The 143,867-nt window shown below is 46.9% G+C and overlaps 5 protein-coding genes and 1 pseudogene across 20 annotated transcripts in view; 5 read left to right on the top strand and 1 right to left on the bottom strand.

Moving 5' to 3' along the window:
* LOC135913616 (beta-alanine transporter-like) overlaps positions 1–7,480 on the top strand; it is a 27,827-nt gene extending 20,347 nt beyond the window's left edge. For all 3 annotated transcript variants that reach the window (XM_065446152.2, XM_065446154.2, XM_065446153.2), the window contains 3 exons: positions 2,472–2,683; positions 6,157–6,338; positions 6,442–7,480. In XM_065446152.2, the coding sequence (XP_065302224.2) occupies positions 2,472–2,683; positions 6,157–6,338; positions 6,442–6,702 (655 nt within the window). In that variant the 3' untranslated portion in view covers positions 6,703–7,480. The remainder of the gene's footprint in view (positions 1–2,471; positions 2,684–6,156; positions 6,339–6,441) is intronic.
* A 15,051-nt stretch (positions 7,481–22,531) lies between these two features.
* LOC135913617 (disintegrin and metalloproteinase domain-containing protein 10-like) lies at positions 22,532–76,088 on the top strand. Of its 4 annotated transcripts, none has more exons than XM_070537823.1 (11): positions 22,532–22,761; positions 49,050–49,191; positions 50,874–50,992; positions 53,071–53,363; positions 54,940–55,104; positions 57,649–57,822; positions 58,195–58,387; positions 61,424–61,596; positions 72,025–72,205; positions 73,065–73,221; positions 75,916–76,088. In XM_070537823.1, the coding sequence occupies exons 3-11, from the start codon at positions 50,929–50,931 to the stop codon at positions 76,064–76,066; spliced, it is 1,551 nt and encodes a 516-aa protein (XP_070393924.1). In that variant the 5' UTR covers positions 22,532–22,761; positions 49,050–49,191; positions 50,874–50,928; the 3' UTR covers positions 76,067–76,088. The 4 variants fall into 4 exon arrangements, with proteins under 4 accessions (XP_070393924.1, XP_065302227.2, XP_070393923.1 ...); XM_065446155.2 differs by lacking the exon at positions 22,532–22,761 and adding an exon at positions 48,464–48,594 and having other exon boundaries at positions 75,916–76,087; XM_070537822.1 differs by lacking the exons at positions 22,532–22,761; positions 72,025–72,205 and adding an exon at positions 48,464–48,594 and having other exon boundaries at positions 75,916–76,081.
* LOC135913629 (U2 spliceosomal RNA) lies at positions 69,444–69,593 on the top strand (annotated as a pseudogene).
* Positions 76,089–78,853: 2,765 nt separating the features above from the next.
* LOC139059733 (disintegrin and metalloproteinase domain-containing protein 10-like) lies at positions 78,854–90,508 on the top strand. Its single transcript, XM_070538180.1, has 4 exons — positions 78,854–79,133; positions 86,423–86,625; positions 89,136–89,294; positions 90,288–90,508. The coding sequence occupies exons 1-4, from the start codon at positions 79,106–79,108 to the stop codon at positions 90,300–90,302; spliced, it is 405 nt and encodes a 134-aa protein (XP_070394281.1). The 5' UTR covers positions 78,854–79,105; the 3' UTR covers positions 90,303–90,508.
* A 3,308-nt stretch (positions 90,509–93,816) lies between these two features.
* Positions 93,817–106,837, bottom strand: LOC135913618 (uncharacterized). 7 transcript variants are annotated; one of them, XM_070537815.1, is made up of 10 exons: positions 106,594–106,837; positions 106,012–106,163; positions 105,109–105,255; positions 104,180–104,325; positions 102,871–103,048; positions 101,851–101,951; positions 99,939–100,045; positions 98,559–98,659; positions 97,475–97,563; positions 93,817–94,091 (listed from the first exon to the last, which is right to left on the bottom strand). In XM_070537815.1, exons 1-10 carry the CDS (start codon positions 106,827–106,829, stop codon positions 93,921–93,923), a joined length of 1,428 nt encoding a protein of 475 aa, XP_070393916.1. In that variant the 5' UTR covers positions 106,830–106,837; the 3' UTR covers positions 93,817–93,920. The 7 variants fall into 7 exon arrangements, with proteins under 7 accessions (XP_070393916.1, XP_070393918.1, XP_070393917.1 ...); XM_070537817.1 differs by having other exon boundaries at positions 97,475–97,543; XM_070537816.1 differs by having other exon boundaries at positions 106,012–106,160.
* Positions 106,838–111,695: 4,858 nt separating this feature from the next.
* The window catches only part of bru3 (bruno 3), a 1,518,741-nt gene continuing 1,486,569 nt past the window's right edge, over positions 111,696–143,867 (top strand). For 2 of the 5 annotated variants that reach the window (XM_070537810.1, XM_070537812.1), the window contains exons 1-3: positions 111,696–111,760; positions 112,598–113,567; positions 114,826–116,295. In XM_070537810.1, the coding sequence (XP_070393911.1) occupies positions 112,604–113,567; positions 114,826–116,295 (2,434 nt within the window). In that variant the 5' untranslated portion in view covers positions 111,696–111,760; positions 112,598–112,603. Of the gene's footprint in view, positions 111,761–112,597; positions 113,568–114,825; positions 116,296–118,774; positions 119,058–121,015; positions 121,272–142,773; positions 142,991–143,867 lie in introns of those variants that run through there. The other 3 variants (XM_070537809.1, XM_070537808.1, XM_070537811.1) reach the window with 3 other exon arrangements.

Genomic DNA, 143,867 nt, shown 5'->3' with positions numbered 1-143,867 from the left:
ATATGTCTCTTATCGAGCCACCTTACTGGGCAAGAAGCGGACCGACGGACAGACAAACAATCTTGGGAGGTGTCGGCAAACAAATGTTTGCGTTAGTATCTCGACGTGGCTGCACAGTAATACGCTAGCAAATTGTCTCATTTTAGGCTGCTTTAGAAGAGGGAGCCCCTAACGATTAGCACCTCGCCACAGCGCATGCGCCGAACCTAAACGGTATTTCTGCGTCTGTGGTTTCGCATGCCCGTAACGCTAAGTTTCGAAAATAGCGTGGGTACCGAAACTCCCCAAACTTGCTTTTTGTCGTCTCAACGTCGCCGCGAACATCTCAAAAACACTTCAACGCCTTCTCATTGAAAATAATAAACTCTCTGGTATACTTTTCATTCTATCGAATATTACGAATGACATTATTCCATGTTTTTTTCTCTGGCATTATGTTTTCGTTTTCATTCGGCGTGCAGGGAGGGCGCTGCAATCACGTGACGCTAACGCAAGCCAGTAACCCTGTTCTGGCTGTAACCCTGTAACGCAAGCCAGTAACCCTGTTCCCGGCGGGGCAGACCGAGAAGACAAAGCGGTCGCTTGTTGAAGCGTACCCTGAGCTCTTAGTCCTTTATTCTAAACTTCTCTATTTCTATGCGCCGTTGTATTGCTTTTTGCGGATGGCAATTTTCACCGGGTTATCACTGTTATCAACAACTGGCTCGGCGCAAAACGGACCTACAGTATCCGTCGAACGCTATCCGTCGCCGATTCTACAGGAAAGGAAGCGTGTATGGTCAGACAGTCTGCGCTCAGCAGTGGTTACGTACATCGTCAAGTATGCACGGTTGCCAGCAATACTTTGTAATGCATGGCGAGGCAAGTGAAAAAGCAGATACACTTGAACCGTAAGGCTAGATACGACGACCGCAGCCACCGCCGTTGCTGTGATTTCACTGTTGCCCGTCTATCTGGGAGAAAGTTCGCTCAATAGTTAGACTCTTAGCTCGCGCTTTTTATAATATTGCTCGTCTTTCACCATCGCTTCTGTGTGATGATATGTAACTATAAATGTATTCTGTTTACATATTTGGAAATAGCCCTTTGTTTGTGTCACGCGTCATGCGTCCTTTCATGCCTCGTGCCTTGGCATTACCATTACTAATAACTTGTCTCGGAGCGCACATGTTACTAATCCATCTCGTCTTCTAATAAATCGCTCAGTTTTTTTAAATGAAACCTAAAGCAAGCCCCCAAGCACAAGTGATATTGCTAGCCTATCAAGCCATAATCAGACCTAAACTCGAATACACATTCACCGTATGGAGCCCTCACCAAGTATATCTAACCCGCGTGCTTGAATCAGTGCAAAACCGTGCGATAAAGTTCATGCATTCAATTTAATCGTATGATGTCAACATGTTGTCATTGAATAAAGAATCGGATTTGGTTACCCTTGCGAATTGTCTTCGTATCTCAACTCTCTCCCTGTTTGATATGTTTTATCATACTTCACTTAATCAACGACCGTACATTATTCCCACTTCCCCACATATCACAACGCACTCGGCACATGTGTCAAGTTGGCCGCCTTGACGCTCAGACTACCGCTTTTTCAGGCTCATTATTTTTTCGCGCGCTAACAGACTGAAACAACCTGCCCCGCCAAATTGCCGCCATTACTTGTACACTTATATTCTTGCAAAAGATAACAAACAATGTTTCAGAATAACAAAAAAAAGTACGGGATATGCTTTCACATTCATTTTTTATGTACTTGATAGAATTATGTTCCCATTTCATTCACGTATGTCGCCTTTAAAACTTCACTTGTGCTCTGTGATCCTTAACTAACGTGTAATGAATACATGCACACCCACCTCTTATGTATGCCCCTATGAGGTATAAAAGGCAATAAAATGAGATGAAACGCCTCAAGGAGAGAATAAAGATACAAACGAATTTCACACGAAAAAATGATGCATAAATGTTGAAACAGTGTATGAGTGCATGCGAGTAGTTAAGAGGGCGATGGGAAGAAAATGATTCGGAATAGCTACTAAAATAGTTTTAAATACTTGAAAGTTTAGCATTAGAGCAACCTCTTCATTGCTTTGATAGATTAAGCAGCGTGTGAATGCTACTTTTTATTTTTCCTAAGAATGGGCGTCCGTTTACCTCCCTGAGAAACATGACTGGCTTCGCCCAAATTGCATCCAGCCGACTGTGCAGCGACTAGACATCTACAACAAATTCTTAAAGGAAACTAAGCATTACACGAGTAGGCTACGCGACATCTATTTTCTCATTAGCTCTGATCTATATGTCAAGACCAATCGTTGTTTGAAAACTAATTATATGTTCTTTTTTATTTCGTCATGGTACCTCTGAAGATGGTCCTTAAGCGATGGTTCACTGAAGCTTTCTGTTAGCGGATGAGTCATGGCGCGAGCGTTATTCGCAGCGTCACATCGCGTGCCGGGACGCAGGTTGATGTCGTGTCTGACGTACTCGGCCGGCCAGCTGTACGCTGCCACGGCAACCGACGACCCATTCGTGATGACGTCGACGACCAACGCCATGGACATATTGGCCACGGTGCTGGCTCTTCCACTAGCCGACAGGTGGGGTCGCCGACCGAGCATGGTGTGCGCGTACGGCCTGGCTGCTCTCTGCTATTTGGGCGTGGCAGGCTTCTATGGTGAGCTGGGCAAGACCCTTGTTGCTACTGGCGGCTGCTGCCTGGGCTTCCGCGAAATGAGGAAACAATGCTGTGCCGCTTACGCTTGGGCGTCGCATTCACCAATGCATATACGTGTTTGAGTGGAATGGCTGATGGCGCAGAGTGCAATGCCTGCGGTGTCGAGGAGACTATAGAACATCTACTGTGCTGCTGCCCATGTTTTGAAAGCGAAAGACACGACCTCTGCACAGCTCTAAATCAGTTAGATAAAAAACCGTTCACCCTCAACAAGATCTTGGGACCATGGCCTCGCATATTGCAGCTACAAAAGGCCACAAAAGCGCTGCTGCGACATTTGAAAGCTATCAGATTGTCACCGTCTGTGATTGAAAAAAATACTAAATATGTTACAAACGAGATGGTATGTCACATTTTTCAGCAACCTTTATCATCAGGAGTGGTGCCGGATGACTGGAAAGTGGGTAAGGTTATCCCAGTCCCAAAGAAAGGCCCTTCATCATCATGTAGTAGCTACCGCCCAATTTCTCTAACTAGCGTTTGTTCTAAATTAATGGAGCATGTGCTTTATTCCCACATTGCTACATTCCTAACGTCTGTCAGTTTCTTCCACCCTAACCAGTATGGCTTCCGTAAAGGTTTATCTTGTGATAGCCAATTAGCACTCTTTATAAATGACATAAGCTCTAATCTTGATCAAAATATCCCAGTTGATGCCCTCTTTTTAGATTTCGAAAAGGCCTTTGAGAAAGTTCCGCATCAACGACTTCTCCTAAAACTTTCTCGCTTGCACCTTAATCCCCTTGTTTTGAACTGGATCCGAAATTTCTTAACTAACAGACAACAGTTTGTGTATGCTAACAACCACTCCTCCTCTAAGAGCCCTGTTCTCTCCGGTGTACCCCAAGGCACAGTTCTGGGGCCCCTCCTATTCCTTATATATATTAGTGATTTACCGGCTAATCTTTCATCTGACATTCGCCTTTTTGCTGACGATTGTGTCATTTATCGCCCAATCCTAGCTGATACCGACAACCACGTATTGCAAGATGATCTAGACAAAGTTACCTTTTGGTGCAGCATGTGGCTAATGTCACTGAACACTACAAAGACTTTACTACTACCTTTTCATCGACGGAAGCTTCACCATACTCCTAACTACGTTCTTTGCAAATAAACTTTCTTGGTCCTCTCATATTACGAACATCACCAACGAAGCCAATCGCACACTTGGTTACTTCCGCCGCAACTTGCGCTTCGTACCACCATCCTTAAAGATACTAACTTATCTAACTTTTGTCAGACCTAAGCTAGAATACGCACGCCCTGTTTGGAACCCACACCAAACCACCCTTTCTAACACTCTAGAAGCAGTTCAGAATCGTGCAGCTCGCTATATTTATTCTGATTATTCTTACCACACTAGTGTCTCTCAGCTAAAATTAAAAGCAGGAATTTCCAATCTAGATATACGGCGTCATGTTTGCAGACTGTGTCTTTATCACAAATTTTATCATTCTGCTCCTAGTGCTTCAGCCATCATTCCAGCACACCGTCAGTCTTGCCAATTATGTCATGAAAAATCTGTGTATCCTCCGCCTGCCCCGACCACTGCGCACCTACATTCTTTCTTTGTGAAGACTGCCCGGGACTGGAATGACCTTCCCGCCGACGCCGTGCACCACTCCAATCCACATCATTTCAAGGCTGCCATTGAGTCCATATTGCACTGAAGTGGTCACCCATCCCTCATGTAATACCCCACATTGGGGCCTTTGAGGTAATAATAAATAAATAAATAAATAAATAAATAAATAAATAAATAAATAAATAAATAAATAAATAAATAAATAAATAAATAAATAAATAATAGGCCCATTAGCTTACTTCTAGTATTATATAAAATATTCACCAAGATAATTTCTAATAGAATAAGGGCAACACTGAAATTCAGTCAACTAAGAGAACAGACCGGCTTCAGGCAGGAATACTCTACAAGGAATCACATCTATGTCGTCAATCAGGTAATCGGGAAATCCGCAGAGTACAATTAGCCTCTCTATATAGCTTTCATAGATTACGAAAAGGCATTTGATTCAGTAGATATATCCCACGGGTCATTGAGACATTACGTAATGAAGGAGTACAGGAGGCTTGCGTAAATATCTTGGAAAATATACACACAGATTCCACAGCTACCTTAATTCTCCACAAGAAAAATAGAAAGGTACCTATAAAGAAAGAGGTTAGACAAGGAGACACAATCTCTCCTATGTTATTCACTGCATGCTTGGAAGGAGTATTCAAGCCATTAAATTGGGAAGGCTTAGGAGTAAGGGTCAACGGCGAATATCTCAGCTACCTTCGGTTTGCAGATGACATTGTCCTGTTCAGCAACGCCGAGGACGAATTACAAGAAATTATTGAGGACCTTAACAGAGAGAATGTAAGAGTGGGTTTGAATATTAATGTTTAGAAAACAAAGATAATGATCAATAGTCTGGCAAGGGAACAAGAGTTCAGGATCGTCAGTCAGCCTCTAAAGTCTGCGAATGAGTACGTTTACCTAGGTAAATTATTCGCAGGGAACACTGATCATGAGAAGGAATTTTACGGAAGAATAAAAATGGGTTTGAGCGCATATGGCAGACAAAGTCAGATCCCGAGTAGAAGCGTACTGTTATCATTGAAGAGAAAGGTGTACAATGAGTACATTCCACCGGTGCTAACATATGGGGCAGAAACTTGGTGTCTGACAAAGAAGCTCGGGAACAAGATAAGGTCCGCGCAAAGAGCGACAGAACGAGCAATGTTAGGCGTAACGTTAATAGACAGGAAGATAGCGGTGTCATCTGAGAGCAAACTGGGATAGCCGACATTCTAATTGACATGAAGATGAAAAAATGGAGCTGGGCAGGTCATGTAATGCGTCGGTTGTGTAACCGGTGAACCATTAGGGTTGCAGAATGGGTGCCAAGAGAAGAGAAGTGCAGTCGAGGATGGCAGAAGGCTATGTGGGGCGATGAAATTAAGAAATTCGCAGGCGCTAGTTAGAATTGGTCGGCGCAGGACAGGGTTAATTGGAGATTGTGGGAGAGGACTTCGTCCTGCAGTGGAGCAAAAATGGGCTGCTGCTGCTGATGATGATGATGACGACGATGATGGCAGTTGATTTTAGAAATTTCGCAATTTCGTCATCCCATTTAACTTTGTGCCGTCCTCGCCGGCGCTTCCCGTCCGTTGGCGCATTTTCTGTAACTCTAATGGACCACCGGTTAACTACCGCACGCCGGGTATATCGCACCTTATGGCTGTCGCGGACTACTGAGCGCGCGCAGCCGCTTTTTATGCTGTGCCTTGTTGTCTGTCGGCCTCAATCGGATATTCATTTGTCAACAAAACATTGTTGTCTTTTGGTTTTAGCAATACTAGCTCTTGAAGTCAAAGGCTACACAGCCAACCTTGTATTTCAGGGAAATCAGCTGCAATATTCGCCATCATGATGGTGGGCCGATTCGCTCTCACCACAGCCTACAACGTGGGCTACCTTTTCGCTGCTGAGATATACCCGACTGAGATACGGTCGCAAGCGCTATCAATAAGACAAGCCTTCGGCTCACTTGGAAAGTTCCTCAGCGCTCAAGTCGTACAGCTGGTGAGCTTGTCTATCTCTGTAGCGTTTGATTTCTTTTAGAATGTCGTGAACCGAGTACACGAGCCGTATCTCGTTCATTTTTCTCGCTTACTTCTCTGTGTAGGCGTTCTACGGCCGCTTCCTGCCTCTATTTGTACTGGGCGGGCTGTCTTGTGCGTCGGCGCTCATAACGCTGCCTCTCCCGGAGACCAACAACCAGCGGCTGCCGGAAACACTGCAAGAGGGCGAGGCGATGCGCGAGCTGCCCAAGCCCTGGTTCCCGTGCCTGGCCGAGAAGAAGCGCGAGCGAAGCGGCACGGCCACTCGAGGGCGCAGCATGTCCACCATGTCGGCTGCTACTATCGACAGTGTCAGTCCGCACTAGAAGGGCGCGGCTGCTTACGAGATCACTTATGCTGTTGAAAGAAAAAAATTACTGTCATGGCAAGGGTTGACGCAGGAAGGGAAGTAATGACGCGGCTAGCAGTCGGCCAAAATGGCGGAGAACTAAGCGGCAACAATGCCGTTGGGTCCAGGAATAGCGTGGCTACTGCTGCCAAGAGCATGTAGCTCGATGAGCCGCTGTTAACACCAGAATAAAGTAATGCTTTAGAAACCCGCATTAGCGATAGTTCAACGTCGTGTAAACTTACAATGAATGACATGTGTCGCCAAACCACGTCTGACAAACCTAAACGCTGGTTTTTGAATGAGGTAATCTGTTTTTCTGTTTTACACTGTTAATGCGCTGAATGTACTCATGCTATCTTGGTGTGCTGACCCAGGCCCGAGTGCCCGCACCTCTGAGTTCATCTCGCAGTCTAAGACAGTGTATTTTATACATGTAATCACTGTTGACTGCGCCTAATGTGTCGTGGATTTAGGTCACTGTGAATTCGGATGGTTGTCACATGTATGAACTTGCAGTGACAAATTTTGAAAAGCATAAAACAGCAGAACCCAAACAATACACGTGAAATATACCACATATCTTACTGTATTTTATTTTTTTTACTCTGTTGGCGTCGCAGATATTATATACGGCTATAGAGTTACTTTAATTTCTTTTTTTCGTGTAAAGGGGATGCAAGGTGTACGTTTGGACCACACTCTGGTGGATGAAGTGCTGCTTGCCGCGAATATATTTAGGATAATTATTTGGACGAGATCGTATAAGCTCTTGGCGTGAATGCTGCGCAAAGCACCGCTAGTGCGAGAAAAGGTGGTTAGCGGTTTCCGCTAACCACTTCGCGCACTTCACTGTCTCGTGCTGCAATCACATCCCGAGTATAAGGTACACTGGCTGACACTCGAATGCTACCAAGAATTCCTAAAAGGTAAACGCAAAATTCTCCGCTGTTCTGTGAGCCCCCTGTGTCCGAATTGAAAAAAAAAAAACGTTTTCATTCCTAAAAATGGTCTTGTTATTCATGCAGAAATGGGGCAAACGGAAAACACAAGCCCACAGAAAAACAGGGACAGAGTAGCGCTAACAGCTGAGGGTTTTATTGCACGTCGTTTATTGCACGGACAGGCCGCCATTGGAATATGAACCTGGCAACGTCAAACGCTAGAACGTTATCTAGTGAGGCGAGTCTAGCAGTTCTATTAGAGGAATTAGAAGACAGTAAATGGGATATAATAAGGCTCAGTGAAGTTAGGAGGCCAAAAGAAGCATATACAGTGCTAAAAAGCGGGCACGACCTGTGCTACCGGGGCTTAGCGGAGAGAAGAGAACGTCGGATTCCTGATTAATAAGAATATAGCTGGTAACATACAGGAATTCTATAGCAATAACGAGAGGGTGGCAGGTCTTGTTGTGAAACTTAATAAGAGGTACAAAATGAAGATTGTACAGGTCTACGCCCCTACATCCAGTCATGATGACCAGGAAGTCGAAAGCTTCTATGAAGACGTGGAATCGGCAATGGGTAGAGTGAAAACTAAATACACTATACTAATGGGCGACTTTAATGCCAAGGTAGGCAAGAAGCAGGCTGGAGGCAAGGCAGTGGGGGAATATGGCATAGGCACTAGGAACACCAGGGGGAGTTATTAGTAGAGTTTGCGGAAAAGAATAATATGAGGATAATGAATACCTTCTTCCGCAAGCGGGATAGCCGAAAGTGGACGTGGAGGAGCCCAAACGGCAAGACTAGAAATGAAGTAGACTTCATACTCTGCGCTAACCCAGGCATCATACAAGATGTGGACGTGTTCGGCAAGGTGCGCTGCAGTGACCACAGGATGGTAAGAACTCGAATTAGCCTAGACCTGAGAAGGGAACGGAAGAAACTGGTACATAAGAAGAAGATCAATGGGTTAGCGGTAAGAGGGAAAATAGAGGAATTCCAGATCAAGCTACACAACAAGTATTCGGCTTTAACTCAGGAAGAGGACCTTAGTGTAGAAGCAATGAACGACAATCTTGCGGGCATCATTAAGGAGTGTGCAATGGAAGTCGGTGGTAACTTCGTTAGGCAGGATACCAGTAAACTATCGCAGGAGACGAAAGATCTGATCAAGAAACGCCAATGTATGAAAGCCTCTAACCCTACAGCTAGAATAGAACTGGCAGAACTTTCAAAGTTAATCAACAAGCGTAAGACAGCTGACATAAGGAAGTTTAATATTGATAGAATTGAACATGCTCTCAGCAACGGAGGAAGCCTAAAAACAGTGAAGAAGAAACTAGGAATTGGCAAGAATCAGATGTATGCGTTAAGAGACAAAGCCGGCAATATGATCAGTAATATGGATGAGATAGTTCAAGTGGCTGAGGAGTTCTATACAGATTTATACAGTACCAGTGGCACCCACGACGATAATGCAAGAGAAAATAGTCTAGAGGAATTCGAAATCCCACAGGTAACGCCGGAAGAAGTAAAGAAAGCCTTCGAAGCTATGCAAAGGGAGAAGGCAGCTGGGGAGGATAAGGTAACAGCAGATTTGTTGAAGGATGGTGGGCAGATTGTTCTAGAGAAACTGGCCACCCTATATACGCTATGCCTCATGATCTCGAGCGTACCGGAATCTTGGAAGAACGGTAACATAATCCTAATACATAAGAAAAAGAACGCCAAAGACTTCAAAAATTATAGTCCGATCAGCTTACTGTCCGTTGCCTACAAAGTATTTACTAAGGTAATCACAAATAGAATCAGGGACACCTTAGACTTCTGTCAACCAAAGGACCAGCAGGATTCCGTAAAGGTTGCTCAACAATAGACCATATTCACAATATCAATCAGGTGATAGTGAAATGTGTGGGATATGACCAACCCTTATATATAGCTTTCACTGATTACGAGAAAGCGTTTGATTCACTCAAGACCTCAGCAGTCACGGAGGCATTACGGAATCAGGGTGTAGACGAGTCGTATGTAAGAATACTGAAAGATATCTATAGCGGCTCCACAGCCACCGTACCCCTCCATAAAGAAAGCAACAAAATCCCAATAAGGAAAGGCGTCAGGCAGGGAGATACGATATCTCCAATGCTATTCACAGAGTGTTTACGGGAGGTATTCAGAGACCTGGATTGGGAAGAATTGGGGATAAGAGTTAATGAAGAATACCTTAGTAACTTGATATTCGCTGATGATATTGCCTTGTTTAGTAACTCAGGCGACCAATTGCAAGGCATGCTCACTGACCTGGAGAGGCAAAGCAGAAGGGTGGGTCTAAAAATTAATCTGCAGAAAACTAAACTAATGTTTAACAGTCTCGGATGAGAACAGCAGTTTACGATAGGTGGCGAGGCAATGGAAGTGGTAAGGGAATACATCTACTTAGGGCAGGTAGTGACCGCGTATCCCGATCATGAGACTGAAATAATCAGAAGAATAAGAATGGTCTGGGGTGCCTTTGGCTGGCATTCTCAGATCGCGAACAGGAGGTTGCTATTAATCCTCAAGAGAAAGGTGTATAGCAGCTGTGTCTTACCAGTACTCGTCTACGGGGCACAAACCTGGAGGCTTACGAAAAGGGTTCTACTTAAATTGAGGACGACGCAACGAGCTATGGAATGAAGAATGATGGGCGTAATGTTGAGGGGGATAAGAAAAGATCAGATTGGTTGAGGGAACAAATGCGAGGTAATGAAATCTTAGTTGAAATCAAGAAAAAGAAATTGGCATGGACATGGCATGTAAGGAGGAGGAAAGATAACCGATGGTCATTAAGGGCTACGGATTGGATTACAAGAGAAGGGAAGCGTAGCAGGGGCGGCAGGAGGTTAGGTGGATGGATGAGAATCAGAAGTTTACAGGGACGACACGGCCACAATTAGTACATGACCGGGGTGGTTGCAGAAGTATGGGAGAGGCCTTTGCCCTGGAGTTTAACCAGGCTGATGATGATGATGAATTATACCACTAGTCATGTTTGATTGTGCGCAGCGCGTAGAATCGTGCGCTGCGCGAGCGTCACAACAGCACGCGCGCGACGCCGTCAGCGGAATTGCGTAGCACTGGAAAAAAAAAAATAGCGGGGAGAAAAAAAATGAAGGCGGGGCCTGTGACGTGTGCGTCACGCGATCTCGAGGGCTGGTATGGGAGAACGCATGGAAGGAATTTCGCTTGCGAAGGCTAGACGGGGCGAGTAGAGAGAGCGTTCTGCTTGGCAGTGGAGCCCGCCTGTTAACATCATGGGTTCGTGGCACTGAAATATTTCTATCTAGGCTATTAATGAGCCGATTTGAAAAATTTTTGCGGCAGGACGCTCCCCAGAGGACACGTAAGAACTTCCAGCGTATAACCGACCTTAATCCACGGAGAAGACGAAGTGCCTTTCAGGCAGAACGCCGAGTCTTCCAGTTCTACTCATTTTTGTGAATTTCTTATGCTCTGCCTTGAACTGCTGTTTCCTCCTTAACTGCTATGGAGATGGCGTCTCATGCGCGTCCGCCGGGCTTGGCAGTGCCTGCGGCGGTTGCCTCCAGGAAGCGCAACGGCACCGAGAGCGACACTGACAGCGACGACACGATGCAGTGCTATGTCAGCAGTGAAGATTCTTGTGACGACACCTTCGAGCTGGTGCGGAGTTGTAAAGCAAAGCGAAGATTTCTCAGCGCCTCCTCGAATTCGAGTGAGTCCACCGTGAAATCTTCGCGCAATACCGAGGAGCTCGCCATCCTGTTCGCGCCAGTTCTCGCTACTGACAACCTGAGACGCCTCAACAGGCATGCCGTGTCTTTCCCTCTAGAGGCACTGGTACCGAATGAAATCAAAGACATCAGAGTGAACACCCGTAAGAATGTCCTAGCGATTGACGTAGAACACGCGGCTGCGTTGGATTCCTTGCGCGAAGTCACGGAACTTGACGGGATGAAAGTCCGCCCTCATATTCCGCTGGGCAAACAAGTGAGTACTGGCGTAATTTACGATGTTGACGAGACCATTGTCGGCTCCGACCTGTCGGTCTTAATCAAGCCGGCTACAGAAAACAACATCATCACAAGCGCGTTTCGTCTCGGCACGTCACGGTGTCGTAACATCATATTTAAGGGCGAATCCCTCCCATCGCATGTAAAAGTGGGCCGCTTTCGACACGCAGTTCGCCCGTTCATACCTAAACTACTACAGTGCTGGAAGTGCATGACGCTTGGCCATGTGAGTAGTGTATGCAATAACACTACCATCTGTTCTCGCTGCACTGGGCCCCACACCACTAACACGTGCGAGGCCAACGTGCTGAAGTGTACAAAGTGTAGCGGCCCTCACGATGCATCCTCGAAGGAAGGCCCTTTGATTCGAAAGGAAATGGCAATATTGAAAAAAATGGTTAGAGACCACTCGTCTCACCGGGAAGCAGCAGCATCTATTAAGCGACGACGATCACGTCGCCGACGTCGATCAAGAACCTCTGCAGAACGTCAGCCACGTACATTACCACCCGCTCTTCCGGCCAGGCCAAACGCAGTCAGCTCAAAGGGCAGAGGTGCATTAAACAGCACGGCTGCTGACGCTTGGCCTGCACTCCCGCGGCTACATGCCCCTACTGAGCGAAATCGCAGTTCTACAGCAAGGGATGCCTGGTCTGTTCCTGATAAATTGTCGGACCAGGATCAACAAGTTGTTATCATGATCTGCTCTCTGATGTGTGCTATTCGTGTTCTTTTGGGCAAGTTACAGACACCAACAGCTCGAAGTACGTTGCAAGTGCTGGATGCCATCAATCCGGTTCTTGCGAGCCTTCAGAAGTCCAGTGCTTGAGAGCTTCTACAGCAGAACCATGGCTCATCGACAACAACAGCGATCGTTTCGGGTAATGTCAGAAGTGCCTCCATATTCCAATGGAATGCGAGAGGCCTGAGGTAACGTATTTCGGAGTTACGACAGTTCGTGTTTGACCACTTTCCTATACTAGTGATCTGTGAACTGAACTTATCAGCCTCCATAAGACTATCAGGATATGAACGTTTTGTTTCAACCACGTGTGTTCGTAGTAGTAAGGTTCTGGTGTATATTCGCAAAGACATTACGTGTTTTTCCCAACCCGTAGCGCCACACTACGGTAACCAATACGTCTGTGTAACTGTGAAAAAGAAGAGGCTGTCTTTTACTGTTATTGGCGTCTAGCTATCCCCAACAAGTCAGTTTGATAGCAAAAGACTAGAAGATATTATGGCTGCTACTCCCGGTCCTTGGATAATAACAGGGGACTTCAACGCTCACCACCATATAAGGGGGAGCTCCAGGATAAATTCGAGGGGCAGGTCACTAATATCCTTTGCATCAGGCCACAACCTGTGTCTTCTAAATGACGGAAGCCCGACATTTCTGCGAGGAACAACGTACAGCAGCTGCCTTGACTTGACTTTGGTTTCACGTTGCCTGACTTCGAGCGTGCAGTGGTTTACTGATATTGAAAACCATGGAAGTGATCACATTCCGACCTATATGAGAATCGATGGACTAGACGCCGCATTGCCAGTTGTATCTCGCCAAATCGACTGGTCAGTCTCTCAAGCTCGTGTAGAAGGCGCATGCAAGAAACATATGGAACGCAAATTAGAAGACATAATTGTTTTTTTACGCGAAAAACGATGTCTGGTTATCCAGTATGCATCAATTGCCAGCCTATCTGTTACAAGAGAAATAATCGGTTTTTGGGTGCCATTGTTGACTGGGACCTCTCTGGGAGCCCTCAGGTTGCCCACTTGAAGAAGAGGCTCACATCTATTGTTCACGTCCTCAAGTTCATCGCCGGCAAAACATGGGGACCGTCAGTGGGCTCCATGCTACACTTATATCGAGCACTTTTTATCGGATTCCTACGCTATAGCTCTCCCATGCTTGCTAAAACATGCAAGTCAAATATTCGAGGACTTCAAAGCGTGCAAGCACAGGCACTACGTGTTTGCCTAGGCCTTCCGCGGAGCGCCTCAACAGCAGGAACCATTATAATGGCTCAAGACCATCCGATCACCACTTGCATCAGCACCGACACGCTTAGAGCCCATGTTCGTCATGTTTCACGGATGCAATCAAGCTCTCTTGCCTGCCTGCCAGAACGACGACCACAAGCGTCCTTCTCCAACGAGGTCAGCAAGCATCGTGCCTCCCTACCATCGGGCTTCAGACCCTTGTTATATTCAGTTTCGTTATTCATTTCAGTGCTTTATTGCCCAGGGGGCGCTTTAGTTCTTCATTATATATATTGGTTGTATATGTTAAATAAAGGGCTTTTTACTTCGGGACGGCTGGAGTCCGGCTTCCACCTTCGGTCAATACGACATTGGCGACGAGGGTGTCGTGAACGTACCCCCAGCCCCACTGCGCCGTCCGTATCCACCCACCATGAGCTTCACCGGGCTTGCTCCGCCACCGTTTTTCCTTCCGACGCCCGGCCATCCGTCATTGCCATGGGAGCAGTGGGAGCAGATGTTCATCGGGTGCATGCTGGCATACGGAGCCGCCGCATTCAAGCCGGAGCAACGCAACGCTATTCTTTTGCATTGTTTGGGGGCGGAGGGCCAGCGTATTTATCAGACGCTACACGCAGGGACCAGAGCCGCAGCACCGGCAGCACCAAGTGCAGCAGCACTCGCCGATGACAAGTCTGTCGTGGCCCCCCCCTGACGAATACGACTCGGCACTCGCCGCATTACGGCACCAGTTTTCGACGTCGCGCAACGTTATCATCGAGCGTCATCGCTTTAACCGCCTCAGCCACCACACAGGCGAGTCTGTTCATGACTTTGTTGCCGCTCTACGGGAGCTAGCGTCACATTGTTCGTTTGCCTCGCAAAACGATGCTCTGCGGGATCAACTCGTTGCCGGCGTAGCTTCCACTCGCATACGTGAGCGGTTACTGCTCGAGGGTTCCACACTTTCATTCGAGAATTCTGTTCGAATTGCACTTCAGTTTGAGCAGGCGGCTGAAGAGCTAAAGGAGCTTTCTGCTTCGGTCGAAGCAATTTTATTGCGGCAGCGTCGAAAACCATTGTCGCATTCTTCGAAAAAAAAGGAATTCACAACCGGCAGCCACCTTTGAGCAGAATTTAACGAAGAGCGCGGGCGGCTCACGTGCGCCGCAGCGGAACCGCGCCCCTCAGCGGAACCGAGAACAGAGTAGCCGCTCCGGTTCGCCACATTGTTTCCGGTGCGGCTTGCGGGACCACATCGCGTCAGCACCGCAGTGCCCAGCGCATGGCAAGACTTGTTCGTTTTGTGGTCGCAAGGGCCACTTTCAAAGGGTATGCAACCGCAAGCTAACCCAAATACAAGGCCGAGTCCGTGAAGTTGAATTTCATGAAGATGTTTCGTCATCCAGCAGTGCTGAGGAAGTTTTGACTGTGCAACGTTCCACGCGTAGCAGAATTCATATTCAAGTGCAAGTCGCGAATGTCACTTTGATATTCCTGGTTGATTCAGGGTCGTCTGTTTCAGTCCTGTCGACTGCGCCTTTTCTTCACCAACTGAGGTGATCAAAAGGAGGGGACCAGCCTCTTTCCGACTTGGAGACGGCCGTACGTGGAATGCCTCCAAGTTTTCCAGGGTTCCGGAGAGGGGCACCTGGGAACCAGGCCCACCTGCCACGCCACAGTCTCCTGATGCGCTGCAACCTGCCACGCCGCAGCCGCGGTCTCCTGAGGCGCTACAGGCTCTTTCTCCCCGGACGCAGGCAGTGTCTCCTGGCATACCGCAGCAGCAGTCAACGAGCCCATCGCCTGTGCGTCGTCCAACGCGGCCGACCCGAGAGCGCTGGCCACCGACCTGACTCCAAGACTATCAGACCAATTAGTTGGCGGTCTGAAATTGTGTACATAGGTTGTGAATATGTGTAAATAAGTACAGTGTGCATGCTTTGGGGTTTTCCTTACTAATACTTGCTAACTAACCACAAAAAATAAGGGCGGGTGTATGTTATATTCAGCTTCGTTATTCATTTCAGTTCTTTATTTCGCAGAAGGCACTTCTGTTCTTCATTATATATATTGGTTATATATATTGGTTATATATATGTTAAATAAAGTGCTTTTTACTTCGGGACGGCTGGAGTCTGGCTTCCACCTTCTGTCAATACCACAACCCTCAGCATGTTCAACCTCAGCTTTCTGGTGTTAAAAACAACCTCAAGTGCGTATTACGGTTCCAGGGATAAGAAAGAAGACCGACCTGCCTACCTTGGCTTTGAAGCAAGCAGCTCTGGATTGTTTTCGCACTTTCTACGTTGACCGAGTCCACATATATACGGATGGCTCTTCCACCCAGACCAGCTCCATCGGCGCAGTGGTTATAACATCACGATCACTAAGCATCCGATACAAGATTTTTCACTTGACAACATCGACCGGTTCGGTGCTTGTTGCCCACCGAGGTGCCGTTGATTATATTACCAACCAACCGGCTAATCGGTGGGCAATATTCTGCGACTCGAAGGCGGCCTTACAATGTCTTCTGTCATCTCTTCGCGGCGGGTCCTGTGAACAACTCGTGTCGGAGATACGAGAAATGCACCATCACACGATCGCGAAAGGGCACGACGTCGCGTTTCAGTGGCTGCCTGGGCATTGCGGTATCTCCGGCAACAACCTCGCTGACGAAGCTGCTAGGAAGGCACCCGAAGGAGCAACCCTTGTTTCTATACCTTTATCGCGCACTGATGCAGCCCAACACTTAGGCAAGCTAGCGCACCGTATGACATTGAAGAAGTGGCACACACCTGAATTATTCACTCAACATCGATTGCATTCCCTCGATCCATGTATGCAACTGCGGCTGTTACCAGGGCTTCCGCTTATGTGGAAACAATGCTGTGCCGCTTACGCTTGGGCGTCGCATTCACCAATGCATATACGTTTTTGATTGGAATGGCTGAGAGCGCCCAGTGCAATGCCTGCAGTGTCGAGGAAACTATAGAACATCTACTGTGCTACTGCCAATTTTTTTACATTGAAAGACAAGATCTCTGCACAGCTCTCAACCAGTTAGATAGAAAACCGTTCACCTTTAACAAGATCTTGGGACCATGGCCATGCATATCGCAGCTACAAAAGGCCACAAAAGCGCTGCTGCGATATTCGAAATCTACAGGATTGAGTCAGCGTCTGTGATCCGGACTGAGTGACTGAACGATATCCCCAGTGGACTTTCTCTTTTTCGTTTAATCTTTCCGTCCCCTTTTCCCTTTCACCAGTGTAGGGTAGCCAACCGGGCCCAGTCCTGGTTAACCTCCCTACATTTCATTTATCATTTTCTCTCTCTCTCTCAAGTGTATAACCAAAATTTGCTATGGGGCCTGGTGAGGGGCGCTTTACGGCCTCGTTTCCTTTTTGAAGATCGTAAGTGGTAAGACACTGAAAGTATAAGGATAATTCGGTAGCATTTTCTTCTTACTTTTGTCGGTAAGCGCTGCACACTGAGTGCAATGCCAGCGAGAGCGTTGTCTTGGTGCTCCAGAGAACTCGCCTGAGCTCAACAGAACAAGATGTCTCGTTCAAGCTGCATCACAAAACTGCACGAGCAGTTCAACATAAAAATGTAATTTGACTTTCTAATCTTGCAATGTAAATTCAAACTGTTACCTTTATGCGCGCGCGTTATTTATGTCGCCCATCGAAAAATCAACGCAGATGGCAATGACGACCAAAAACAATAACGAAAGAAGGCAATGCAGGAAGCAGACGAAACTTCACACAAGGATGCTGTTATGCCTCAGCAATACATGTGTATATATATATATATATATATATATATATATATATATATATATGCATATGCGTACATCTGGACCGAGGTGGGTGCGTGTGAAAAGAGTGTCATCGAAGTGCAAGAGCTCGTTACATGCAGACGAAAAGAAAAAAAAAAGATCCGCGATAAGCCCATTGCTGCGCCAAGAGTGGCGCTGACGAGCACACGCCATTGTGTGTATTTACGCGATCGCCTTTACGTGGCTGTTGCGATTGTTGTACGATCTATGTACTGCTCAATAAAGCTTGAACTGGCAGGACGATAGTTGGATTACCTTATCAGGTGGGTGGACGCTTTTGTCGTTCAATCTTATTCCCTGGCAGATGGATAGCGGGTGAGCACAGTGGAGCGTGACGTAAGCAGTTTTAAAAGAAAAAGACTCAAGCAGAAATGAGAGTCGGTAACTTTCAAAAATGCTGCTCATTTCATTTTTCTGCTGTAGTCACAAGGTTTTCGAGAATGAATGCACATTCGCGGCCGTAAAAATATTTAGCCACAGATGGAACACTACGAAGAAAGCAATGGCGGATCTTTCGCCACAACTGTCGCTGATGACACCGCTGCCTTGCGTGTCCAGTTGGGCCAACTCGCGCTACCGGTACGCGAGGGACGTAGCAGCGTCAGGGTGGCGGCGTGGTGCGGCTCCAGGAAGGTGCGGCGGTGGTTCAGGCCGCGCCGAGGACGGCTTTAGGTGCCGCCCTCTTGGTCCGTAGCTGGTACGCGGCCAACGCGAGCAGCACGAGCATGCAGGTAACGCCCACCAGCACCCAGATCAGTTGGCGCCTCCACCAGGCTGTTGGCCGACACTGACGCGATGACTACTCGCGCACACTTACTATCCCGTTGTCTTCACGACGATTATTTTGGGCGTCCAATTGCCGCTGGAAGACCTATGTACGCCGCGACACGCACGTCTGCCAGCGTTTGAGCTAGTGCGTTCCTGTTCAGAATAGTGTTGGCTTGAGCTCGTTGGTTGCATATAGCACAACTGGCTTCTAGCAGAACGTTCTGACATGGACCCGAAGAGACGATGACACACGCTGTACTAGCAAATGAATGGTTACTATTGATTTCCTACACTTCTTATAGCACAAGATAGTCGATGCCTCTTTATTGAGTCATGCCGATTCTCCGACTCCTTAGGTTGAAATATCGTGTTTGCGCAAGTAGCCCTTTTTTTTTTCTGTTAGTACTATTGATGGTGTACTGATCCAAGATTTCCCGCTTCTGACAATTGCCATGGCCTCTAAAATTTCGCGCCTCAGCTTGTTTTAACGTTTTATTAAAACTTTGATGTCGTGAAATTGAATGGTGCAATGGTGCTGGTGATAATGAAAAATGAGATGCCCAGTGGAGATTCCTTCCAAAGAGACTGCATGCTCTCTTGTCCTGTCACTGATACACTTGCCTGTTTGTCCTATACATCGTCGGCCACGTGATCGCGGTACATTATATATAACTTAAAGATTTTCTGCGCGTGAGATGCCCCAATGCTAGTGTGTTCCTTCAAGAAACGAGATTCACTACTTACGCGACGGAACTACTATGATTACCACATTCCTTCCTGCCCTGAAACTGCCCCTTTCCAGCCGTGAAAAGACCTGGTCGATAAGGACGCGCTTCAAACGCTCGGAAACGTCAACGTGTGGTCTCGTACGACGTAGATATTGGAACTTGGTCCCATGTATGGAAGCCAGCCAAGATTGAGCAGCGCCGGCAGAGTAGCACGTGTTCGAAGAATCGCGAGCAATGGCAGTGAAGAGCAAGCTGCAAGGATTGTTGTGAAACGAATTGAATGTCTTGAAAAGTTAAGGAACCCAGCACGACAGCGAATCAGCTTCACATCTACCGTGTGCGAACTTAAAGACAAAGGCCTAAAACTGTGTCTCGCTGCTAAAGAGGGAGGCTTCGTCGTAGTTGAAGGGGACATCTGTAGTAGAAAAGCCAGCGAGGCCTTGAAGAAAAACTTCGTCCCTGTGAAAATTCGGCGGCTAACTGAAGCAAGAAAGAATGTAATGCATGTTCTAAGCCATGCGAACCCGGGCCACCTATGCGCACAAGTTCAGAACTCCAAAGGTAATACTCGTTCTGCATTTTATACCGTAAAGACCCACGAAGAAAACATTCCCTTCAGTGCCATCGTGTAGGAAAGGAACACGTGGCAGGTACAAGTCTCAACGTATCTGGCAGCGCAGTTGTCGCGTCTCGACGTCCATGACCCATACAGGATCGAAAACTCGGAAGCTGTAATACGCTACCATCATTCTCAAAAATTGGGAATATCGGCAGCTTTTTCTGTCGACATTCAAGTCATGTATTACTCCGTCCCGCATTCAGGTATGCTGGCGGTGCTACGAGCAGCAATAAGGCGAAAGGCATTGTACCATTCCAGAATAATGCTGATGTTTCCGTGGACACCTTCCTCGAACTCCAGTTCTCCTATCTCAATGCAACTGTCATTTGTGTTGGAGAGCAGCACTATATATATACGTTCAGAGAAACGGAGTGAGCATCAACTCACGAGTCGCACCGTACTTGCGTGACTTTTTCCTCGCAGCAGCGGCAGAAGAATTGAGGAGACCTTAAAAGACAACTACGTTCTAGCAATTTTTCGCAACGTGGATGATTTTCTTGTGTTTTGCAATACAGCGTACGAGCTAGAGCTGAAGAAATGTAGGGAAGGTGTCCTGAGCACTTTCCAGGAAGCATGTCCGGATTTAAACTTCACCTTTGAAACGCCAGAAAGAAAAAGAATTATGTTTCTCGATTTTGTCATCGCCTTCGAAAAGCGGCACACATGCGGAAAGTACGAAAGACACTCTTGCAACTGGTTCCTGCCATCCGTTTCCGACCATTCCAAGAAAGTAAAACGAGCCATCGTGACCACAGTGCTACAGGCTGTCTTAAAGAAGTCGTGTGATAACGTAATGGAAGAAAGCTTTATGCACCAGATAACCAGGCGCATCAACGCTGGCTATCCCAAAGGCCTGCTTACAGCAGTCGCCGAAGGGTTTCTAAAGAGTACAAGACTCTTGAACAGCAAGGTTACACAAGAAGCAAACATGCTACAAAAAAAAAGGAAGAAGGCCGCTGTTGTGCCTTATGTACACGGCGTAACCCACAATCTAAAGAAGTAGCCGGAAAGGAAGGCATCGCCGTTGTATGCTCAGCGCCAAACAGGGCGTAATAAATGTGCGCACGAGTCAATAATGGCCAGCAAAATAAGCAATGCACAATAAACCAGAAGAAGAAGCACACTACCTGCAAAACAGGGGTGACATGATATACCTTTATCATGTGACCGACGATATATAGGACAAACAGGCAGGTGTATCAATGACAGGACAAGAGAGCATGCAGCATCTTTGAAAGGAGTCTCCGCTGGGCATCGCACTTTTCATAATCGCCAGCACCACTGCACCGCTCAATTTTGACATCGAAGTTTTAGGAAAAGGTAAAGACAAGCTGACGCGCAAAATCTTAGAGGCCGTGACAATTGACAGAAGCGGGTGACTTTGCATCAGTACACCATCAATACTACTAACAGAAAAAGAAAAGGGCTGCTTGCGCCAAGACGATATTTCAACCTAAGGAGTCGGATAATCGGCCTTACACAAAAAAGAGGTATTGGCTATCTCGTGCTATAAGAAGTGCAGGAAATCAATAGTAACTATTCAGTTGCTAGTCCAGTTTGTGTCGTCGTCTCTTCCTGTCCGTGTAAGAACATCCTGCTGGAAAACAATTGCGCGTTTCTGTTGCGTGTTTCTTTCGTGCTGTTTTCTATTAGTGCAAGAACGCACACCGCATACTGTTGAATCGTCAAAGATTATCCATGTCTTGACAGCACACACCCGAAAATAACATTGAGCGATGATTAAGATATTGCTTCTAACTTATAGCTTGTACTGACGGCGCTTAGAACCGTGTAAAACTCATTTCTGCTTTGTTGCACAGTAGCAGGCGCAAAACAAATCAACTTTCGGGATATCCAGCTGCAAAAGTTTTGCCGAGATATGGTTCACTGGCATGGTCGCAACCAGTGGCGCAGGAGTGGGAGCTAACCAAGCTGTAGGTCGCCGCATCAAGTCCGCTTGTTGACATATTGCTCACTACGTGCAAGCAATATGTCATGCTTGCACGCAATGAATATGTTCAGGTATTAACGTAATTCCTGTACAGAATCGTTTCTTTTACCCCTGGTGCAGCCACCAAAATATCTGGCTAAGCAAGACAAATATCACCGCTTATCTTCAGCAACCATGTCGTCGCGCCAACCATCCCAGCAGCTGCTGACTCTCGCGAAAAACCGCCACCGTTCGTTTCTTGTCAGCTGAGCTTCGTTGCGTACTAAAGAGCGTCTGAAACTAAGGCGTACTGTGATGTCGCATTCATTCTTGTGCCGTCTTTCGCCGGACATACCGTTTCCATTCCTCTGTACTATTGCCTCTCGACCCTTATTATTTTAGGTCGCACATCGTAAAGCCGAATGCCTTAGCGCGACTTCCCAAGCTAATTCCATGCTTCTCGGGCTTTATCCCAGTGCAGACAGGGCCGTCATCAGTCACTGCACGTGTTTCTCCTCAACTTCTTTGTTGCTTAATTCGTCATAAATCGTCACAAATCCAATCAGCGAGTAAAGCGCGTCAGCTTAATACACGACTCATCGAAGGTTCCTGAGTAATCGCTGGTGCCCACGTGTCTTGCAGAAAGTACTGCACAATCAGCGTCGCGCATGCGTACATGCAGTCAGATTTCTTAAGTTTCAGTGACAACAGATAGCAGATAGAACCATCGATAGCATTTGAGAAAGCTCGGATACATGCAGGCGGGTCCTGCGCTGAGCGAAAACATTTGTTAGACCGTGAAATGCGTTCACCAGATAAAAACAAGTACACGTGTCAGCAATATATCAAGTGGCGCTCTTGAATTGTCGCAGCTCAGAACGCCAGTCTTATTTTTTCTGTATTTGCCACTTTATCTGTGATGCTCCGCCTTATAAGCTGCCATTAAACAGACTGCCATTAAAGGCCATCGTTTTATTGCGAAAAAGCAGTTCTCTGGGCCAGAAGGCGTGCGTTTTAACAGCTCGCGTTTCTTCGTGCTCGTTCCATGCGCTCTAATTTTTGTGCCCACGTGTCGGTAATTTGGGTGTCCTGAAAGACATAGGAATGCTGGAAAAACTCGAGATCAAGAATGCGCTGCTCCGGGAGGCACTTGCTGAATTTGCGGGAACGTTGGTTCTGGTGGTGAGTGTATCTCCTCTTCGCATGCTTGTAGGTGCACTAGCACTTTTCGTGTTTCCTTTCTTCTGTTCGGTCACTTTTGCAGTTTCATCTGTTGTGGTCAAGTGGGAATGTGTCATGTAAACTAATATAATATTTGGGGTTTTACGTGCCAAAACCACTTTCTGATTATGAGGCACGCCGTAGTGGAGGACTCCGGAAATTTCGACCACCTGGGGTTCTTTAACGTGCACCTAAATCTAAGCACACGGGTGTTTTTCGCAGTTCGCCCCCATCGAAATGCGGCCGCCGCGGCCGGGATTCGATCCCGCGACCTCGTGCTCAGCAGCCTAACACCATAGCCACTGAGCAACCACGGCGGGTGTCATGTAAACTAACCTCTTGTATTTAGGGTGGGATCAGTTTAGCCGTAGATAATACAATAAAGTCGCACATTTGCGCAACTGCGAGGCTTTTTTTTTTACTTGATAATCAGATGCATAAGACGGAGATGCCTGCTGGTAAGATATAGATACTCAGATAACTCCAGAGCTATGCCATACCACACATTCAGTGTTGGAGCACTGTTTAGTTTGTCACGCACTTATATAATATGCCTGACGCGCCATTAAAATAGATATAAACTGAGACAAACGTGTTTATACCTTGTACAATGTTCTGCATGATTCTGTTCTAGATGTTTGCCCTCTTTGCGTTTGTTGTACCACTGCTGCACCAGGAAGAATGGCATGGCTTCGCGATCTGTTCGTTCCGCTATATGTCAATGGATGTATTGTTATGACTGACAATGGGCTGACTGCCGCGGGCAGAAATTCTCTAGTTCGCTATTAGCAACAAATATATATTCTATATTATATATGTATATGTAATACATGAATATATATATATATATATATATATATATATATAGGAATGCATAATGTTCCCACTCCTGCTATAGCCCTATAGTGGGCTGCAGTATATATATATCAATAAATAAATAAATACTAATATTAAGGCGAAAGCCTTAAGTGGCTCATTGAAATGGCTCATACCAAAAAAACGCGGCGTCTGTAGTCGAGCGGTGCAGAAAATATCATCGTCAGCAATGACTCCTACCCCCTTAAGGCGCTACAAGCGCTCAAGCGCGTTCTGTTCGGTTGCTGCAACGTCACAAAGTGGCAGTATGCAAAATTTGTGAGAACGGAGTGGAGAGAGCAGCCAATGGGCAAGCAGTGAACTCCCTGGAAGTTTACTTTCCTCGTTTGTCGTCTGCTTGCAGACAGTATACTACAAAACGAAATGTTTCTCGTGTTCCAATGAATGAAATCTTTATAGAAAAAAGTATTTTCTTTCTTCACAAGCTTAAACACGTTTTCAAATAGTAATGCGTGTGACTACTACAATTCATAACTAATAATTTCACCACATAATCAGAGCGATTACACTGATTGGACGCAGGGACCACATTATCGATCCCTCTTGGACCTCATTAGATCTGCAGATGTTTTTTATTCATTTAATCATATTTATTCATGCACATCCCATACCCCTGTATGCCCTGCGGCATTTACCTTAGCATTAAAAAAACCTATTTATTGCTCAGCGTCGTCTCTACGTGGTGCCGCGCACAGCGAGGAACAGAAAAAAAAAAGAAAAAAGAAACGATGGGAACAGTGGCGCACATTTCGAGAGGCAACAACAACATTCTAGTGGCTCTCTGGCCCCCGATGATGGGGTAGAGTTCGCCGCACAACCAGCGCACTATTTGTTTAGAGAAACGCAAGTGACGCCGAAATTCGCCTTCTGCCATTTCTTCAAACGCGTTTCACACCTCCACTGCTCTTGTTCCTCCTCAAGCAACACAAATGCAACAACTGAAATTTCCATCGCAAGCGCCATTTTCTCGAATTAAACTATACATTGGATCCGAACGTGCCATTCCGCGATCGAAGCCGCCGTTTGGATCCAATCCAACCCACCAGACGGGCCATGCAAAGCGGCGGGCCCTGTACGAGCGTATGATCGCTCCAAACTTCCCAACTCCCGTCGCGTTCGGCGCCTAACAGACGACGTGCTCGGTTGCAAGATGATTGATAGGAGCGTGTCGTAATTTTTCACGTCACCAAAAACGTGGCCGCGCCTCACGGCTGGCGACGTCGGCGCGGAGTAGGCCAATCGCGCGCACCGGTAGCCGAACGAACACGCCTAAAAACGATCTCCATCGCGTCCCTGTGGAACACACACAACAGCACACGTTTCAATAAAGAACAAGCTCAAAACAAGCTCAAAACAAGCATATGAGCCATTGCTAAATCATTGAAGACCTCCCTCGAGAGTACGCTGCGGCCGAGGATGTTCGCGAAGCGAGAAGAGGTGGGCGACGTGCGAAGCTGAGGTACAAAGGCGTTCCTCCGCGAGTGATGCTTTGCCCTGCTGAGAGGATGCAACGTAAGGTCGAAGAGAAACGTCGTTGGCGCCAGCCTGACCCCGCTATGCGAGCGCGCGAAGCCGCAGCTAAGCGTCGAAAACGAGCCCAAGAATGCGAACTGCGAAAGCAGCAACGCGACGAAGCGAGACGGCAGCGTAGAGAGGAGGCCGAAACTCCCAGACAGCGGCTTGCCACACGATTACTTCGCACTGCGGCTCGTTATGTCTTGCAAGAAGTCCGACCCTTCCGATTGCATAACGTAATGCATTACCAAGTGTGCAGCAGGCTTTCGCCATCACGTGTTACAGGAGTCTAACTTGCTGGCGAACTTAACAGTACCCACAAGGTTTATTCTGTTGTGATTTTCCTCCTTGACATTTTGCTTCATTTTCTTTGCTTTAGAAAATGCAAACACTACTAATACAGCCACACAGAACGAAATACAGAAATAATTAAAGGCCGGCTGGAACTTGCAACCCATACTCGTATATTATAGCGACTAACATTCTTCGGGAACTCCACCCAGTTTGCAGCATGTGTATAACCAGGAGAAAACACCGTGTATATGCCACTGGGTATTGTTACGACCTTCAACCGGTGCCACCAGTGTTACGACATCCAACCGGTGCCACCAGTGATACGAACTTGTACCGCTGCACCACGAATACGGCTTTGTGGTCCCGTAGCGCTCGTCACCCGTTTCGTGACAGAGCGTTGGTAGCGAAGACTCCGAGCCTGGCGTCGATGAGAATAACAAAAGGGACTTTATACATTATATACAGGTTATCATACAGGACATGAACGGATCGGCACTGGGGCCGAGAGCTCACACAAACGCGACTGTTCTCGCACGACGGCGTCCGGCGAAAACGCGTGACACACCTCACCCCAGTCGGGAGCGACCCTCTCTCCAGGTGGGGTCAGCGGATCCTGTTTTCGAGCGGCGTGTTGCTGCTTTTATAATCCCCGAGGCCCATTGTCACTCAAACGGCCCAATACAAAGTCAGCACACGACGGTCGTCCGAGGGGTCCAACCAGCGACCGCGCTGGCCACTCGGTTCAAAGTTCGCGCGCGCGGTGACCTCCAGGCAAGGGAGGTGCGGCGCCGGGCCGTCGGGCACACGCGGGCACGTCAAAACACGCTGCTCCGCCGAGGCTTCTCCCGCACGAAGGCGCAGCATCTTGACTTGTGAAGGGAGAATTATGGCGCTCGCAGGATAGATTCTGCATCTTGCAGATTCGGGATCCGGGCTTGTGGTAATGGCACAACAGCATCCCCGCCCTCAGATAAGGCGCCGGGAAGACGAGCTGCCTCCACGTGGCTCGGATGCCAGGCGCGCACGTTCGTCAGGCTCGTCCAAGTTCACGTCCAGTGTCGGGACGCCAGGTAACATCACGTGCCCAGGTCCGACTCGCCAGGACAGGAGCTCTGCTCACCACGTCGTCGCCAAGGCACCTTGACCAGCTCCGCTCGGGTCGTTCCTAAGACCTTGCTTCTCGCCACTGGTCCCGCTTGGTCGTTCTGCAGCTTGCAAAACCGACCGGCAAAAGGCAACACCCAACACGAACAAGTGCCCTCTGTCTCCCGTCAAACACCAGACAAGGCCATAATTCAAATCAACCTAACTAAATTGTTTTCCCCTTTTTTCTCCCGCTGCAACAGGAGGCAGGTGTACGATCCAGTACACAAGGCTCAAACAACCAGTTTTCAAATTATCAACGCAACAAAATAGAAACAATTATTAATCATCAATAATAATGACAAATAGAATGGTCCCCTTGAAATCGCTTGGACCGAAAACATACTTCTGAGGAAGCAAATGAGGTCATTCATTTTTCCCGGCGATATTTTCGCGGAATCCGAAGCTGCTTATATTTGCGACCCTGCTTATCCGTGTAGCGGCGGTACAATAAGCCAGATTCCTTGCCAAATGAATCCCCCTTTTTTTCCACTCCCCGTTTGACGCTCTTCCTCAGATCGGCTAATGAACAATCTTCCTGTTGCTCGCGAATCAGACTTTTTCTTTCAACTGCAGCCTGCTCCTGCCGGCTGGCGGAAACCGGAGCGAGTGTGGAGCCCGCGTCGCCTAATTGCGGCGTCGAGTCTATATCGCGGCTAGCACTGCACGCGTCACTCCCACTCACTTCCAGGACCCGCTCGTCTAGGCCAGCCTCCGAGCTCTGCCTCTCCCGTGACTGCTCGCCACTCCAGTTACCGTGATCGGTCCGTGTGCCGCACCGCCTTTCGCTCACCGACGCTAAGTCAAGTTCCCTCGACAGCGGGCGCGCTTTGGATCGCGTGGGGGCCATGTACGCCACGTCGGCAAAGAATGATTTGCCCTGATCCCTCAGCAGCTGCTCCGAGCTATTTGAGAAGAGGTAGGAAAATTGCTCCGGGAGGGCGGCTGACACAGCGGCTTCGGCGTTAAGTTTCCCAAATTCTCCTTCAATGCTAACCGTTGCGATCGGTAAACAGACACTCTCCTTCTCGGCCACTTGCCGTATCCTAACGCACTCTCCCGTAAAATCACTCGAGGAGACGAAAGACGGGTGAACAACGTCCATAGTTGCTGCAGAGTCCCGCAGTGCTCGGCACTTCTTGCCGTTTACCTTAATTTCCTGCACATAGGGCTCCAATAGACGTATGTTCTTGTGAGTTTCCTGTATCGTTGCAAAAGCAATTCTCTCTGGGCAGCTTGCAGCGATGTGCCCTTGCTTTTTGCAATTGTAGCAGGTTAACGGTTTCCGTTTTTCAAAAGCACGCGTCATTTCGTTTCGCTGTTTCGGACCATTGTCATCATTCTGAGATGCATTCTGTCCTTCCCTTACAGTTTCTTTGGTAAGGGATTCGTCGTCCCGAAACTCGCGACGCGTGATTTGCTTCCGTTCGTCGGGCTTCCCGGAAAACCAATCTCTCCTATCAGCTTTTTCTACGCGCACTGCCTTGCTGTGCAAGCTGCGGCGGGTGTAATACTCTTCCGCTAACTCTGCTGCCTTGTTTAGCCTAACCTCTTTTAGCCTATCTTGCAGCCAGAGCCGGACATCCTCATCAATGCAACGGTAGAACTGCTCCAACGCGATGCATTCGACAATTTTGTCGCGGTCGTCGAAAACCTCTTCGCCCTTCAGCCATTCCACCAAGTCGGCTTTTAGACGAAACGCGAAGTCAACATTCGACTCCTTACCCTTTTTTGCATACCGGAACCTCTGCCGGAAAGCTTCGGGCGACAATTTGTACTTCCGCAGTAGCGCTTCCTTCACATCACTGTAGCTCTCAAACGCCTCTTTCGATAAGCAAGTTATTACGTCTGATGCCTCCCCAGGAAGCAACGCTAACAGATTCTGTGCCCAGAGGGATCGCTCAATGCTATTCCGTTCGCACACGTGCTCAAATTTCACGAGGTATTTGGCCATATCCTCTCCGACGACAAAGGGTGGAAGTTGATCGCGTATTCTTGGAACGTTAGAAGTGAGACTAGGCGCTGGCGAGCTATTTCGAGTCTCCAACTCTTTCATTTTAAGCTCGTGCTCACGAATCTCTCTCCTTTCCTCCATGCAACGTTCCTTCTCCCTCTTTTCCTCCTGTTGCTGTTCTCTCCTTTCCTCCTCTTCGCGACGTTCCTGTTCTCTCCTTTCCTCCCTTTCCCGTCGTTCATTGATATCCGCCCAGGCCTCAGCGGCCTCCTCAGCCGTTACGTCCCCAGTCCTCATGACCTCAAGGATCGCATTCTTTCTTTTGGTTGAGCCCAACTCAATGCCCAACTCCTCACAAATTTCGAGAAGTTCCTTCACCTTGTACTTCTCCATCGTTCACACTGTCCTCCTGCTGTTTACCCTTTTTGAATATACCTGCCGTACGCTACTATAACACTACTAGTAAGACATATGCAAGTATATCACACACTGCCCTGTTTACCCCCTCAGCATCCCCTGGTTTTCAAAACACTCTTACTAGGCTTGAAACACACAAGGTTATCACAATGCAACACCAAATCCTTCCCTAAGCTACTATAACCTGTGTCAGAGAAAGTCTGGTGTTTGAGGTAAACTTCAGGCACTCACCGCGCCGAGGTAGCTGATGCCGGTCAATCCCGTAGCTGCCATCCAGTGTTACGACCTTCAACCGGTGCCACCAGTGTTACGACATCCAACCGGTGCCACCAGTGATACGAACTTGTACCGCTGCACCACGAATACGGCTTTGTGGTCCCGTAGCGCTCGTCACCCGTTTCGTGACAGAGCGTTGGTAGCGAAGACTCCGAGCCTGGCGTCGATGAGAATAACAAAAGGGACTTTATACATTATATACAGGTTATCATACAGGACATGAACGGATCGGCACTGGGGCCGAGAGCTCACACAAACGCGACTGTTCTCGCACGACGGCGTCCGGCGAAAACGCGTGACACACCTCACCCCAGTCGGGAGCGACCCTCTCTCCAGGTGGGGTCAGCGGATCCTGTTTTCGAGCGGCGTGTTGCTGCTTTTATAATCCCCGAGGCCCATTGTCACTCAAACGGCCCAATACAAAGTCAGCACACGACGGTCGTCCGAGGGGTCCAACCAGCGACCGCGCTGGCCACTCGGTTCAAAGTTCGCGCGCGCGGTGACCTCCAGGCAAGGGAGGTGCGGCGCCGGGCCGTCGGGCACACGCGGGCACGTCAAAACACGCTGCTCCGCCGAGGCTTCTCCCGCACGAAGGCGCAGCATCTTGACTTGTGAAGGGAGAATTATGGCGCTCGCAGGATAGATTCTGCATCTTGCAGATTCGGGATCCGGGCTTGTGGTAATGGCACAACAGTATGTATGCGAGCGGATAACTTGGGGAATGCGTATGGGATGTCTGTACGCGTTCATTTCTTGGCCACTCTCCCAGAATGAATGTGCCTATGGGTGACGCAAAGAGTATGTTACCCTAATAAGTGCCGTGGACGAGTGTTTCTTGGGTTACAATTTTTTTAGATATGTGACAATGACAACACTGTCTCGTCCACCTATTTGGGCGCTCTCTCTAAGTGCCAGAAACGGGCCGAGCTGGTCTAATTCATTTTGACGTTTTGGCGAGTTTCCTCTTTGGCTCTTAAGGTGCCGGCATTCTGCGTTGATAGGAAGTTGATTACATGTGATAGGAAGAGATTACATGTGATTCCTTATTGGCACAGGGTGTCCTACAACCTCAAGAAGGTGGCGCAAAGGTACAGTGTCAATATTCTCTTCAATGCACCGTGTAAGTTGGCCAAGATATGCCCTATGCTGACAAAAGCAAAACCCGAACCATGCTTTAAAAAACATGCAGTGCAGTACACGGCTTGCAAAAGTAATGTCGTATATGAGCTACGCCTAAGTTGCCAACAGGTTTATATCGGTCAAACCGGACGGTGTTTTAATGAAAGGGCGCGTGAGCACAATTGGGCCATAAATAACAATGCGGGAGGCCATCTGGCAGAACAGTGTAAGCGTCACAATTGCCGTCCGTATCTTCGTAACACCAGTTTTCTGGCAAGGTCTAGAGGTAGACTAGAACGGGAGTTAGTAGAAGCTTTCTATATTGCAAAGGCCGAGGGAACGTGCATTAGCTGCCCTTCAGTGACGCTTACCGAAAAAGAGATAGCTTTTCTAATGAGATAGGGAGGTCGTGATGTCACGATGGGTTATTCAAGGTTGTATCTATTTAAAATCCTGTTTCTTCAAAATAACATATCGTTGGAAGTAGCGCCTTGTGCGCCGTACATGTTCCTCTTTTAGTCCGCGTCTTCGCAGCGCTGTTTTCTTCAAGTCTGCTATAGACACATTTAGTGAGTTTGATGTCATCGACTACGACGATAGTATTGATACGGCGTGGCAGTGAACGAAGTTAGATGAACGGAACCTTCCGCCAGCGCCTCCCTGATTTAAGTTTGTGTATTTTCGGACACAAGTTGTGAATTTATTATCCCCATGTCACATATATTTCGAAACTGCAAAAAAAGAATGCTTTTCAGATGTGCAATAAGAATAAATGTCATTTCCTGAACGAAGTTATGGAGTTAAATATGTTAAATCGTAAATGTGGGTTAAATATGCTAAAGTGATAACGGCGCGCCCGCCACAGACACCTCCGCGTCGAGCACGGCCTCTTGATGAATAGCCTCTGCAACGAAGTTGCAGCACTAGCTGAGGATTCAACTGTAGAGTGCTGTGATTACAACGAGCTGCACTATGTCGTGACCCGCCGTGGTTGCTTAGTTGCTATGGTGTAGGGCTTCTAAGCACGAAATCGAGTCCCGGCCACGGCGGCCGCATATCGATGGGAGCGAAATGCGGAGGCAACCGTGTACTTATATTAGGCGCAGGTTAGAGAACACCTGGTGGTCCCAATTATTCCGGAGTCCCCCACTACAACGTGCCTCATAAACAAATCGTGGTTTTTGCACGCAAAAACTCCATAATCTCTATACGATGTCGTGGTATGATTCGATATTGTGGTTCGCGGTGCAAGTGCCACTTTGTATGCTTGCTGATGAGTCCATAAGGTTCCGTGGTTCATGAATGGCATGGAGATTTGGCAGGGGAATACAATATTTATCATTATATTAATCACAACATTAAAACATATCGTCACCGATTACACACTTAATCATGTGAAAGATTACTAATGGTATTAACGTCACCAATAATCCCCAAAGGGTGAATATGCCATTCATTTTCTTACCGACGCAAGTTAAAACAAAACTGACTACCATCGACTTTCGTTTTGCCTTTAAAGCATATCATTCAAGTGTGGTGAATACTCGAACGTTCTATCTTTCGGCGCTCATCAATTGAGCTTTAAGAAATGTGTGCTTCAAGCCCTCATTCTTGCGTTTACTATGAAGAAATGCCAAATAGATAGGAAGGAGAAATATTAGGCAAGCTAGATTTGTAGGCTAGATATTTCAATTTGAAAACAGGTCATTCTGACTCTGAATGAGAGCCAGGTACGCCAGAATATACTTGATGATTTACATGCGTCTCTTATAGACACTGTATTTTTGCATACAGGTTTATCGTGCTTTTAACGCTTATAGGTTCAGGAATGCGCTGTCGAGATTCAGGTCAAGTGTTTAAGGCAAATTGTAAAAGAAATGTGACTTAACAAGCTGTGGTATGAAAAAGGCGCTGCGAACGGCGACAGAATTCTGCTAGCAAACGAGGTTTCGGAGGCAGGCTTGGGACTCACGAACGATCACTTCTGGGTTCTTCAAAACCTGGGAATAATTGTAACGCTTAAACTCTCACTCTCTCAGTGATGCATTACTCTAGCGCAAACGGGATCTAAACTAGCCGACATTTAGCAGACTTAGTTTAACTCGAGGCCAACTCTCACTTAAAATAAACTGATTAATAAAAAAATAAGCTGATTTGATTTTCACATACAAATGCAAGTGAAAAATATAAATGTTCTGTTTGGGCCCCCGCAGCGTGGTTGTAAGAACTTTAATATCGTCGCATACAAGAGAGATAACAAATTACACTGACGACTGTGCACATAATATTGACTGAGAATTTAAGAGCACTTACGACACTTGCCGAAAGTGGTATATTAAAAGAACTAACCCTAATAACTAACTTTACAATATGCTAACTTCACTCCAGAGAAGAGATATTGTAATTTCTTAAACTGCGTCTCTCAGACACCCCAGCAAGTAAATATTATACATTATTTTTTAGAATATCTTATAACGTCAAAATGTTCGCGCTTCTTTTACAGAAGTCCTGTATATAAATCAATGTTATGTTGTGGTGCTCTATATCAGATCACTTAACTCCGCTTTTGACATATTAAGTATACAGTATTTGGCTGTTTCCATTGCAGCATTATATTACAAACCGGGCGCTTCATTTATTTCCCGAAGTTTGGAATTAAAAAAAAATATAATTAAATATTGTTCATGCCATTCAATATAAGGTTCACAGACGAAGCTGATTCCGGCAAAAAGAAGAAAAAGATTCACCGACGATTACGATACTCCCTACTGCGAAATTGGAGCGCAGATCTGTGCGTGTTTTGATTTCGCGATATATTAGCTGACGCGGACAACATGTTTCGGGCGGCACATTGCAAATGGAGCGAAGTGTGGCGCGACTGCCTTACTAATCGGAAGATCGCGAGAGGCGCAGCATGAGCGTGACTCATAGCAGCCGCTGCAGACAGACCTCTGCTCATACAGCGCTTTGTTTCTATTTATGGTGTGGGTGGACGCGCTCGCTACATGCACTCGGTGAACAGGCGATGGCGCGCTACTCTGATGCCATCTCGTAGTGGTTGTCGCCGCAGAGCCCATCTTGCGCGGCACTACGCTTCTCACGCTTTCGCCATATACGAGCCGCAGACTGGCAAGAAGAACCCTGGTCCGGCCTTCGATCTAGCTCTGCGTTTAGGAATCCATTTCTTCGTTTCTGGCTTCTCCTGCTTTGGGGGCGTAGGTCAAGTATCGGGTGGTATTCTCTTTGCCCAGCTTGTAATTTTTCGTTACTCTTTTCTTTATGTGTTTTTGTGTTAGCCTTGCTTGATGTCTGTATCATCACCGGGCTACGGGGATTCCCCGTGGTCAGCCTCGGTAGCTCCTCATGAGCTGCCGCCGCTGGAGTTTTTTCTTCGCAGTGGAGCCGGCAATGCTCCAAAAAGGTACCAACAGAGTCGGTTATAATTACATGTGCTGGGACGATGCGGCCAACAGAAATTAAGGTCTGGCCCCTAATTTACAAGGTAGAAGCTCTGGCTCCACGCATTCTACAATGCAACAAGTGTTGGTGATTTGGTCACAGCGTTAGCGGCTGCAGATCTGCACCCCGCTTCCGTACTTGTGGAGACAACCACAATTTTAGTGATTGTTCGTCATCAGAAGAGAAATGTTGTCTCTGTGGTGGTGGTCACCCCGCTAACTACTCGAATTGCCCTGCAAGATCACAGGAAATGCAAATTATAGATGTCATTGAAAGGAGACGCTGCTCACGACGTGATGCTGCTGTTGAGGTTCAGGGTAGACCTAGGGGATGTGCAGGAGTGACAGCCCGTCAGCAAATGCTTGCAGACTCAGCCCTTTCCGATTCTATTGCGACAGCGGTCGAAAAAGCGTTGTCAAAAGCAATGGAACAATTAACGTTAAACTTGTCAGAGACGCGAGCTCAAGTGCTGACTTCACAAATGATTCAGCTGTTCAGTCCTTTAACGAGTTTTAATGCTAGCTCGCAGATTCTTTCACAGACCCTAACATCGAATGCTCAACAGCTAATGGATCCCTTATCAGTTAATGTAGAAGACGCAAACAATGCGAGGCCATCAACTTCTACTCAGCAGACCGACAACGGCTGCTTGTCTGGATCAGTGTCGGAAAACAACCAGGATGTAGAAATGGACCTCCCGACCCTCAAACGCACAAGATCACCTAACGATAACTGTGCCGCACTCAAAAAACAAAAAGTTTGTGAAAGATAGTTGTTCCAAGTCAGATTCTAATTCTAACTCTTCCAGCTCTGTCCCTGAATCAAAAGCCGCAAAGTGCGGTAAAGACAGTATCTCGAAGAAAGATTTTCTAAACGACAGTATTTTAGAGCAAGTGGTCTCTAAGGTAGGCATTAATTCATCATAGGTTATTTAAAGGTATTACAGTGGAACTGCCGTTCCATTATTTCAGCAGCTACCAGTTTAATATATTTTTGTTCACAACTTGCTCCCGACATTATTCTTTTGCAGGAAACTTGGCTTTCCAACGGCCAAAATTTTCATAAAAAAATTATCGTTTATTTCGATGGGATCGTCCATCAAGAGGCGGAGGACTTGCTTTCTTGATAACAACTAAAATATGCCACAAAGTAAAAGTTTCCTATCAGTATATGTCTAAAGAGTGTGAGATAATAGCAATAGATGTAACTATTCCTGGTTGTTCCCCATTTTCATTAGTTAATACATATTTTCCCACAGGCGTGCATGATACTCGTTTCCTCGATACCGTTGTCAAATCTTGTAGGAAAGAAATTGTGCTAGCCGGAGACTTTAATTCTCATCATGTGTCTTGGGGTTTCAAAACGGACTCATGTGGAAAGCAATTGTCGGACTGGGCAATTAGTCAAAATTTTTGTTGCTTAAATACGAATTCAGCTACCTTTATTCAGGGCCTTTCTAAATCAGCATTGGATCTTACATTTGCCAGTTCAGGAATCGCCGTAACTTCCTAGTCTACTGTCGACTCAGCCTCAACTAGTGACCATCTTCCTATTAGGTTTCATATTGTCTGTCCTGTTATTCCCCTGGAGTCTCCGACGCGGACTTTTGTCAACTACCAGAAATTTCAGAGTGCCTTGAAAACGGTCCTCAACTCCCAGAAAACGATACCCAATGACATCAAAGCCATGCGGCTTTGCGCTGTATTAAAAAGTTCCTTTAAAAAATCCCAATTTAATGTTAACATAAGCAAAGGTAATACCTCTCCTTGGTGGAATTTGGATTGCACGCGGGATTATAGAAGACGAAAAGCCGCATGGAAGAAATTACTTTACAATCAGTGTCCGAGTAACTGGAGTGATTATAAATTCGCAGCTGCTGCGTTCAAGAGAACAGTAACGAATGCCAAATGCGAATATGACGAAAAACATCATGACTTCCTCTCTAAGCCCAGCAACAAAAAAGCTCTGTTCAGATTCCTGCGATACAGAAAATTCATACCGACACGACCGAATACTGAATCGATAATTCTTTCACCACGCGAGATATCTGCTTCATTAGAATTCATAGGAAAGGGCTTAGCTCAACTCTTAACATCACGTTTACCGAATGGGCCACTAAGGCCCCCCACCGCCGATGACTTTGGGGAAGTCACAATGTCAGAACTGCCTAATGTCGTTGGGTCTCTGCCTGCCTGAGCTCCAGGTCCTGACGCCATTTCCAATGCCATGCTAAAATTGTTGTTTGAAATGTCTCCTGACGACATTCTGAATACAGTAAATTATTCTCTACAAAATTCATTGATTCCACAAGAATGGAGGACAGCCAAAATTATTCCGTTGCTTAAAAAACAAGGAGCCGGCTACAATCTTGACTACATTAGGCCTATCTCTCTTACGTCAAATATGGTAAAACTAATTGAAAGAGTTTTATATGATCGTATGATGGATCATATATACCAAAATTCGTTACTGAGCACATGCCAAATAGGTTTCTGGCCCGGTCTGTCCATTTGGTGTGCGCATGCAGATTTAGAAAGCCGCATCCAACTTGCTCAACATAGAAAAGAAGTGAGTGCTTTAGTGACTCTTGACATCGCAAAAGCTTATGACAGCGTTGAGTACTCTCTACTGCTAGACAGATTACAGTCCTACAATTTTCCTAGATATATAACGGCATGGATTTTTGAATTTATAAGAAACAGAAAATTTCATTGTTTTCAAAACGGTGTTTCTTCAAGGCAGTTCGATCAGACAAGAGGGGTGCCCCAGGGGGCTGCTCTGTCTCCTGTGCTATTTAACCTATTGATGGGTTCAGTTCCGCTGCACCACGATGTAAGTCTGTATATCTGTATATCTATATGTATATGTATATGTATATGTATATGTATGTATATCTATCTAGAGACATCAATTCTCTTCACCTGTCTTTGAAAACGTATCTGTACTCTACAGACGTGGCTTCACGATCTACATCTATCCCTTAACGTAAGGAAAAGTGCAGTCCTTGTTTTTCCGTTTTCCGGGCCGTTACAGTTATCATTAGTATATGAACAAAGAACCATTCCTCAGGTAGAGTCAATTAAATACTTGGGTATCATATATGACGGAAAACTTAACTGGCGTTCTCACATAAAGAATATTGGAACGAAGGGGACACGAGCCGTAGGTCTACTACGTAGAATTAGTAACGGACGTTCTGGTATGCGAAGCGACACACTAATTATGATTTATCGTATGTATATACGACTGCTTCTAGAATTTGGCTGTGTTTTATTCTCTGGAAGTGCAAAATATAAATTAAAGCCCCTTATTCTGTTAGAAAGAGAAGCTCTTCGACTATGTTTAGGTCTCCCTAAATTCGTTGCTAATAATGTATTATACCAGGAAGAGCGCCTACCTACCCTTCACACGCGATTCCGCATGCTTACGGTTCAAACCTACTTAAGAGCTTATGAATCTTTGCTACGGCGGGGACAATATGCATTTATTAGTGAACCAAATCCATTTTTTTAGAACACGTGGTCACGGTTGCATACCCCACAAGTTGTATTTGTGCAAGCACAATTAACACCTTTAAATGTTAGCCTTAGAGAAATAATTCCGCTTCATAGCTCTACAAGAGTGCTCAAAATTGAATTTGCTGACATTTTTCCTAACAATGCAAAATTTCTGCCCACAACATATTTGAATGACCGTTTACAAGAATATTTGGCCCGTTTCAAAATAAATGTAATAGCGACTGATGCTTCTTCGTGTGAAGAGAAGGCAGGCGTGGGTATCCACTCACCATCCCTTGATTGGTCTTTTTCACTTCGCCTACCAGATTACACACCAATTTTTCATGCCGAACTTCTGGCAATAGTTCTTGCCTTGAGGAAATTACCCGTTGATACTACAAGTGTTATTATTATTACAGATTCTCTATCTGTATGCTGCGCACTTACTGCGTCTACAAAATCGACAGCATTGGACACGTTTTATTCGTTAGCTCCACCTCATTTAACTTTAGTTCATACGGTATGGGTCCCTGGCCACCGAGACATTCATATTAATGAAATAGCCGATTCCTTGGCCCGAGCTTCTTTAACAGGCCCTGTGCTATCTGTGCTGCCGGCAACGGCGCGCGTCACTGCAGCCAGATAATGACAATTTTCTTTGAGCGAAGACAAAAAAGCCCTGTCATTAGCAAAATGCACATATTTTTCGCACCTAAATTATTCTTGGAACCGGAAATGGTGTCCTAACCGGAAATTCGAAGTTTCATTTACTAGGCTTCGTTGCCGTATTCCAACACTTAATTTTTACTTGCACAGGTGTGGTCTGGCGGTATCCCCTCTATGCTACCTCTGCAATGAACCGGAATCTATAGATCATTTTTTATTATCTTGCCGGCAATTTTCTGTTCACCGAAAACTATGTCTAGAAATCCCACTTCAAAATTTAGGATTACCTTTAAACAGCACTACTATTCTCTCCCTTGGAGCAACAGTATTGGGATACAGCCACAGGAACGTATGCCTAGCCATCTATAATTTTCTATGTGGCACAAAAAGAATGCCTTGTCTTCTTAGTCTCCACAATTGATTTACTTCTACTTTAGTCTACGAAATTAAAAAATATAAAAGCACAAATACACAGTTGAAATCCTTCTAGTATTGTTGTTCAAAAATTTAGCTTACCCAAGTTTAAGTATATGTTTTTTAATAATTTAGTATTCCTATCAACGCAAGGTTTACAATAGTATTGATCACTAGTTTTACTCATGTATTCACAGTTTATTTTTCATCTTGGATTATATATATTTATTTTACTTTTTGTGTTATTAACCAAAATCTTCTATTCATCCAATCATATTACCGCCCGATTCGTGGCCATTTATTGAGGATTCATCATCATCATCATCATCATATCCTCTTCCTCCACTTTCCGCTCCTGCTCCGCTTTCCTCCTCGCGCTCTCTTGGCTGTCGCCGTCTTTCATTGCTCGCTGTGCTAGTTCGCTCGGTTACCCCGAGGGACGGCACCGACGCGAAATGCAGGAATGGGCGCCCAAGAGCTGCGCTCTAAACACTTGCACGTTGTATAATGTGGTAATCGCGATGAAGTGCAAGGTAGCAGTACTACTACTTTTCGGAGAGCCTTAATTGGCCGACGCTGACTACGGAATTTTCTAACCAATGCATAGCTACAACTTTGACTCCTGATGCTAGGATGAACAGACGGGCATTGCGCCGCTATTTTTGAAAGCTACTTGCTTTGCGGTAACAGAGGGGCAGGCTCTCTATCTCTGCCTTTTACCTCACGCGTTGCCATTTGGAATATTATCATTGCATAAATGCATGGAGATCTCTTCATAGTGCATTGCATTACGTTTCCTTGTCTTGCCGTGATAACGACTTCAAACTGTGACAGCGCATAAGGAAGGAAAGAGAAAACGTTTTTAAAGGCCAGCACTAAGGCCCAGTAAAGAAGAGTGCTTGCTCCGCTAAGGCCCGTTGTTGATGCGCCGCACCAGAGTGAAGCCAAGCACTCCAGGAAGGAGGGGGAGGTTAAGGCAAATAAGGAGAGCTAATGGCAGTGTTACATGAGTACATAACGTGTTGTGTATCTCCCCTTATTTCCGGAGAGTTGGGGCAGTGAGCTGTGCTACGCTATCTGAAGTTGTAGGTCATTAGTGGGGGGAGAAGAGTGTTAGTTTGAACTTTGCGAAGGACATGTGTTTGTACCAGAACGAATGTCTAACACTCCTGTCATTGTTCTGTAAGATCATTGTTCGCAGGGCATTTGATCCATATCTATACACACGTGCGTCATAACGAGGTTTGCCTATAGATGGTTGTGAAAGAGATGTTTGGAAAATGCACGACGGGTAAGTATGAGGAACAAAGCAGAGACATTCGAACAATAAATTATCAAAAAGAGAAGTAAAGCCAATCCTAAAGTTAATGCACTCTTCGGCATGCACCAAACCTGCACTTACGGGACTATTGCAAACATTGTGACGCTGCAGAAGCGTGCTTTTCCGATGAGACTCGTATCCCGGTGATTGTCGCCTTCGTGAGACTTTAAGCTTCTTCGTGTCGATCTGTTTAGAAAGAAAGCACTACAACGCCATGCCTCTCAAGGGCATTCATTGTGTCGCACTTACCTTGAGCCGCCGGAGCGCGAGTGAGGCAGGTGTGACGTCACGCCACGTGATTCGTTGCGGGAAGGCGTCGCAGCTGCGCTCATCCTGAGCATCTCCGCTGCGGTACCATGAGACTAGGTGAGGTTTAGAGGGTTAAATATAGTCCGACGTACCGTGAGTGCGCACACATGTTACGTCACGTTGGCGAGAACAGCGTCTATAACGCAGTGCACCGCCTATAGATGCGCCACTGATAGCCACCTAACTGGCGCTTCTAATAGTACGTTCGGGAGCAGTAGCAGACTACAACCCTTTGCAGCAAAAATGGCTAAATTTCGCGGCTGCGATTTCTCCTTTGTTCGGGTGCCAGACTGCTTCTTTTCGGGTGACAGCTGTACCGAAGACGCTGGCCTCTGTGTGAGCGGGTTTGAACACGATGTTACCGGTGCTTGGGACAACACGGTCCACATACGCGCCAGGTGGGTACCGCAGACAAACGCCATGAACCCCATTTACACGAAGTGGAGCTCGTGTTAACTAGCCGCTAAATTTTGTTGATTAATGCGATGTCTCGATCGTTTCTTTTAGTTCTACTCTTACCGCAGTGCTGCGTCTGTACCTCAGTAATAAGCACTCGTCGTTAATGCAGACTTAAATCTCAAACAAATCCGCACGGTGCGATGTCTGCACGTTGTGATCTTTCTGTCGATGAATACATGCGACATCGCCGAATAAGTGCAGTGAAAGTTGCCTCAAGAAGAGTTATTGCGAATTTATTGAAGGAAACGCGTGCACTAGTCCACGAAGTCGCCAAAAACAAGGGTTAATAAGAACGCGTGTTAGCGCTTTACCGCCGATGCAATACTGCTGCATACGCCGATGAAGTGCCGTTCCGCTGCAGTTTTTTGCAGTTTCAAATTCCCCAAGGGAGCTGCTTGGAAACGTACAAAGCTAAAGTCTGACCAACTTTTCAGTACTTTTTTAAGTTTTACTAGAGAGATGCCACATGATATATATATAGGCAGATCAGCGCCAGTCAAAGTAGATGAGCGCTGGCGGCAAGGCCGGGTTTAGTACTCTGCGGCGTAAGCATGATAAGAAAGAATTCAGTTGTATACAAAATTCACATACAAAAAAGGACCTACGTTGTGAAGCAAACAAATGAATCGGCGTGATATGTCTGCTCAGACAGCATCGAGGTGTAATGATTTCCCAAACGTGACGCGGAATTTTGGGGGAAAATGGAACAAAAATGCCATTAGCAATTATCGCCCTGGACTACCTATTTTCTAAACATATCCCCCCCCCCCCCTCAAATAAAGAAACACAATATTTAAGATGCCCTAGGGCGAAAAGAATAAATCTGTTAAAGAAGCACATGCTGGGTATCATTCCGATAAGCCACAGCGTGATTTAGACCTTTCGCAAACGAGGCAGGGTGAAAACCTCACATCTAAAAAAAATCAATGACAGTTATGCATGAAGCACCAGTTCAACATGCCCGAAGCCACACATAAAATAGATGCTAAACCATGAAGTGCGCAACAGCTGGTGCGAGGATTTACCAGGCGGCATAAAACCAACAATTTCAGTTCTTGCAAGTTCAGTAGCTTTAACAAATAACACAATGCGCTCGTGCATTCGTGTTGCCTAGCTAGCGCAACGTGGTAAAGAAGCAGCATACAGTAGAAGCGGCAAACGGCATTCAGAACTTTTGGATCACCCCGTTCAAGTCCGTTTTTCGTCTGGACTAGAACAGCACCGAGGCCAGGTTACTGGTGTCAGTACGGATTTCTGTATTGGCGTGCTCGTCGAAGTGCGCAAGCATCGGTGGCGACTGCATGCGTCGTTTGAGTTCTTCAAATGCGTCGGCATGCCGCATTTCCCACTTGAACTCGACATCACATTTAGTTAGACGTGTCAACGGCTCGGCAATGCGTGAAAAGTCCTTGACAAAGCGCTTGTAGTAGGCACACATGGCAAGGATTCTACGCACTGCCTTGTTGTCGACGGGCTGCTGGAACTTTGATATGACGGTTGTCTTCTGTGGGTCGGGGTGGACTCCAGATTCGCTGATGACGTGGCTCAGGAACAGACGCTCATTTTAGGCGAAGCGACACTTTTCCGTCTTCAGAGTGAGCCATGATGACTTGATGGCCTTTAGTACTTTGCAGGCCACCTAAGGTGATTGTCGAAATTTCCGGCGAAGACGACGACGTCATCCAAGTAAACAAGACAGGTCTGCCACTTGAACCCTGCTAACACCGTTCATCATGCCGCGCTGGAACGTTGCAGGCACCGAACACAGTCCGAATGGCATGACCTTGAACTCGTAGAGGCCGTCTGGCGGGATGAAGGAGGTCTTTTCGCGATCTATCTCGTCAACTTCTATTTGCCAGTATCCAGACTTGAGATCCATCGACGAGAAATATGTAGCCTGGTGTTCACAGCGCAAACGTAGACCGGACACGAGAAAGAAGACGACACCACTAGCGCTAACTTTCAACAACGTTTATGTTATTTCCACAACGTTTCCAGGATGGTAAACCAACAAGCCCAAGCTGCTATTCTAGCGAAATATTTAGCGCTGCAGAGCCGATCCAATGCGTCGTGTATCCATGGGAGGGAGCCCATCTTCGTCCTTCTTCGTGATCTTGTTAAGTCGATGATAATCGACGCAGAAACATATGATTCCGTCCTTTTTGTTCACCAAGATTACAGGATATGCCCACGGGCTTTTCGACGGCTGGATGACGTCGTCGCGCAGCTATACGTCGACTTGTTGCCTAATAGCCTCACGTTCTCGCAACGAAACTCGGTAAGGGCTCTAGCGGAGTCCACTCCGCTAGAGCCCTTACCGGTCTCTTATGGTCGCCCTTATGGTCGAGCGGACTATTCGGTTATTATGCGATGCTTTGCGACTGGTATTTGTAGAATCCTCGATGACGTCGAAAAGCAGTCTTTGTATCGTCGAAGCAGACTACTGAGCAGTTGCTGCCTAATCATGGGGAGACTTGGATTTATGTCGAAGTCTGGTTCGGGAACTAAGTTCGTCAGAGTAGTTGCGGCAGAATCCGAGAGGATAAACGCATTGCTGGTTTCCAAAATGTCCTATTTGTATGCGATCGTCGTGCCTTTGTTGATGTGCTTGAACTCCTGCGTGAAGTTTGTCAGCAACACTTCCGTTGTTCCTCCGTGCAGTCGAGCGATCCCCCTTGCGACGGAAATTTAACGGCCGAGCAGTAGATGTTGGTCGCCCTCGATGACGCCTTCTACATCATCGGGTGTTTCGGTGCCGACGAAAATAATAATGCTGGAGCGCTGCAGGATGCTCACTTAATCTTCGATCACACTCAAGGCGTGGTGATACGAAAGTTCTCCGGCGGTGTCGCTTGATCTTGCGACAGCGTTATCCATTTCGACTTCAGGTCGATGATTGCATGGTGTTGGTTCAGGAAGTTCATGCCGAGAGTGACTTCTCGTGGACACTGTTGGAGGATAACGAAAGTGGCAGGGTAAGCCCGGTCATAAACTGTAATTCTTGCCGTGCACATTCCAGTCGGCGCAATGAGGTGTCCTCCAGTGGTCCGAATTGAGGGCCTTCCCATGCAGTCTTAACTTTCTTCAACTGGGCGGTGATGTGTCCACTCATGACGGAGTAATCGGCCCCTGTGTCCACTAAGACGGTGACTGCATGGCCGTCGAGAAGGACGTCAAGGTCGGTGGTTCTTTATCTTGCGTTGTAGTTAGGTGTTGGCGTCGGATCACGACTGCGTCGCGTTGACATGTGGCTGGTACGTGGCGTCGTCAGGTCGTCTTTCGCCGGCGTATTCTTTGCTTCGAGACTTCGTCGGGACGACGGCGTGTTGTTGTTATGTCTTCGAGATAGTTTCTTCAGCGTGTTCGTCGGTGACGGAAGATCTTCGTCAGTTCGACGAACAACAACCGCACCTCCATCAGTTGCTGCTTTTAGTTTTGCGGATAAGGGCTCGCAGAGCGGCCCCGGGCTGGGCCAGTGTGTGGACGGCGCTGTGGCGACAGGTAGTGGCCTGGTGATGGTGAAAGGGACGGTCGTTGAGAGCTCCACTGAGTGTGGAGAGGTAGTCGGCGATATTGCGAGGGTGTTCACCTTGCTGCGGGCACGGAGCGTTGATGGCGAACCCTCGTAGTCCCATTTCTCGGTTTGGGCATCGGCGGTAGACATGTCCGGCTTTCCCGCAGTGATAGCAGAGCGGGCGGCGGTCGGGGGCGCCAAATGTCCGTCTTCCTCGGGTGACTGTGCTGGTCGACGGGCGGGCGTACTGGCGGCGGAGGCGGTGGACGACGGAATTGCGGCGCTACAGGGCCCTGGTGCGGTCGCGGAGGGGGGGCATTGGCGACGGGGGACGGCGACGTAGGTCATCACTTCCGGCACAGGAAGCGATGATTCGGGCATCACTTCGGTAACGCCCAGTGACCATCGAAGTTCGCCCTTGATGATTTCAGTGACTGAGTACACCTGAGGTTCCGATGAAGGAAACATATTGCACAGTTCTTCGCGCACAAGGGCCATGGTGGTCTCTTCGAGATCACCGGAGCCCAATGCTTGCATGGCGAACTGCGGCGTGAGCACTTGGCAGTTATATTGCCTAGCGCCCATTTCTAGAGTTTTCTCAATCGTCGTTGCCTCTGTCAAGAATTCAGCTACGGTCTTCGGTGGGTTCTGAGTCAGTCCGACGAAAAGTTCATGCTTTACGCCTCGCATCAAGAAGTGCACTTTCTTCTCTTCGGACATTTCCGGGTCGGCGTACCGGAACAGGCGCGTCATCTCCTCAGTGAAGATCGCTATGGTCTCGTAGGGTTGTTGTACTCGGGCTTCTAGCATAGCTACGGCCCTTTCCTTGCGCACGACGCTTGTAAATATCCGCAGGAAGTCGCTACGGAACAGGTCCCATGTAGTCAGGGTCGGCTCCCGGTTCTCAAACCAAGTTCTGACGGCGTCTTTTAATGCCGCAGCTTGTCATCGGAGTCCCAGTCGTTGAAAGTCGCGATTCGTTCATAGGTCTCCAGCCAGGTTTCTGGGTCTTCAGATGATGATCCATGGAAAGTCGGTGCCTCCCTGGGCTGTTGCAGAACGATGGCGGATGCTGCGGCTGCCATTTGGGTTGTCTTGGCCACAATCTTCTTGATCTTCTCAGGTAAAAGTCGGTGCTCCGGGGGCAGCTGTTGTAGTAGGTGGCTTGCTCAATGGCGCGGGACTATGTTGGTGTTCTCTTTGCGGTCCGGGGTCGGATCACGGCTTGTCGGGGGCGTCTTGTGCATGAACGAAAAGCACCTCCACCAGATGTCACGTGCTAATGACGTATAAAGAACACAGTGGCAATGCTGTGAAAGACGAAACTAACATTTATTGGGCGAACCTGAGCCCAAAAAACAGGCTACGCTTAAAGGGAAGCTGAAGAATTTTCCAGAAAAAATGAGTGAAGAGCTGTACGTAATGGTTTTTGACCATCCGAATCCGAATATCGCATCGAAATTGCGCGAAAGAAAGCGCAAACAGATTTTATTTCGACGAAAAGTGCTGCAGCAGTCTCGGGGCAGCTCGCGTGCCTCGTTTCCGCCTGTGATTGGTCGGGCGTCTCATGACGTCAACAATGGCGTTCGTCCACACCGACCGCTGCCGCCACGCATCAAGCACGGTGCCAGGTGGTTTGGCGCTGTGGTTTGGTGAGACGGTAATGGTAAATTTCAAGAGCTTGCGTTTCTCTGAGGAGTTAGACGTTGCTCCCGACATGTACGCAGCGCACCTCTCCAAGAAGCAAAAGATGCTGGTAGCAGGCAGTGCTTTCTACGCGAACGAAAGCGAAGTGTTAGCATCTCCTCGTGTTAGAAATGTTCTTTGGTGAGCATGTTTTTTTGAAAAGCTGTATACAGCGATCCAGTGAGTTCGTTTACGGGCAAACAACTGTACTGTTATGTTCCTGCATGCCTCCTCGTGGAACGTAAGCGGGGATGCGATCGTCGCCATTTGTGCGCTGCCCCAAAGCTGTCGGCAATCTACAGACGATTTACATGCAGGAAAAGTTTCCCGGCTCTTGTAGCACGTGTAGTGACCTTCATCAGTGGCCCATCCGCACCCTACTCGTAACCGGAGCCGTAAAGGCAGTGAATTCCATCGGCTACGTGAGACAGCCGCTTTCTCTCTGTGCTCGAGGGGGAGCGCCGGCTTTCAGACACATGCAAACTTCCCACTTGCGCTACGTTATGGTAGCTGCATGTAGGCTGTTTCATAACACACGTGCGAATAGAAAATTAACTGCGGTTTGCGGCGAAACCTGCGTCAATTGAGTGGGAGATAAACACGTACCTTCCGTTGAGTGTGCTAACACGAAGGAGCTAGCAGTAAATCAAAATCCAGGTTTGGACGAGTTCATGTACTCATAAGGTCTTCCAAGACTATAGTTACCATCCGTCCGCCCGCACCCGTCTCGCCTATGCATGTTAGCCTGCTAGCAGCAAGTCGTACTCTCACTCATTCACGCATTATTGATAAACTCTGATAGTAATCGTCGTCACGCACGTGGTTAGAGCACAGTACTGTTGTTCTTTAGCGCTTGAAGTTCTTTTGATTCACAGCAGCCTCCCACTTAGCTGCAAGCTTCTTGTCTTGCGGGAAGTAATGGAACATCGTCGCGGCCGCTGGTGTGCATGCAACCGGCTGCACAGAACGCCGACATGATCGGCGTACCACTTCAATTGATGCTGCGCACGTCAGCTATCACATGCAAACAAAGGAATGCAGGGTCGAGAAGCAGATTATGACGGCACGCACGCAGAAACAAGCGCCGTCAGGCACGGTCGCGGAGACTGCGAAGGTACGGAACACCAGTGTTGACGTCACTACGACGCGGTTTTTGGTCTCCGCTCGCATCGTCAGCGTCAGCAGCAGAGCGCGGCGCTCGACGCGGGGCGGAGCGAGGGCGCAATTTTAACCGGCGATTACGTCGCTCCTAAGTGAAAAATCCTACCCAAAATTTTACATGTTTGATTTATAAGGTTCCCGCATCCGTATATGAGCATCTTAGTGAATTCGACAAATTCTTCAGCTTCCCTTTAAAGAACGGCGGGAGCGGCGAACACAGTCGGCGATCGTAAAAATCTGATCAGCTGGTCAGGCGTGTCGGCTTCTTTGCATCAGTCGTCGAATGTTCCAGAGTAATCGCTGTGATCCGCGTGTCTTCCACAAAGTTCTACACTATTCGCGTCGCGCATACATGCAATAGATTACACAAGGTTCGGTGACAGACCGCGGAAGGAACCATCGATAACATTCCAGAAACTTCCGATACATGCAGGCGTGTCTTACGCTGTGCGATAACATTTGTTAGGTAGTGAAACGTGGTCGCTCGATAAAGATAAACAAGTACACGTGTCGCTATAATTTATTTGCGATAAAACAACGCAGCAGGCGCCCGCTAGAAGCGCTGGTTATTATTTCTACAGTTACTAAATTGGGAGAAACAGGAAAGCAGGTTCTCGTCTTTCCTTACCGATCAGGGCTTCACCATAAGCGTTTCTAGCATGTTCTTAATGCGGATTAGGGAATGTTATGCTCAAGCAATAGGAGCAGGCGGACAGCGCTTTTATCTTAAACAGAATTATACGGTGCAAAAACGAGACACGGCCGCCTCTATCTGTGTCTCATATTTGTGGAATTATTTTGTCATGTACGAATAAGGCCAAGCTGTTGTTTATACGTTTCAACTTCCATTTTCATAATTTTACTAAAACCATAGAGTTAGCTTAGGGCTCTAGTTGAGCGTCGTGGTTCTCCCTGAAAATACCAGAATGGTGCCTGGTCTTGTTATTGTCGAGTTTTACATGGTTCTGCCAGGTCTTTCGATTGTGCAGGACATGCAGCTGAAAGGAATGTGTGCCGCACGAGCAGGAACACGCAGTTGAATGAGGGCCAATCGCCTGATGATGAGAACAGCACAGTTGATCAGTTGATCAGTCAAGACAAATTGACTGCTGAAGTTGAAGTTGAAGAGCACAACAAAAGCCGGAACCAAATCCTCAAACCTTTTCGTTCAAGTTTGGGATTGGATGGTGGTCTATGATTGTCCAGCTGCCCGCTCTCATGAACCGTTCTTACTTATGAAATGCTTTGTTAGTACGGCTCCTGTGGTTTTGTTAAACAAGAAATCAAGCACTGATGCGGTGAAAGTAAAAACGAAAACTCACAACCATGAAGGGTCGAGTGGTTGTTCGTGTGTTCTAAATGGCACAACCCATATTGGGCTATCGACCAGAATCCTGTGGTACGGGGGTTCAAGAAAATAAACTAACATTGACGAAAATATTTTCAAAGAACGTTATGAACGGGAAAATATATAAATTAGGAGTAAATGATTCAGATATAAAAGGAATAATGGCTGGTGAAGGAAGATGATAATATGAAAAGAAGAAAATTTGACGTGCGACTCAGAAGAACCCAGAGAAGAAGAAGAAGACGAAGAACAAGGTCATGACTGTGGAAAGCACAAGTAAGAGAACGCAAAAAATCTGCAAGAAGACGAGTGCTGTGCCGACCAGCGTCGTCCTTATTCTCTTTCTCAGCGGTGGAGGGTACGCCGGTAAGTTTCCGCAGCCAGAGCAGCTGACTCATTGTGAAAGTGCAGCTGGCCGTTTCACTGCGGCACAGATGAATGAGGTGGGTAAGGAGCAAGCAGCTCGGGAGCTACGATGGACGCCGCATTGGAGGGTCTTGGAGTAGGTTTGACCAACTGCACCTTACCTTTCGCCACTCCGCGCCTTTCACCTAACACTCGGTACACGACTGCTCTTGTATTCTTTCCGCGGTATAGAAGTAAACCGAGTATCACGATAAAAATGTTAATATACCTTTTTGTGGCATTCAAGATTGCATCGTAAGAACAGCTATCTGGTGAATCAACGTGGTAGTCAAAACGTGCCCACTGCAATAAAGAAAATTGGGAAGCCGTAGGAAATCTAGTCCGTCTTTTCCAACAACCAAAATAACATTGTTTTGAAAAGGTGTACTAGTGAATAACCACATCATCGCACGCAGAGGAACTTGGCCCTTTCATCCGGAACTACGAGTTGCTGTCATATGAAACCCAGCAACCGAGCAACGACAGCGTCCGAAGGTTCAAGCGTGCTGCAGACGAGTGGTCCGGCGCTGCGCGTGTTCGTTTCAAGGCCCTTGGAAGGTGAGATATCCTCGAGAGAAAGAAGCCAAGCATTAAACGTTCTCGAAGTTCTTCTGAAGTTCTTCCGAAGTGATCCGGCTAGCAATTATGAGGGACGTAAAACAATATGGCAGTAAATAAAGAAAAGCGCAATGACCTCAGCGACATATTTTACCCACCTACCTTGTTTTTATCATTACATTAAGTGTTAGAATGCACCACAGGCTTTTATGATACTCGTAATATAAACCGCAAGAGATATCAGTTCACACAATGACGTCGGGCCTTATTGTCAGGCGCGTTCGGGTTAAATAAATTCCTTTGCTTCAAGTCACTATGTAGACAAGAAACACCCGCCGTGGTTGCTCAGTGGCTATGGTGTTAGGCTGCTGAGCACGAGGTCGCGGGAGCGAGTCCCGGCCACGGCGGCCGCATTTCGATGGGGGCGCAATGCGAAAACACCCGTGGTACATAGATTTAGGTGCGCGCTAAAGAACCCCAGGTGGTCGAAATTTCCGAAGTCCCCCACTGCGGCGTTCCTCATAATCAGAAAGTGGTTTTGGCACATAAAACCCCGTAATTTAATCTTTTTTGTAGACAAGAAACAACATTATTTATTACTTTGAGAAAAGTGTTTGCTTGGAGCTGAATTAGCACAAGAAAGATACCATATATTCCCCGGCTTCAGCGTAATACGTTCAAATTCTTGATTCCAACAAAGGAGCTTGTATCATCAATTAACACTGAGTCATAGCCATCCTTCTGAGGACGGAGGCGTGAATCGCAAAAGACATCGCCTGGAATGAAACATGTTACCTAATATTTGTCAGCGCACAGTAGAAATGGATGTCAAACTATTTTTTGGTCCGTTATAAAAGGAAGCATTTTATTACGCACGAATGAGGGAGTACAGAAGGAAAACAGGCACTGAACATCTGGCCTCATAGAATACATGGCAGAAAGTACGGGAAAATTAACTGTGCATTATTTTAGGCGACGGTGTAGGATGCGCTTCTCTGCACGCTGACTTATTCGCTAATATCACGAAGCTACAACTTTATTGGTACAACCTTGGTTAGCGTGTATGCCAGCATCAATTCATTTTCGCACATATAAGACAGTGAATGGAAGTGTTGAAAAACTGGACATATAACAGACATGTACTATTTCTTATGACAGGAGGCACACACAACTCAGACAAACGATTCGAGAGAAAGTAAATGCTTGTCGATGTGCTTTGTAGATTTCCGATCAAATTTCGTTACGTTAGGCCAAACAGGAAAGAAATAAGATCTTGCTGGGGAAGGGTGGGTGAAGCATAGATCAATAAATGTAGGTCATGATCAGCAATGCCATTACATGTATTCGAGGGCCCCTTTTGAACAGTTATACGCACGGTGCGTATAACTGCGAAACACGTCCGTCGGTACAAGTCGCCGACCATCAAGGTTGATTTTATCTCATAGCATACATGCGTAGTTGAAGGCAATCTTCTCTGCCCACCGAATATTGGACAGATTCTCTTTGACTTGAACGTTATAAACATCACCGAATGCCACTACCATTTATAATGTTGATTTCACTGGCATAATTGGCACACTAATAACTACAAAAGCAGTTATGAACGTAACCCCAAAGTTGTATACAACACCGTTGCAACACGCCAAGTTTTATATCCATGCCCTTTCGACATTTATTTCCAGAGAGTTTCGCCTCCTACTGCACCCGGATCTATCCTCGTTTTCCGACGACTTTGTCATGACCACGGCGACAGGCGCCGTGGACGTCGACCTTTCGCACATCGTCTCCGGTCACGTGGAAGGTGGGTCCGAACTTCATGCGGTTGTTACGGGCGATGGGGTTGGGAGATGCAGAGCAGCACAGCAAACAGATTTTAATTGCTCCAAACTCAAAATAAAACTCACTCAAACTAAAACACAATGAAGAAATACTAACACTTATGTTATACCTACTTAATGATCGCTAAACATGTCCTTATTGCCTGCTACGTTAGTCCTTGGTGCTTGCTACGCGAAAGTCAGGCCGCCCTAGTCTATGGCTGCGACGCAACCAGAAAGGACCATTCTTACTGACTTTTGTCGTCGCACGTATCTTACGAGTCCGAAGCGTGTCGGATCTTCATTATAGTCGGTGTTCTCGCCGATTCCGTAAACGTTGCTGCCTTGGCGTTGACCAGTCAACTCGTCCGTCTCTGATGCCGGTATCCCGAACTCCTTCGGTGACGAGGCACTCCGGCCTCACCGGTTAGGCCTATCTCCGGGTTCCGCCGCTACTTCTTCGAGTGCCGGCGAGACGCCCCGGGGACTATCGTACCTGTTGGTCGGCCTCTGAAATGGGATCCTTCCTGGAGTGCCCGGCACTGCCGTGAGCAGCTGCAGCAGGTCCAAGGAGCCTCGCTCGAACGTCGCCGAGTTCGATGACCACAACCCTGGGCCGCCAGCGTCACGGACTTGACCAACCCTCCATGGATCCCGTGGCCAGTGCGATGCTGACACTACAACCTTCTTGGCCCAGAGTCACGTCGATAATCCCAGCTCGGCGCCGCTTCGCCCTCGATCACAGCTCGTGTCACGCGCCTGGAGGGCTCGTGCCATTCGGACCGATATATGCAGATTGTCCTCTTCTTCCTTTCTGCGCCGCATGCCTCTTACATATGACAAACGCCTTGTTTATTTGTTCCTGAACTAGTTGCCGGCAGTTATGTCGTAAGTTGGGGCGCGGGGTTCGATTACAGAGCGTGCAAGGAAACTGCAGAAAAACACTTAAAGAGCAGAAATCAAAGAAGCATTTCAATGTAGCACAAGTTAAAGTGGTAACAACAAGAATTCATACCGCACGACAAACTATTTTAAGTTAAAACACCGATCAATAATATAGGCTATCAAAAAAAAAAAGCAGAGGGACGCAAGAACAGCGCATGTTATGACATGACAACGTGTCTTCGGTGTATAGACCGCTAGGAAACGTTTTTTAGTGCGCGATGCTTTCGACCGCTTAGCCATATATGCACAGGATTTTTTGGTGATCGTTAAGATGCGTGCAACACATAAAAAAATTCGTTTTAGGGGAAGCAGCCAGGGAACGTATATCAAATCATGACACTTCGTGACTTTACACAGATATTTACACTCCTGTCAGGTGTAAAAAATTGCTTTGGATAGTTTAAGTCTACAAAAATGCAGCCATGATCATCTTCTATCAACGCATTGGGACGGGTGCCAAAGTTCAAGGGAAAGCCCTCAATAACTGGGACGTCTCCAGCTGGTCATCTCACCACCATTGTTGAATGTCTTTCTGAGTAATCAAAGCTTATGTCTTCATCATGGGGATAGAGTGACCCAGAGGCTATTCCTATAAGCTCACGCACAAATTGTTTTTCATAGATATTGCTAGCAAGATCGATTGATTGGGCTTAATGTGGGGAAGCTACTCTTGGCAATGATGTATGCCATTGCCGGAGTAATTTATGTTTGCCGTTAAGTAATGATTGTACGCATCGACAGCCCAGCAAGTGATCACCGGGTCAAAAATGACGACGTTCCGCCCGTGCCAGCTATCCGCCATTAATGTTGCTCGTGTGCCTGCATATATATCTCGTAAATAGCCTTGAATACTTTTTCCTTCACCTTCGACCTCCGTCACACTTTGGTGGAGGGGCGGGATATCGATAGCTGCAACTTCAGCCCGCCTTCGTCACAATAAGTTTGTACGACAAACCACAGCGAATGTTTCCATTCTCCACGAATTGCGCGCAATTCTGTTATCGCTATTTTGTTTATCTTTCTTTCTGTGTATTTGATTGGTTGACAGTCACTTTGATCTATCTAAACTGTCTGCCTCCATACAGCTTGATGCTGTCTGTGCTCTACTTCGCTGTAGGCGATCCGGGCAGTAGAGTGCTTGGTTCTGTCGTCGACGGCGTATTCCATGGACGCATCAGCATAGGAAACGGGAGCGTCTTCTACGCCGAGCCGGCATGGATGTACCCACTGCTTCAGAACAAGGGACACACCGTATTCTACTCTGCCAAAGACGTGCACTGGCCGTCACAGCTCGGACCGCATGGTGGATGTGGCCTTGACAAGCTGCAAGCGTATCCGCACAAGCAGAACGACACACTGGGAGCTCGCAGCGGTTCCCCGCACTTCGAGCAACCTCCGCTGAAGACACTGGTACGAGCCCTCTTCTTGGGCGAGGCGAACTGCTGGAATCGCTGTAGTCGCATGCTACTAAAAATTCTCACATTAAAACATATATTTAGTTCATTCTGTGGTACTGGTCGTATACACAAGTCAATTTATGCGCTCACCCGCGTGGTTGCTCAGTGGCTATGGTGTTAGGCTGCTGAGCACGAGGTCGCGGGATCGAATCCCGGCCATGGCGGCCGCATTTTGATGGGGGCGAAATGCGAAAATATCCGTGTACTTAGATTTAGGTGTACGTTAGAGAACCCCAGGTGGTCGAAATTTCCGGTGTCCTCCACTACGGCGTGCCTCATAATAAGAAAGTGGTTTTGGCGCGTAAAACCCCATAATTTAATAATTTACGTGCTCGGCTTTCCCTCCTATTGCTTAGCCTTACATCTTTTCTTTGCGAAACTGTCCTGAATATGAATATCAGAGCACAAGGACATTGCATGGCTATTGAAGACCTTTTTTAAGATAGCCGAGGTGTAATTATTGAGAAACGAGCATTAAACGGCCAATACTTGAAATCTTGTGAGATAAGGTTATTGCCTGCTCTCGATCAAAATTTGTTTGGTGCTAGTGAAAAATAAATTTCCCTTTCGTTTGTGCTTGTAATAAAAGACACTATGATACCAAAACGTAATAATAGTGCTTATCTTTTGAAGAAAATGGTTACTGCTTATATACACTTATCACTGTATACTTTATTTCATTTTGTTTAAAGAAACAAGTTTACATGAGTAAAAACAACCTTGACACCACCTATGGGCACACACACATAGGACGACCACACGGATGCAAGGACCGAAACCTAAAACGTGAGTCCGAATCAGCTGAGCGCTACTCGTTGCCCTCAGTAAGATTTGTTATAGGTCTCTAATATGCTGCCGTAGCCTCCAGTGAAAGACGATGGAGATGTCGGCATCCGTAGAACATAAAGAAATCTTCGTAATTGCCGTGCGGAGATAAGAAACGCAAGCCCTTGCCCGAGGCGGCCAGTTTTCTCCCGTATTTTCTGTATCAGCTTGGATCTTCAAGATTTCCCATACCATATAGTCCATGCGCAACGCTAGTAATACATTGTCCCGAGTGCTACACATAACGCAGTGAAAAATAAAGCCTTCAACCTGGCACGCAAATGAGAATGACATGGCGGTTGTTTGTCCACAGGTCCTAACGTACCTGTCTGGGAAATAGAAATGGTCTGCCCCAAAGTACCATGTACAGGCAGTCGCTGAAAGGCGATTCCCGCAGGTATTTTCATTGGCAGTTGCTACTCTTATCAACAACGGCCCACGCCAAACGAAGCTCAGCAGTTGGCAAGTGAAGGACAGCCGAGTTGCCTTTGTGGCTTGTCGTTTAGCGCAACGAATGTATTCACTTTACAGAGAACAGTGCGACTTGCGGTGCCCTGCCACTCGAGCATGTGATGACGATATCGGATCGGAAAGCAGGTTCTAGTGTTCCTCCACGGACTAGAGAAAGCGCCATTTCACGTTTGAATGAATTTAAATGTGAAAATATGCTCACAATTAATGAATTGCTCGGGGCATTTGCGCAGGCTTATCCATGGCGCCGCCCCTTTCAAGATGGCAGGAAGCGGCGCGTTCGGCGTTCGCCCGACTACGCCGATCCGCCGCCTGGCGGTAGGCGCAAGCCACAATCACGCTCTGGCCGTCGCACAAGTTCACGCAAGGACCCCACTCGGCGAGTGTGCCACATGCAGGTAAGGGCATGGTTATTAGCGGCGAGAATTAGGAGTGGCGCCCTCTCGCGAGTGACGTCACGGCCAGGACGCCGCTCGCTCCGGCTCGCCCGGCTGCCGCGCGCGCTCGTTCCCTTCGTGTATGCTTGGGGTATGGCTGGTTCGAGCCGTACTTGTTGAAGGGTATGACGGCTTCTTTCTGCTGCTATGCCTGAACCGCGGTTTCTTCTTCAAAAGCGTTTGAGTCCAGAAAATTTGAGGCTTGGATATCGCAAGCTATGTAGCGTTGAAGGGGTCTACTGGTTTTACAATGCATATATGCACGTGTCTGTCCATAAATTTTGCGTAAAGGAATTTCTGCAAATTCAACACGCGAAGTTGTGTATGGTGCTTCGTTAAACACTTAACATTCCCTTAGTATTTAGCTGTGAGAGACATTACATTTTACACTGAAGAGAAATCTTGGTAATTGGCGTCAACATGTTAACTGTGTTAGAAAGGCACTGCCCAGCGAAACTTTCATTATGATTCTTGTCACTCTGGTGAGTTGTTCTAGTGAAGTATGGCCATTTATTAATGCGTAAAAGAGGGAGGCGCGCATTTCCTATGAAAATGTTTGCTGGTATTTTCACCTCTCTCTGAAACAGGCCTCCAAAAAACGAATTGCTCATGCCTGCTAACACGACGGCGCGTCATGTAGTAGAGCATTTACATAGTTGATTCATACCTACCATAGTAGCAATCACATAAAAGAAATGTTTCGTGGTTAAGATCGAGAGCCAATCAATTGCAAGCGATGAAATGTTTCATGGTGGCCCTCAATAGCCTTTATTGACTATATATGGCACACCCCTCACGCAACGGTAGCAATCGACTGTTGGTATGGCGAGGCACGCATTGCATGCGAAACCCATCAGTTCACTACAACTTGAATTGAAACCATAGCAGCATTTTTTTACAGCACCAATTGGAATGCCTAAAGTATTCTCGACTACTGCGTAGCATAGATTGCCTATAAAAAGAAAATTCAAGCTTTTTCTGCCTCACCATGCCTCGATGCAGCGTTGTTTAATTATACAAACGGAGAACTATTTGCTTCATCAGTACACAAAACAGAACCTAGCAAACCTTCATAAAGAAAACACCACAAGCCTTACATGTATCACTTGTTTTTTGACCCTACACCGGGGAATTATGATATCTTCACATTGTCCCATACTACTAATGATTGACGCTTCGACTTCTTTCCGGCTGCAGCCATATAGTCCAAAAGGCATATTTTACAAAAAAATTTGGGCCGAGCAGCCTGTGCCAATTCGCCAAACAGATTCCTCATGTATATTCCTCGAGCAACAAGCACCACTAAGTTTCTCAACTGAGTTGAACGTGTAGCACGGAAAAGGGAATATATATTGGTACATCCCTTTTCGTATTCTGCAAATAGCTGTGAGCTTTCATTAGCTTTACTTCAAATTACCGCCACTTAAAATAAACACGTGAAGAACCACCTAATTTTGAGAAGCCGGTAAAGAAGCGAGTGGTGCTTGTAGAACCTAAACTGCAGTGTTAAGTCCTCGTATTACTGCCGAGCGCTTCTTTGAAGAAATGCAAAAATTCGATATTATACCATGAACCACTCGTCAGGAGCAAGCCTGTTTTAGCGGATTAAAATCAAGGTAAGTGTTGTAGAGGTCATATATAGCCAGCGTTTGTGACGTACTTGTTGCACCGCGGCAAGTATGGTACCATAACGGGATTATTATATGCTATGTAATTGCAGTTGTCGATCCGCGCATGAAAAACCCGCCATGGGCTGGTAGGCGCTCCTTCGGCTGGCACTGCAGCGTTGCCTTTGAGAGCGCATTGTTGTCTAAGAAATAAGCTCTTTGAATAAAGTTTCGTGACTGAAGACGTCGTAAAAATAGATTTGAGATTACCGCCATACGTATGCAAGCAGAGAGAACGAGGGCGAACAAACCAAAACACCGCAGAAAGCGCCCGGACACGGACCGAACAATACCAAACGACAGGCGCGAGTCCTTGCCCTGACGTCACGCGAGCGGCACTCGCAGCGCCCCTGTAGTTCGTTTTTGGGGCTAACAGTGAACTGGCATGGTCACTGTGATTCAAAGGTTGGTTGACAGCGACCATGCCCCAGCGCGTTTAGGCTGCCAAATCACACTTGTTCGTCGACAGTTGTAAAACGCAAAACGTAGGAACATTTATCGTAAATATGTTTGCTTGCTTCTATCGTAAAGGTCATTTGACAGACCGCTTTAGGTATAACACGGCGAGCGTCGGAGAATAAAATGTTTTCGCTACTTCATTTTTCAAAATTTCACCTGGGCACTTTCTGTAGATCGACTGGCCTTTCTTGTGGACCAATTTATTGCAGAGGCCGCAGTTAACAATACGCGCTGCAGCGGGCGAGCAACCGAAGCACGAAGCAGTTGTTCCGAGGCTGACTCATCACTTAAAATGAAATGTGATTTTTTTTTCTGAGAAAATGAAGGGAGGCCGGTTTGCAGCGCGTACACCATACGTTCGGTTCTCTTCGTCTCGTAGATCGTCGTGGATCACATGCTATACGACTTCTTCGCCAAAGATACGGACGACAAGGTGGCCCACGAGCGCATCACTTCTATGGTTGGCACGCACATGGCGTCCGCGAACATCATCTACTCCGCCACCGACTTCCAAGGCATCGTCGGCATGCGATTTGTGATACAAGACCTCAGGGTGAGCCCGCCTTCCGTCATCACAATAAGAAAGAGAAACGCGCAGTGTCAGATTCTTGTTTGTAAAGCACTTTGTAGACTAGAGTGCGTGGTTATCAAGAAAACAAGCGGGACAATCGTGGTAGGAAGCCTACTTTTAGTGAGCAAGGTTGACGAATGAGAAACAGTTGTGAAAAAAGAAAGTATTGGTATTCAGGCTTCAAGCGCCACATTGTAGCGTATAGGGTTCTTTGTCAATATGCACGTTATTCTAAATAGAGGCACAAGTTATTCCTGTTCTTTAATTATGTATTGCTTGTTGGTAGATTGCCTTTTATTTCAGCCACATAGTGTGCGGTGGCACGAATGATGGGACGGTGCCTCCATTGCGCAGGTCAACGACACCAGCGCCTGCGAAGGTGGGGAAGCGGCGAACAACCCGTTCTGCCGCAATGATTTGGACGCCAACCTTATGCTCGAGCTGTTCGCTTCGGAGGAGCGCAACGACTTTTGCCTTTCGTACGCCTGGACCAACCGCGACTTGGGCGAAGGAACTCTGGGACTGGCATATCTGGCCTACGCTAGTGGTAACCACCGCATGGCCCCTGCCACACGTGCAGCCACGCATGTGCTAAAGCACGCGCGTATAAGATGTGTACTGTTGTGTGGGTGAAGGCACTGGCGTAACCATGCGAATAATATGTGTTATACGTTGAAACCTCATAGTAGATGAACTTCTCAAAACTTATACCCAAAGTACAAACGAGGAATAAAGCGAGCAGAACGCCTTCAAAACGTAAGCACACTGTGGATGTAGAGTTCGTCTTCAATGGCGATAGCTGTGGCTAGTGAGAGGGCGGCACTGCAGCTTCGAAAAACAGGGTGCTGACAGAGCACAACGGAAAAAGGCTTGGTGTCTAGGGATAGTACAAAACGGTTTCATTCAACGTGAGAGGGATCGTCATATTACGTGGCAGTCGGTAAATTGTTTATCAGAAACACTGGACATAGAAACGTTATCCAGAAAGGCCGTCTATCTGCTCGCTGTCACTTGAGAGAAAACTATAGTTCGGGCCTGACTCTGATGCCGCCTTTTGAAATACGTGTAAAACGCGGATTTCCGCGATAACCGCTTGGCCGATTTTAATTGTATTTGTTGTAGTTGAGAGAAAAAGTTACGTTATAGTGACTGTTGGGAGCGAATTTTGATTTAGGGCCTGAATATTTTAACATAAATTTTCAAAAATTGGCAATTTGAAGAATATATATAAGCAAGAAGTTTAGCGATTTGCAGCTTTACACCAAGAACAGATTGTAACGCCCACTGACGCCGCTATGTGTGGACGCTAAAGGTCGGCGCTCAGGGTCGGCAGAGCAAGAAAGATGAGGAGGACAAAGTCGGGGGCGGCGCGCGCTTACAGTCCGTTCCGCGAGAGCCTGCGACGCTGGTCCGCTGCCAGCCCTCGGTACCCGACAAGTGGTCGCAGTTCTGCACGCAGCATCCGTTGGGCCATCCAAAGCGGACAAATGTCAAAATTATAGCATATCAATTTACGTCTTACCTGACTTTGTTGCATTGCTTACAGGTGTTTCGCAAAAGTTCTAGTCACATATTAGTGGTTTTTTTAGAATGTATAAAAAAACAAATTTGTCCACTTAGATGTACTGGTAAATGCAATTTACAGAACTGCGATGTCAATTTTCATTGCGGATTAACAGATGCATATACTTGATAGCTCTGTTTTCTGAAAATTTGCAATTCTCAGCAATCTTGTATGAAAACATTTACAGCCTAAAGGGAAATTATGCGGATCCCGTGCTGTGTGAGTTAATGTAAGTGAAGCTTTCTGTGGTGTTTGCTTTGACTAACGATAATTAGCGGTTGTTGACTGCAAATGTTTCATTTCTTCAGCGTTTAATGCGACACGAAAGTAGTGAGTTGGTGGTAAATGTAGCCGTGCGTACACCACTGCTGTTTCTCTGCGTCGTACACGGAAAACACAGGGCGACGTGTTTCCTTGAGGCGTTGGTATGTGCCATTGTTTGTAACCTATGAGAGGGCTGAGCATTGGCATTGCCCCACACGGCACATTGCATCGCGGCAGAAATGTTGGCAGAATTATGGGGCTGTACGTGCCGAAACCCCAATCGCATTATGAGTCACGCCGTAGTGATGGACTCCGGATTAATTTTCATACCCTGGTGTTCCTTAACGCGCACCGAAATCTAAGTGCACCACCGTGCTTTTATTTTGCTCCCATTAAAATTCGGCGGCCGCGGTTGGAACAGTTGCTGCGGTGGGCACAGAAGTGTTGATTTGACGCGCTACCGCTTCCGTAGTGTCGCCTAAACCCTACGGTGATTTAATACGGACTTGCATGTGCGCGCCCGGCGTCAATTGTCCGCTTGACAAATTTTCAGGGTGTTTATTTTTGAGAAATAGAAGAAACGTACAGTAAGTATCGCACCTTCAGTTTGCCCTCAATCGCTATATCGTGTCGTGTCTATAGTAGTAGCATTTTCTTGTCTAATTACTTCACCTTTTGCCTGTCACGGCCTCCCCCCCTACTTTTTTTGTGGGAACTGCGAGTGAATAGCGACAAGACTGTTCGACATTCGTTTCCCGACTGCGCTGGTTCAGCTTATTTTGTGCCTCTTCTCCCTGCCCCCTCTCTACCATTTTATCAACCTCTCCTCAGGACTTGTACGTTAGTAGAAGGGTAAGCGCTGCACTTTCTGCAAAGCTTTTGCGGGAATCACGGATAGTTACAGCGGTCAAAAACTTAATGTGACGACGTCCAGGGAGCTCCAGAGGGCAGTGTGCACATGCGATGGAAAGGTCCAAACAAGTTTCTCGCGACGCATTTCATCTCTGCCATGCTCCTCCCATGTATATGCATGCTCTAAATCACCCCTGGACGCGCCGTGCAAAACAACAGCAGCAGCAGCAGTGGAAAGGTCGAAGGAAGGTGCAAAAAAAGGCTCGCTTCAAAATTCGCTACCAACAGTCACTAGATTATAACTTCTTCCTTTTAAATGCAGCAACCATCATCAAATTCGGTGCAGCGGTTGGCGAGAAAAATGATTTCTCCTTTCCCACGTATTTATATAGGAGCCTCCTAGCTACAGCTTCCTCTTGTTTCTTTCACGGGATCGTGAGAGAAGTGCGCCACTATGCTTGTACTGTTCATTCATACGTGAAAAATAAACTCCGAAGACTTCTCCAAGCACCAGCTCGTTGGGTAGTTCATCCTGAATTCTCCTGAACAGTGTTGCAGGTCTTACGCAGTCAGCGTGCCCTGAGACGACATTAGCTTCCAGTCAAGGATGGCTACTGTCTCCCTGGCTGGACGCGGGCAGACGCCGCGCGGTATTTGTCTGATCCTCTTTGGAGACTTGAAGGCTTTAAGATAACTCAAAGGTGGTTATTCCTTTTATCCCTGCGTAGAACAAAAACGAGGTAAGCGGACTGCTCGGGTAAGATGACGTCGTTATATATTTTTCTTTGTGCCCTACAACATGTCTACATGCTCAGGAGAAAGGAAACAGTTCTTGCGATCACTCTCAGTAACACGCAAAGGACGTGCGCCTCTGTTTATGGTATGCACGCTGCTCATGTGCAGACAAGCTCGGAGGTGCGTGCGAGAAATTCCGGTCAGTGAACACTCGGGAGGGCATCCGGCGCATGGCGCTAAACACGGGCGTCATAACGTTGTACCTGCACGGCGGACCGGTTGCCCTGGCTGTCAGTGAAGTCACAGTGGCCCACGAGATTGGCCACAGCTTAGGCGCCTTGGTAAGTTATTCAATAATTGCTCAAAAGCTTACCCTGCATTGGAGAACAAGCTTTACTTCATTGTAGCAAATAAAATGAATTTAGATTTGATGACAAGCGGCTCTTTTTGGACGCAAAAGCCAGTTGTTGCTGCTTGGAGTAGCGTTTAGGCCAGGAATTCAGCCATCCCGCAGGGGCGTCTGCGTCAGCAGGCGTTTGGTGCCTTGCGACACAACGGTACCCGAGCACACGAAGGTTGGGCCCTGCCGCATGCAGCCGTGCGCGGCTTAGCCGTGTCTGGGGAAAGGGGTATCCTGGAGGTTGAGCCGATGCTGGGTGTTTGAACCTTTAAGGCCCCCCGGCAGAGGCAACACAACTCTTTGGCCTCTGCTTCGCATAGACGGCACCCCCGTACTGAGCCACCCAGGGGAAATTGGTAGTTGCCTTTTTCTGTCTCTCTCTCCCTCCAGCCTTCGTCTTTCTCTTACTTTTCATCTTACCTGTCTTCTCCTAGCTTCCGCTTACTTCCGATTTTTCCAGGCAGCAAGGGTTAACCTTGTGTGAATAGCCAACCTAGGTTATCTCATGTTTGGTTATAGTGATAACGTGCAGCTGGCGTTTGCAGGACCTGTTTCTACAGTCCCTGTAGCGACCCCTTGTAGGGCTCCATGGTGGGTGGCTGGTGTTATTGCCGAAAATTACATTCTTCTATGGCAAACTCCTTTCCTCCCCTCCCAGATCGCCCTCAGAAAAGAGGGTGCACCGAAGATGTATTTCAGTTCTTTGGACGTCAAAGACCCAACTTCCCGCGATTTCACGTCATTACCTCAGAAAAATCAGATAAACAAGTGCGCACAATCTCCCCATTTCTAGTTTCGAAGTCTTTAACTGATGTCCTTGGTCCAGGCTACAAGGCATCAACGATGGCAAGTGGTGATCTCCTTTTAGAACTGCATGACCAGAAACTATGAAAAATTGCCCAGTCTAGTGCCATTTGGGGATGTTCCCGTGTCAGTAACTCTACACCGTACTCTGAACACCACCCGCGGCGCTGTCTCGGATGGTGCTTTGCTCCAGCTGACAGAGGCTGAGCTCCTGGATGGCTTCAGTGAGCAGAATGTTGTCAATGTCAAGAGAATTAAGCTGAGGCGGGATGGTAGAGAAATTGCGACCAAACACCTAGTACTCACATTCGGCTCAAGTATTCTGCCCGAGTCTGTAGAGCCCGTGTACATCAAGCTCCGTGTTAGGCCGTATGTGCCAAATCCCCTCAGATGTTTCAAACGCCAACGTTTTGGCCACAGCTCGCAGAGCTACCGAAGCCCCCAAACATGTGCGAAATGCAGCGCCCATGAACACACGTCTGAAGCTTGCGAGAACACTTTGCATTGTGTAAACTGGGATGGAGAGCACGCCGAGTACTCGCAGTCGTGCCCGTCTTGGAAAATAGGAAAAGAAATTGTCACGATTAAAGTGAAAGAAAATATATCGTTCAAGGAGGCATGTAGGCCGGTGTCATACCTGCCTAAGAGCAGCTTTGCCGAATAGGCGCGTCAGGGGGCAGCGCCACAACGGTCTCCTGCGGCTGTCCGACCCACACCCAGTGAGGCGGTAGTGACGCCATCCAACCCCCCCCCCCCCCCGCCCCCCGCCCTCCCCCGGCGGCTGCAGCTAGTGCTGCTACGCCAAACCAGCAGACGAGGCCATCTACCTCCAGGCAGGTGGCCTCAAAGGTCTCGTCCAACGTGCCGAGGCCTTCACGTCAAACAAAGCGCTCGGAAGAGCGCATGTCCAGCGCCTCGCAAGAGGCGATGGACACAACGACGAGCCAGACAGCACCACCAGCGCCTAAGGAGCGGCGAGCATCTTTCGACCACTCGAAAAAAGACAACACTCCCGTCACGGGGCTTCGAAAGTGCCCGTGAGCTAATCCTTATCTCTTAAACACACAGCACCCAACACACTTACCATAATGGAGACACAAATACTACAACGGAACGTTAGGGGTCTTCTTCATAACCTTGACGACATTAGAGAACTAATACCCAAACACAATTCCAAGTTGCTGTGTGTTCAAGAGACACATCTCAAACCTACCAACACTAATTTTCTTTGGAACTACACAATCTTCCGAAAAGACCGTGACGAAGCACATGCCTCCGGCGGTGTAGCAATAGTAGCCGACAAGACGGTAGCTTGCCGACACGTCGCCCTTCAGACACCCCTTGAGACAGTGTCAGTTCGGGCCATTTTGTTTAATAAGTTGGTCACTGTATGTAACATTTATATACCCCCGAGCCATCATCTCGAAAAGACAGTTTTTTTATAATCTCATTGACCAGCTCCCCGAGCCTTATATATTCGTGGGAAATTTTAACGCTCATAACACGATGTGGGCAGACTCACAATGCGACGCGAGAGGTCGACTCATTGAAAATTTCCTGTTAACCTCCGGTGCTTGCGTCTTTAATAAGAAAGAACCAACATATCATAAACCACATCATAACTCGTACTGATCACTAGACGTGGCGATCGGCTCCACTTTCATCTTTCCCAATCTAGAATGGCATGTAATGAAAAATCCATTCGGAAGTGACCACTTCCTAGTAACGCTGAACTTTGTAAACAAACTTGATTTTCCTCCACACTTCCGTCGCTGGAAACTGGCCTCAGCTGACTGTAAACGTTTTAGGGAATCCACTCACATATCACGGGATTTTATAGATAATTTTACTATAGATCATGTTGTTTCATACTTCACCGCTTTTATCATTGACGCTGGTGAAAAGTTCATTCCTCAAACAAGAGGCACCTCATCCAAAAGACGGGTCCCCTGCTGGAATGATTATTGTAGACAGTGTCGGAAGAGACAAAATAAAGCTTGGAGCAAATGACGGGAAAGTCCTACAGCCGAAAATCTAATATAATTTAAACAGGTTAAATCACAGGGAAGAAGTACGCGACGAGAGGGAAAGAGGACAAGCTGGCAGAGGTTTCTCTCAAGTATCAATTCGTATGCACAAGAAACGCAAAGTATGCAAAGTATGGTATGGGCTGAAAAGGCTACATGGACTAGAAATTCATCCGTTGCCCTTAGAGAACGGGGAAGCGAACAGCTTGGAAGAGCAAGCTGAGCCATTGGCGAACACTTCCAGCGCGTTTCCAGTTCTGATCATTATCCCAAGGCTTTCCTAAAACCCAAACAAGTAGCAGAACGCAAGGCTATCGACCGCAAATGCAGACAGAACGAACCCTTTAACGCGCCTTTTAACATTGCCGAGTTGAGGGCCTCCCTGACTGCATGTCATAGCTCTGCACCTGGACCCGATAGGATCATGTACGACATGATTAAATCCAGTGATACTCAAATTACCCTGCTAGATCTTTTTTAACGTTATATGGGCTGTGGGGTACCTCCCTACCGCATGGAAAGAAGCCCTTATCATTCCTATTCTGAAACAGGGCAAAGACCCCACATGAGTAACAAGTTACCGCCCAAGTGACCTCACAAGTTGTATATGCAAACTTTTTGAAAAAGTAATAAACCATCGACTTTTACACTTCCTTGAACTAAATAAATTTCTTGATCCATATCAGTGTGGTTTTAGAGTGGGACGATCTACAGCCGCTCATTTAATACGCATCGAAGCAAACATTCGTGACGCCTTCGTGCATAAACAATCCTTCTTATCCATGTTTCTCGACATGAAAAAGGCGTACGATACAACTTGGCACTGTGGAATCCTGCGTGACCTATCGACGCTGGGCATCCGCGGCACTACGTTGAACATTTTAGAAAGCTACCTGCACAACCATACATTCCGGGTGAAAATAGGTAATGCGCTGTCACGTGCATTCATACATGAAACTGGGGTACCCCAGGGAAGCGTACACAGTTTCACGCTCTTTGTCGTTAAAATGAACACGCTTCGTAAAGTATTACCACCATCTATTTTTTATTACGTCTACGTAGACGACATACAAGTAGGTTTCAAATCCTCCAACCTAACAGTCTGTGAGAGACAACTACAACAGTGCTTGAACAAAGTTTCCAAATGGGCAGACGAAAACGGGTTCATAGTTAACCCCAACAAAAGTTCTTAGGTTCTTTTCACCAGGAAGAAAGGGCTCACTGCAGATCCCACTGCCTAAATATATGGGCAACAAATCCCTATCAACAAGGAACCCAAATTATTAGGTGTCATACTTGACTCCAAGCTTACCTTCATACCGCACATAAAATATCTTAAAGCAAAATGTCCTGAAACAATGAATCTACTTAAACTGCTATCCCACACAACATGGGGTAGCGACAGGAAGTGTTTACTGAATCTTTATAGGAGCCTAGTTCGATCACGACTGGACTATGGTGCCCTGGTTTATCACTCTGCCACACCGAGCGCGCTAGAGATGTTGGACCCAGTCCACCACCTGGGTATCCGCCTGGCCACTGGCGCCTTTAGAACAAGCCCCGTCGAAAGTCTATACGTAGAGTCAGAGGAGTGGTCTCTCCATTTTCAGAGAACATACATCAGCTTCACCTACTTTCTCAAAGGGCGCTCTAATAAGGAACATCCGTGTTACACGACAGTTAACGACTTGGCGTGTGAAATACTTCTTCATAACAGACCCTCTATGAGACTTGCTTTGACACTGCGTATAAGAGAACTTAGTGAAGAAATGGATGTCCTCATACTCGAACATAGCCTAATACCTGCAACTAAGCTATTACAGCCCTGGGAGTGGCAGGTGATAGAATGTGACGCATCCTTTGTAAAGGTCACAAAGCACGCTCCTGAGCTTGAAATTGCTATGCATTTCCGTGAGCTTGAATCGAAGTACACCTGCTCCGAATTCTACACAGTAGCGTCAAAATACCATGTTGGCGTATCCTACGCTGCTGTTTCTCCCTATCTTTCTGAGTCTGACCTGTTGAACCCCCTAACAAGTATCTTCACTGCAGAAGCCTGTGCAGTACTGTCTGCAGTAATATATATAAGGAAACTGAAACTTGACTGAGCAATCATATTCACAGACTCGTTAATCTTGTAAAAGCACTTATTTCCTTACAAAAGCATACAAATCCTGTCTTCAATGAACTGTGCTAATCGTATGTAACATATACTTATCACACAGACATGCAGTAATATGCTGGGTTCCTGGCCATAGAGGAATCGAGGGAAATATGTTTGCAGACGAGATGGCCAAATCAATAGCATCGCAGGGTATTCGTTCTGTTGCAGTCCCTGCCACAGACATGAAGCCTTTCCAAAGAAACACACTGCGAAGCCACTGGCAACGCTTGTGGGACGCAGAAACGAGTAATAGGCTTCACCCAATTAAGCCCAAGTTAGGTTTCTGGCACCCAACTACGAAAACACGAAGAACAGGCGTCCTATTCACTAGACTAAGAATAGGACACACATTCGGCACTTATAACTTTCTGCTTACCGGTAACGAACCTCCAACCTGTGGTAGATGTGGCGACAGGCTGACCGTCCTCCACGTCTTCCTGGAGTGCCGGGAAGCCGAAAGAGACAAGAGGAAACATTTTCCATTTGCATACCGCCATCGCGTCGCTCTGCATCCGGCCATGTTTATTGATGAAGAACCGCTTTTTAAGACCAAAGCAGTCCTCGCTTTCTTGAAAGATGTTGTGCTACACATTACAAGCCCATTAATTTCGTAGTTTATCGTCTTTCCAGAGGATGCCTCTATGGTAGTTTTCTTTGTATAGCACATGCCTCTAGGCCCTTGGCTTTCAAGGGCTCTGGTGAGGCAGAAATGCTCTAGACAACTTTAGCATCTGACATATTTTGTATATTGCATCATTCTTTCCCCATGCATTTTAGTGTTCATAGTACACGTCAATAGTCATGCCATAATTTTATCACGCGTATATTTTATGCAATTTACACCAACTCCGTTAGGCCCCTTTACAGCCACATCACATTAAATTCACAGAAACCATCAGACAACGACGAACTCTGTAACACTAGCTTGGCGCTCTCTGGCCATACCTGTCCCTTGCGCCATTAAACATCAAACATCAATCAGTCAATCAGGAATCCACCCTGCACAGGGATGAGTACGTCGGATAGTAGGAATGAAGAAAAAAGGGTTTATTTTACTTTAGTTACATTGGCTCCAGATACGGAAGCCCACTCCATGTAGGAGCATATTAAATGTCTCAGCTCACATCAGAACACGCCAGCACATCTCACTGCACCAAAAGTCCCCGCTTTTAAAACCCCCGTCTTCCCTAGGAGACCAGATGACTGTATCTCGGCCAACCAGAATAGTCGAATCGGTCGCAAAATCGCTCCCATGACGTTCCACCGTTCAGGCGGCTCCGCCTCCTATGGTGCACCAGTGCCCTCCCTTCCCATATGGCGCAACTGCGTGGTAATCTGGGAAACCGAGGTCGACGCTTCACACCATAGACCTCGCCATTGGCCCCTTTCATCAATTAGTTCAGCTTGTCAGGGTCAGGTTCAGGTAGAGTAGTCTTCGCGGTGGTTACCGCTTCCACGGAGTGCGGCGGTTGTTGTCACCTCGAAGTCAGCTCCTTTGCGCGTCAGAGTCTATGTTGGGCCTCGGCGTCGTATGGGTGCGCGCTGATGAAAGAACTGCCCTGTGAGAAACGTCGAAGGAATGCTCATCGCGGTATTAAGATGTAACATGGTGATGACGAAGCACGTGCTGGCGAACACATGCGTGCACCAACTGGCATGCAAACAGCACGTGTGCAGAAAGACTACGTACATGCTTTGGCAAAGTGTTTCGCTTGCATGGCTCATCTTACATGTGAAACAAGAAGTGTGGAAACAGAATAAAAGTATTATGCATACATCCAACAATGTAAGAACTATAGCAGGGAGATTCTGAATTCTGCCATAGTATAAGTAATGAAGACCGCATCAATGATCGCCATAAAAATATTTCGGACGTAAAAAAAAAAACTCATTCGTTATCATTCGTTAGAAGGTGATGTCATAACGATTATTATTTCCAATGACATCCACTTTGAACAGAGGAGGCTACAGATAGTCACCTAGCCTGCTTGCTCTAGTCAGGCTCTACTAGATCGATTGCAGTCTAGCATTTGTACTGTCTCTTGATTTAGATGTATTTTCTGTAACTTTAACTGAAATATGTTTACAAAATGCAAGGAATATATACACAATGCCACACGTGAATAAACCCACGCCACCAATAAGTTTCAGTTGAAAGTCAGCGCTTGTCTTCGTTTTTCTAACCATGCTTTGTCTGCTTCTGCGCTGTTGAAACAACATGGTTCATCAAATAGCCCGTTCTCCCACTCTAAAATCTTTCGCTGAATTAGAACCTCTATGCCTTTATTGTAAGCTTACCTATACCTGCACTAAAACTCTAGCTTCATCTCTCCCTGCTCTTTACCACCAATTCTGTAAACGGGACGATGATGTAAAAGCGCTTAACAGACGTGTGCAATAGGTGAAGACGAGACGCATACGTAGCGCCTTTCAACTGTCCATTCAAAATCCGCCCGTGACTTACTGACGCTTACACACGTGACACTTTACATGCGCACTGCACTCGTTAGACATAAAAAAATCATGGGGCCTTCCACTCTGTGAAGGTGGAGGACCAGCGAAGTTGTTTAGCATACGACACAGAGGGGACACATAGTTTTGAACGCAGATACGTATTCATTTACCGCTATTTTATATACATTCGCGTGGACGACGGGACTGCCGTCCCGAGGAGCCAGAGGAAACTAAACAGGCGTGACGTTTTGACGGGACCGCCACCACGGGAGAGCGCAAAGAAAGGAAATACGCACGCGCTTGGAACGCCGACAAAGAGAGGGTGGTGCGAACGTAGACATGGCCGACGCGGGTCAAAATGTAGTATCTGTTCTTATCAGCTTCATATCTGATACAGGCTCTATCTGGATCCAGTATAATAAACTTATTTTTGAAAAATGGCGGAGTGCTTGAAGCCTGCTTCACCTCCGTCGCGGTGCATCACCTCCGCCGTCGCCGCAACAGGCATTGCTGTAGTGACCGCGACACTTGGTGTTTTGTTGTGTAAAGAAATTACATAGGTGTGCACAGCCAAGCAGCATGTAAACTTATTAAAACAGCGCGCGGGACTCTTATTTAAACCCTGATGCTTGGTCAGCTGGACTTGAAGAAAGCAGTTACATTGACAGTTGACGCAAGTCAACTGTCAGTCATGCAGAATGTCATGCAGAATGCGTGCACTAGTCCGTGTTTCTCACGGTACTCACAGATGCGCAGAATTGGTATGCTCAAATTAAAAAGGAAACTCGTCAATTTGTTTATGGCTGAACCAATTTGATTATTAAAAATTTTGTCATTGTGCAATAACGGCTGGTATATAGACCACCATCGTTTAGTATAAGGACGTTTAGAAGGCCACTACAGCAGTACCCGTTACGTTGGTAACGCATGCGACTGTCATAGCCTTTGAAGTGACGAAGGAGCCTGCAAGGATTGCTCCTTGCTGGCGCTTTGCCATGGTTTCCCAGTGAAGCATTTATGGTTTTTTTTTTCTCTCCATCTTCTCAGTGATGCGATATATAAGTGACATTATGCGTTCTTTTGTGCTACATGCCTGGAACTAATGAAAGAAAAAGAAAAACATGCGATTTCAGATCAAAATTTCACGACTTTGTTCACGCGTCGCAGCACTGTTTGAAAGATTTACTTGCAGAAATGGGTGACGACACCCCGACAAATCTACGTGGGTATGCAGAGACAACGCAGGTCAGTTAGCAAACAGGAAGCCCTACGCCACTCTAGTCCTACTGAGCGCGACGGTTCGATATAACTGAGGAGGGTTGCCTCGCATTTTGCAGCAACTAAGTAATCGTACAACAGTTTAAAGACACAGGTAATTATTAAGTTTCTTCTCCCGGAGCATTCTGAAGCGGATAAAACAAAGGTAATGCCAGGAACGCGATGTTCTGGCTCAACTTTCACGTGAAACTGCGCACTTCTACAAGGCTTGCAAAATGTTCCGGAGACATTAGCCCCCAAACATCAAAACGTATACTGTTCGAGGCATTATGTGCCTGCCCTGTCCTGGCAGGTTGTTGGATGGATTTGTTCTTTTATGAATTACGCAAATTTGCCCTAATCGTCGACGTCTGCTTGCTCTCGACTGATATCCGAGAGTATTGCACGACCACCCGCAAGCTCGATAAACAGGGGGTTTATTCACTGTGTGTGGTCTATGCCTGGCCTGTGAAGTTGTATACTGATAACGGCCTACCTTTCAAGCGCCTCAAGCATTGTTCACATCATGTCTAGCCCACACCACCGGCTTTCCTATCGCATGACGAAATGAGCGATAAAGTAAATAAACTATCGCATGACGAAAGAAGCTGATAAACTAAGTTCAAAAGTTTCAAATGGTTTCGCTTGTTTGGCGCAGTACCCTATGTCCTGCAGTCCCCTGTGCAGAGGCCGACGGGATGCCATGCTAGGGCCCCACTCTCGATGCGTCCTATAAACTTGCAACCACAGGAAATACCCAGCACCGTGGTTCGCCATCAACTTCACGATGTGTACCAACGCCGAAGGATATCCAACCACGGAAGCAGAAACCTGCGCATGCGACGCCAGGCCAGCAGACCAGCAGGCCACCATGTATGGCGGAAGCCAGCGGCTCTGGTTTCCAGCTGTCTTTCTTAGACATGCTGTTGAACCTTGCTCAGCGAGTGTGGAAGAGGCCACGGAGTTGACGTTCTGGCGAGCATCTGCGAGACGTATATCCGCAGCCTGAGGGCAGTTCTGTCCACCAAGGCAGACACTTCCCAGAGACCTGCTCATAGAGCTGCCCCAAAGCACAAAGCAGTCACGCGAGCACTGTCGGTACTCCCCAACACAAGCGGCGCTAAAATTGACCATTCGGCCTCTATATAATAAGTAGGATGCAGCAGAGCTGAGCAAGTATCACGTCACTTGGTACTGTACGATCTGCTCGTGCCTCATCACGCCGGACCTCTTTATGTTTTATATCTGGAATAAAGGTTTTTAATCGCCCGGTTGCCGACACGCGCTTGCTCTATCTTGCAAGGAGGCCATTTCTCGTGACCACGCCCTTAATTATTAAAGGCGAAGTGAGGTAAAAAAAGTTTGCGCGCTAAAACGACATGATTTGAGGCATGCCGTAGTTGAGGCCGCTGGACTAATTTGGCCCCAATGGTTGGTCAACGGGCATCGTGTGCAATATAAAAGCAAGACGTAACAATGTCGATGGTGCTTTGAAATCAATAATAAAATGGTAATTATTTTATTTTTGTTAAATGGGGACATCGAGACTTTCACGTTTCAAAGATATGGAATGATTACTGATTTTTGCAACATAGCGACTATGGCTCGTTTCCCAGTTGGTGTGACTGAGACGCTCTGTCTGACTGCTGTAAACTCTCTACAGCATGACGAGACACCCGAGTGTGCCCCAGGTGGCTCCTATGGCAACTACATCATGTTCGCCCGGGCGACGACGGGTCTTCAACCGTTCAACCGGAAATTTTCCCCCTGCAGCTTACGCAGCATTAGCGCCGTCCTCTACGCCATCGTCAACGGCCTCTACGATAAGGAGAACTGCTTTCTGTGTACGGTTTTAATCATATCTGGAGAAATTTGCTCTGTCATAGTGATTATTGCTGCTGCAACAGTCTCGTATGTTGATAGCATGCAAGTAATTAAACACCTGTTTTCGCGATCTGCTAGGTTATGATGCCTAATCTCTCATACGGCCAAAAGCATGTTTAGATGATGCATGTGAGTATAGGGGCCATTAGTGTTTCTGCATATGGCTCTCGAGCCATATACAGTGACATTATAGGCGCTGTAGGCTGTCAGCGTCACCATGCGATATTCGTCGGACACGACGCACAATGATACAAGACGAGAGCGTTCAGTGGTCGCTGATCAGAAGCAGTGCATTCATAGTAGTACTGACCGATCGATTATGAGATCGAGTGGTTAAAAGAGGAAGCCCGACGCACAAACGCATATGTAACGATTTACGTAGGAAAAAGTTAGTGGCAAACGCGCAGGCTGGTACAAAGGTTACAGCTCCAGTAGACAGTCTATCACTCCCTCTTATCTCCCTCTTGCGCGCACGGTCCTATCCAAATGCACCGTGACACTATTAGGCTAATTAGGCCCTATAGCACTGATAAGCCATGCGTAAGGGCCCCTGGAGGCGCAATATTCTTCCCTGCAAGTGAGAGGAAATACCCGATTCTTATTATAGCGCTTGCTCGCAGGTTACCATTGCACAGGTCACGCTGAGAGCATGGAGCGGTGTCGGCTCGCGTTTTCTCTTGCACAAAGCCTTTGGTAGCATAGCAACGCTGGGCAGAGTAAAGATGTCGAGATGGCGATTTGTGACCATCAGGGGAATGCAGATGCTGAGCTTCAGCGTGCTCCAAACTACAATACGTGAGCAGCTCACCTCATTTGCAGCTCACCAGGAGTCCTTCTGCGGCAACAACGTGCGCGAGGAAAACGAAGACTGTGACTGTGGGTACCACGAGAGAAACTGCCGCGACCTGTGCTGCTACGCGCGCAAGAATTCGCAGCGTGCTGCCGGCTGCACGCTGCGTCCCAACGCTCAGTGCAGGTGCGTCCCGTCAAAGCCAATGTGGCGCAGTCACCTTGATTTTTTTTCTTCATTACAGTACAACCTCTCGACAGCCAAGGCTGGAGTGTTAACACGAAGTACAAATTTCCACTTTCGAGCCATTATGAAGCCCCAAGAAGTAATAAAATGCTTATTAGCGCAAACACATGCACAACCTGCAACAGAAAATGATATCGACGATTGGATCACGACTATCATATAGGCGCGTTGCAATGAATTAATTGAAAAGAAAAGCAAGGCGTTAGAGGTATACGACGAACGTATGACATACGACAAAGAAATCAGGCTAGGCATGAGTAAAATCTGCAACATCATAAATGCTCATGTATAAGGGAAAAACGCATTAATTGTAGGCGAGTTTGCGACGTTATGTGGTAACTCACATTCCTTTCTGTTATTGTCCTGAGCAAAAAAATTAAGATCGGTATGCCTTCGTTCGAGCTTGCGTCAATATAATGGTTTTATCGTGTTTTATTCTCGTTGGTTTATGTTTGTTAAACTCCGTAGAAGCGCCAAATTGAAGCTGTTTATTGACAACGGTGAAAATCGTTTCCAAACGGTGTATTTTCGCCGCGATTCGGGCGGATACGGAGGCCATGTCAATTCGTGAGATAGGCCGTAGATGTTTGCCGCCTGTGGGTGTTGTATATGAAATAAAAAAAGCTTTATTCTGCGCAATTTTCAGACAAGAAATGTTTATTCTTGCAACTTCGTTTGCATGTATCTGCTTAAACTAGCATTTGTTGACAGCTAAAACATCACAGGCAGCTTACGAATATCATGAATCGGTGTGTTCTGCAGCTACGTGACTGGTGCTTCGAGAGTGACGCCATCACAGGAGGAACATTAAGATGTCACAATTATCGATGAAACAAAAATTATAGGTGCAGAGTTTTCAAAGAAGGGGTGATCAGTGCTGGTAGCTGATACTTTAATTGATATCGAGATGAAAAAAAAAAGATTTCGGCAGTGCACGCAATTCGTATGGCAGGTATCCTTCAGGCTATAAGAGTAACAATGGTTGCTAAGTATAGGGTAGTAGAGGGTGACAAATAAATAGTCGATGATATTAAGATATTTGTAAGCACAGGGAGAGTTCACTGACGCAATACAGAGGTAAGTGGATGTCACTCGGAGAGTCCTTCTTTCTGCATTACAGGTCAATCAGGTTACTGATTATGACAGGTATAACGTGTCCAAAGCCAGAAGAAACGTGGTTAACCGAGGGGCCCGATATTTATTAGTCATACCATAAGAAGCCAACAAACATTGACACCAAGAACAACATAGGGGAAATTACTCGTGCTTATTAAATGAATCGAAGAAACGATAAATTAATGGAAATGAAAGTGTGCGAAAAAACAACTTGACGCAGGTGGGGAACCACTTTCATTTCCATTAATTTATCGTTTCTTTGTTTCATTTATTAAGCACAAGTAATTTTCCCTACGTTGTCTTTGGTGTCTGTGTTTGTTGGCTTCTTATTTATTTATTTTTATTTATTTAGTACATACTGCAGACCCTTTTCAGGGTCCAAGCAGGACAGGCATATATTCTTAAAACTCAAAAGATACAGAACACAATGAAAAGAAATATACATAAAAATAAGGAGACAAATATTGCAAACTATTAAGATGTCATAACATGGTTCCAATCGGATATTGTCCGCGGAAAAAAGGAATATTTAAAACAGTCAGTTTTCGCAAAATACGGTGTCAATGAGTGAATGTGATGATGTCGGGTATAACGTGTGGTTAGAGGGGATATGTACTGTGAAGGATCCAAAGCAAACTTATGGTTAAGTAAAGAATAAAGAAATTCAAGGCGATATTTTCCTCTTCGCGTTTCAAGTGTTTCAATATTGTTAGCCGCCATGAGGTCAGTGGGGGAGTCGGTGATTTTAAATTTGGAATAGATAAACCTATGCTATGACTAATAAAAATCGGGCCGCTCGGTTAACCCCGTTTATAACATAGCAAGGGTCTCGAATCCGGCAACATTGATGCCTTCAGGTAGCATGTGGGGGTTTATTGACCGGTTGCCTTCACCCCGAAAAATCACGTTTTCGCGACGCCTGCGGCAGAGAGGAAGTTCCACATCCGCCGCCAAGGTTTGTGAGTGGTGGTGCTGGCTAACACTCTCAGGGTTCTACTGGGAAACATAAATATCCAAGAAAGTGGATGGGAAAAGGGTGCCGCGGTAATTGGTAGAGCATCGCACACGAGATGCGAAGGTTGTGGGATCGTTCCCCACCTGTGGCAAGTTGGTTTTCATCCACTTTCATCTTCATCAATCTATTAATTATTTATTAATCATTAAATTAATTAAATTCTATAATAAATAATTGTATCAATTGTTAATTATAGTTTATTATTTATTTAATAAGTGCACGTAATTTCCCCTATGTTGTCCTTGGTGCCAATGTTTGTTGGCGTCTTATGATGTGTCCAAAACCAGTCTCCCGAAAAAGAGTACCCCGCTGATGCCATACATCATCATCACACTAATCATCATCATCATCATCATCCTGGCTACGCCCACTGCAGGGCAAAGGCCTCTCCCATAGTTCTCCAACTACCCCGGTCATGGGCTAGTTGTGGCCATGCTGTCCCTGCAAACTTCTTAATCTCATCCGTCCATGGGCGATACATATATTATGTTATCTCTACGCAGCCCGTCTGCTGGAAGCTGCTGCAGCACAGACTGCCACTACGTCAGGGCAAATCAGCGCTGCTCAGCGGAGAATGAATGCAACCATGCTTCCTTCTGCAGATATCCTTCACTAAATGCTTGTTTACTCTGCGTACACCGACGCAGTAAATAATTGTGTTCCGCCACGAACCGCAGTGGGTTTTGAAGTAGCATACACGATGTAAAGCACATGGCCTCCTTGAAATCGCATACTTCTTGTTAGCACGAATAAATGAGAGGAGTTGAGCATCTTTCAGTTTTCATGTCTCGAAAATTCAGCATGCTTTCTCGTCAAGTTACAAAGGGTACAACGTATACAACGCGTTGTCTGAGTGCAGATGCGGCAATTGAACACTTTAGTTGCATCCAATACAGAATAACAGTTTGTGAGACGCAGTCCAGCGACGGCAAAACATCATACGGTGATGTGACTATGAAGAAATTAAGGGGAGTTCACTTTTTATTCTGACAAATATAAAGTATGACATTGCAGTATTGTGCGTGTACAGACCTTCAGTGACATAGAACACGACTAAGTACACTCATCAGTGAACTTGCCGTCACTCACTTGTACGTCACTCGTCCAACGCTGCGGCCGTAGTGTAAAACTGTAAGCACTTGGCCCAGGGTCTTTCGACCCCGCAGGTTACCCCCTCCTTGCTTCTAGCGTTCGTCGCACTGGCAAATAAAATGGACGCAAATAAAAAAAAAATCCGTAGACACTATAAGCACTTCCTTATGAGTTGTGAATGCGAAAGCACAAATGTCCAACAGAACGCCGCTGAGTTGACCGAGTTTTGCTCTGCTGGGAATGTTTTCGAGTTTTGCTGCGGTGTATGATATCGAACTTAGCAATTAAATTGGTGCGGCTTATCTGTTATAAGTCTCTTCTTTTTTTGTACAGCCAACGTTAGCATGCTGGCTGTAGACCAGAGTCCTTTGGACGATATCACTGAGAAATAAAGGACGCCGCATGCCACCGACGTTCTGCGCGACGAGACCGAGAAAGCAGCAGCGGCCACCGAGACCGGCAGGCGCGCGCAGCAGCTAAGCCCAGCGGGAATGAGTGAGTGAGAGAGACAGAGAGAGAGAGATATGGACCGTGCGCCGGCTTCCGAGAGAGAGACCCGTACGCGCACGTCACGCGACTGCCTCCTTGACGACAGCCCGTCTCGCCCCGCCGCGTCGCGTCGCGTCGTCGCATCTTCTCCGTCGAGGTGTGCTGGTGACGTGGCGTCGTGGCGATGCCTTCTTCTCTCACGCAACACCTGACGCGCTATTGCAGCAGGAGGTCTTCCGATTCGTCCACTCTACCCCAACGTGGCGTCGCAGCCACTGGGAAATTATGCACCGTCTCGCTGCTGGAGACTCCGCCGGCTTTTTCACCGAATGGGCCATTTGATTCTTTTGCATCAGAAAGGGAATATTGCTTGGGTGGCATGGACTGTCGCGTTAGCTTGAGGTTGCCAGACGACTTGCACCCGAGTTCTGTAGTCGCAGCTGAGCGCTGATCGCCTTCCGGTAAATTTGCTTTCACTGGCCCTTTTCGGTTGAAGCCGCCATTCCTGAACAAAAATGTGTACCCTTCCTGGCTTTTTTCTTACTGTTTAAACCGAAAACGCTGGACCCTATGCATGAGGTAATGGTACGGACACACTGGCGGCAAGACGCGCGCGGCACGCCGCCGGTGGCAAGAACGCCGCGCGGCAGAGAGGCCACATCGTTTGTGCGCGCGGCGGCCGCCGCGGAGTCACGTGACAGCACTGATCTCGCCTTGTCTCGAACTGCGCGAGCATAGGCGCGATATCGCGGTTGTCGCGCGCTTTTTCCTTGCTCGGTTAAGGCCGATCCACACGACGGACCAAATGGCTCTTTTGGACCGCGGTCCGCGCATCACGTGATAGGACGTCACCAGTTCGTGCGTACTGCCGTTGGCCCGCGCAAGACCGCGGCCCTCGCGGTCCAACAAATCGCCGAGGCTTTTCCCGCTTCCGTTTTGGCGGCGGACCGCATGCAAACCGCAGCGATTTTGGCTTAGCCAACGAATGTTGTCCGGCAACAGAGTGTCTTCAGCCAAATCCAATCCAGTTTTCGGCTCAGCAAAAGCCAGTCAAGCCAGTCGTTTCATGTCCGCCGTTCCGCGTACACGTGCGTGCAGCAGATATATTTTTTAAACACCGTGTCCTCATGGAGTGACGAGGAGGTTTTTCCATTTTGTATACCTCGTTGAGTAGTTCCCGGCTTTGTGGGACTCGAGCCGGAATGATAACAATGATAACACTCTGGCCGTGAGTGTAGCTGGTTGATCTGCTCTGTCGTCTGCTATGGCGGTCCGCCGTGTGGATGTGCTATGCGCCGGACCGGACCGCGCCGGGCCATGACGTCGCATCACGTGACCGAGCGGCCCGCGGACTTGGTCCGTCGTGTGGATCGGCCTTTAGCAGACAGCGCGCTGATCGCGTTGATTCCTGCAATGGCAGATGCAGACGACGATGTTCTGACGACGATGAGCGTTTTGGTCATTGTGTGTTCTCTGCTGTTGCGACGGCGGCGCGCGCAAAAGGCACGCAGACGGAGCACTAGCGCTGTTTGTCGCGGCTGCCTCGGAGCGCTCGGTCGTCGATCGTGGTTCCGCCGCTGGAAGTTAACTTCGGCAGTAGCCAAGAGGTGGCGCTTAGGAGAAAGCCCGGACGTCTCTCATTGGTTCGCGGCACGCGGCAAGCCGCCGAAAATGGCTTCTCGACCCATCCTCTGCGCGGCAGACCAAACCGGTTCCGCGGCAGGTTTCGCGGCACGCGGCGCGCCGCCGGCGGAGTGCCGCGCGCGTTTTGACGCTAGTGTGTCCGTACCTTAAGCCGGTTATGTTGATACGCACATGCCAGGCTACAGCTCTTTCTAGCGGCCGCTGGGCTGAATATTCCCCCGAGAGCAGGATTATTATAACACACATGACTCGTCAGCTTCTGTCAGCGCGCGTAAAAGCCCTTGACGCACGGCGATCACCGGCGTGGCAGCGCAGTGCCCCGAGCCCCGGCACAAGGCCAACCTGATCGAGTGCAATAATGGCACACAGGTGTGCCAGGCAGGCCGCTGCGAGGGCTCCATCTGCCAGAAGTACGGCTTCGAGGACTGCCAACGCAGCAGCACTGGATCGCCGCACAGCCCCGCGGACATGTGCCTCGTGGACTGCAAGCACGGCGGTGAGCGGGCCTTCCTTGCGACTGGCCTCAGTAGCGCGATGTCGGAGTGCTCTGACGTGTTCCGAAATTTGGCTTTGTATAAATTGTTTGAATAGGAGGGTTCAAAGCGCATTGGGCTGCCTCTGTAAGCGCAATCATTTTCGAGTCAAACCGAAATCACTCAGTTCTCCTGTATCATTTTTGCTACGAGTGTAAAAAGCCTATTGATGGATTTATAGAACATTAAGCTTACAAACTTGTATCGTAAACGTCAGAACATGCGCATCATATGTGACGCGTTGTACTAGCTAACATAGTTGTTGCTTTTGTGTGGCCGTGTAATGAAACAAAACGGGAAAGCCGTATTTATGTAGCCACGCTGGTGCTGCGATTAACAAGCATGGAATACATGCCTTGTTAGAGCATTGTCCCACAAAATGTGTAAATGTCATAATAACCAGAACGCAAATCCATTGACTGACAGGTACGCGTAGATGGTATTGCCCTTGAAAGCTATAGATAAGAAAATTAGGCATATCGGACGGACATGTTGGGATCTTTGTGAAACGAAGCTTTTTTGAAGCGGTTAATTAAGTGCTATACAATCAGAGGCGGTGCATACAATTGTTTGCTTTTATCCTATGCAACGTGCGACCGTATGTATTGCTTGTGTGTGCTCCACGAAGTTCACACCTTAATCGCACGCAATTTCTTGCAATTGCACAACAGTTTTCACAAGACATGCCAAAATGCCAGCACCCAATCAATCAGGCGGGCGCACAGTGTCGCATGTCTATCCGCAGCAACGTCAGGAACACGAAGACGGTGTTGGTTGCTTGTTGTGGGAAGAATGGTAGTGCCAGGTGCACATGCACAGAGAGAAGTGCGACACATATCTGTACCTACATGTAAGAATTATGTACCTCTTGTGTCACAGTTCCACATACCCGTTCTGGACGATCGGCCAAGAAAAGCAAACACCTATAATACAGATGCCTATGAGCGGACCTTATATGTAGAGAGGTTCTGTGTATTTACTTTTAGTTTATTGCGCAGAATAGAGGTGAACTTACTGGCACTACTTTGTCGATGCCCTGATAAACACAAGAGTAGTGAGCATGGAAGGTGACTAAAGGGGACCCAAAACGAGGGAATACTCTACTCGTGCATTAATTACGCAGCTGTTCCCCCTCCGTTGCATATGGCGGTATCAACGCGTTGATGATGAGATGCCGGGTATCGCGCAAACAAATCAAGCGGTACCTCCTTGAACAGGAACTGTCGAAGATATTTGTAGCGTTATATGGCGGTCAGCGTCAGGCGGAATGTATATCTTCGGCAATGTAAATATGCGCACCTCTGAGCCTGTACTTCTCCTGCATATACAAAGAATAACGCATACTACACTAGCACAATCCTCACACACACCATTACCACGCATAACATATTCCGCACCACGCCGACCACCATATAATGCTACGCACATCTTGGACAGTGTGCCTTAAATGTTCGCAAATGCTGTCAAACGTCAGAGCTACTATAGTAGCAATAATAATAATAATAATAATAATAATAATAATAATAATAATAATAATAATAATAATAATAATAATAATAATAATAATAATAATAATAATAATAATAATAATAATAATAATAATAATTTTGTTGGGATCTTGAGTTTGTACATTGGGATATCGGGTCTGTCAAAGCCAGAGTGAGGCTTGCGCGAGAGGACCCCACAACATCGGGAACGGAAGAAATCGTGATACATTTAACAAGATTGAAATCCCACGTCACTACCTAGTGAACGAAATAAGAATAAAAGCAGAAAACTATCTAATAATATTCACAGAGAAATGAGGTAACAGTCGTCAAAAAGGAAAAAAAAAGCAGGAATACACGACTCAAAGACGATTTAACGTATTCCGCAGTGTGCGCTTTGAGGTCGCAGTGAGTATATCGTTTGGGAGTTCATTGAAAATTTGGGGAATATAAACACACCTTCTAGCTTTGCCATATCTTGTAGTGCAACGGAGCACAATAAAACGAAGTTTTCTGAGTGATGGAGGTGCAGTGTAGGCACGCCTGAAACCGGAGTTCGAAAAATGGCGCGAGACAACTGTTTGGAAAATCAATCAATCAATCAATCAATCAATCAATCAATCAATCAATCAATCAATCAATCAATCAATCAATCAATCAATCAATCAATCAGTCAGTCAATCAATCAATCACGCTTATTTAACGTGCCCAGGAATAACCATAGGGTCTGAGGGAAGGCACATGCATACATTAAAATCCAAAAACTAAAACAAGAACATTGCAGGGGAACATAATTAAAAAAATGCAATGACCCAAAAAACAATTGTGAAAAGAAGAGAGTAAATACAACAAAGCGCAGTGTAAATACAAAAGGAAAAAGAGGAGAAGGGCAGTTTAACAATGCATGAAACTATGAGAGAAGAAGGCGAAGCTCGGAAAGGAACGACGACAATGAGCAATACAAACTATCAAGATCGTGAAAATTAGCGTTATAAAGACACTATAATTTGTGGACAATTGTTTGTTGTTGATGACGTGCGGGGACATGGAACGGTCCATGTTTTCTGGTGATCTTGTGCGGAATACGAAGCCTGATACAACTAAATGTTAGCGACAGCGATGCGTAGAGGTAGGGCATCCGCCTCGCGTGCAAGAGGACAGTGGTTCGAATCCCGGTGCCGCGCAATTTTCCACCGGATTAAAAACAATAGGAAAAAAAAGTCTGCGTGTTGATAAAATTGCATAAACAGGCCTGGAGTGCGGCCTGATCCCGGTGACCAGAACCGATAACGCACTCCCTCACCAGAGCAGGCTTCACCACCCTGGTGCAGTACTTGGCCACAACCTCGTATATGAATACAACAATCAAACCCCGGCCCTCAGTCCCCAGCAGCTGCGAAGCAACTGACCACAGCGGCAGTCAGACCTATGACGCAGCAGAGGCTGCTAAGAATCTCTGGATCCGGACAGGCTGTCATTGGAATCTGAACCTGGCAACGTTTAACGCTAGAACGTTATCTAGTGAGGTGAGCGTAGCAGTGCTATTGGAGGAATTAGCGGGAATTAAATGGGACATAATAGGCCTCCGTGATGTTAGTAGGACAAACGACGCATATACAGTGCTAAAAAGCGGGTACGTCCTGTGCTACCGGGCTTAGCGGAATGACGAGAACAAGGAGTCGGATTCCTGATTAATAAGGATATAGCTGGTAAACACAAGAATTCTATAGCATTATCGAGAGGGTGGCAGGTCTTGTTGTGAACCTTAACAAGAGGTACAAATTGAAGGTCGTACAGGTGTACGCCCCTACATCCAGTCATGATGACCAGGAAGTCGAAAGCTTCTATGAAGACGTGGAATCGGCGATGGATAAGGTCAAAACAGCATACACTGTACTGATGGGCGACTTAAATACCAGGGTAAGTAAGAAGTAGTCTGGAGACAAGTCAGTGGGGGAATATGGCATATGTTCTAGGAATAGCACGGGGCAAGTTATTAGTAGAGTTGGCAGAACGGGATAATTTGCGGGGAATGAATACCTTCTTCCGCAAGCGGGATAGCCGAAAGTGGACGTGGAGGAGCCCGAATGGCGAGACTAGCAATGAAATTGACTTTATACTCTGCGCTAACCCCGGCATCATACAGGATGTGGACGTGCTCGGCAAGGTGCCCTGCAGTGACCATAGGATGGTAGGAACTCGAATTAGCCTAGAATTGAGGAGGGAACGGAAGAAACTGGTACATAAGAAGCCGATCAGTGAGTTAGCGGTAAGAGGGAATATAGAGAAATTCCGGATCAAGCTACAGAACAGGTATCGGGTCTTAACTCAGGAAGAGGACCTTAGTGTTGAAGCAATGAACGACAGTCTTATGGGCACCATTAAGGAGTGTGCAATAGAAGTCGGTGGTTACTCCGTTGACAGGATACTAGTACGCTATCGCAGCAGACGAAAGATCTGATCAAGGAACGTCAATGTATGATAGCCTGTAACTCCACAGCTAGAATAGAACTAGCAGAACTTTTCAAGTTAATCAACAAGCGTAAGACAGCTGACATAAGGAAGGATAATATGTATAGAATTTAACATGATCTCAGGAACGGAGGAAGCCTAAAAGCAGTGAAGAAGAAATTAGGAGTAGGCAAGAATCAGATGTATGCGTTAAGAGACAAAGCCGGCAATATAATTACTAATATGGATGAAACAGTTCAAGTGGCTTAGGAGTTCTGTAGAGATTTATACGGTACCAGTGGCACACACAACGATAATGGAAGAGAGAATAGTCGTGAGGAATTTGAAATCCCACAAATAACGCCGGAAGAAGTAAAGAAAGCCTTGGGAGCTATGCGAAGGGGAAGGCAGCTGGGGAGGATCAGGTAACAGCAGATTTGTTGAAGGATGCTGGGCAGATTGTTCTAGAAAAACTGGCCACCCTATATACGCAATGCCTCATGATCTCGAGCGTACCGGAATCTTGGAAGAACGGTAAGAGAATCCTAATCCATAAGAAAGGGAACGCCAAAGACTTGAAAAATTATAGACTGATCAACTTACTGTCCATTGCCTACAAAGTATTTACTAAGGTAACCGCAAATAGAATCAGGGACACCTTAGACTTGTGCCAACCAAAGTACCAGCAGGATTCCGTAAAGGTTGCTCAACAATAGACCATATTCACACTATAAATCATGTGCTAGTGAAATATGTGGGATATGAGCAACCCTTATATATAGCTTTCATTGATTACGAGAAAGCGTTTGATCCAGTCGAAACCTCAGCAGTCATGGTGGCATTATGGAATCAGGGTGTAGACGAGCCATATGTAAATATACTGAAAAACATATATAGCGGCTCCACAGCCGCCGTAGTCGTCCATAAAGAAAGCAACAAAATCCCAATAAAGAAAGGAGTCAGGCAGGGAGATACGATCTCTCCAATGCTATTTACAGCGTGTTTGCAGGAGGTATTCAGAGACTTGGATTGGGAAGAATTGGGGATAAAAGTTAATGGAGAATACCTTAGTAACTTGCGATTCACTGATGGTATTGCCTTGCTTAGCAACTCAGGGGACCAATTGCAATGCATGCTCACTGACCTGTAGAGGCAAAGCAGAAGGGTGGGTCTAAAAATTAATCTGCAGAAAACTAAAGTAATATTTAACAGACTCGGAAGAACAGAGTTTACGATAGGTAGCGAGGCATTGGAAGTGGTATGGGAATACATCTACTTAGGGCAGGTAGTGACCGCGGATCCGGATCATGAGACTGAAATAATCAGAAGAATAAGAATGGTCTGGGGTGCGTTTGGCAGGCATTCCCAGATTATGAACAGCAGGTTGCCATTATCCCTCAAGAGAAAAGTGTATAACAGCTGTGTCTTACCAGCACTCACTTACGGGCCAGAAACCTGGAGGCTTACGAAAAGGGTTCTACTTAAATTGAGGATGACGCAACGAGCTATGGAAAGAAGAATGATGGATGTAATGTTAAGGGGGATAAGAAAAGAGCAGATTGGGTGAGGGAACAAATGCGAGTTAATGACATCTTAGTTGAAACCAAGAAAAAGGAAAGGGCATGGACAAGGCACGTAAAGAGAAGGGAAGATAAGTGATGGTCACGGATTGGATTCCAAGAGAAGGGAAGCGTAGCAGGGGGTGGCAGAAAGTTAGGTGGACGGATGAGATTAAGAAGTTTGCAGGGACAACATGGCCACAATTAGCACATGACCGGGGTAGTTGGAGAAGTATGGGAGAGGCATTCGCCCTGCAGCGGGCGTAGCCAGGCTGATGGTGATGAGGAGGATACTGGGAAGGAGTTTGAAGAGAAACTGGAGGTCAGCGCGATTACGTCGGAAGCCAAGTAAGGACGATGAAAATAGTCCAACAGTGTTAGAAGAAGGTCCAGTGTCAGTGTTTGAAAGCAGTGGTGAAATGTGCTTATTACTCTAAAACATCTAAAACGTCATTGTTGGATATGAAAAAGCCGTTCCGGAAGACCGACGAATATTCAAGTTGAGGAAGACAGATAGTTGTGTACAACTTGCGGAATGGTACAGGAGACTCGAATTCCCTCGATAGTCTGCGTACAGAGCCAAGAGAGCGCATACCCCGCATAGTAACGAGTTTACTTTGTGCAGAAAAGTGTAAGATTAAACGAAAAAGTACACCAAGATCATTTTTCTCACAGACCTTACAAAACGGTACAGAATTACAGAATAAGAAAAAGAAATGCTTGCCGTTTCGCGTGAGAAAGTCATGACTTTGTTCTTTGCTGCATTCAAGGAGCGGTTATTATCTTTGCACCATTTAGTGAAGGAAAGCAGTTCCGACTGCAGGGTGCGACAATCATAAACATTGTGAATTTCCTCTAAAATTTTGATGTCATGGGCATATAGAAGGAAAGGGTGCGGAATAACGGAAGGAACGTCATTATAAAAAATTAAAGCAAGGAGTGGTCCTAACACTGATCCTTGAGGGACGCCGCTAGTTGCCATGTCAAAAGAAGACGTTTTGCTATTGACGTTAACATAACATGATATATCAAGAAGATAACTGTGCAAGAGATAACAGTACGCAAGCTTGAGCAGAAGCAGCGAGTGGCAAAACACATCAAAGGCTTTGCTCAGGTCACAGTAAATGGTGCCAACTTGCCCCTTTGATGTCCTGAAACTGGCGAGATTTGTGATAGTGGAGCGGCCGGTGAGAAATCCATGCTGATTCGGACTGAGTGAGTTCTTCACAGTAAAAGACAATATGTTGTGAAGAGCAAGCTCCGAACTCTTAGACCAGGCACAGAGAAGAATAATCGGGCGATAATTCGAGATATCGGTTTTACAGCCAGACCTAAATGCAGGAAAAGTGCGAGCAGATTTTCACATGTGAGGGAAAGTTGAAGTAGTCAAAAGTTGCTCAATACGGATTTCAATACTTGAGCTAATATACTGCCGTAAGATCTTAGAACTCACTCACTCACTCACTCACTCACTCACTCACTCACTCACTCACTCACTCACTCACTCACTCACTCACTCACTCACTCACTCACTCACTCACTCACTCACTCACTCACTCACTCACTCACTCACTCACTCACTCACTCACTCACTCACTCACTCACTCACTCACTCACTCACTCACTCACTCACTCACTCACTCACTCACTCACTCACTCACTCACTCAACCATGTGAGGTTGAACCTTCTCGCAGCGACATTGTGGACACTTACGTATTCGCCGTGCCGGATGATAATCGTCTGCGGTGACGCAGGCACTGACGGGCATTGCGTGGACACCTGCAAGGAGCCCGCCCTGGCGTCTCTCTGCGGCCTAAGACGCCAGCGCGGAGCTGCGTGCAACCAAAACCGCGGATACTGCGACGTGTTTCACCGCTGCCGCATCGTCGACGAAGGAGGGCCGCTGGCCCGCCTCGAACAGTTGCTCGTGCCCAATAAGTTGCGCGAGTGGTTCAAGGTAAGATCAGCGCTTGTGGCACGCTACCGGGCCCTGTGGCCATATTAACAGAGCTTACATTGCGTGTTCTTTGTGAACTTAAACTGCGCTAGGTACGAGACACCGAGGTAGATGAAGACAGGACGAACGCAGGCTAACAACTGGTTTATTGAAATCGCACAATGCTGCCTCTTCGAACTATGCACACGTCCAAGCCGGATCATAAGCGCTTGATCATTCAACACTCCCTCGGCAAACCCCTATCTACACCAAAAAACCAAGCTCTTTCTTGACAAGATACACTGACGGTTCGCTGACACACCTATCTGAGTCATGTCATGCTAACAAGAAAGATTCATTCAAAGATTTCACGTGCCCTTTAGCCCTTTGCCCGCCCTAAGACCTTCGCTTTGTCAGACATCGGCTTGCGCTTCTTTGTACATGACCTAGAATGAACTGGCACATGCTTTCCTCTGCCATCTTTTAATGAGTTCGAGTGCTCCATTAAACGATTGTCAATACATCTTCCAGTTTGCCCCACATAGAGCATTCCACAGGTCAGCAGAAACTCATACACCATCTCTGTTCTACATGGTACATACGTGCGTCTGTGTTCTATGCCACAACCATCACTCTTGGGTTTATCTAGGTTAGAAAGGGTGCATGAACGTGACAACTTGCAGAGTGTTAAAAACACATCAACAGCGATTTTTCCGGTCACCCTCTTCATTCCATGCGAAACCTTATGGGCATATGAGATGAAGAGGGTGGCCGGAAAATTCAGTGTTGATGTGATTTTTTCAGCGCCCTGCAAGTTGTCGCGTTTATGCGCCCTTTATAACGTAGGCAAACCTAATAGTGATGGTTGTGGCATAAAACACAGACGCACGTATGTACCATGTAGAGCAGAAGCGGTGTACGAGTTTCTGCGGACCTGTGGAATGTTCTACGTGGGGCAAACCGGAAGAAGTAATAATAATCGTTTAATGCAGCACTCTAATTCATTAAAAGATGGCAGCGGAAAGCAGCTGCCAGTTCATTGTACATAGTTCGAAGAGGCAGCATTATGTGATTTCAATAAACCAGTTGTTAGCCTGCGTTCGCCTTGTCTTCATCTGTCTCGGTGTCTCGCCCCTAACGAAGTTTAAGTTCACAAAAAATGTCTTACCCACTAGCTTCCCAACACACTCTCCTCGATTATATTGAGTGATTGACGTCGCGAATGACCATCGCCGCGCCGATAGTTATCATTATCATCCCGATCGCTATCATGTGTAAAGTGTACTGGAGCTACAGCCAGCGACAAAGTGAATACGGGTCCTGGAGTCCATTTCGGCAAAATGCCGAGTACAACTGCGTCATCATAAACACTTCCTTCTGCTTCGCTGCAGCTGCATACCTGAAAAAATGGAACTGTGTTGGTATGTCTTTAGCAGTAGACCTTGCTGAGGAAAAAGGCTCTTCTGTACGCCAAGGTAGAGATATGCTTTTGCTGTGTTGTGTCGTCTTCTACATGGAATCGATTTATGTGCCACTTCATAAGGCTTCAATAATACTAGTTTTTTTACAAATCTGCAACTGCGCAGCCGAACTTGGCATAGCTGCAATGTCTTGCACTGGCACATTACTGCCGGGGGAGTGTTTACCTTTGTGGGTAGCAGGTTCACTGAAGGTCTCAGAGACTCAAAGGAACTCGGAGACTAAGAGAGACGTAGCGAATTACACAATTATATTAAAGTTGATAATCCATATAACAATGCAACTTACGCTTGTCGGTACCTGTCATTCTGATTCTTCACTAGCAAACTACTTTAGCCAAGTTTCTCCATGTGCTACCAAACAAAACCATTTTGTCGTCTTCGTTACGTAGCACGCCGCAAGTAAAGGAAAGAGTATATGCTTGGGCCGTGTTGCGGAACGCGAGAGATGATCGAAACATTGTGAAATTTGTTATTTATGCGAAGGAAAAGATGTTTCACGGTGTTTTTCTTTCTTTGATGTTTTATTTATTTTCAGTAGCCTTGGTGGATATAACGTAATTTCACCAACAGCTGTGTTCAATATTGCGATTCGCCAGCGGCCCGAATAGCGCTCAGCGTCCGTTATCACCAACACGGGCTGATCGCGGGCTGCAGATGGTTAAAAAATATATGCAGAACCCCTTCACCATGGGAATCACCGTCATGCGAAGCATTCTGAACGTAGCTTGCTAGCCTCGTTTGCAAGCCTAGTTTGGGGTCACGCAAAGTGTTACCGGTGACGACGACGGCACGGCGACTGACATTGAATCCCAATTAAGTCACCACGTGGAGGCGGACCCCAAAGGCCGTGCAAGCGGGTTTATTGAAATGGGGTGAAAAGCTGGGCCTGTCGATGGTTGTTGCGGCGATTGCAGAGGTTATGGTCGTGTACCGCGACCGTGCCAGAAGCGCAGACATGCCAAAACCGCAGAGAAGAGGCAAATGAAGCTTCTTTTTAAGATAACGGTGCAAAACACACATTCAAAACATGTGCCGGCCCTCATTTGACAGCGTTACACGTGGCTGGTCGCGCTACTTGGGGTGCTCTTCCTGAGCGGCGTGCTCCTGTTCATTCGTTGCTGCGCCGTGCTGACGCCCACGAACAACCCGGGGCTCCCGAAGGCCAAGACGTTGAGGGAGAGTGTGCGACGACCGATGGACATCTTCACGGTATGGGCCTCTGTGCTCGCCTTCTCGCCTTCTCTGAGAATGCTTACTTCAGTTTTAAGGTTTAAGAGACAAGTGTATCTCCAAAGACGTAATTTATATATTCAGTGCAAAACAAATACAAAATAGCAATACTCGCGATAAAGCCCCAAAGTAGACACCGTCGAGGGACACCCCGTTTATTCCGACAGTTAATACTAGCTCATATATCTTAAGAGCGAAGAGCAAAATACTAAATTCTAATTAACTGAATGTTTTCTACTAAGCAGTTCTTGCAAAGAAATTGAGTACTACAGTTCGCAGCGTACGCTAAACCAAAGCTTTCAATGGGCCCACGATAAACGCCATAACATCACTGAGCGTTGTTGAAAAACAAAAAATTCGGGTTATGAACTGATAAATAAGGTTAAGGGAGAGAGAGAAAAAAACGATGATTGTGGCGCGCTGCTATACAGAATGCAAAGCAGCAGCATTCACAGAGCTTTGCCGTCGTAAGTCCTGAGCGCCATTGGCCATCCGCTTTCGCTAATGATATGTCCAGCACCAAGGTTGGCTGGAAATTGCTCTAACAAAGAATTATAGCATAAGAAAATTTTATGATAATGGTCGATTTTTAAATTTTTGGCCGTCCTGGCAGTACGTGAGAAATGCATGCTGGAACCAATAGAATCACTTAGCCTCCATGCCAGCAGACGTTTTGTTGGCACAGCGCCAACAGTATAGCTTTACATGTGTTTGCTCCGTCGTGCTCATCGCAAGCGTATCCTGTACAGAAGGATTGAGAACTGAGCTTGTTGGTACATTACGAGAACACTTGGGAACAGCGTACGTGAAAAGACTGCCCTGTGTTGCCTGCGCCCTGCGCTGTCTATGCTTGTCCAGCATTTCAGCACTGTCCCCAGGTATTCTTGTTTCTTGAACTGTTTCCTTCATTGAATGATTATGACCAATGAATGACGGTAACTTTCAAAGGTAATACTTTTGTGCGCGTTTCAGGCTGCTCCTACATAACCGAGCAACATCTCAGCGTCTTTCTGTCAAGCGGATGCGTCCAAATAATCTCAAATGCACGATTCATAAGGACGAAAAATGTGTTTTTTCTAAAAAAGGAACTTTAGTAGCGACCACTTCCGGCTTTCGACAAGAAGCTGTTTAAATACGAAGCGTTTACAATAATGACAATAAAGAAATCTCCTCATGCTTCTACTGTGATGCCAATAGAATATACTGTTATAAGTGAGGTTTTTATTTTGTTAATAGGCTAATAACGTATATATTTAGTGAGCAATGCCACTTCTCGTGCACTTACATTTAGTTGAATTTGTCTGTGACCTATTTATTATTTATGCAGCAAGTACTTGCGTTACTGTATGCACAAGCCCGAATAAGATGACTAAGTTGAGGATGATGGAAGCAACGTGGTGGAACCACTCAAAATGTGGAACAATACTCAATCGCTTCATTACTGGTGTCTGGCAGAAGCTCTCCAAATGTTTCCATTGGTGGAACTGCCCGTTATGGTTTCATTGTGATATGACATTATGTTGCTGAAAACCAGGTTACGGGTTCTGTTACGTCTACGGGGAAACATTCCGATGGGAGCAGAATAGTCATATTCGTCCTACTAAGACATCCCCCGTCGATGCAAATTTGGGACATTGAAAGGAACTACATATTCCGTTGTTTGAGCCAGTCGTTCCAATTCCCAATAAATGAAGTTTTATGATCTAGTTTAAACAAGAACTGGGTCGTGCGAGGCGCCACAATGGATGTTTCCGGACTAATTTTGACTACTGTAGTCCGGAGCGAACAGATGTGCAGAACGATCAACGATCGACAACATATGTTATAACGATGGCAAATCAACTGGCATACAGCGTGGGACCTGCAGCACTCCACCTTTGGAAAGTGGTTCTCCAGCCTCCAGCACTACGACAACATATAAGTACCTGTGGTGACAGTAGCAATATATAGTACAACCTTTAACGATAGATAAGATTAGCTATCGATGATAGGTGTATCGAAATGAACATCCTAAGCCATAAGCAATTCCGTCTCCTCAGTGACCGAAGTATTCGCGTATGAAATAATTTGATTTCAATGACGTGATGTACCATAGATGCGTCACTCAGTCTACTGCCCCGTGTGCGTCTCTCGAGGGACGGGCGCGGTCCCTCCCTCGGCGATTGCGCCTGGCTGTGTCGGTCAGCGCGGCAATCACTTGCGCAAGTATGCCTTGCAAGTTGTCTTAGTGTAATTAGTGCTTCATTCACACAATTATATATGTAAAGCTTGGTTTACGTATGCAGAGCCCAGCCATCAAAACGTATCCTGGTATATCAGCTGTCCTCCAATTTTTCTTCCGTCAAAAGTGTGAGCCAAGCTATATATATATATATATATATATATATATATATATATATATATATATATATATATATATATATATATATATATATATATATATATATATATATATATATATATATATATATATATAAATATATATTGTCGCATTTTTTTGCATGCTTGACCAACTCGTTCCTCATCTTTATCAGTTTGCTGCTCGCCGCATGACATAAGCGTGCTCATAACGAATGCTTTCGAGTGGGCGTGTACATGTATAAATACTCCGCTCAGTATAGGCACGGGTGTCTTTCCCGCGCCGATCGTTGGCGGTGGCTGTCCTGTACACCACTGCAGTAGTTTCCCGACCAGGCACAAGGGGGCCCTAGTAAAGGTTGCTCCAAAGATCCTGGACTTCTGTTGCTGTGCAAGCATTGTCACGTTAGACGTGAGTGAGTGAGTGAAGAAACATTTATTGTAGGTCCGGCGAGGACGCGAACTCGTCGCGCACCCGGCTAGTCCCACGTCGGGACCGGCAGGTCTAGCCCACCGGCCCGGTCGCGGGCACGCCGGACAGCCAGGATTTGCTGTGCTAATATTTTAGCCACGTCTAACGTGACAATACTTGCACAGCAACAGAAGTCCAGGATCTTTGGAGCAACCTTTACTAGGGCTCCCTTGTGCCTGGTCAGGAAACTACTGCAGTGGTGTACTGCAGTGGTATATATATATACAGTGAAAGCTCGTTAATTCGAACTTCCATAATTCGAATTTATGGATAATTCGAACTGTCCGATTTGGTCCGGCCAAGCTCCACAGAAGTCCATGTATAAAAAAGTTCGTTAATGCGAACGCGAGCAGGTTCCCTCACGGATAATTCGAACTACGCTCGCCTGGCACACGGCCAGAGAAACGCGCCTACTGCCTACACACAAGGCTGTATTGCCTCCGAAACGGAGAGAACGGCGAGAGAAGGCAAAATCGGAAAATATCTAACCGACGCGGGGTCAGCCAGAAGGCAGCGGCGGCTGCCACCTCTCCATTCTACGTAACCTCCGAGACTTCTTGCCCGTTGCGAATCTCGGAGGCTTTGCAAATCTTGTACAGCTGCTAATGTTGTGCGGAGATGGCACCGCAAGCGCCAAAACACAGCGAATCAAGTACGTCGCAGCTGCGCTTGCAATCAAGAACCAACGAATCAGGGCCTTCGCCGCCTTCACATGTTCAGCGTCTTTGTCTCGGCAGTATTTATCGGTTGTGCACCTCTGTTTTCAGCTTAGGAAGTATCGGCCGTCGCGATTCATTGCGATGGTGTTAAGCCTCGGCTAACGTTTGTTTCGGTGGACATCGGTGGTGTGGCACAGTCGGACCCGGAGCTTCGACTTGAAGATGGCGTGTGCCCGCGGCACACGCCCTCACTTTCTGACACGCCAAATTTCTGACATGCCCTACTGCTTCCAAATCGCAGTGTACTGTTGCTCTCCTTCACTTTCGTTAGTTCGAACTTTCGTTAATTCGAACTGAAGCGGCTTCCCCTTGCGGTTCGAATTAACGAGCTTTTACTGTATATATATACATATATATATAATTTAATGAGAAGTTCTGTAGGTCCGGTGCATAGGTAGATTTAGAAACGAAGGTGCACACTTACGAAAATTGCATCTTTAATGTTTGTAACGTTTCGGCCGTGCTACGGCCGAAACGTTACAAACATTAAAGATGCAATTTTCGTAAGTGTGCACCTTCGTTTCTAAACCTATATATATATATATATATATATATATATATATATATATATATATATATATATATATATATATATATATATGCAGGGCTTGTATATCCGGTGCGCTCCTGAACAACACCTCGCAATGTGGTGAACGCAGTAGTTCAGCGCTTGGATCCGGAACCTCAAAGCCGTGCGACGGTATGCTAACGCATTTCACTCGGATTTGCCGCTGCATCGCCGCGGTTTCTCTTACCCAAGACAAACATTTCACGGAATTCACTGGGAATATAACTCATGACCTCCTAATGTCGTCGCGGCGGTCTTGTAATTCGACTGTGTCACGGCATGTTATCCCTTTTAAGCAAGGACGCGTCAGAAGGGTAAGAGTTTCAGGGCCGGCAAAGAAGCAGCAAGGAGAAAAACACAAGAGAGCGCGGTAAAACCCAAAAGTTGCACTTAGAAATACGTTAGTATGTATTTCATCCTCGGGATCCTCGTATGAAGCACTTCTCACGAGGGTCGCCGTGTTTTTGAGGACGCTGAAATCCGGTGTGTCAGCTGTCTCCTCGCGAGTGGATCCTGGACAGCGCGGTCGCACCTCGTCGTCTTCCAAGGGGGTCTAAACGGTGGTCGCCCTGTGCTTGGTTCTCGTGAGGGAAGCCCGCTCCGCCCACCAGGTCGACGGGCTCAACGTCCAAGAATGCCGCCAGTGCCAGTGCACGTGTCTGTTCGGCAAACAGACGAACGATAAGACGGGAAATTGACGCTTTGGCAATGGCTACGGAGGAGAACAAGGATTTGCGCGCAAACGCAACGCCGCCACATCTGGATTTATTTGCATCGGGATCTGATGAAGACAACTTCAATTGTAGAAACGTAGGTGCTGGGTTGGCGCTCCTCGACTGGTGTGATACGGAGCATGCATGTCTGGCCATGTTCGGGTTGCAAAAATTAAGAGGCACGGTCATGTGAGGCAATCTTCACTCGCGGCCTGCCGTTTAGTTTAGGAGGATTACTGATACGGCACCTGCTGTTTCAAGAAGTGTGCCTTCAGGTCTGTAGAAAGCCGCGCACAAACTGCCTACAAACTCATGCCGCGTACAGAGCCGCCATGTGAATCCTTCGCCTCAGTGCATATCTAAGTGCGTTCAGACCCTGCAGATATCATCATCCTCATCCTCATCCTCATCATCATCATCATCCTCATCCTCATCAGCCTGGTTACGCCCACTGCAGGGCAAAGGCCTCTACCATACTCCTCCAACTACCCCAGTCATGTACTAATTGTGGACATGTTGTCCCTGCAAACTTCTAGATCTCATCCGCCCACCTAACTTGCTGCCACCCTATAGATATAGATATAGCCGCTATAGATATCTTTCAGTATTTTTACATACGGCTCGTCTACACCCTGATTCCGCAATGCCTCCATGACTGCTGAGGTCTCGACTGAATCAAACGCTTTCTCGTAATCAATGAAAGCTATATATAAAGGTTGGTTATATTCCGCACATAGTGTGAATATGGTCTATTGTTGAGTATCCTTTACGGAATCCTGCTGGTCCTTTGGTTGACAGAAGTCTCAGGTGTTCCTGATTCTATTTGCGATTACCTTAGTAAATACTTTGTAGGCAACGGACAGTAAGCTGATCGGTCTATTATTTTTCAAATCTTTGGCGTTCCCTTTCTTATGTATTAGGATTATGATACACAGAAGTCTAAGGTGTCCCTGATTCTATTTGCGATTACCTTAGTAAATACTTTGTAGGCAACGGACAGTAAGCTGATCGGTCTATTATTTTTCAAATCTTTGGCGTTCCCTTTCTTATGGATTAGGATTATGATACCGTTCTTCCAAGATTCCGGTACGCTCGAGATCATGAGGCATTGCGTATGTAGGGTGGCCAGATTCTCTAGAACAATCTGCCCACCATCCTTCAACAAATCTGCTGTTACCTTATCCTCCCCACCTGCCTTCCCCCTTTGCATAGCTTCGAAGGCTTTCTTTACTTCTTCCGGCGTTACCTGTGGGATTTCGAATTCCTCTAGACTATTCTCTCTTCCATTATCGTCGTCGGTGCCACTGGTAATGTATAAATCTCTATAGAACTGCTCAGCCACTTGAACTATTTCATCCATATTAGTAATGATATTGCCGGCTTTGTCTCTTAACGCATACATCTGATTCTTGACAATTCCTAGTTTCTTCTTCACTGCTTTTAGGCTTCCTCCGTTCCTGAGAGCATGTTCAATTCTATCCATATTATACTTCCTTATGTCAGCTGTCTTGCGCCTGTTGATTAACTTCGAAAGTTCTGCCAGTTTTATTCTAGCTGTAGGGTTAGGGGCTTTCATACATTGGCGTTTCTTGATCAGATCTTTCGTCTCCTGCGATAGCCTAATGGTATCCTGTCTAACGAAGTTACCACCGACTTCTATTGCACACTCCTTAATGATGCCCACAAGATTGTCGTTCATTGCTTCAACGCTAAGGTCTTCTTCCTGAGTTAAAGCTGAATCCCTGTTCTGTAGCTTGATCTGGAATTCCTCTATTTTCCCTCTTACCGCTAACTCATTTATCGGTTTCTTATGTACCAGTTTCTTCCGTTCTCTACTCAGGTCTAGTCTAATTCGAGTTCTTACCATCCTATGGTCACTGCAGCGCACCTTGCCGAGCACGTCCAAGTCTTGTATGATGCCAGGGTTAGCGCAGAGTATAAGGTCTGTTTCATAAGGTCTGTTTCATAAGGTCTGTTAGCGCTTTATGGTAAACACTGGGACAATTCACTGGAGTTTGGACTTAATGTAAACCTTAAGAATAGTTAATAAAGGAAAAATCAGACATCCACCCATTCCTAGCAACTGCTACAAAGGAAACCCGTACGGGTTCCTGGAAAGAAAAGTCTCGGAGTTGAAGAAAAATTCGTCCTGGTCCGGGACTCGAACCCGGGACCATCGTCTTTCCGGAGCAGCCGCTCTAGCATTTGAGCTAACCAGAAGTACTACGTCAAACACCTGCCTTTGCTTCGTGTGTTGTCGACAAATTTGTGTTCGCCCTGCCATCTGCTAACCGCCTGGTTAGCTCAGATGCTGGAGCGGCTGCCCCGGAAAGGCGGTGGTCCCGGGTTCGAGTCCCGGACCAGGACGAATTTTTCTTCAACTCCGAGGCTTTTCTTTCGAGGAACCCGTATGGGTTTCCTTTGTAGCAATTGCTACGAACGGGTGGATGACTGATTTTCCCTTTATTAATTACTTCTCTCCACCTTGCGGGTTTCCTCAGAACTACTACGTCAAACACTTGCCTTTGCTTCGTGTGTTGTCGACAAATTCGACTTCGCCCTGCCATCTGCTAGCCGCCTGGTTAGCTCAGATGCTAGAGTGGCTGCACCGGAAAGGCGGTGGTCCCGGGTTCGAGTCCCGGATTAGGACGAATTTTTCTTCAACTGTAGCAATTGCTACGAACGGGTGGATGACTGATTTTCCCTTTATTAATTACTTCTCTCCACCTTGCAGGTTTCCGCAGAACTACTACGTTAAAGAGTAGTTACATGAAACCACCACAAATAATTTCGGTGCCAGGTGTCATGTTGTAGCATTTGCAACATAGAGACTGGCGCGGAACTTGTTTATATTGTCCTTGTAACATCAAGCCCACCTTGAAACGTAGCAGAAAATAAAAAGATACAGGCGTCCATGTGTATGGTAAGTAGCGCTGCTTTTAAATTGTGAAAATATGCACATTTGTAAACGTTACAGTGCATTGCAATGCTTTTTGCGTCAGAAGGGCAAGAATAGAAGAAAACGTTCACGAAAGTACAACTGTCCGTTCATTTTGTCCACCTAATGGCTCGTGTGCCAAACAGTTGCCTGATATTTTGATCTTTGATTGGATATCTCCATTTTACAAAATGTTTATATTCAAGAACCCCTCGTGCCTCATGGCTTTGTTAGTTACCGACAAAGGAATAAAATTTTGTCGTTCAGCTCGATATTAAAAGATCAGGCTATCGAGAGAACAATTAGTGTTCACGAACCTTGACTTATAGTTCGAGAACAAACAAGCACCTAACACAAGATGATGTACAGTATGATGCCATTCGTGACTTACAAGGATGAATCCAATGGTGACCAGCGCCACCAGAGCCAGTGTTCCAGCCAGCAAGAACACGATGAGCATCTCCATGTATAGAAACAGCTCTATAAGCAAAAAGTGACATGTGGCAAGATAGCGAATATTTGGGGTGAATTTCTACAACGCTGTACCGTTGTTGTTTACAAAAGTGCTGCGTCGCTAAATGGATATCGGAGTTTAAAGGACACCTCACCGTTTTCGGTCAGGGCAAGCAGATAATTGGGGTGCATAGGGGACGCCATGACGATCGTGTCTGTAATTTTATGATAAGGTGTAAGGTGCATGTATAGAGGGGAGGGTAAACTACGTAGATAATCGATTTCTTTGTCGAGTAATTGAATGAATGCTAGCATAAATCAGGCAGGAATTAGCCGGGGGAGAGGGTTGCAACAAAAGAGACGGAGGTGAATGATCGTTTACCAGCATGGGGGAAGGCAGGAGAGCAACATTGCTCGCGGGATGTTACTGGTTGAGGCAAACGGAGACAGCCTCTGCGGGGGAATGGTAGCACCTCTGCTTGAACCACTATTTTACAACTTTTACTTCTATTTCTTTCACCTGCTAAACACCTTGCGAAATTTTTACTTTAGAATGTTTCTCAGAGAACTCCCTACAAATCAGTACCTGAAGAAATTCCGAGGGGTCCTGGTGGTAGGCGTGCTTCATGTTAACCCAGTGAGGTTGAAATAAGGCTTGTGGGGCAATTATATGGCAACAACAAAAGCCAACTGCGCATATAACTTGAATGGGAAATATTGTGAGCTAGGATGTGATCTTCGTGTTGAATGTGGTCTGGCTGTTGAAGTGAAAGTACTAGCATGGATAATTGTGTGATTGAAAGTACCAGTACAATATATTCTGTGCAATATCTTGCGCAAATATTAGCGCCGATGCATTTGAATGTTGTGAAATTACAAGTAACAGAGCAAACAGTTCAATGTCAAAACTCAGCATGAGGGCAAACGCTTAACGCGATGAACTGGACTAAGCTTATCATAGCGTGTGCCGCTAGTGTGCGCTCTATAAAGCGTGAGTACAGTGACGGGCAAACGTGTATTACCAAAGCTGAGCCAGTGCTTCCGTGAGGCAATAGATGGCGTGCTGTAGAGCAAATCCGAGGCATTAGGGTCCCCCTTGTACGATCGCACTTTGTACCTATACCTGCGAGGCATCGTAATATCAGTCATGCAGTATCAGATGAGCAGATGAGTACACGCACGCTTTACTTCAATCCTTATATCTGTAGGTGGACGCCAGTCTGCAGAGCTGGTGAGTATGTCCTGAACTGTTCGGAGCGATAAAGTGGTTGACTTAGAAGTGCGTTCGCGCCATTTGCCAGAATCCGCTGCGACTAGACAATATATGTCTTAGTAAGCCTTGCCTGACGGGCAGTTGGTGGCCATAGTCTGGCTTTCTTGACTATGCAGCTGAATACTGCTGCTTTTGGTGAAATGCTGAGTATGGATATACCACATGCCGTCATTATGCAGCATTGTGACTGCTCAGGCTCACCTGAGCGAGGGTGCAAAGGTCGTATATCAGGAAAATGAATTTCATTTTCTATTCCATTTTAAGTTTTAGTCAGCGGCAAGATAGCAGCAACCTGTCTATCTGACGAAATGTTCTCGAGGCACGTCGTCGCAAACATTTAGCCTGCGGTGTAAAGGGCTGAGTGCATAATTTGAGCTGCTTTTGTGCTCAGTGGAAGCATCATGACCTTAAGCTTAATCATATAGCTATTTTGGTGTTCGATATTAAGCTAACTCTGTGGGAAAGCAAGCAATCGAGGTTTTCTTTATAGGAACACTTCGTGGCTACCTGTCTGCGTCCAGGTATACTAATACTTTGGCATTCTGTTCTCTCATGACCACATCTGTAGATTGGAAGACTCATATTGTGGCATTCGTTTCGAGTATTTTGTTTGGCACATTGTGACCGTGGAGCCACTTCCACATTCTTGATATTTATACAACCTAGACGGTGGACTATGGGGAGATACACGTAATCGCATATAAGCGTCTCTGTCTCATCTGTTTGCGGAATAACGCATTTCTTATGTGAAACCAAATAGCCATATCGTATCGTAGGACGGGACTTATGTTCGGGAGCGACGGTATGCGGGAGAAATCCAGAAACAAAAAGCCTGCCATGAGAGAGCAAAATATTATGGCGCTCTGCCTAGCAAGTATATGGTGTTAAAAGCAGCAGGATGACCTGCGCCGCATATTCCAGTTTTGCCGATAGTGGAAATACCACTCGACATTCAATTTTCGTAAATATTAAGCCGAGTGTTAGACGGTTGGACTCGAAGCTTCGTTAGTTCGGGATGTTGTGTGCCGTGGCTACATGTCAATTAACAGCCAGTGTGTACTTCTGTGATGAGAATAAGAAAGGGATATATTCTACAAAACACACTGCACACGTTGTGCTCACATCCCACCTGAGAAACGGCATGAGTCCCACGAGAACGACGGAGGACACGTTGCGTGGCAGGTAGAGTGTAGAACAGGCGCGAGGAAGCATGCTGTCGGAACGGCACCAAGACACCTGCGGTCAGAAAACAAGTGCGGTCGCGTATTTGGTCCAGTACTGGAAATAAGCATTGCATAGGAAGCGCGCAACTTTCTTCCTGCACTTGTTCGTCTCGATGGACACGCTTCGAACATTAGGAAATGCTATTTGGTCCTGCTGTTGCAAGGAAGAATATTTAGAGGAGGTATATACAGAGAGAATGCGTAATGCTATAAGACTGAAGCCGTCGATCGATGCCAGCGTCACTTTATCTTCCTCTTTGCCTCAAAACGTCTTTTCGTCTGGGCACAAAATACAACGTAACACTACGCAACAACTCGGAAGCCTATAATAGACTTAGATGGGCTAGTTGGTTGCTGGCTTGATGGAACATGGGTATACCGGAGCGTTTTGAGGACAGGACACAGAAATAATGCACACAGGACAGTCATTCTGTGTGCATTCTTTCTGTGTCCTGTCCTCAAAACGCACCGTTATAACCATGCTCCATAAGAAGCCCATGTTGATTGCGTCCTGATGGTTGCGTCCAATACCTGCATGAAGACCTATGTCATGGTTCTTCGATACAAGAATTCTAACCGTTATTTGAGTGATATTTTAATAATGTGCGGTGCTCGACATCGAACGTCAAAAAGCATGCTGTAAATATGCGTAGCCATACTTTCTGCTTTGCGCAAGCCTCCGTCGCCAGTCAAGTACGGTGCAGCCTTCGTCCACAGAACTGCGGGAACGCTGTCTTGATCAACCTTTATAGAACTTCTAATTTGAGAATGCGGCAGTGGAACTGCGTGCATCAGTGCATATTTACCGCAGTTGCCAGCTTGATTGTTGCAAAGCTTGGCGGCTGGGCGTTCCGCCTATGGCACGGCGCCACCACTGCTGGGAGTCAGCTTCACTCAACCCCATTTTGGGTACGGCGGCGTTGACGGGTGGAAAGCTCAGAAAGCGATGGACAGCGCACACCATCGGACAAAGTGAGCTGTGCTGTTTATATTATATCATATATCATGGTGCTGCTGAAAGGACTCTCTTGGATTCAATAGCATAAATGATGGTACTCAGGTGTGGCACCAGGGAAGTTATACCTAGCCAAAGAAAGAAGAAGAATAAGCAGTGCCAAGAAAAGTAGAGGCTCATGATTCATGTAATAATAACAAAGCAACAGGTCTGGGCAGATTTCATCTTCTATATTTACAGAGTCGAGCCCCAACATGAAGGTGTGCTCGTGCTCCATGCTTCAATTTGTATTTCAAGATCGAAAGTTTTATACTGTCCATCGAAGCACCGGCCACGCGTGCGTCTTTTTTATGGCACCTCCCCTTTCCCGACACTTTCCTTTGATTCCTTTGCAATTCTTTCGTTTTTAACAAGAATATATTGCTTAGACACTGCGACTGCAACACTGCAAGAAATAGCACGCACTTTCACAAAAATGGTTGCTACGAAGAACAACCTCAACAAAAAATGACTTATGTTCTTTCTTGGCACTTTTTTTCTCTGCAAAAAAAGCAAGAAAAATAAAAGAGAAAAAATAACTTCTTACACGGCAAACGCCTTTGCATTACATAGGAGTAACAATATTATGTTCAGCTTCGGAACTTAGCGGATTAGTGTACTCTGTGTTAGGGCGTGGGAGAAAAAAAAACAGCAGAATTATCAAAGTCTTACCACATGGTTTTGCGAATTGTCAGGCATTAATAGACATACAGAAAAGTACTTCGGAAAGTGCGCGGAGACGAACACTGGCGCATTGTTTGCTCGTATTTTTATGACCCTTAATTTATTGCGGATGAAGGTACCTCGGAAGCGACAACCGGTACCTCAAAGCCGTCAAGTCGCGCATGTGGCCACGTCTTCCAGTTCAGCCGCACCATGGACCACCCCACTGTATGGACGGTGACGTCACAGGGAGGGCTGGGCTCTGTGCACCAGAAAAGAAGGTGAAAGGTGGGAACGCCTAACTTCTGCACATCTATTTTCTTCGTCTACCTAATACGCAACTACATACATTGAAACTGTGGACAAATAACTAGAAGGCGTACTGTAGATCACTGCGAAACACAATTTGTTCGCAGTGCGTGCGTGTTCGCAGTGCGCAGTGTTCTTTTGTGCGTAATCTGTTGCGCACATTTCGGGCGAAATAACCAAAACGAGACATTAAGTAGATGCACACGCCATTGCTGCAGTGCATATTTACAATTGCATACTGGGTGTTTCTAAGTAGAATTTGAGTTATATTTAGAAATAGCTGTTTCCAATTAAAAGGATGGTTCCTCCGTATACGGTAATTTGTTGCTAATTAACAAACGTACGTATATTAACTTTTAATCTATTAGTTTCAGCGGGCCCATCGTAATCGCGAACTTGAAGCGAGCTCTTCGGAGTAGTCATATGAATTTTTGGATCAAGAAAAGTGCGATTACCCGAGGAACCGGAGAATGTCGGCTATCAGAGCGCGCCATTCCGAAACTGGGAGGCTGCAGCGACCGCAGAGCCGCGCCCCTGAAGCAGACGTTCCCTTACGTAACCCAGCAGCGGGCAGCCAGCGTGCAGCGAGGAGCGCCAAGCCACGCGTGACGCTGCCCGCTGTCAGCCGCCATTTGTATCTCATTTTGTAACGGACGCAGGACGCGGCTTCCATACCGTGTCTCAAAAATATTACAAACGGCGCGTTCCCGTTAATTCTAATCGTGTCACTCCTTTACAATTGTGGAGGTTCGCCACTGCCGCTGCTCATGCCAATGACATCCACACTGGATGGTGCGCTGCTCTGATCGCAAGGCATGTTCATACGGACGCCACGCAGCTCCTGAAATTTAGAGGAAAAATGAAAGATGCACCGATTTGCTTCCTGTGGAAGGCGGCCCTGAAGAACGGTGGTCCTTTCTGGCCCCGGTTACGCACCCGCAGCTGTACACTGCCGCTGTACAGGTCGGCTGGCACGCTGAACGAGCCGGAGTTGCCCACCAGTTTCACGCGCTCTTCCGGGCTGCACCGAAGCTTGCATGGTTGGTTTTCCTGGGAGTGAGCGGCGCGAAACCTCACCTCGACACCCAAATTTACTGACTTGTCGAGCAACTTCTGAAAGGCGACAAGAGATACCATAGCTCCCTATGAATCCTGACCACCTGGGGTAGCTTAACGTGCACTTACATATGTTAGCGCATGCCAGAGCGCTTATGTACTCCGCCCGTAACGCAGTTAGGGCCCCCGCGGTCACTAATGCAACACATAATCCCTGGCTTAGCACTTGAATGCTAGTGGGCTACAACGCCGCCTATGATATCAGAAGCAGCCACCGTACTAGACCTGCACGTTTGAAGCTGCACCGCTCTGCGTGGCGGCTTCTGAATGCAGCTGATTCTTCGCACTGTGTAAGTAGCTGTCGAGCTTGAAGAAGGCCAGGAGAATGAAGCGTAACTCACATACGAAACTATAAAGCCCGAACGGATAAGTGTTTTATTGAATCTTGTTGGTGTGCTGCTTAGCACGCGACATTTTACAAGACAACAGCGCTAAAATTAAGTCGGTGTTAGCAGAAAAGGGCAGAATAGAGTGATTATTTGATATGAACTGGTTAACTGAATGACAAATAATTCATTGTCTTTTACGCATTGAGGCGGCAGTGTTAAGGATTTTGAGCTGTTAGTGATGCAGTGGTGTGAATAACCAGGTTTCTAGAGTAGACGGATAAACTTACACCTAAATTGCATGGCACCGGCACAGTTTCTTACCGCGCTCTTCAGGGCGCCTACTCAAAACCCATTCCTACGCTAGAGCTTCTCTTCAATGCAGATGCCAACCATTTGTGATGTTGGGCATATTATTAGTGATGGTTGCCGCCAATAGGAAACAACATTTGTGAATGTGATCCTTGGATCTGAATATTGTAGCAGATGCTTTCAAATTCAACCGTCACATTATTCGCCCTCCTCTAGCCAGTTGATCGAGCCAAGTCGTATTTGGTTATCGCCATGGTCACCAAGCTATTTCTTCAGATGACAAGAAGTGAATGAAACTAACGAAGAGTATTGGTAAAAATGGTTTGAACCGACACAATATGCTGTGATTTCGCTGGCTCAAAGCAATCTGCCACTATGTCGTGCATAATTTTGGTGCCAGCATGGCCGCTTCTCTCTGAGCACTCACCCACGACCAACAGGTGGTGACTCCGAGATGGTATTCACGTGCGGAGGAGTTGCGAAGCTTGGACTCGAGGGGAGGGACGGTCAGAATGCGTCTCCATTCGATCCCAACCAAGAAAGGAGAGTACTCGACGGCTCGCAGCGAGACATCTTCACACAGCATTGAGTGCGTAGAAGTATTAGAAAAAATATGCATGCTCCAACACTAGAGAACTTGACGAAGACAGGGGAACGCACCGGGGCACGGCGCTGGTTTATACAACAAACGCTTTATTCACCAAATGGTAGACATAGAGACAATGAAAAAGGAAATAATCATTAATCATAATGTATTGCACCAACCAAGGTCCAACACGAGTACCTAAGGAAAAAGCTTAGCTGTTCAAGAAATAATTGTACTGGTCCGGGGATGAAATTCAGCAGTACCGTCTTTCCAAGGCAGTCAGATTTATAAGACGGATGTCGCTGATGCTAATGATGATGTGAGTGCACTGGTTAGCCGAGGTTTGGTTTCAAGAAATGTGCAAGAAAATATTGTTTAAGCTGAATTTGTGAAAAATGCGAAAGGTGGAAGTTGGTACATCGACATTTTATTCGGCGGACATATCGACACGCACTCCGCCTGTATTATTTTGAACTGGCTACCTACATGCCATGAATTATATATTTTTTCAATCATGCATGTAATGGAACTGTAAGCAATTGTAGTACTTAGTAGAGGGGCATACCTCAAACAATAATGAAGCGTTGTAAACCCCAGACCTCAGAGCGTTTTTTAAAGCATTTAGAAAGAGGGCGCATGGCTTTGTTTTCTCTTCTCCGTGGTTTCGACAATATTTATCCAACATATTTTAAAGAAATTGAGTGTTGTGGGACTGCAGCGGCACGTTTTCGCCTTGAAGTATGCTTCGTTTCTACAAGTACTTCACTCACCGATTCCCGAGCCCGGCTGCACCCGCGCGCAAAAGGCGCATGCTGGTCCGCAGGCGCCAAACACGCAGGCCAGGTACAGCTGCGGAGCGTCCCGCACATGCCACGGGTAGTCTTGCTCTTGCTCACCGCCACCAATTCTCTTGGCGCCTAATGTGGAAAGAAATATACACTGCGCGGTATAATGCCCCGAATCTGCACCATAAACTATATCAGGGATACCGAGGCAGAGAGCTCCGAAATAATTATGGCCACCTAAACGTTCTTAACGCGCCCCGAAGACCGCTACACGACCGTTTGGAGCGTGACCGCCGCGGCTGCAGAAGCCGTGGAACCATTAGGCGAAATCGTTAACCAAATAAGGCGCAGTGGGGTAGCCCTTTAGCACATCTCATAATAAAACAGTGCCGTTAAGTAGTACTGCCACTTTCTGTATGCGAAAACTAGTGCTGTAGCATTTTTGCTCGGATTGAGGCACAACTTGGTCTTCCCGTAACCTTTCGACAAGCAGATCAGTCCTCGCTAAGGTCATCCCTTCCCTTGCCCGATTATAGAGCATTTCTGGGATTTCCATGCGAATTTGCAAGCTACTTTTTGTGTCTGTCCTCCTGGGTTGGCCTTCGTTTCTCGTATTGCATGACTACTACAAATAATCGGCTGACCACACCCTCAGCCCTATTACAGCCAATATACCAAACAGCTGACAGCAGTAGAAAGCTGGGTAGTATTGAAGCTGTCCAGCCGGGGCTTTGTGACGTCAACTTGTTCTTCTAGTTTTCTCTGTTGCCAACAATTGCAGCACGCTGTATATAGTAGCTCACAGCTTGACGTGCCGTGTGTGCATGATAAATGCCACTTCTCGCTGACCGACCACCATGACCCCATGCCGTCTTAGCCCGTATGTACCGTTGCCGAAGCACTGGAGTCCAGGCGGCCGACGCACGCGACCGCAGGGCGTGCTCCGGCGACGGCAGCGCAGCAGTCCGGGCTCGGCAGCCGCGCAGCGCAGTCCCTCGCTTTCAGGGCGCGCTGTCTCGGGGCTGTGGTCGCCCTTGCTGCTGCAGCGTAAAACACAGCGTACGAAAAAGCGCCTCAACAAAATGGCGAACTGGGAAAGCCAGTGTTCGTGCCGTGCTCTTCAGTCATCTTTGTCCCTTCGCGCTATCCTAACCATAAAGTTAGTGCACGCAATCTCTACGAATATTCTATGGACTCACTGACTGCACTAGACGAGGGCCAGTTAGCACGTGTGAACATTGTTGCGTGTAAATATCAAGGAAGCAAAGCCGAGTACAGTATATGCCAAAGACAACATGTGACTTGAAAATACGAGTGCTTGAATGCATGAAGAAATTAACAACAGTAAGCAAACAACCACGCACTTTCGCATGTTGTGTGCAAATACATGTGTTTGTGGTAATACGCTGTGCAACTCTGAGCTATTCAAACGAGCGTTTTACTGAGCAATAAGAATGCAATGCCGCGTACCTGCGGAGTTTGACGAAGCAGACGCAGTGTGCCGTAGGAGCCGGGGACGCGCCATATGAAAGCGGCACCAGCTGAAGCAGGCCAAACCAGAAAGCGGCCATCTGCATCTGCCGTTGTATTGGAGGCAGCGCAAGTCGCACTGTGTGCAGGCAGGTCTTCCTGCGCCGTCTGCTTTTCGCTGCGGTGCCTTCTTGGCATGCTCGTTGCCGCCGTGGCGATGGCTCACTGAGCGCCATGGGCTTCATCTTCTTCATCTTTAGTGGCTCGATTGCTTGTCCTTCAAACAATGGCACTTACCTACGGTAAAAAATGCCTTCGGTAAGGGGGAACAAAACGACAAAAGCTAGAAAATAGAGAGAAAGTGGCACGAATAATAAAGAAAACGTACTAATTATATAAGAACTGGTACAAGAAAGGCAATATCGGTAACTGTAGAAGTTATTTCAGTAGCAATTATGAATCTTAGATAATGATTTTTATATACGTCTACCATTTGATGGGACCATTGCAAGAGTGATAGCAAAAAAAAAAAACGATGGTCTGTCTATAGACAAGTGCTGAAAGTCTGCAATTCAAAACTTACAGAAGGAACCATGGAAAGTACTCTATCATTCTCTAAAATCCCATCCAGAGTAAATACGCCAAGTTATCAGGTAGTCTGTTGTAGTGTCAAATAGAACTAAAAGGAAATATTTAATCGCGAGAAGTGTCAAAACGCATGGCGACAAAAAATATAGTAATAAAAAAGTAGAACCGGAATATATACTGTTTAGTATGAATTGCGGTTTGACGTCGCGGGCTCTATAGGCAAACCGCGCAACCTAATCTCAGTTCCCTTCCACCCGTGCAACGGTAGGCCGCGTGCGGTGTGGACTGCGGAGGAACAGCGCGCCTAAGAAAGAACACCGTCGCGAGCAGAAGCGGGAATGTGCGCGGCGACGGCGCGCGGCACGTCATGCGGACGAAGATCGCGCCGCAAACGCCAAGTGTATGCAACCTTGGTTGGATCACCCCACCGACTCCACTCCCATGGTAATTGTGGGTGATTTAAGCATAGACGTGTCTCCGCCAGACGGAAAGTGGTCTGTGTGTTTCCCTTGGAAAGGTTCGGTATTCAATGTAACACAAACATCAATGGGCCCACGACGCGTCGTCGGTGGTGTATATATAGACCTCACGTTGGCCAAGAACCTTTCCAGTGTCGTCACAGAACCACGGGTCGTATATCATAGCGATCATATAGCGATGCTCACCTCGGTGACCAAATAATACATCCAAAAAAAGCAAACAAATAAAGGTTTAAAATGGAAAAAAAAAGCATTGAGTATGCAATTAAATAAAACAACAAAGGAGTTGTGAAAAAACAAAGTTTTTCGTGGTATATGTTCTTTATGTTCAATCAACACATTTATTATCAGCATAATTATCATCATATATACAGCTCCGCTGGTCATCCACCTTCGCAGAATGGAATGGCTCTGAATTTTTTGTGCTTCTCGTACAGAAAAACCAAACAGAAAACCAAACAACATTCAAATGTTACTTCGGTCATTATACGTTTGAGTGAGAGACGCGTGGAAGATGTAATACCAACCATAATTTGCGGTGAACAAAACATAAAACAAACTATAATGGGCATTGTTTAATATAGAAATTACAATGAATATGGACCACTGTGGAATACTCAGAAAATGTCTCGATTTAATATTTCCCCTTCTTATTTTTCATGACACTTAAAACAACAACTTAAAAAAATTGTCAGTTTCCATTTATTCTATGTACTAAATGAGGGGGGGGGGGGGCTAGCAATGTTTCTGTTTTATTCAACCGGCTGCTCATGCAATCCAATGATGCGGATAATCTTAGGCCTGCTCGTTAGCTGTGCTCTCCGCGTTATCACGTCCGCCCTGCTGCGGGGCGCACTCACCCGCCGTGGTTGCTCGGCGGCCATGGTGTTGGGCTGCTAAGCCGGAGGCCGCAGGTTCGAGTGCTGGCCCCGGCGGCCGCATTTCGATTGGGGCGAAATGCGAAAACACCTGCGTACTTAGATTTAGGTGCACGTTAAAGAACCCCTGGTAGTCCAAATTTCCGGAGTCCTCCACTACGGCGTGCCTAATAATCAGAAAGTGGTGTTGGCATGTAAAACCCCATAATTTAGTTTTTTTGTGTGTGTGTGTGGGGCACACCGACGCTTCAGATGACCATGCCAGAGCGTGGAATCTCAAGTGCTGCCATTCCGGTCCAGTGTTGTCCAGCACAGATTTTCACACCGATAATGAAATAAATGTTAAGGCAAACCGGTCCATTAGGACTTTTCAATTTCGCACTGATCTTGTTGCTTGCCTGTTGACACTGGCATTGAAGTTTGTTAGGCTCCTAGGTTTCATTTAAGCTGCATATTTGCGATAATTTAGTTCCTGTTATCATTTTCAATTATCCACCCTACTTTTGGCTAATTTCCAGTTGTGGCCGAACGCGCATGAGCCGCATGCGATAAAATGTGGGGGAATTTTAGCCTTTACTCGAGCGCTGTTTTGACCAGAACTTGTGGTTGTAGATCATACCAACTATGGGCGTTTTTCCGAGACTCGCGTGAACAGAACTAATAATTATAAAAGTTAAAGTTTACTTGTATGTTTGCGAAAAAAGATAAACTCAATTCAGCTGATGAAAGAAAATGAATGACATGGCCTAAATCGAAATGCATTGAAAAAAAGAAGGTTAAAAACAGAAATTGTGCTAACTAGGAAATTACTTGTTTACGTACGCGAATAAAGTATTGGATATCGATACGGGCATACGTGTAACTCTGCACTCGATAGTCGGAGCACCGAATCAAAGGCTAACGGGAATGGTCAGATCCATGCCAGTTCTCTAGAAGAGAAGCGAAGAGATTTCTCTTGCCATGTAGTGAAGCAGCGGCATGACAAAGAAGCCATCTACTCCTTCGTCCTAACTCCAACAAGGAAGATGCACAGTGAGGAATGCATCAGGCTAGACCTACGTAGGTAAAAATCTTGAGACGGAATCAGAGAACGTAGTTTTGTGAGTGATACATCAAGTCTTCTCGTATTGAAAAATGAACTATGTCTGGGATATAACAGGTGCCGATAATTCGTAGGAGCACTCAATATGAGGTCAGATAAAGTTCACTTAAAGGGCCCTACACCAGTCCCCATAGCAAATTTTGGATATACACTGGAACTTGTTACGCGCCCTCTATGAAGCGTTCTGCCCCCCCCCCCCCAAATTTTCAAAACGGCTCATTAATAGCCGAGATAAAGGTATTTCAGTGCCGCGAACCCATTATTTCAGGAGGCGAGTTCCACTGCTAAGCGAGACACTCTCTCCACTCGCCCCATCTAGCCTCCGCAAGCGGAATGCCCAGCGTTCTCCCATACCAGACCTAGAGGATCGCGTGACGCATACGTCACGGGCCCCCCCTTAATTTTTTTTCTCCTCGCTGTTTCTCTCTTTTTTTTTTGCGGTGCTGCGCGCGAGCTCTTGCGACTTTCTGGCTCCGCGCAGCGAACGATTTTGAATGTTGTGCACAAGGACACATGACTAGAAGTATAATTCAGTGCTACACGAATACTGAGCCGGAACAAGCGGATCGCAGAGCATGATCACGCGCAGCAGCACAGTAGAAAATAGCGTAGTTTCGGTACCTGCGCACATGACTGCACGACCATGACAACAAGCAGACGAAGCGGAAGTACATCTCTCTTGCTTCAGTGCGAAGTAAAATAAAATAAAAAAAAGAAACACGCAGACATTCAGTTTGTGTGTTTTATTATTTCTCTAACCTTCAACTCGTCAATTCCAGCAACAGATCACACAAACAACAGATGGTCCCTTGAGTAATTCTCGAAGTCACGTGTCACCACGAGCGACGTCACACTGCGGGCCCGAGTACGTAGGCGCTGGGACGCGAGTACGCCACCGTCTGGTTTGGAAAGCGGTCGGAGCGAGGGAAAGGAAAAATGGCGTTCGGATTGAAATTTCACACCTTTCTGCGGCGCGTAGCGATGTATTTCTTTGCAAACACAATCAACTGCACGCAAGGTATGATCTGCGCTTGTCAGCTCAATATGTCCAGACCTGGTGAGGGGCCCTTCAACAGCAAGCGCCCGGAATTTAGCCGCAGCGAACCAAATAGACAATGGTATCGCAGGAAGGACAGGGTCGTTAAGGGACGCCTTTATCAGCGAGTCCACAGTCTCATTCAGAAATAAACCCTTAATTACGACCAAGCCACCCAAATTTATCGAAGAGATTGTAAATGAACAGGGACTACGTATAATGTAAAAGTCTTAACTGGTAATAGCTTCTGGGTGTAGAAATGGAATAATACACGGATAGAGAATCTAACAAATGTGGCTTAGTATTTGATGGCCGGATTTACGCAAGTACTGCTATGAACTGTGCCAAAATTGGCATGGAATCTAGCAATAGAAGAGAAAAAAACCAATAAAGATTAAATTGAAAAATTCCAAACGCCCGATTTCTTTTACACTTTCATGACAATATTGGTTGAAAATGGGATCAAAATATCTTGAAGGAGTCCACTTGGAGTGTTGTATTGGAGCAGCTTAGCTTTGTTTGGGAAAAATATCACCGAATATCATTTCCATAGAATCTAAATAATCCTTACTGAGAATTATATCTTAAAGTTTCACATTTAGTGGATACCCGCCGTGGTTGCTTAGTGGCTTTAATGTTCCGCTGCTAAGCACGAGATCGCGAGATCAAATCCCGGCCACGGCGGCCGCATTTCGTTGGGGCGAAGTGCGAAAACTCCCGGGTACTTAGATTTAGGTGTACGCCAAAGAACCCTAAGTGGTCAAAATTTCCGAAGTCTCCCGCTACAGTGTACCTCAGAATCGAATCGGGGTTTTGGCACCTAAAACCCCATAACTTTTTATCATTTAGTGGATGTAGTAAAATTTGCACAAGATCGTATATAATCCACGCGAATTAACGCAAGAAAAGATATGGTAGAAAGGTGAAATCCATCTGCGAGTGATGAAATACAAATCATCCAAAAGCCTTAAAAAAAGCATTGTACAACGCATTCTACCATTGTTAGTGTAGAAGAAGAAGTTTCCTAACAGGAGAGGCGATTCGTTAGAACGTCCTTCGACTCGACATTCCTGCAACGTTTAAGGTGGGCAGTTGAGTTGTTAATATCGACGTAGCCATAACGATGGTGCGTTCAATGCTATTGTAACAGTCAGGTGACAACTAATGTGTCCTTGTCCCATATTTCTCGGAACGCATAAACCTTCGGTGTGGTTCCTGTTGCCGACTCATGTCCGCCCCTCACCGCCTGCTTTCTCCCGCAAGTGGGCGTGAATTAGCAGCACTGAACGTTTCCTCCTTACGCGTCTTTCTGAATCTTATTGCAGCAGCCGTTAAAAAATAATAAAATCGGATGGCCACTCGGCGTGTTGCGCACATTTCAGAGAAGTACTTAAATTGCTTGCAGTGGCAGTAGTTCGTCTTCACCGTGGTGCCTTGGCGTGTCAGGTGGCTTTTCATTCTTTTACTTTGTGCCGTGTCTTTAAGCTTTTAAGTTGTGGCTATGGTGTTAGGCTGCTGAGCACGAGGTCGCGGGATCGAATCCCGGCCACGGCGGCCGCATTTCGATGGGGGCGAAATGCGAAAACACCCGTGTACTTAGATTTAGGTGCACGTTAAAGAACCCCAGGTGGTCAAAATTTCCGGAGTCCCCCACTCATAATCAGAAAGTGGTTTTGGCACGTAAAACCCCATATATTAAAAAGCTTTTAAGTTCAATACCTTCTGTGGGAGACGCCTGCACTACTTTGGGACTTCCGCAAACGAATTCGCCATCAATTCCTGTGAAGCCCGTTTTTATTTATAAAATCTGCTCAAAGAAAGCTTTTTCGGGAGTCGGCATACATGAGCTTATTCAGTCGTGCGTCTCGTAGTTTTTCACAAACGGAAAAAAATGAACTGAAGCTGCCGCTCATCGCCGTAGGTTGTCATGCGTCAAGAGCATCGTTGCCGCCACCGCCAAAGCGAGCACCACAGCCCGCTTCACGAGCCCCGACGGCAGCCAGATGTGCCCGACCAGCAGGCGCCAGCTCCGCCAAAGGGGCCCGTGCCTGCTGTAGCCGCGGGCGCCGTCCCCGCGGGTCTCGGTGGCCCTGGGAAGGCTACGGAAGATGCGGCGCAAAGGGCCAAGTCGGCGCAGCTGGACGCGGGAAAAGACGGCACCAAACGGCCTCCTCCTGCTGCTGTTCCCGCCGCTATTTCTGTGGGGCCTATACTAGTGCCACACGCTCCGCCCAAAGAACAAGGACCAGAAGTGAACAGAGCTCCTGACGGCCATATTGTCGGTCCAAGTTCTACGCGTGTTCCCCGTGCACCTCCACTGAAACCGACGTTACCAAAAGACGGTAAACCGTCTCCTACAACTTCCAAGAAGCTAGGGCCGATAAACGTGGTAACGGCGAAGGAGGCGTCTTCAAGCAGGCCACAGTTCGCAGGTGGCAGAATCGTTGTTAAAGGCGGCATCACACCACAGAATAATGTAGTGGACATGCCTGCTGCCTCAACTGCTCAAACAGTGGGACGTAGCTTGCCAACTCTTGCCAATGCGGCGTCCACCAAGTTCGGCGCGGTTCCTGAAACTCAACAAAAGCCGCCTGTACTTCATGAACCAAACGTGAAGCCTCCTACTGATGCACTTCTACCCAAGGTTCCTCACGTTTCCCCAGCTGGTGCTTCTTCTAAAGCAGCCGCAACAGCTGACACTCTGCCGCGCGTTGATCAGCAGGTTAATAAGGCACCCTTTCGTGCAGTGGATAAAATTCAGAACCCTGCGCTATTTCCTGAAAAACAGCTGGGGCTCCCAACGATACCGAAAGGACAAATATCACCACCGCGACAAGAAGCGCCTGGAGCACCACTTCGTGGCCCCCTTATGGTGCAGGGCGCAGCCGAAGGTTAGAAGCTAACGTCTACGAACTCACTTTTTTTTAATAATGCAGTTTAGATATTGCAAATGATATGCCCTTTGACGTTACCTATGCGAGTAAGACATGATGCTATAGAGAAATGCCTTGGCTCAATTAAGTAGTCAGCGGCATTTTATGAACACAACAACATTAGAAATATTTAATGTCGCAGGTGGCCGCTAACATGTCAAAATAAGATTTATTTCTGGCAATTGAAACCGGTGTGGTCTTGTCTCGTGCCACAAGAAATGTACTTAACGCAGAAACATTTGTTGAAGCGATCGCGTCTTGGGGCATTGTTCTATATGTTCGGAACATGACTGCCTACGTAAACAGCCCCAAATGTCCTTGCGGTGCATTTTAATTACTTTGCTTTTCTGCTTGTAATAAGTTGCTCTGTAGAGGGCGTGCACTGACCAACCTAAAAGGCTCATCATAACATATCTGCGTTTGACTGGTTGTCTTCTGGTTATAGTCCAGGTCAGTCTTGCAATTTTGTATTCCATGTCGGAAGGGTTTACCATTGCAGAATTGCAAAAGTAAGGCGTGTAATAATCCCGAGCAATCTTGATTCTTATAGCTTCAAAATTACCATCGCAGGTAATAAAACAAAAGCCGAAAACGACGGCCACAAATACGCAGGTGCCTAAATAAAGAAAAATAGGGTGCTCACCATCAAGCTGTTCGGCTAGTTGGTAGATTGTCATGGGGAAGTAATTAGGCGCAATGTTGCACTCCCGCATTAACGCGCACACCCACGCGTACACTCAAGAGCACTCCCCGCCCCTGCACCGCTCTTGAGTGTATACTTGTGTGTGAGCCTAATTGCGCCTAGTTACTTCACTGTGTGTTTCATGATCAAGGTTGCCGTAAGCAACAGACACTTAATCGGCGCCAGTAATGAACCTTATTAGGGTCACCTCGTCGGAAGATTAAAGAAGGGGAACTTTGCCGTTTCCGATTCTCAGATTTTTGGGTTGCACCGAACGTGTACTAGCAAATAGGAGAAAAAATATGCACATGTACTTTGATTCAGAACTTATGTGATGGTAGCAACGCGTATATTTTGTTAGTAAAGTATTGTAAACGTGCAAGCACCGACAATAGTGCATAATTTATGTTTGCTATTCCGGTATTCCATTTCTTGTTGGTTTTGACTGCGCAAATTGGACTTATACGTATCCGAGGTTAAATTCCTGATAATTCACCGCTACAAATTAGCTTTGAATGAACCTTTTGCATGCAGGCCTAAAAAAGGATGGCCCGATAAGGCAACAAGGACCGGCGTCTCCAAAGACTACAGACGCTGCTAAACCTTCGAGTATAGGCACGCAGGACGTGCTTCATAAAACACGACCTCGCGGCTCTCAAGTACTTCTGCGCCCTATGGCGCCCAAGAAGGTTGAGGCAGAGCCATTCAAAAAAGTTTTAAATGGACAACCGATCACTACGGAGGTAAGGGCCCTAAATCACGACCAGAGAGTTGCTGATGCAAAGTTGCCAAAGCCACTTGTTACCAAGGCGGTGACAGTTGCGCCTACAGGAAGGCTGGGTGAATCAGAAAAGAAAAGCACTGCCACAAAGCAAAATGAGAATTTGGAACTGCGGGACAAAGAATCGCGGAAAATAGCGTTTGGAAAACTAAAACACGTAGCCACAGGTAGTAACAAAAAGTCTCCCGAAAGAAACAAAGAGCCCAGAGTTATGTCCGCCAAATCAAAACCCGAGGTCGCCCACAAGGCCTTGCCAAGCAAAGACCACGCTGAAAAGCCCGAATGTCACACGAAGGCCAACAAGAAACGCTATCGTGACTATTCCAACGACTTAAGCGGTCCTTCAGAAATCGCCGTGAAGCAGCAAGAAACTCGCATAAAAGTAGACGAAGCAAGAATAAAGAAGGAGTATCCCTCACATCGTGACCAAATACAAGCGGATGTGAAGCATCCTGGTGAAGCCAGGAGAACAGCGCTTGAGCCTGCAGTTGCCGACGGCATTGGCAACGAAAAGAAAAGGAAACGGTCTGTGTATTCGGAGGACAAAATTGATTATTCTGATACTGACGAAGCGGTAAGAACCGGGGAAGACACCTGCGACAAGAAGGCGATGCCTCGGAAAGGAAAAGCTCCCTATAAGAAAACTCTGCCGCAAGTAGAATCAAATGAAGTACCTCACCAGAAGAAACTGGCTGGCACAAAAGCAGCGGAGGCAGCGGTGAAGCCGGCTGGAGCCGTACGAGCGGTCAGGATTCACCGGCCACCTGCGAAGATCAACTCTACCACTAAACAAGCACGCAAATCGGCACACCATCAAGAAGGCGGCACAATTCACAGAGAGGAGAGGCTCGTCGATCAGACCTCGAAGAGGGCGCATGTTACAAAAGGTGTCACAGGAAACGCAAAGCCTGCATCTGGCCAGACAGCGTTTCAGAAAGCACATCAGCCACGGCGTCGTAGTACGCATTCCGATGTCCCGACGGTCACGGATGTTAGTGAAAATTCAACCGTTAGGCTTAGAGACAGCCCGTACACCCAGTCTCTTGCGCACAATGTTGCCGAGAGAGGAGCCAGCAAAGGAACCAGCCGCAAAAAGGGAACGTTGACAGCAGGTACTACCGTGGCTGGTACTACTGCCATTCCGACTTCCAGGGTTCCCAGTACGGTTGGCAGCACTGCTCGCACCACGATGTCCACAACCTCAGCAGCACATACGACGCAAGGTATGCAGCAACCATGCTATATACGGATGCGAACCAAAGATATGATGTTTTGAATTTGTGTTCTGCGAGCTAAACTGCTGCGAATGTTAGCGCTGCGTTATGCCAGACCGCTAACCTATAAGGCAATAGTCACTTGAACACGCGGTGCCATCGCACTTTATTCACATCACATAGCCGCGTGCATAATATGTGTATTCCAAGAATGTATCGGAAGGAAACCGTAATATTTTATTTATTTATTTATTCCACAATACTGTCAGTACCGATAGGGATTATTACAGTAGTGGGCGCATGATCATCAAAAAAGTACAATGGGAGCCAAATAGCAACGAACGGACAAGAAATTAGCATAGAAAAACAGGGAGACTTACAGTCATTGAATAACACATTGGTCTTCACACAACTGCTCTTGCAAAGCAGAACAAAACTAAGTTGTAGTCACGACTGTCTCTTCTAAATGACTTGTAAATGTTTCTAATGTGGTCTGGGCAGTAATAGCAAGGTTTAAGCAGTTCCACTCTGGCACAGCTCGCCGAAAGAATGATAACAGAAAGTATAATTGTTACGAAAATTCTTCTAGCCTGAAAGCGTGCTTATGTCTGTTGGCCTGATGTGTTTGTACTTCACAAAAGGGACGGGATCCAACTTCAGCGCACTGTGTAATACCAAGTATAGTAACTTTAAGCGTTGAACCTTAGCTCGAATTTCGGGGGTAGCGAGGCCTGCGCGAGAAAGAAGTTCGGTTGGTGAATTTGTGCCTTTAAAACGATTATATATAAAACTTATATCAACCAGTGGTGAAAGTACAAGCTTGCTGATGAGAGAAATTTTAATGATAGTTGTGGAGGTTACCTGTGCAAGAGGTTTGGCTTGCTAATAAAGGTTTGATATAATATACAGCAATAGATCGAAGGACGACAGGAAAGAACCGAGACCCATCTGCATGCACAAAAACTCGAAAACGGGCAGCAGTAAGCACTATGAAATGAACAAAGTGGGAAGTGTAGCTTTATGGTACCGTCAATAACCAACACATCATTATCCATCTCTGCCCTTTTGGCTTCGCCACAGAGATGGATAACATTTTGGTTGTTGACGGTGCCACAGAGCTCCACTTTCCGCTTTGTTTATTTCATCGTGCTCACTGCTGCCCGTTTTCGAGTTTTTATACGCTTGCAGTCGTCATCGTGGTAGTGAATGTGGTAGGTGTCAATGATAAACTCACTGCATAACCCGTTTGTATAGTACAGCGAAAAGTTCACTACTTCAGTCGAAGTTTCGCAACCGTCAAATAGAGAAATAAATGTTAAAGCAACAATTAAAGTACTTGGGTGCGCCTCATAAACTATCCGTTTACGTGAAGCACAGTTCAAATCGGTGCTGCAGTGGCGCACTAGGCCGCGTGACGTCTCTCCACATTCCTATCACGTGACGGTGCATTGGCCAATGCGTGAACAAAGAATGTTTTATTGTTTTTTGCGCCCCCAAGTTCCTACTACATATATTAATCCCTAAAGGAAGCCTGCGCTATGAGAAGAGCACGTGTGAAGATGGGAAACTCGTGTTTCATATTGAGCCATATGTGTTCCGTAGTGGGCCCCACCTCCTGTTCTCTTCCCAATACGGAGCTTCCCCTGCTAGAAGCATATGCCGACGTCTTATCTTACCCTCGCTTCTTCTTCCTCTGATACTGTGCATCTAGCTCACTCTAAGTAGCACGTACAAACTAGCCGAACAACAAGTCATGTTCATGTGTCGTGTTTACACCACGACCAAAACCGAGAGTACAAGGCCAGACACGCATAAGATGTAGGCTCGCGACCGTTCGCTTAGACACAGTGTTAACATGCGACTTCGTGTATGCGTAAGATGTGCTTTGCAAATAACACAATCGAGAAAATAAAGCACAGCTGTCTACCGCATTTATATTTGAGCCAATCTTAAATTAAAATACAACCAATGTCATCATCTGCGAACATACGCCTGCCAGGGTATCTTCATTTTTTAATTTACAGCTTGTACTCCACGGCGTATCCCAATGAAAGGGTGAATCGATAAGTTCTAATTCTGTAGCGTTCCTTCAGTTTTTTTACGGAATTGGATCATATATGGAATCCCCACTTTCCACACTGTTTGAGCACGTGCTTAGCACATAGTTGTGTTCACAGACGAATATTTTGCTGCAGGTTGACTTAAGTTTACCACAGGTTATCCTAGTCCACCGTTCTACACCGGAGCTTCACGTGCGGCGCTATGTGCTCGCTGTGCATGATTTGCTAGCGCTTAGCGTTGCAGAAGACTCCCAGTCACTGACGTTGCCGAGGTATTCTCTTCAATGATGCTGGTTAAGCGCAAGAACTTGGCTGCTTATCGCTAGTCCACTCTATCGCACTGTTATTCGAAGTCGTTAGGGCAACGTTCTTGCGATTTCGTCCCTGTCTCCAAGACGGCACAACGTTGAGCCTCGCTTCCCAAACAGGCACCACCGGAGCAGTTTCCACGGCTGGCGGTAGTGGCACTGACAGCGGCTGCGACAGCAGCAGCAGCAGCGGCAGCAGCAGCTTGGAATTACTGAGGATGATGCTCTCCAGGAACCTTCCTCAACCGCCGCCTGAAGACTCGCACACAAAGAGGCGCGTGATCGGCGCACTGATGGCCACGACAGCTTTGGTCCTGGCAATCACGACAGCGTGCCTAACTATCGCTTTTGTCGCTAGATACGCGGTGGTGGAATGGAACGAGGACGCCGTCAGTGTCGACGGGTAAGCCTCGCGTTACCTTTGAATCGGCGTGGCGAGATGTTCAGTCGCACAAATTGTCATATGCTTCCTTAGAGCGGCTTCAATCACGCGCAATGTGCGCATTTCCCACAACGCAACAGTAGGTGCACCTGAAAAAGAACGCACCTCCGTGCGCACACGTCGTGCCCTGTACATGTTCTGCCTGCTTTTCTACGTGAAACGCTACGGTGGGCGTAGCTTACGACTTGCCACTACAAATCGGGGGAGCGGCGACAGCCAGCGCTCGCGCTCGGCAAAGACCGTGACTGTTAAGCAATTTCGATTGTGAAACTATTTATTCCGACTTAGCGTTTCAAGTTATTTGAAAGAATGTGCGGAATATGCAAAAGGCAACGCACTAGAGCTACACGGGCCTTGTACTTTTGTTTTCCCTGGAAACTGAAGCCCTGCCTATAGTGCGCACCAGCAGAAAGCTTTGTGCAATTCGATTGCTAATAAACATGCTTGCGTAACTGACGCAGACTAGAGGACACGAAGACCAGCAAAAGTGAAAGAAGCAATTAAGGAACAAAACAAAAAACGCATACAAAAACATCTGTATTTCGATTAAGAAGAGAACCAAGAGGATAACGTCCTAATGTATGCGCTCCATATTGGTACATTGAACTTGTGGCGGTCGAGGGGGAGAGGGAGGTGGATTGGGGACGATTAAAGCGAGGCTCAAGGTGGTGGTGGTGATAAACTTTATTGAAAGGGGGAAGGGTAAAGAGGGACGTGGCTGAGCGTTAGGGCTCAAGTAAGGCCCTGGGCCTGCTTGGCCTTTTCCGCCCAGTCCACCAGTTCCAATTGTCGGTCGACGTCCCCGGAACTGAGCCAGGCTGTCCAGTCAGTCTCGCTGCTGACGGGGGGATGAGAGAACGGGAGCGAGGTGCATTCCCACATTATGTGTGTGAGTGTTCCTGTTTCTGAACAGAGCCTACATTTGTCGCTTTCCCTGCCCCCTGTGATTTTGTTTATGTATTTTGGGTGTGGGTATGTATTTGTCTGAAGACGCCGAAACGCGACCGCTTGCGTTTTGTCGAGTTGCTTGGCTGGTGGTGGGAGCGCGCGACGCCTCAAGCGATACCGATGGGCTATTTCATAATAAGTCTCGCAGGGTTCCTCGTGTGTCTCCTCCTCATTCACGCCGTCCGCATCCGCGGACGAGGCTCGGCGCGCGAGATCTCGAGCCAAACTGTGAGCCGACGCGTTGCCGGGCACAGCCGCGTGAGCGGGGGTCCACACGAGGGTTTTCAAGCCGCTTAGGGGACGTCGTGTGAGGACATGGTACGCCTGTTTGCAAATTCTACCACGGACGAAATTGCCGATGGCCTGCTTGCTGTCGCTGATGACGGTATTTGCGTCCGCATGCATGGCCATGGCAATCGCGGTTTCCTCCGCTTCCACCACTCGGCCAGCCGTGATTGTTGTATGTTCCAGCAGTCCTCCGTTGTGATCAGCTACCACCGCAGTCATGAGGTCGCCGCGAGGGTGTCTGGCTGCGTCTGTGTAGACCACTCCATCTTGCGAGCCATAGCGTCGCCAAATGGCTTCACTACGGCTCAAGTGGGAGCAGTCATCCCCTCGTCAAACTGTGGTGTGGATGTCGCTGCAGGTAAATGGACGGGGTCGAGGGCAACAACTTTCTCCTCAACTCGGTTATGTTCACCTCTGCGAAAAACTCATGATTACTCTGACTTGAGCTGAACTGGACTTCTAAAAACAAATCGCCTGCTTCAGCTATGTTTCGTGCACATTGTAATAAATTTGGCTGATAACAGGTCTATGAGCTTTGACCGTAGTAAATTTTTGTATAGAACAGGTACATATTTAAAAGACAGATTACCAGGTTTAACTAGGAGCCCCCATTTAAGTCGGGGATGCAATCACAATCACGTGTGGATAGCTGCGAGCGTTATGTTTCTATTTCCTTTCTTTAGGTACGAAAACGCCACATCTGCAGCAGCTCAAGCGAGGCTGCTATTGATGCCCTCAATACGGAAGAATTCTACGTTCCTGACAGGCGCTCACAGTCGCCGGAATCAGTCCTACCTTTGGGACGATCAGTTGCCGGAAGAATATTTGGTTTAGGACAGCATTTTCAGAGGTATTCTATTTGACCTTTTGAATCGCGCGGTAATATTGGGGCTTATTTCTTGCCTCCGACAGAGCCGGAGGGGGGGGGGGGCGGTGGTGCTGTTTGGTGCGGTTGTCCTTTGAGTGCTAAATGATACGTTAGATGAACATGCCGCTTCATGGAATATGCTCGAACTCCTCAACCACAAATAAACTTGTATGATACTTGGTACGCCAAGCAATCTTTACGGTCTTTTTCTATTGTTGCTCGATGTGTTGGCGTGCAACAACAACAACAACAAAAAATGTCCGACGACTACGATATTCCCTAATACGAAATTTGAGTGCAGCTTTATACGCGTTTTCATTTCGCGATAAATTGAGGCAAATAACTTGAGACCGGAATCACCGCACCAACTGACATTGGGCCAGTGCCGTCAGCGCGTTCGCAGAGGGAGGGGCAGTATGGCAACTCTGGCATGAGGAGCGGCATCGGAGCCAGCCGTGGAAGACGACGACAACAAAGGCGCGAGCAGTGGCGCGGGCGCGTTCGCGCAGTTACGCCGAGGGGTGCCAGCGAACGAGCTGCAGTACTAGTAGTATAAAACTTTTATTAAAAAGAAAAAAATCACATTCAGGTCCAGTGGGCGGGTCCCTCAGACCAGGGCCCCACTGGCGATCGCGGCACGCCGGGCTTGGTCGAGAAGGGCCAATTGGTCCTCCCGCACCGTGCTGGCTAGTCACACCTCCCACTGCCTACTATGGAGTTTTGCCCCATAAGGGGTCATTGGATTTCTTGTGGCCGACTCTGGCACGACCATGTGATATGGTCAAGAGATGGCCGCCCTCCGCACCAAGGGCAAGTGTTGGGATACCGGGGGTGTATGTGGTGTAGTAGGAGTAGGTGTGGGTATGTACGGGTTTGTAGTCGGCGCTAGTCCCGCATTTGCGCTGAGTCCAAGGATGTGTCTGGAAAGCTATACCGTTGCCTTCCTCGTCTCTGTGCCTCCAAGATATCTTCTGCTGTGATCGGAGATTCTACGAGAGTGCGTTCCGTCGCTCAGATGCTATATTCTCGAGCGAGGCGGTCCACCCTCTCGTTACCACTCACTCCGGCGTGCGCCGGACACCACGTAATAGCGTGGTGTTCCGTGAGATTTCTTCCTAGGATTTTGATGGTGAGTTTGGGCAGGGTGCCTGCCATGAAAAGGCGATATGCCGACTGCGAGTCGGTTAGTATTAACGCAGAACGTGCTCTATTTTCAGCGTCATGTATAGCCAGAGCCACCGCAGTAGCCTCTGCTGTGGCCACCGACCCTGTTCCGACTGTTGCGGAAATAGTAGTTTGTGTGTTTGTGGCTACCACAGTGAAAGTTTTGCTATCCTGTTTGCACGCGTCCGTGTAATAAACTTCTGGATTTCTACCGAACCTGCGTTCGAGTGTCCTGGCCCGTGCAAAGCGCCGTTGTCTGTGGTATTTCTCGCTCATGTTTTTAGGGATTGGGGACACAGAGATCTGAGCTCGTATGTTCGGTGGGAGGAGTTCTGTTTGGTCGTTACAATGTGCTGGTCTGAGTGGGTACCCTAATCGACGGAGAAGTGTTCGACCTTGCTCCGTGGAATTGAGCCTTTCTCGTTGTGCAATCAGTGTTGCAGCCACGAGCTCTTCAAATGTGTTGCTAATACCCATTGCATTAAAAAGGGTCGTGCTATTGCAAATCGGTAGACCAAGCGCCGCTTTATAAGCTGTGCGTATAAGGGCGTTCATTTTAGTTTCCTCTGAGTTTGATACTTCTTGGAAAGGAAGGCCAAAGGTTACACGGTTTATGATAAATGCCTGTACGAGCCTTATCGTCTCTTCCTCCTTGAAGCCTTTTCTGTTTCTTGCTACTCTGTTTATCATCCTAGACACGCTGTTAACCATTTTCCGGAGATTTGCGATCGTGTGCCCTACTGCTCCATTTTCCTGTATCCATAGTCCGAGTATCCGAGCTTTATATACCTCCTGTATTGTTTGACCTCCCAGAGCTAGCTTTATCGGAAGTCTATCGTCCTTTCGTGTATAAGGCGCTCTTACTCGGATTAGTTCGGACTTCTCCGGGGCGCAATTCATGCCAGCTTTGGTTACATGAACCTCAACAATGCTAATTGCTTTATGGAGGGTTTCCTGACGTTCCCCTAAAGATCCCTTTGCGGTCCACAGAGTTACGTCATCCGCGTAAATCGCATGTCCTAAGTTTGGGATCCGCTGTAGTTTCACCGCTAGTCCTTTCATCCCTATATTGAAGAGTAGCAGTGAAAGAATTGAACCTTGCGGCGTTCCTCCTTTGGGGGTCTGTAGAACATCTGAGCGGGTGGATCCTAGCCCTATCGTGGCTGTGCGGTTGTCTATAAAGGATTTTATGTATTCATAAGTGCGCTGTCCGCAGTGCATGTTCGATAGTTCCGTTAAAATGCTTTCGTGCGAGATGCTATCGAAAGCTTTTTTGCTATCTAATGCCACTATGAATCTGTCTGCATTTCCTCTCTCTGTATTTAATACTTCTTCTTTCAGTAGGAGAAACACGTCCTGTGTTTCTTAAACACGGAATGAACAGACTTCACGCCATGGTGTGCCGTAGAACGAAGAGATTTGGACCAAGTTGAACTGGCCACATAAAACCCTTTAAGCCGCATGAGAAAAGTGTATAACAGCTGTGTCTTACCACTACTCACGTACGGGGCAGAAACCTGGAGGCTTACAAAAAGGGTTCTACTTAAATTGAGGACGACGCCATGAGCTATGGAAAGAAGAATGATGGGTGTAAAGTTAAGGGATAAGAAAATAGCAGATTGGGTGAGGGAACAAACGCGAGTTAATGACATCTTAGTTGAAATCAAGAAAAAGAAAAAGGCATGGGCAGGACATGTAATGAGGAGGGAAGATAACCGATGGTCATTAAGGGCTACGGAATGGATTCCAAGGGAAGGGAAGCGTAGCAGGGGGTGGCAGAAAGTTAGGTGGGTGGATGAGATTAAGAAGTTTGCAGGGACACCATGGCCACAATTAGTGCATGACTGGGGTAGTTGGAGAAGTATGGGAGAGGCCTTTGCCCTGCAGTGGGCGTAATCAGGCTGATGATGGTGATGACGCTGCATGATACTTCGCGCTGCGAATTCAAGTGCGCGTTCTTTAACGTGCACTTAACTCTAAGTACACGGGTGCTTTCGCATTTCGCCCTATCTAAATGCGGCCGCCGTGACCGGGATTCGATCCCGGACCTCGTGCTTAGTAGTCCAATACCATAGCCACTAAGCAGCCACGGCAGGTCATTTTATGATGTCCTGTCTAGTTGAAGAAGTTTTAGGAGGAAAATGGATTAACAATAAATGGAAACATTATGTACACGTGTGATTATTTTCTTCATAAACATTTAGCATCCTGAATAATACAGTTCTGGAACCCATTATTATTTTCTCTCTCTCTCTCTTTTTTTTGCTTTGACCATACTAGGTTTTAAATTTTAATGTTGCCAGAAGGTCTGTCTGCCAGCGCTTCGACGTCGAATTTAGTAATCACTTCACCAGTGCTCCCGACACCACTCTGAGCTGCTACTTCGGCAGCTTTCCTTGTCCACTTCCTTTCCGCTTTGAGCCTGTCTGAGCTTCTTGCACCTATCAAACGTTAGGGGCTCACAGATGGCGACAGAATGCTTTTGCATATCAGTGATGTCACGGCCAAAGGTGGCCGCTTTCTTTTTTCTGCGGCTTGGTTGAGAGGGGCGAGGGAGAGAGGGAAGAACGCGGTGTCAGAGTTTGTGGCGCGCGCGCTGCGTGGAGCGCCGCATCCAGTGCGTCGGCGCGGAGCAAAACAACGTCTTGCACAGCGAAGTGCGCTTTAGAACGCGAGCGCATGCTGGCTCGTGAACGCCAAGGGGAACAACGGCGGCGAGGAGCACCGAGTAGCGTGGTGAACATTTCGTCCAGAAATGCCATGTGGAGCAGGGCCGATATACGCAGCAATGGACGGCATGGAACGTGAGTCTACGCTTGCTCGTCAACGCGAAGCGGGCCGCATAGATGCGAAGCAATGAGACAGCAGTGAAATCGTACCGTGTCGTCTTTACATCTAACGTAGGCGTGAAATGAAACTCGAGCAGAAGAGTGTGCGCTCGAGGCATCACTGAAGGTGCAGTGCGCGCCGTCTGCCAGTCAGCATCATTGACAGGCGTGCAGTAAGTATAGTCTTGGTCAAAAAACTTGAACCCGCTGCGAACGGCCGGGGAGCAGCTGCGCACCGCTATCGCGGCGCTGCCACCGTCGGCGCGCGCCGCTGATCGCTTGCGTCGAGGATAAACAGGGCGAGTGAAGCATATGTCTCTTACTCTCAAGCGTCGTTTGATAACAGCGCTCGTGAAAAACTAGTGCGGCAAGCGCGGCGTGATCGTGGCGGTGGCGAAACGGAAGCCACACGACCGGCTAGCATGCCGTTTGCAGCGTATGCTGGATGAGCGGGCGGGGGTCTCTGGCGACCGCTGTCGAACGCGATAGGCTCAAATTTCACCATTCCGAGTATCGCAATCATTAGTTATTGTTTGCAGGGACTAAATTAAAGGAACTGCGCTATGAATACTCCTGCTCATGCTCGAACACGGGCACTTCGCGAGGATCGTAGCTAAGATCTGACTTCAGCAGCTTAATGATATATTAAATAACGTGCCACAATGGCATCTCGTATTTGTAATTATGAATGCCACAATTAGCAAATTAATCAAGAAAGCATAACCCTCAGGGTGGCATCTGCGTCTCTCGACGAAATAACAGGGGGGGGGGGGGGGGGGGCGCTGTGGTTGCCCCGAACAACTCGAGCTTGCCCATGTGCTTGACTGCTACTAGTCAGGGTCTCTGGTTGAAAGGACGCTACGTATCACCCTTTTTTGTAAACTGCCTGTGAAGTTCTCTCTCGTAGAGATGAACAATACCTCAGTAAACTATATCTAAAATACTTCTTCCAGTGAACCCGTGACAGCGACAGCATCGCCGGTGTGACGCCTTCACTATGCGAGAATCCTATAATCTCGTGGCACTGGTCTGCTTTACGCGATTCAAACGCGTGATGCCCAATGCAGACGGGATGAACTTACACTGGCCTCATGTGTGCATGAAAGTGAGCCCTAACGACGAAACAGTATGCACGAAGATGTAAAAAAAAGGCTAGGTAGTGGGCACTTTGCAAAATGCCAAGGCAATGGGTCTAACTCAATCGGCTACCCAGGCAGGGCAAACGACTTCTAGTCCCGAAACGTTTTCATAATCTCACTGTGGGTCTAATTAAAGAACTTCAACGTTAAACGCACTCGTTTGGTCGGTCCTCAATGGAGAAGTGCGGTCAACGTATTTGAAATATTACAAGGGTGACCACAGGCCCTTTCCGAAGAGAGCCTTTGTAGTCGAAATTACTGCTTCTGTTTTTTTTTTCTAAACGAACGATGATTAGATTGCCCGCACATTACAATAACACCTGGAACAACGCCAGACAGCACTGAGAGATGTTAGTTTATTTTTTATGTATTGTTTTCATCGAACTAAGAAACACACTCATAAGGTTTATCTAAAAGCATAATGCGAAGGTTCTCGCCTTTGAAAGTGTAGGATAAATTCTAATAGGTAATTTCGATTACTAGGAAAATTTTTATACTATAATGCGCTGCATGGAAGCCTGGCAGTTTCGCCCAGGCCACCGCATTTACTCGCACGAAGCGCCGTACCACGGCGGCCGCAAGACGACCTCGCAGGTGGCACACCCAACGCTGCACTTGTTTTTCACGAGCCCTGTTATCAAAGGATGCTTGCGAATAAGAGAAACGCTTCCCTCGCCCTCTTTATCCTCGGCGCAAGCGAGCAGCGGCGCGCGCCGGCGGCGGCAGCGCCGCGACAGCGGAGCGCAGCCGCTCCCCGGCCGGCCGTTCACAGCGGGTTCAAGTTTTTTGACCAAGACTGTACATCTGGTTTGACCGCACCGTGTGATTACTTTCGCCCTATACACCGCGCAGGCGTGCATGTGTGAGCTGAATTTTCACTACACTAATAAAAATCTGGCAACCGAAGTCCAATGGCTCCTGAATAAGTATATCGACACTCGTAATTACTTTTTCCCGGTGACCGTTTCCTACCTCTTAACCACTCTTCAGAAGTTATCGCTTGGCCCAAGACGCGCGTACTCGTCCGTTCCCACTTGGCAGGACAGAAGTCCTTAATTAAATACGGCGGCGTGAAAAGGAAAATTTCGAGCGTCATTAGGCCGCTCTCATAACCGCATTGTTTTGGATGACTTTAATGACCAGATTAGGAAAATTCTTTGAGCAGCTATCTTGCACACACTTTTGTGAGTGAGTCAGTAAGTGAAAACTCTATTGAGCTCTCGTAATTGCGTTGTTCTACGACTGGCGCGGATTATTCAGGGGTGTCTCGCTCCTTGCACCTTTCCCGGAGATGTTCACCCGCTGCTTCGTCCGTCCCCTCTCGCAATGGTCGGCTGCCCTCAGTCCAGGGCTCCGCTGGCCTCTGCTGTCCGTCGTGCACGCCGCACTTATAGACCTCGCTGGTCTTCGCAGCGGTCGCTGGACATCAGTTCCTCCCATTGCTCCGCACTTGGGTGTGATTTGATTGGGACTACTTCAGTTTGTTGACATGCCCATGTTATGTGGTATAATGTGAGGTTCTTTATTGCGCCATGCACATTTGTCCTGATATAGTGCGGGGTGCACTTTACTTAACTTGCTAAGTAAAATGTACCCCACAGTTATGCAAACTTTTTTCTCTAGATTGCAATACTGAATTAACTGTTGAACTTTTGTACAATAATTTGCGCCAGTGATTGTTGCTACACTTGCCGTTGCCTGGCTAAATGAAGCGCTTGAAGACAGTTATCTGTTAACAATTGACCCGAAGTACTGAAGCAATACCAATGCCAGATTACCTAAACATTTTCAACAATCTCTGGGCGCGCCTAGACTTCCGACACAAAATAAAACTGGAAAGGTAGTTCCACTCCACGAATAAGGTAATGCGATTTGCCAATTACCGTCTTATGTTTTATTGCGATAGCAATCGCGTGGATACTCCAAGCTAATTTTCGCCGTCGTCGTCGGCGCAGGGCTCTGCCTATATTTAGGCATATGTATGCTATGCTTGACATAAAAACTGTTTACAGCGCAAACACATGCAACCACAAAGTATAAGGGACAGGACATAAGCGCTGTAAACAGTTTCAGCGCTTGTGTCCTGTCCCTTATACTTTGTGGTTGCATGTGTGTGCGCTGTAAACAGTTTTCATGTCAAGTATGCACCAACTCGCCCAGAAAGAAGTTTTAATGTATGCTATGCATTTATCCATGCCGTATATGCAGCTTATATTGCTACACTATTCAATCATTAAAGTTCCTCATACCACGTATTACATCCTTGATTAAATTATTCCTCAGAATTCTGAAAATGGCAGCCGAGAGACAAATGACATGAAATACAGCATTGACAGCCCATGCCTTTTATCTTAAATCTTCTCAGACGATTAAATACTATAAGTCCAAAACAATATCGGTGTACAACCTGAAAGTGATGTAATTTTATTCGCGTGGCTTTTTACGGGCAACGCAGTAATGCCTGTGCGATGTCATCCCAGGCCCTTTTAAGGGTTCCATAAATTTTCGTATTTCCATAATCCACGTATTTCGTAATCCACGTAATCCACGTATCCACGAAATTTCCATAATCCACGTATTTCGAGTCCACGTTAGTCGGACGCGCGTACAATTCGAACACCGTACTACGAGAAGTTCAACATTGACATCGTGGTCAGTGCATGCTTCGACCTTCGGGGGAAACTGCCACTTTCTAATTAAGCACCAGTTCTTGGAAACTGTGTTAGTACGTAATATTTAGTCACCTTGTCAGTTTTATAGAGGTGAATTCATTTTTGGCGGAAAGCAAGTTATGCGAAATCCATTTCATAATAGTCACGAGCTATTTACATCAGATTCTTGGTCAATGATCTCTTTCTGACTGCGTTTTCCTACACAATTAAAAAAAACCCTTGGAATGGTTTGCTATAAGCATTTGCTTTATAAACTAGTACAATTAAATCTAGACGCTCTTAGCATGATTGAGTGTTTTCTTGTTAGTAAATTTTCTCGCTGCTAACGGCCATAGTTAGCAAGTCAAATTTTTTTGCTGCTAACGGCCATAGTTAGCAAGTCAATTTTTTTTTTGCTGCTAACGGCCATAGCTAGTAAGCCAAAATGTCTTGCTGCTAAAGGCCACAGTTAGTAAGTCAAGATTTCTTGCTGCTAACGGCTACAGTTATTAAGTAAAAATTTCTTCCTATTAACGGCCATAGTAAGAGACAATTTCTTCATGCTAACGGCCACGGTTCTTCTTTCTGAGATGTGCATGCACTCCTGCATTACAGAAAGTTCCGTCTCAAGAGATCTTTTGTTCTTGAACTAAATTGATGAACGTTCATCTGCGATGTCTTCTAACATCAACTACTTTTCCACGACTGCTATTCTTCAAGCGTTATCTCTGCTGCTTTATACAGGAACTACATTCCCCGTACTCATCCCATAGCAGTGGACACAGTAACAGAGTGGGGATGCGTTCGTGCAATAGAAATGCCTCTTTGCCTATGTTAGTTCAACTCAGGATTTGAACTATCTTCTGCTGATACAAGAGTTTGTGCGCAAACACGACAAAAGGACCGGACTGGAGCGAGTACACAAAAACGGGAGACGGAGCGCAAAATATAAACTATTTATTTTTCAATACCTAGAGAAGGCATATGTGGCGTTATCCCATACGTAAAGATGCACGTAAACGGAGGTAAAGGCAAGAAGAATGCCCATGGATGGCAGTACAACACTTGCAACAGGATTTGTTGGATGTGTGAACAATGTGGTTTACAGGATACTTTTCCCATGTGGTGCTGACTGCACGGGCCAAACGGGGAACTGTATAAATGAGAGGCTGCGCGAACATCGTCACAACTGTGGCCTGCTGCAAGCTGCGAGACGTCTCGCTGCGCACTCCGCTAGGTGCAAGTGCAAGCCAAGTTTTGACGGAACGGCGATAGGGCGTAAGTCCAGCCTGCCAAAGCAAAAGAGACGTAATCGAATTTATGTTATTGAGGTTGCCCTTCGTGGCACGTGTGTTAGCGCACTTTCCATAGTTCTCGGCAAAAAAAAAAGAAGAGATTAGTTTAATCAGTGAAATCGATGGCGGTTGAGTAGGCCTGGGTATGCGGTCTTTGGGCATGCGATTAGGCCACGTATACGTGCATTCTCTATACTGAAAAAGTTTGCGCGGAAACATGAGGACAGCCGAGAAAAGACAAGGATGAGCGCTACTAGAAATTTATACTTATAGCGCTCGTTCTTGTCTTCTCTCGGCTGTCTTCGTGTCTCCGCGCAAACTTTTTCAATACGATTGTCAACCAACTAGCCCAAGTATCAGCTCTCCTAAGCATAATCTCTAGCTCAAGAAAAATAAGCACTTGACTGGCTGTGCCAGGTGTCCTGTGTTTGTGTAATCGCTCCAGTCTGATCCTTTCGTTGTTGTTGCGTAAAAGCTCGAGAATGTTTAATCAACTAGCCTACTGCCGAAGTGTTATCACTGATGTCTTTAGCAATGATAATCACAAGTGACGTGATGTTTTAGCTGACAATGTATGATCAGTAGCTCCTATGTACGACTTACCTTCATTTACTTAATTGCGCTTACTGCTGTTGATTCAGTTGTCTTCTAATAAAAATCCCCACCGTTCTCAAATGAACACTAGGGATCGAATAAATAAATAAATAAACGATGCGCATACGCGTGTGTCACCAGGTGGAAAGATAGCGCTGTTCTCTCTCTCTCTCTCTCTCTCTCTCTCTCTCTCTCTATATATATATATATATATATATATATATATATATATATATATATACAGTAAAAGCTCGTTAATTCGAACCGGAAGGGGAAGCCGCTTCAGTTCGAATTAACTAAAGTTCGAACTAACGAAAGTAAAGGAGAGCAACAGTACACAGCGATTTGGAAGCAGTAGGGCATGTCAGAAATTTGGCGCGTCAGAAAGTGATGGCGTGTGCCGCGGGCACACGACATCTTCAAGTCGAAACTCTGGGTCCGATTGTGCCACACCACGGATGTCCACCAAAACGAACTTTAGCTGAGGCTTAACACCATCACAATGAATCGCAACGGCCGATACCTCCTACGCTGAAAACAGAGGTGCACAACCGATGAAGACTGCCGAGACAACGACGCTGAACATGTGAAGGTGGCGAAGGCCCCGATTCGTTGGTTCTTGATTGCAAGCGCAGCTGCGATGTACTTGATTCGCTGTGTTTTGGTGCTTGCGGTGCCATCATCGCACAACAAGAGCAGCTGCACAAGATTTGCAAAGCCTCCGAGATTCGCAACGGGCAAGAAGTCTCGGAGGTTACGGAGAACGGAGAGGCGGCAGCCGCCGCTGCCTTCTGGCTGACCCGCGCCGGTTAGATTTTTTTCCGATTTTGCCTTCTCTTGCCGTTCTCTCCGTTCCGGAGGCAATGCAGCCTTGTGCGTAGGCAGTAGGCGCATTTGTCTGGCCTTGTGCCAGGTGAGCGTAGTTCGAATTATCCGTGAGGGAACCTTCTCGCGTTCGAATTAACGGACTTTTTTATACATAGCCTTCTGTGGAGCTTGGCCGGACCAAATCGTATAGTTCGAATTATACATAAATTCGAATTATTGAAGTTCGAATTAACGAGCTTTCACTGTATATATATATATGTTATAAGGAACCGCATAATCCAGCCGAGCTCGAGATACGACGAAGAAGAACAAGCTGTGCGGCTGATGATGATAATTACAGATGAGGAATTTGTACAAGTGATAATGATGTGTACTGATGAAGAAGAGTCAGTCACGGGTTGCGCTCACACTAATTGCCGCCCGCGGTGGAAGCGGCCGCCTGGTCGTGCGGCACTATGTTGAAACGTGGCGAGTGTACTGGTTTAGGTGCGATACATGCAAAATTTCTGTACCACGGCAACGATGATCGGGAGAAATTCCAAAGGGCGAGACGCGGTAATAACCGGAGATGTCTGTTCAATAACTGTGTAGGGCCCAATAACACGATTGGCGAATTTTTCGCATAAGCCGAGAACGCGCACAAGAGTCCATAGAAGTTCGTCACCAGGCGAAACAGTGACAATGCGGCGAGTTGAGTTATAGCGATGCTTCCGCACATCCTAAGCGATGTCGGTGTTAATGCGGCTCGATGACGGCAGTCTTCGAGGCGAGACAAAAATTCTTCTGAGAAGGGCGTTGCTGATGGCACGGGAGCCGTAAGGAACGAGACGTCCAGGACGAAACTAGGGGAGTGGACATAGCCAAGTAAAAATGGGGAAAAGCTCGTGGTGTGTTGTACAGCCGTATTGTAAGCATATGTCACAAACGGCACGATTGCATCCCAGTTGGTGTGTTCGGGACTGATGTACATTGCAATCATATCCGACAGAGCACGATGAAAACGCTCTGTCAAGCCATTGGTCTGCGGGTGGTAATTCGAACTGGTCTTGTGAATGGTATTTGAGGCGCGCAGAACTTCGGTAAGAAGAGACGAGAGGAAGGCTTCGCCGTCGTCGCTGAAGAGAGAGCGCGGAGCTCCACGACGTAAGAGTATGTTGCATAGAAAGAAATCGGCGACTTCAGCGGCACTCCCATATTGTATACAGGCTGTCTCGGCGTAACGTGGCAGATGGTCTATGGCCGTAATAATACAGCGATTGCCATTGGAGGACTTGGGAAGAGGACCGTGCAAGTCTATTCCAACGACCTCGAAAGGCGAAGCGGGACAAGGAAGATGTTGCAAAAGATCGGAAGGAGGAGTCTAGGTCGTTTGCAGCGTTGACGAAGAGCCCATGATGCGACGTACCTGGCTACGGCAGAAGAGAGGCCAGGCCAAGAGCACCGACTTCGTATTCTGTCATGTCTTGTGGTATCCGAGGTGACCTGCCGTCGGATCATCGTGAAAGGCTCGCAGAGAACGTGGTATGATAGATACTCATTTGTTGCCATCGACGTGACAAATATAGCGACGCAAAGCGCCATCGTGAAGCTTGAATTGTTTAAGTTGTCAATGGAGTCGGGCGTTCGGAGGTGAAGCAGAGCCTTGCATGCGGTCGAGAACAGTTGGGTAGTATGGGTCGGCACGTTGGTGGGAAACAAGGACAGATTAGCGATTACGTTTCAGCCAGTCGAGCGTTGAGACGGACAGCTAGGGGTGATGAAGTGGGCTCAGGCTGTACATCAGTATGATTAGGCGATATGCTGAGTCATTATTGCCTCGCAAAGGGCAACGAGACAGAGCATCTGCGTTTTAGTGACTGTTGCCAGACCCGTAGGCAACATCGAAATCATACTCCTGTAAACGGACCACCCAGCGACCAAGGAGACGCGATAGGTTCTTCAGCGACCATAGCCAGCACAATGCGTTATGGTCGGTGACGACTGTAAAGTGACGGCCATGGAGGTATGGCCGAATCTTTTGCCCTGCCCAAACAACAGCATGGCACTCTTGCTCGGTGATGGCGTAATTTTTCTCCACAACAGTCAGTGTCTGACTGGCGTAAGCAACGACTTGTTCACGCAAGGGGGTGTCACGTTGCAGGAGAACAGCGCCGATATCATGACTGCTGGCGTCAGTATGAATGATAGTAGCTGCACTTTGGTCAAAGTGGCACCGTACCGGGTCGGCCGTCAGGGCATGCTTGAGCGTCAAAAAGGCACTTTCACAATCGGCGGACCAAACGAAGGGCGTATTATTTGAGAGGAGTTGATGGAGCGGAGACGCAAGCGCAGCGAAGTTGCGTAGGAAGCGCCGGAAGTACGAAGCCCGTCCGAGAAAACTGGACATATCTTTTGCACGCAGAGGACGAGGAAACTCAAAGACGGCGGAATGTTTCTCAGGACCCGGTGGAATGCCATATTTGCTCACTAAGTGGCCCAGAACTTTTATAGTCTTTCCTGCGAAAGTACACTTTCTTATGTTGATCTGGAGGTCAGCGTTTGCGAGTCGGGTTAGCACTTGTTCAAGATGCTGCAGGTGTTTTGGGAGCGTGGTTGAAAACACTACGATGTCGCCGAGTTAGCAAAGACAGGTCTTCCATTTTAAACAGCGCAGGACATTATCTATCATGCGTTCGAAGGTTACAGGCGCATTGCAGAGCCCAAATGATGTCACAATAAACTCGTATAGCCCATCTGGAGTGGCAAAAGCGGTTGTCTCCTTGTCGGACTCTGACACCGGTATTTGCCAGTAGCCGGATCTAAGATCAAGACTAGAAAAATAATCGGCGCCCTGTAAAGAATCTAGTGCGTCGTCAATCCGTGGCAAAGGGTAAGCATCCTTGTGCGTGATTTTGTTCAGGGCACGGTAATCGACACAGAAACGCACTGAACCGTCTTTCTTCTGCACTTAATTGAACAACTGGAAAGGACCACCGGCTCGAGGAAGATCGTATTATATTTCGTCGAAGCATGCCCGATACATTTTCCTCGTTGATTTCGCGCTCCTTATGAAACACGCGATATGGCCGCCGGTGAACAATGCGGGAGCTGTCAGTGCGTATGCGATGAGTCGTATCAGCCGTCATACCGAGGGCTGGCGAATTGATGTCGAACAAAGAACGGTGTTTTTCTGATAGTGCGAGCAGATCGCGACTCTGGGCAGGGCGCAGGTTAGGGCTTATGGTTGCCGACATTGGTGTGGACGAGGCAGTGAGGGGCGACGACGTTGCCTCTGCTAGCATTGTCGAAAGGGCAACAACTGTATTCGGCTGTGTATCAACAGCGCAAGCGACACTTCATCCACGGGGCAGCAGTCGATGTTCGGTAGTTTTGATTAACGCGGTGAGGAATGCAGAACCACGAGAGAAGCGAACAAGGCCAGGAGAAATAAGAATTCCCCTAGATAACGTACGACCGTAGGGAAGAATGAGAACGTCGCCATCCCGAATGTCACTGGAATTTAGACTTATAGTTTCTTCTCTTGATGGCCAAAGAACATAATAGGAAGAGGTGACGAGGCGCATGCGTTCTTCATAATCAGGAAGAGAGTAACCGGTGGCATTCAGATGTACGAGTCGCTCACGACAAGAGATAGCAGCGGACGCCAAAGATAAATAATCTCATCCTAAAATAACTTCGTGGGAACACTCGGGAAGCTCAGCAAAAATAATGTGATGACGCATTCCGTCAATGAATACTCGAACTGTACATTGCGCGATGGGACGAAGAACGGCGTTGGTTCGTGCGCGAAGAGATGGGCCGCAATAAGCCGTCATCACTTTCCGGAGGCGGGAAAAAACGTCTGCGCGAATAATCGAAATGGCGGCACCTGTGTCCATGAGAGCTTCGACGGGCACACCTACCGCAACCGCTGACAACAAGTTCGACGGTCGCTCTGGAGGAATTGTAGGCTGTCTGGTGTATGCAGTTTCCCTTCCTAAAACTGCGTCGAAGAATTTTTTGAGTGAGCGTCGGGGACATGAGAAGCAGGTCGGTGAGCTGATACGGAACGACGACGTGGAGAAGGCGATCTGCGGCGAGATTCTATAGAGAATTAAGAGACGTGTTTGTAGGGTACGGAGGAGAGGGGAATCGGTGAAATGAAGAGTGGTAGGAGGTTCTCTGGTAGTCCGTTGCTGGACAGACGCCTGTTCGCTCTTCGCATGTATAACCACGTTGCTCATACTGTTGACGCCGTCGACAGAACCGGGACATATGCCCACGGTAGCCACAGTAATAGCAAATGGGTCGAGCAGGAAGCGGACCGGAGCGGTAACGCTGTACACGCATTGGTGGCGACAATGAAGCCACAGGGACATAGTGATCTGTTTGTAGAGGGGCCGCAGTGACCGGAGGGAGCACCGCGACGTCATCATATGTTGGCACCTGTCAAGCGCAGGGGCCATCGGAGCACGTTAGACGCGACATAGAGGCGATCTCTTGCTTGATTATCTCGCGTAAGCCGCTCGGAAAAGGGGCGACGCCAGGTTCTGGCACGCAGTGAGGTTCCTCCCTAACCATATCATATATGATCGTGCGCAATTCTACTGCTGAAGCCAAAAGAACGGTTGTGTTATCCGTGTATAGCCGTAAAGATTGAAGTTCCTCTAGGCATTGACAAGTGGCTATTACGTCTTGCATGGTGGCAGGATTTTGTGTTGCGAGTGCGCTAAATGCGATGGCGTTTATGCCTTTCATAATATCTGTATGCGGTCGGTCTGGGGCATGGTGGCGTTGACACGTTTCCACAAAGCTAGCACATCCTCAATGTAGGATGTGTACGATTCCGTGGGGAACTGGACGCGCTCACCAAGCCTCTTCTTCGTGACTTCAGTGCGGACGGCGGAAGCGCCGAAGTACTGACGAAGTTGCTGCATGAACACTTCCCAGTCGGGGAGATCAGGCTGATGGTTCGAAAACCAGGTTTCCCCAACATCGGTGTGTCAGCCATATTTAATTAGTATCACCAAGCTGACCTGGTCGTGTTATTGTTATTTGTGGTGACATACGCTTCAGCATCATCATCGCTTCAGCATTAATCTACAGAAAACTAAAGTAATGTTTAGCAGTCTCGGAAGAGAACAGAAATTTACAATAGGCAGCGAGGCACTGGAAGTCGTAAGGGAATACATCTACTTAGGGCAGGTAGTCACTGCGGATCCGGATCATGAGACGGAAATAATCAGAAGAATAAGAATGGGCTGGGGTGCGTTTGGCCGGCATTCTCAGATCATGAACAGCAGGTTGCCATTATCTCTCAAGAGAAAAGTATATAATAGCTGTGTCTTACCAGTACTCACCTACAGGGCAGAAACGTGGAGCCTTACGAAAAGGGTTCTACTCAAATTGAGCACGACGCAACGAGCTATGGAAAGAAGAATGATAGGTGTAACGTTAAGGGATAAGAAAAGAGCAGATTGGGTGAGGGAACAAACGCGAGTTAATGACATCTTAGTTGAAATGAAGAAAAAGAAATGGGCATGGGCAGGACACGTAATGAGGAGGGAAGATAACCGATGGTCATTAAGAGTTACGGAATGGATTCCAAGGGAAGGGAATGTAGCAGAGGGCGGCAGAAAGTTAGGTGAGTGGATGAGATTAAGAACTTTGCAGGGACAACATGGCCACAATTAGTACATGACCGGGGTTGTTGGAGAAGTATGGGAGAGGCCTTTGCCCTGCAGTGGGCGTAACCAAGCTGGTGATGATGATGATGATGATGATGATGATGAATCAAATATGCAGCTTCTAGTTAGGAAATAGACATACGAGTGTTGACGCACTTCCTTTTCTTTTTCTGTTTTCTTTTTGCTCGTGTATGTCCTCAAGAATGTCGAGACTAACACTGCTTACTTCGTTACCTCAGTAAAGGTTCTTGTGTGCGTGCAAAGGTTGGCAGCATTTCGTTGCCCATCTTGTCATCCGCAACCTCCTTCCAACTGTAGGTAAATTCCTTTCGCCTCCCCGAAATGCAGAGGAGCGTGACACCCCACGACGGCCGCCCTGCGGCTAATTCCCACATTATTAAAGCATTCCTCTCTACAAACAGGAGATTGTAAATAAAGAAAAGAGCAGTGCTCGAGTATTTTATTGCCATGCTCAAAACGGGCTCTCTTCGTTGGTTTACATACATTCGTCCTTGCGAGCTTGACACGACCTGTCTCTGTCGATTTGCCTTATAGAGATAGCTCGGGGTGCAGCTGGGTAGGGCAAAAAACAAGAAGCACGTCGAGGGACGAACCATAGCGTACAGCGTCAGGGACGCTATCGCTGGCGTCAGTTGACACAAAATGATATTCGCGAAGCTTCGAAATATCTACATCTTGATGATCTAAAATTAGCTCGATTTGACGTCACGAAGGCGCCGGCCAAAACGAAGCAGTTTCACATATGAGCAACACCGCACATTCTGTTGTGATTGTCTGCAGAGTCTATTCTATACATCGCAATCCACTGCACACATTTAAAAAAAAAGCACGTTCATGATCTTGCTCGCGCTCTCTGCTGTCAAAACCCAGGTCCATGAACGGCAGGCCAATATGGGCCCTGATGAAAATTTTCTCTCTGAGCTGCTTACGGTGTCTCGAGCAGCGTTACCAAAGTCAAGCCCTGGAGTGATGGCTGGCTACATTTCTTGTAGGACCCTATTAAATCAATGAGCCGGGAGTTTTTCTTTTTTTTTTCCTCTGTGCTACCGTCAATATTGTGTCGCGCTGTGTTTTTGCTTCAGGCGCTGTTGTTAAAGAGACAGTGGCGCCCATCAAGGTGAATTACTGGGATTAGTCTAATGCTGGTTCTTTGTTTTTAGGGCCGCAGGCGGTCCTTTGAGTATAGCTCTATGTCGGCCGCATATGCTTGGGAACGGATCTGTTCCTGAGATAACAAAAATAACGGAGAATACGGGTGCAGTGCTCGCTGCTTTAGCGTTCATGCGGGCAAAAGCTTGTATTACTTGACTCAATACAGTCGTTTCAAAGTAGGCCTGCACTGAGTACAAGAACAGTTTACCCTAGACGATGTGTACTTAGCAGCCGCCATGTGAAAAGAAGCACGCGAGGCATTATGCCGTCTTTGCCTTTAGTGTGGTCTTTCAAATTTTACTCTTGTGTGAAAGAGATTATATTAACCAGACTGGAAGTTGCGTCATTGATGGAGCTCCACAACACTCTAGATCAATGACCGATTAGAAATAATGCCACGTAGCATTTACCGGCGCACAACAGAGCCTGCGTATCTGAGCCATTTGTTCTTAATAACAGGTTGTGGGCGACAGTGGTTGTGGGCGACAGTTCTCGTACGAGCATTATTGGAGTTAAGCTCTGTTCTATATGAATACCACTTTTTTGAAATATTTAGAAACTTAGTTGATCAGATAACTGTAACAGTGCTTTTGCTTGCGTGTTTTTCTATACATATGTATGTGTTTGATACGTTTCCTGCGCATTCTGCTTCGAGTACAAGTTACTTGTGATCAGGAAATGAATTTAGTTGAGAATCTGCGTTAATTAGTTCCTTCTTCAATATTGTATTGTCCTTCTTTTTTGTGGTAAGCTGTATTCTGCTATAACAGAAGAGTTTGCACTGTTTCACAGAATGCTGCGTTGCAACAGTTCGCTCACGGCGTCGTCTCTTTTCTTGGACCCGGCGCTGCACGGTGGGTGTGTGCAGGCACACCGGGTCGTTTGAAGAGCATATCTAATCAAATCGAAACACTAAACAAGAACGCTCTCAATTACATAAAAAAGTCAAAATAAGTTTCATTGCTGTTGTCTAAATTAAAGAAAGAAATCCGCCATATAATGCTGCCTGAAAATCAGACAATTCATAGGTTGAATTTACGTTTACGAGCCTCACAGTGATTGCAATAAGAAAGAAAAAGAAAGAAACGTATGCGTGGCTATCGCAAACACCAGGAACTAGCGGAGGTGGGGGAAAGCCAGTAAAGTAGTGCCAAACTGCACACTTAGACTACCTTTTGCTGGCCTTCCCCAAGCTCCGCTGGTGTCTGGTGTTTGCGATAGCAGAGCCATGCATATTTTTTTTTGCACTGCAAGAAAGAGGACCGCCGAAGCGAGCGCGCGGGTTTTTATCCGCGAGCAATGACGTCACAGCACCTGAGTCCCTGCCGCGCCGCTACTTTTCCCGTGCTGAGCTCCACCCGCCCTGGCCGCGTCGCTATGCCGTGCGATGCTATATTTATACACTGCTTTCGCCTCTCTCAGCTCTCTCTCCGCCAGCTCGGCGAAGCTGAGAACGTCAAGACAAACCCAGCGAGTTTCTGAAAGCTCCACTGTAAAAGAAAAAAAAAGCACCAGCTGATGAATGAAAGAACAAAAGAAAACATGAAGTGTTCACAGTCCGCCTGAGATAACAGAGGTGCAAATGTGGTGTCTCGACTCATTTCCGCATTGGGGCAAAGGAATACCTCCCAGCGCTTCGTCGCCATAATAATTCCTGCAATGAATTCCCTCCTAAGCAGTAGCTCTCCACGGCGACACGACCATCTGCAATGACTAAGGTGTTACGTTACCGGAAACACAGGAACGAAAATAAAGACAACGCAGAAAACAAGTAAACAAGCGGAAGTTTTCTACTTATCCTTGAAGCTGTTAATAGCATCCCAAACGGGTTTCCGTACGGCCGATAGATAAACCGTAGGGCTGGCTCTTGTTTCACAAGAAAAGGTCATCATGAAAGCCGTTTAGCACAGAGCGAGTGACTCAAAGAAAGGGATACTGCCGTGTAGGTGTATGCCACGTGGTTGATCTCTGACGTTGGATATGGAATATTGCATCAGTGTGTTTGCGCCATAATTGTGACTGCGTTCTCGAATCTTGTAGAATCCCAGTCGGGAAAGCGTTCTCGCTTGGTGTGGGTGCAACGCCAGAGCTAACATAGACGGGCCCCGCCGTGTATCGGGGCGCGCCCTTGTGCCGACGCAATCAGAGCGGCCCGCGCGGCGGGGACTGGGAGGGGAGGGGGGGGGGGGGGCATCACGCGAGCGATAATTAGGTCCCCGTCTCCCAGCAGTCGATACGTGCCGACTCATTATCCCGAGGAGACGAATTCGCGGCCGACATCCGACCACAGCCGCAACCATGAGGTCTGCACGTTCATTTTGTGACGCCACCAATTGTATTTTTACCTCCCTTTGGGCTTAGTTAGGCTGAATCAGCGCCCTATTGCGGCGAGGGAAAATACAGGAACACGATTCCGTCGAACGTCCAATCAGCGAAAGCGTGTAGGGCGTGCGACTATCTTTTGAAAGAAAAAACTTCCTTTGTGGTAGTGATGCTCAGGCGCCAGGCGACTATCGTACTTTCTATCATACTTACAATATCAGGGGACTGGCTCTGGTGAAGGCTATATAGGATGACTTAACGGCTCAGTATTACCTTTGGAGAAAACGCAGTGCAGGGAGAATGAGACCTGAATGGAGGAAGGGGACGACGATGTAGGAAAGACATGGATAAAGTGTTTAGCGAGAATGAAAGGATGACTACTGACTAACTTTTGACATGAAGAACAGATGCGCATACTGTGACATATGAGAGGTAACATAACTCGCATGAAAAAGCTTGCCTATATTATATTTGCTTCATCTTTACAACTTATTTATGAGTGAAATGAAACTACTGTTCAATTTTATAGGAAGTTATGAAGACGTAAAAGGGGCACGTCTGAATATGTTCTCAGCAGTGGTCTCAGCTGCGCTCATCCTTACACCAAACCCGTAACAGCCACTGTTCTCTGCAAACACTATTGTGTTCTTGCATCTATGTTTGAGGACTTATTGTTTGTTTTACCATGACAGATTCAACCTGCCGCATGTGCATGTAGCAATCCCCATGCAAATTCGCAGACTTGATTATGAGAATTCGGTTCCCGCTATCTGTGTTCTATATACACCGCCACAGGTTATTTGTGAAATTAGTTGGTTTATGAAATGAGTTTATTTGCACCATGTACAACAAAAATTGATAGCGAGACTTTGCAGTTACGCAGCCTAACGAGCCCGTGGTCCCTAAATAAATACGTTTTGGCATCAGCGTGATGCATTGCGCCCGTTTATCACAAAATCAGCTTACACATGCAGCAAAATATAGCAGAAACAAGCAAAAGCATTAGGCAAAGTATAACATTTATCTTGCGCAGGACATTGTTAATGCGTAATAGGCGAGATAAGGTATACATTTCACGTTCCAGGCGATACTTGCAAGTAAAAATATCAGCGTCGTTAATATGATATTTCTTAAGAATGCTCGGCCTAGCTCTGTATTTTACGCATTCTTTTGTCATAAAATTGAATACGCGAAGAACTTACTTTTACTATCCTCTGACAGTTACAGTTACAAGATTGGCGTGAGCCTAGCTCATAAGTTGCTTCTTCCTATCGAAGATTCGACAGTTAGATTAAACATTATTAGTGTTTGCGATAATAAATTAATTTGTCTCCGTGAGGCTCTACGCCTATCATGTGACATTTTCTTGTCATTTTTATCAATAACACTTGTGCTTATCATGAGCGCCTCTAATCTGCTCAGGTAAGAATACACATTACACGCCCTCAGTGTGGAGGCCTATGTTTCTGTTGCCTGTCCCTATTCCTTCGAATTGCCATTGGTTTTCTTGCTCACCGCTTCACGGCGTAGTAAACTCTGTTATTTAGCTTCTTACCGCCAGACAAACTATTATAGCAGAAGTCGCAATATGTACCGTAGTGTTTTGTTCTGCCAGCAGCGCAACGCTGCTGAGCGTATTCAAATATGGCGTTGTCTGTTTGCGTTAAAACTTGCATCTTTCGCCAACAACTTGCGGTCATGTTTCAGAATAGAGAAAAAAATATAATATTCTGCATCTCATGATTACAGCTGCTACTGGACGGAGACAGGACTGTTGATTTTTTATGCGAATATTTTCCTGTCTGCATCATCTGTTCCCGGCACCTCGAACGAAAAGCTCATATCTTCGTTTCAAAAGGTGCCCTCTAGTGCATAGGTCAAATGCTTTGAAGATTTCGCTCAATTCATTCCAGCCCAGCTCACCTGCACCAGCGTCCACGAGGAAGAGGAGTGGGCTTCTCAAACAGCCTCCCAGTCACGTTTCCCTGAGAAGCAACTTCAGAAGCAGACAGTCTAAGAGCGCCGGCGGCGTATAAGGACGCCTCGACCGAGCGTCTCGAGACATAATACAGACAACGTTCTACAAAAACAGCGACAAAAATCCTACGCTCGAGTGAATCGAAGACAGCCATCCCATCCACGGTGAGCCAAAGAGGTCCTTGCTGGAGATGCCTCTCGAAAAAAGTACGCGGCCCGCACCCCTAGGAGAGGTCAGCTTTCTAACCTCGCGCCGTTGAACCCGGTTCGATGAGCTCAGCACGTACGATGAAAAGTGGTAAAAGGAAGCAGCTTGGATGGTGCACCACTGAGAAAATTCGATGAAGCTTGGTCAATCACCTCTTTTGCCAGCGCTGCTTGCCAGACGGGAAAGATAAAGAAGCGCAAGGTGGTCGAGAGTCCTTCGTCTTGAAGTATTGGCTCACTGCCACCCTTCTGAGTAGCGCTTAGTTGCAAGGGCGTGCATAAGATCGCGCAAGAAATTTGCTAGCGACAAATAATAACGTTATTTACTGCAAATACCGTTTCACTATTTCGCTAATTTAGGGCCAGGTGCTAAATAATTTTTTTTTTATGTGATAGAAGTTCGCACCCAGTCGGTACATGCGTAGTAACTTCTTATGGTAGCTAGTGAGACGATAACGAAACTGTACCAGAGGCCCTGCCCAGTCACGAAATAAACTGACACAATGAAATATCCATTACTCTCTCCCGTGGGAACATTCATAGCGACGTAACTTTAAAAAAATTCACTGCTATTCCACTTTGCAAAGGTGGATGACCAGCGAAGCTGTTTATGTGGGTCCCTTGATGGCGAACTGTCCATTGCTGTGCGTCAAACCCCTTGTGCCCACAAATGAAAGGCGCGGCGCGACTAGTCGCTCCTCCACGATGTTGAGCCTCAGAATATGATGAAGCACCGAATAGCATCCATACCCATGTATTGTTGGAAAACGCGGCACTCCTTTTACTAATGAATACCGGCACGTAAAACAGACGCGCACCTCAC

Source organism: Dermacentor albipictus, chromosome 4, assembly GCF_038994185.2.
Source record: "Dermacentor albipictus isolate Rhodes 1998 colony chromosome 4, USDA_Dalb.pri_finalv2, whole genome shotgun sequence".
NCBI classification, from domain to species: domain Eukaryota; kingdom Metazoa; phylum Arthropoda; class Arachnida; order Ixodida; family Ixodidae; genus Dermacentor; species Dermacentor albipictus.
The sequence above is the reverse complement of the archived record's forward strand: the minus strand, read 5'-3'. Positions and strand labels throughout refer to the sequence as shown.

Excerpts from the sequence above, each read along its gene's own strand:
- LOC135913617 (XM_065446155.2), top strand. The coding sequence starts at position 48,486 with ATGACTGTGGAAAGCACAAGTAAGAGAACGCAAAAAATCTGCAAGAAG. Across the intron at positions 50,993-53,070 it reads CGTCTCCGGTCACGTGGAAG|GCGATCCGGGCAGTAGAGTG; the intron begins GTGGGTCCGAAC and ends ACTTCGCTGTAG. Across the intron at positions 55,105-57,648 it reads GGCGAGTGTGCCACATGCAG|ATCGTCGTGGATCACATGCT; the intron begins GTAAGGGCATGG and ends TTCGTCTCGTAG.
- LOC139059733 (XM_070538180.1), top strand. The coding sequence starts at position 79,106 with ATGTGCCTCGTGGACTGCAAGCACGGCG. Across the intron at positions 79,134-86,422 it reads CGTGGACTGCAAGCACGGCG|GCACTGACGGGCATTGCGTG; the intron begins GTGAGCGGGCCT and ends GCGGTGACGCAG. Across the intron at positions 86,626-89,135 it reads AGTTGCGCGAGTGGTTCAAG|CGTTACACGTGGCTGGTCGC; the intron begins GTAAGATCAGCG and ends CTCATTTGACAG.
- LOC135913618 (XM_070537815.1), bottom strand. The coding sequence starts at position 106,829 with ATGGCGCTCAGTGAGCCATCGCCACGGCGGCAACGAGCATGCCAAGAA. Across the intron at positions 100,046-101,850 it reads CGCGACTTGACGGCTTTGAG|GTGTCTTGGTGCCGTTCCGA; the intron begins GTACCGGTTGTC and ends TTCTGACCGCAG. Across the intron at positions 97,564-98,558 it reads GAAGCACTGGCTCAGCTTTG|AGCTGTTTCTATACATGGAG; the intron begins GTAATACACGTT and ends TTTTGCTTATAG.